Genomic DNA, 121,896 nt, shown 5'->3' on the forward strand with positions numbered 1-121,896 from the left:
CATTTCAAGCTCCTGCCAAAAGCCTCCTCTGGAATCAGCCACTGCAGCACTTTGGGCACATCAGCAGATTTCTGTTTCAAAAGGCATGCCAGCCTGCAACAAACTGAACTTTTACCCTTTCCCAAATAGGAAAAGGCCCAAAATTTCTGAAGCTGCAAGGAGGCTTGGGTTTTATGTCTTAAGATATTCAGTCATACCTAAAACTAAGTCAAAAATATGTCTACTTTGAAATAGCATGTAAGTGGGATGTCTGCTTTTGAAATAGCAAAGGAGACATCCTACTTACATGGGTCAACCTGCTGAGGGTTTACTTCTTTTGCTAGCTACAGAAGATTGTGACTACATAATCTTTAATAGCTTTATAACTTTTAAAACCAATGAAAACAACCTCTGCTTATTTCTCTTGTTGTTTAATGGGTCTTAGTAAATTGCATCTTTTTTTTATATATAAATTTTATAATAGCAAATTGTTGCTTCCCAACCAGCCCCAGTATTTTGTTAGGATACAAAACTTGGAATGTATTATCAGTTCCCTGATACCATGTAACAACACATCTTCCTGTTCTTCCCAGGTGTGCACAAAGGGAATGTAACCATTTCAACGACACAGATGTAACTGCTGTAGCACAACTGACTTTCATAGAGAGGATTTAACATCCTGCCTGGTGAAGACAAGGTTGTGTGGAGACCTCATTGCAACCTTCCAGTATCTGAAGAAAGCCTACAGGGAAGCTGGAGAGGGGCCCTTCATCAGGATTTGTAGCGACAGGCCAACGAGTAATGGGTACAGGTTGACAGAGGGAAAGTTTAGGCTGGATATTAAGAAGAAATTCTTTACTGTGAGGGTGGTGAGATATTGGAACAGGTTGCCCAGGGAGGCTGTGGATTCCCCAAGCCTGGCAGCGTTAAAGGTCACATTGGACAGATCCTTGAGCAACCTGATCTAGTGGGAAACGTCCCAGCCCACGGCACGGGGAGTTGGGACAAGATGGTCCTCAAGGTCCCTTTCAACCCTCAACATTCCATGACTCTATAAAATTCTCTTGTGCCACAATAGCACCACAAACCTGTGCAAGTTTTCATAAGTGAGTGGTTATTACCAGTCTAACAGCTGTGGCTTATGTCCTTCTAGACACAAACTCTTCTCAGCCAGAAAAATACAATATCCCCTCACAAGGTATCTTGAACAGAGACCAATGGATAAATAAAAGCCTGTTGTCAAAGTGACAGGAGTGTTATCCATTTCTAAGAGAAACTACCATTTTCTTTCACTCAAGGCAACTTCAAACCATTAATCTTCCCTACAATTCCACAGACTTTAACTCAGTGGGTTAGAGCATGGTGCTAATAACACCAAGGTTGTGTGCTTGATCCCCATATGGACCATTCACTTCAGACTTGTTGATCCCTGTGGGTCCCTCACAACTCAGGATACTCTGTGATTCTGCAACTTCTGTTGTGCTTTATCGTATGCAGGGCAACCCCAACATCTGGGAATGATTGGCATCTGATTCCATTGATTCAGAAGGCTGAACAATTGCTTTATTAAAACTATACTATATTACATTAATACTATATTATAATTATACTAAAGAGACACTAAAGATTACTAAAAAGATGATAAAGAAAAACCTGTGACTGTCTCCAGACAGTCAGGACACAACCTGGACAGAACAGGCCAATTAATAGAAACAACCATCACCAGAATCCAATTAAGAACTCTCTCTCAGTAAACAATCTCCATAACACATTCCACATGTGTGAAAACAACAGGAGCAGAGACTAGAGATAAGAATTGTTTTCTCTTCTTCTCTCTCTGCTTCTTCAAGAAAAATCCTGGGAGAGAGAATTATGTCTCTCTCTGTTCAGAGAAGGGGAATGCCACAGTGCTTGATGGAAGATACCACATCTGGAGACGTCTGCACAGACCCACCTGAGCCTACACTTCCAGAGGAGAGCCATAGTTCTAAGTGTATTGCAGGACTTGAAGCCCACAAAACTGGAAAAACCCACTGCTGTTTCCTCCAGCCACACATCACATTGTCCATTGTGACAAGGGCCCACCTGGCTCCCGTGTCCCCATGGCTCAGGTTCCATGGGAACCTCCTGCTGCTGCTGCTGTGCCCACAGCCCACCGTGGCCACTCTGGAGCCTTGGCCTCAAGGCCAGCAGCTCTCACCTTGCTCCTGGGAAGGAGCTTGGGGAGCAGCCAGCTGGGTCCCCCAGCACCTCCCAGAGGCTGTGCTGATCCCATGGGGGGCAGGTGGGTGCCCAGGGCTGCTGCAGGGTGATCCCAGCTCAGGGGAATGCACAGAATGCTGCTCTGGAGCCTCCACTCCCCCAGCCATGAGGGATGTGTCAGAGCTGTGCCCAGTGCCTTTCCTCCTTGTCTTTATTATTAGCCTGCATTTCTCAGCCAACCATTCTGACAATTCTCTGCCCCTTCCATAGAGAGTTTGGCTTTCAAGCCTTATTTTTCTACTTGGTTTATGTCACACAAAAGGTAAATTGTCAGTAGAGGATAACATTTTGGTTACAAAACTACAGTCTTGCATTCAAAGTGGCTCTTAGGAAATACCCAACTGTTTACTCAAATTAGTTTTTAGACAGTCCTTTTAAACTCTTACCAAAAATGTGTCACTGCATGAGAATGAACAGATGCACAATTGTATTGAAACTACAGTTTAACTGCATAATTTTTTCACACACTACTGTCTTGGGCCCTTGATGGACCTATTACAGGGAAGAAAGCTTGCAGTACACAGCCCAGGCAAAGTGTTATACTCTACCTGATATGATTAAAAGCCACACGTTTTTCAAATTTTTGCCTCATTGTGAGATAATAATGTTAACACTAAGTTTTAAAATTTAGCTTACCATGCATTTTAAAAGTTTGCTCAGCTCTCGTTAACAAAATTATTATTTCTGTAGTTTATTTCATTTTAAAGAACAGCAGAAGTCCTGAATGAGTCAGGATAAGGCGTTCCTGTCTCCAGCCTCCCAATTCCAAGTGCTGTTGGCCCATATTTTTCTGACTCTGCACCCAGGCCTGAATACTTTTAACATATTATTTGAAAGGCAACAATAAGCACAAAAGTATGAAAGCTTGATAAATCCTCCCCTCCCACCCCACTGCCCCAAGAAGCGTCAGCAAGAATGTAACTGAAAGTTAAGGAAGGGAGAGTGGGGAGGAAAGACACAAAATACACAGGAAAAAACAAAAATATTTCCCAGGTGAAATTCCCGGCCTGGGGATGCCTCCACAACAGCATGCATTTAAGAATTAGCTTTGCTACATAAACCATTATTACCCAGCCTTTTCTGTGTTTGGCTGTGTTCAATGAGGGTTTGTACTTCACTGTTTTTTTTGGCAAAGGTTCATATGCTCACAACCTTAAGTAAACATTGAATCCAGCTATGCAGTCCTGATCCTGAACTCTTGTCTGCAGGAGCTCCAGGCACTCGGCATGAAAGGAACCTGAGTGACATCCACAGCTCCAGTGCAGACCTGACAGGCAGCTCCTGACATAAGGCACCGTGCTTGGAAGAAAGTCACTCCTTCATTTAGGAAGATTTCAGATGCTTCACACTTGATTTGCTTTTTATTGCCAGCACAATGAAGGAAATGTCCTGCTTCTGCTTGGCTTTTTCTTCCTTGTTGGAACAGATGGTGAAGGCTTACAAATACGTGACTGGTATTTTTTCAGTGACTCATAACTCAGAGCCACAGGTTTCAGATGGTGATAAGAAGCTCACCAGGATGGATGTAAGCATACTTGAGGAGCAGTATGACCATATAAAACAGAAGCAAAAACTGCAACCACACATTATTGTATATAAAACAGGTACGCTTCTACTTGTAGAAAAAATAATGAATATGTAATGTAAAGATTATTTCTTGAAATCTTTAATAACAGCTAGTTTGGTCTTTTTGTGTTCATCTTCAAGAGATGTAGAAGTAAATTCCTTTTCTGTCATTTTGGGGTTTTATTTGTTTTTCTGAAAGGTGGTTTTATATTTATATCAAGAGGCTTTATATCAGTGAAATATTATTATGTTTTTAAAACAGATGAACACATTTGAGGTAAGGTTTTACAGGTTATATATCAGTAAAAGAAAGTTCTAAACATAAATAGTAACCCTTACAGTAACCATGTTCTTCATGTCTATGATAAGTGTATTTGTGCAATGTATTCTGTAATATTTCTGCTCTCTTGAAAACTTCCATCAGAACCAGCAATTCTGGGTCATCTTTCTCTTTTTCTCTTCTCTATCTGTGTAAAGAAAGACTACAGGAAGCAAGTAACAAGCACAAGTTGGGGTTTTGTTAAAATATAACTTTAATCAAAAGTCATAGTGGGTAACTAAGATACAAGCTTTGAACAAAAGGTCCTGTTTTGAAAGTATTTTCAGTGCATATTGCTTGGAAGGTGCATAAACAGAAAAACAAGTAAGAATATGTACCACTCATCTACCTGCCATGTCAAACAGATTTTATATAAGAAACTTGCAATAATTTTAAAGTTTTTAGTTAGACTACTGTTGACAATACTACACTGATACATTAACTTTCCAAATTAAAGTGATATTGAGAATACTAAGACAACTAATGAAGTTGTCTTCTGAATTTAATTTTAATATAACCCCATGCTTCATTCACCTCTCATACTAGTATTTAGCTCAACAAGTGTAGGACTTAGGTTTTTCATTCTTTACATTTTCCTCTACATTTTTTAGCAGTTCTAGCATTTGGCTGTGTAAGGCTTCATGATCAAAACAATCAGAAAAAAAACATGTAATTATGAACTATATAACAGATTTGCTTCTTCAATATCCAAATTTGCTTCTTCTTCCATCCAAATGTTTTGAAATTCTCATGTTAAAAGAATAAAAATTGCTGTGAGGAAGAAAAAATATATATACAAGCTTATTTTACCAGGCATCACAAAGCAGCTAACTTGAAGACAAAACATCCCATCTAATCAGTTATAGCAAAAATATGTTAGTTAAAGAAAGGGAACAGAAGTCTTTATTCAGATTAATTCAAATGAAGTTTCAGGTATAATGAATATAATTAGAGCAGATTTTTTTGCAAGGCCATTTGATTATTAAAATATGGAAGAAAGCAGAACTGCACAGTTTCTGGGGAGTTTAAAATGCAGTAGGGCTAAAAACCCCCATACAAATATTGTCATATATATGCACATTTTCCTAAACATTCACAAAACCACATAGCCTGCTGCACTTAACTTCTACAAGCAACCTGTATGGAAAGAATTCATGTCACTGTTAGAAGCAGTCAGAATTTGGGCATTTTTTGTTATACTGAGTTCTCAAGGTCCTAAAAGTTTCTTACACATTCCTGTGGAATTTGGGAAAACCTATTACATGGCTCAGCACTTTGCACCTGTTACATGCATCTGTTTTCAGGGAAATGTGGAGCAGAAATGAACATTGCCATATCAGGACTGCCCTACACCATCCTGAAATTCCAGGTAGTTCCAAAAGGCAGTCCATGGATGGATCAGTGATTTGTACTGATAGGAAATTGTCTCCCTACCTAGAGGGTAAAATTATGGCTGTGCTGGGAAAGGGGGGGACAACAACAGCACCACTACAAACCCCACACATACACACAAACCTCAAAGGCCAGACACACAAACCCTCATGGAAGAAGATCACCTTCAGTCCCTTGTGGTCTTAAAAGTCCCTGCCAAAGGTCTTTGTTCTTACCAGTAAAACCCTGCTTTGCTCCTGCCTGGCAGAGCTGCTGTCCTTCCATGGAACCACAGGGATTTTGAGCACTGTAGGTTTGTTGCACCACAGTTGGAATGGTAATTCTAAGTTTTCTGGAGGACTTTTAGCTTTGTATGTCACTTCCTGTCTGCAGAATTCATGAAATCATGGACCTTTAAACAGCACTTAAGACCCTCTAACTTCTCTATTTTTTTGGACAGAGGGGTTAGTAACCAAAAAGTCACCTGAAAACAACTTTGTTCAGTTTCTTCCCCAATATACACAGCCACATTCATGCTTCTGCCCACTCCTGATTATTTGAGAACAAAGACCATGAAAAGATTTGAAAGGCACCAGTTAGGGGATAATAAAGCAGTGCATTCATTATTTATTGGCTAAGAAGCTGAAAAACAGTATTTACTTTAGGAATTAAGTGGGAGTATTCAGCACATGCAGTCACAACAGAACAAATACTGGGGCTCTGACTGCAGAAACCTCTTCCAAGTATTTCCCAAGTTAACTTGAGATAAGATTAACTTTTGCTACTCCGGAACCTTAAAAGAATCTGTTAATGATGACAGCATATGGCCAGATGGTAAATAACTGTGCAACAAAGCTATAATATACAATTTACATGGGGGAAAAAAAGACAGAAAAACAGAAAGATCTGTATAATTGCAGCTTTCTTGGGAAGTTTGGACAGTGCTGGAGGTGTGTTAATTCAACACCCAGTGGTTCAGGACTATCGCATTTCTATCCAAGGTCATTGCTCAATTTTGTGTGCTGCACCTGTAGCCAAGCAAGGAATTAAATCAACCTTGAACTCAACACCAGTGCACACTATTAAAATTGAACTAGATTTGTCACTCTGAACTTTCTGATCAGTTCAAGACAGATCATAATTATTCTGATGACCAGTTCATAAAGTTCTAGATGTTCTGATGTTGCTTATCAATGTCAGTCCAGCCAAGAGCACAGTTAACACCACAAAAACATGCAAAGGTGCTCCACTTCAGTCTCTCAGTTCCACTCTCTCTTGGTTTGTCTCTCACATACAGAGAGCAAGCCCTGGTTTTCACAGCTTGGTGCTACACTGTGCTGTTCTGCAGAACACACAGGGCTCTGATTTGCACGAGGACCTTTTTTTAGCCAGCCAAGGTCAGCTTTATTTCTTGGATAAAAAACAGGCATTCAGCTTTATTTCTGGGATGAGGTCCAGCCAAGACTTCGATTGTCACTGTTGCATGGTAGAGATCTGTGTATTATGTCTCTGAGTGGTGTCACCTTAGGAAATTCTGTTAACACACCTCACTGTACAGAAGGATGCACAAACACACCTGTATCTCAAAGTTCTGCATGTGCCTCAGTCTCCTTTCTCCCTGTAACGTGGCATGAGAGTCAGTGTGGTCTGACACAGTTCTCCCTCCCAGCCATGCTGCAAAACAGCTCTTATCAGATCAACCCTTCATGGCCAAGGAGCAGAAAAAGTTCTGTGATATTATGGGGGGGTTGTTGTTTTGGCAGTGAGAGAGAAAGGCAGCAGTGAAAGCCCTTGCTTAGCAAAATCCCTGTTGTACGGGTTCTTTTACTGCCAGTAAATCAGCTGGGTCTGACATCTCCTAATATTTATTCGTAAAGATGACACAAAAGACAGCTGTAAAGCAGAGGTTGTGCTGTTGGGTCTTTATGAAGGCAGTATCCTACTCAAATAAGCTTAATTTCAAATCCAGGGTTACAATCCTTTTAAAACAGTTGTTCAGTGACCCTCAAAATATAATCAGCACTCTTCTATGTCTGCTTTTCTCCCTTTAAGGTGTTTCAGAATTTATACTGCAACAGACACAGTCACTATAAGTCAACCCTGTAAATAAGGGCAGCATTCTCTACGACCCCTACTTTGAACTATATTTATACCAACTGAAGTATATTTAAGTAGTGTCAGTGAATTATCTTTAGTGTAATAGATCAGTTTCTGTTCATTTTTAAGACACAGAAAACCAGTCATGTCCAGCAATTTGATGACTACTACATGTAATTAAAGTAGCATTGTCATTTCTGTCCCTAATATCTTAAATATTTTTAACACTAACTTTCATAGTGCTTTAGAAATTAAGCTATAGGGGTAGAAGAATAAAAAAAGAGACCAGAATCTCTCCAGCTGTTACAGCTACTCTATACCATTCACAGAGGAAGCAGATTCCTCTAAGTTATCACTCAGGCAACTCTAGTGTGATAAGCTATTTACACAATTTATACCAACTGGAATAGTAAAATTGCAGTAAAATATTAAAATACAAGCCTATAATGTTAATGGTCCCTCATTAAGAAAAAGAAGACATTCACAACTTGTTTCATCTGGAAATAGTCACAATATTATTAAGCTGTGAATACAAACTTCAAACAGTATCAAGCAATACATTTTTGTCTTTCAAATTACAGCACTTGCCAACACACAGAGCAAGTCCCTACTCACCTTAAGAAGTTTTGCTTACAGACAATTAATTACTGAAAGTCAATTCTCAATCTGTGCTGCTAATGAGTCTTAGAATATCAGTTAGATCAATATTGTCTTGATAAATTTCCATTTTCATATGACTAAAACTAGGATACCATTTATGCCCTCAGAACTGCAAAAGCAAGCATGAAGCAGTTCTACTCCTTAACCTGGCATCAAAAGAACTTGCACTGCTCTCAGCCACTGAAAGAAAGAGCACAGTTTAAACTCATGTTAAAGCTTTTCAGATGAGTTAATGCTGCTGAAATCATACCCTTGATTTTTTGCCACCATAGTAACGTGCACAAATGCATTTCTCCTGCAGGTGGACATGAATCTGTTCTGCCAGAATCAATGATCAACCCTGTTCTAATTAATAAGAAAGTTAAAAGATCAAAGTCATGTAGAGGAGACGTTCCTGCCCGAAAGGTCCCACTGGAGACAACCAACGGTGGCGACTCAGAAGAGGATTTGCTATGGCACGTCCACCTGGGAAGGCACCGCCTGGGGCAGGCCCTGGGACAAGGACATTCCTGGGATCTCTCCCACTACAACAGCACACCATGGAATTTTGACAACCAGAGACTGATTTCAAAGGGAAATGGCACACTGCAGACCAAGGAACACGAAGGAACAAGTGAACTGGCTGAGCTCAGGCAGCTGGGAAGCTCAAGCATGTTGAACAGTCTCAGCAAAGAGAACGGCTGCGACATTTCAAGCTCCTGCCAAAAGCCTCCTCTGGAATCAGCCACTGCAGCACTTTGGGCACATCAGCAGATTTCTGCTACAAAAGGCATGCCAGCCTGCAACAAACTGAACTTTTACCCTTTCCCAAATAGGAAAGGGCCCAGAATTTCTGAAGCTGCAAGGAGGCTTGGGTTGTACGTCTCACAATGAAGACATTCAGTAATACCTAAAACTTAGTCAAAAACTTGACTAAAGCTTAAAATAGCAAAGTAGTTACACAGATCAGCCTGCTGAGGGTTTACTACTACTACTAGCCATGGAAGATTCTGACTATATAATCTTTAATACCTTTATAATTTTTAACATATGATTTCATCATTCACTTTCAAGATACTCAAGATAATTTCTGATGTATTTTTAAAATCAATTAATAAAACCTCTGCTCATTTCTATTGTTGTAATGAGACTTAGTAAATATAATTCCTCTCTGATGCATAAATTTTACCATAATATATTTTTGGTTCCCATCTATCCCCAGTGTTTCATTAGAAAACTAATGAGGTCTCCCCTTCTTCAAGATCTTTAGAGGGAGGAAACTCTTTCTTGCAGGTGCTTTTCAATGACACAAACAGGATCTTTGCATCATCCAGTTCTGGCTGCAAGTGTTCAGACACGCCTCTTTTTCAAATGTAGTCTTCACAAAAACTGGAGATGGGAAATGTCTCCCTATTTCATAATGGGCAGCCATGGGACCTCACAGTAAATGGGGTTTTTTTGTTCACAGTAGTTAAAGTATTTAAAGAAGGATTAGGAAGGGGAAAAATAAGATAAAGCATAGATATACGTAATAGATATAACAGGGAAAAATACTAGATAACAATTAGTCCACATGAAACAAGAAATTACCTGGAAGGAAATACTTCAAAAACATCATTGTCCTTTGAATGATTTAGTTATCTTAATTAAACATGGACCTTGAAAACCTTGGTTTTAAAGTCAGTGCAGGTTTATGCATGAACTAAGTAACTAACTCCTTTGTAAACTCTTTCATACAAACACTTTGTCCTTTCCTCAGGCTTCTCTAGGATATTACTGTGCTTTGTACTACCTGGAACTAATTTAGAAAAGGCATTTTGCCTTTAGAGAATCTTTCAATTTAATTTCCAAGGGCATTATGAAAGAGCATTTTCAGTAAGTTTTCACTTGTTAGTGGGGTAGTTTCAGTTATGAGAAAAGTTGCTACACTAACATTTCAAGAGACTGGAATATTACACACACACAATTGTCTAATGAGAAAATTACATGTTTTTCCTAAAACAGCTGAAGTGAAAATGAAACAGAAAAATAAGAAAAGAGCCTAAAACTTCAAATACTAAAAGTCCTACTTCTGAAGGGCACCTGATCTGCAAATCCTTTCCTGTTAACTTCATGTTTGGTCATCATGGGCAGGAGCTTTTATCACTGTTACCACAGATGTAGTCAAGTTTCAAGCACTGAACTTAAGACTATCATAAAGCAAATTTTCTCTGAGTTTATCAGTAAGCCAGCCTGACTGATTTATGCACATGGGGGAACATGGAATCCTGAAATTCTAGTTCACTGTCTTGTTCACAGGCCCATGATCCCTCTGAAGTTCCCATTTCCAAAGCTGGAAACAGGACCCTCATGGTAGTTTGCCTGACTTCCTAAGAAAAATATTAGGACAGTCCTTCAGGTCTATCCATTCACACTGAGTAATTTTAGTCACACATAAATAAAATAGAGTACAACAGAATGAAATCCCTTTGCTGCTGGGGCAGCATGCTGCTGGTCACATTAAAGACTTAGCCCACATGAGTTGCTTGTAACTGGTGTTACCCATTAAAAGAAAAGTTTGTCATTAACAGGCACCAAAACCATTCCAGGGACAAGCCCCAGCCCCCTGAGGACCCCAAATATAAAACACAGTATTGAGCAGCCATATTGTACAGTTAAATCCCTGAAGCTTTTTTGCTTCCTGCTCCCATTCCCAGAAATTTTGGGGACTAAAAGTGACACTGGAGCACTACCTCACCCTGAGGTGGTGTTTAGCACCAGGGGGTGTTTAGCACCAGGTTTTTCACAGCCCTCATGTGCTCTTCCAGCCCAGTTTCTGAACCCAGGTGAACTTCTGACAGCCCCACAAACCAGGCAATACCCTGCCCACCCCTACTGATGGGGAAATACAAACTCCCACGCTAAATCTCACCTGCAACACTGCTGCCTTCAAAAACTACAGAAAAAACCCCCAACCTGCACACCTCTGCCTCACACACACAGAGGTGGCAGGTGAGGGGTGGCTGCAGAGCACTCATCCCCAACCCAGACCCAGCCTTTCCTGGGTCTGAGGGACAGTCCCTCAGGCAGCCTTGGGGACCCCCATCATATCTCAGGGATGAGCCATCAGATGCTCTGGAGCTAGAAGGTCCTGCTGTTGTCACATTAACCAGTGTGCAACAAGCCAATAATTACACACTTGAGAGAGACATTATTTACTTCAGAGCTGTACAAGCCTGGGTGCTGGTGGTCTTCCACAAATTAAGCACACCCATTATCAAAACCTTTTACTATTTGCTTTTTTACTATTACTATTTATTTTACTATTTACTTTTTACTATTTATAAATTTTAGCAAACAAAGCCATTATTATTGATCTGCTACAAGTTGGATAGTTCTTTTCTTAATTAGTATTCCATCTTCTACTGGTTAATGATTCTCTCACTTCTTATGCTAATAAGCACTTTCTCATCTTTTGAGTCTGTGGGTTTCTTGGGTCAGTTGTTGTGATGTTTCCCTGCCAGAATCACCTTTTACCCAGTTGGAGCTGATTTCAGCACAGTTACTGAGTTGGTTTTACTTGTTTCTTCTTTATCTTGGGAATTCTGCCAAATGTCCTTGTGGCTTGTAAATTCTGCATTCTTTGAGTAGACTATCAGTAGTAGTTCCTTCTTCCCAAGCTCTGTTAACCTTCCCCAAGGTCTGAGATCATTAAACGTGTCAAGTCCTAAACCCTAACATGGCAATTCTACCAATAACTAATTTATTTTTCTAACATCTGGATGTCACTTAGAACTTTTAATGTCACTTGGAAGTTGCTGTTTCAGGGGTTATGTCTCACAGAAATCCTGAATGGGTCAGGTTGGAAGGGGCCACAGCAGTCATCTGGTCCCACCTCCCTGCTCCAGCAGGGCCATCCTGGAGCATGTGGGACACGATTGTGTCCAGATGGTTCTGGAATGTCACCAGTGAGGGAAATTCCTCAGCCTCTCTGGGCAAACTGCTCAGGGAAAAAGTTTTTCCTCATGATCAGACAGAATTTCCTGTGCAGCAGTTTCTGCCCGCTGGCTCTTGTCCTGTTGCTGGGTGCCACCAAGGAGAGCCTGGTCCATGCTCTTGGCACCTCTCGTACACATGGATGGGGTAAATCTCCTCAGGGACAGGATGACAGGACAGGGCCTTAAACTGCGCCAGGGGAGCTTTGGTTGGATATTTGGAGGAATTTCCTCATGGAAAAGAAGATTAGACACTGGAATGGCAGCCCAGGGAGGCGATGAAGCCCCAGTCCCTGGAGATTTTAAGGAAAGACGGGACGTGGCACTCAGCGCCATGGTCTGCCTGACATGGTGGCGTTCCGCCATATGTCAGACTCGATGACCTCAGAGCTCTCCTCCAGCCTAACTGACGCTGTGATTCCGCCATTCCTTTCTTTTTCACGGGGCTTGGTGGCACGCTGAGACCAACCACCACAGAACACCCGACCGAAGGGAATTCGGCCACACAGCGCGCCCCGCAGCGGGCACGCCCCGGCGCCTCCGAGTGAGGGCAGGGCGGACATGGCGGGCGGGGCGCGGCTTCACTCACGTCACGCCCGCCTCCCTGGGCCTTCCGGGCTGCCGTAGGAGCCGCTGCCGATCCTCTCCCTCCGGGACCGCGGCCCTCGCCTCCCTCCCTGCCGGGAAGCAGCTCCGGGAGCAGCTGCGTCGGCCCCCGAGCTTCCCCCGGCGGCGGCTGTGCCGAGCCCGCGGGGCGCAGGTGGGTGCCCGGGGCCGGGGCCGGGCTGGCAGCGCCGCGGTGCCGGCGGGGGACTGGCGGTAGCGGCGCTGTCCCGGCACGGGAGGCGCTGGAAGTGCTCCCGGAGAGGGATGAGGATGCCCGGGCCCGCAGGGATGGGGCTGCCGTCCCTGAGGGTCTGCTCGTGACGCTGTTTCAGTGCTTCCCCTCGGTCAGCCGCCGTGAAGTGTGTCAGAGCTGTGCTTGCCCCTTTTTAGGGGAAATTGATGTGTCCTGCTTTATTATCCACCCATTCTGACAACCCCCTGCTCCTTCCGTCAACAGTCTGCCTTTTGAACCTGGTTGCTGCATCTTAGGTCACGCATCTTACTTCTCCACTTGTTTTATTTCACGTAAAACTGGCCTAAGAGGATGACATTTTATTTACAAAAGCTGAGTCTTGCATTCAGAGCGTTTCTGGGGAAATACCCCCGTTGTTTACTCCGTTGTTAAGTCCCTTTAAACTCATACCGAAAGTGAAATTGCCTCAGGAGCTCTTGTGGCGTTTCATAGCTTATGGAAGAGTAAGTCACGAATGTTTTTGCTATGGATTCTAATGTAATTTAGTGGTGGTGTGATGGGATTTATTGTAAGTGTTACAAATGTTACATATAAAATCATAGGTTTCATGTTTGTGAAAGCAAAAGTTTTATTTTTTAAATAGAGTGTTAGTAGGAATAAGTTTAATTGGAGAATGCAGTGGTGCTTTCTGTTTTGATAGGTTAATTAGAAATCACAAACTTACCTAGCTCCAGTATTGATAAACAGATGAATGACCAGTTTATAAATGTCACCTGTATTTACAATTCTTAGTCTTAAGCATAGATTGCAATTTAAAATTTTATCTGAGTGACCCAAAACCATGAGTAACTTTTTTTTTGCAAATGTTAAGCAGAATTGTGGCTATAAACATTGTGGGTCTTCAGCATAACTTAAAATGGTTACAGGCTGTTAATGAGAATGCTCGGGTGTGTTTTGGGAAAGGGGGAAAGCTGCATTAATAGCTACAGTACCATGTTTTGAAAATTGAGTGGTTTTGTCACTTTTCGCTTTGTAACTGCCATTGTTTGCCTTGGCTCTCAAATAATAGCAGAGGCATCCCAGCAGGAAAAAGAATGTGTGTTTTTCTCTGCTGGTTTTGACAGACACTGTGCAAATTACAGCACTGCAGCTGGAAGTGTTGTTAAACCATCCACTTGTCCAGTTCATCCCTCTGACTCCTGTTTAGGGGAAACTGTTGTCAGTGCAGATTGTAGGGAATTCTTTGTAGTTCAGTAAAGCTGGGCTTGAGGTAAAGCTCACTGGTAAACTTACCACAAATTGAATATTTGCCAATTTTTTTCCCCCCTCAAATAGTGTTTTTCTGAGCCAGGAGCAGTTTTTGAAACTCTTCCCTTTTCTCCTGAGAGCTGTGTGCCAACAAACAAGAGTGAAAGATGGAAACCACTCTGAAAGAAAAGTGAAACTGATTAATTGAATTTCATGGCCACCTTGGTGCACGTATGCCAACATTTTCAATGCTTTTCTGTCTAATTTAAAGGACATTTTCCATATGATTCCCAGTGTCCAAGAGCCACAACTCTCCCACACTTTATCATGCACCTGGAGTTTGTTTTTTTTTTTCTGTTGAGATCTCTGCACCCAGCTTTCCGTGCCCTCTGTGTGCCTTCCCTGCTTTTTGGGATGTTTGGTTTTTTCCCAGGGTCATGCTGATTAACTCAGAGTTTCCTGCTTTGTCTGAGCTGAATCAGAATTGGTGGATCCAGAGCAGAGCAGAACAACTGAATTGTCAATTTTGACGTATTGACTGCAATCCCAGTTCACATGAGGGGATAGGAAGAGGTTTAATTTTTCTTGAAATGGCAGGGGCCTTGTAAGTTATCCCTACTCTGATTCAAATTTCACCCTCTTTTAAATTATTTTTTCCCCCATTCTTTCTCATAGTTTGGCCTCAGTTTCCCCTCCCCACCGAAATGCATGGGATGAATTTAATACTCATCATTTATTGCAGAATTCCAGAATGTCACTTAGACTTCTTGAAAAGCAGAATATCTTACTACAGGAATGCTGTATTAAAGGATTGTTTATTTTTTCTCTCTTTTCCCTTTCAACTGTGCTTTTGCTTTAAAAGAATGGCACAAAAGAAGTATTTGATAGCAAAACTGACAAGCTGCTTAAGAGAAGACAAAATTCAGCTATGGAAACCACCTTATACAAATGAAAAAAAAGAAGCTGGTGAAGAGATGAAGGTAAATATCTTCTCTGAGTTGATGTCATACACCTTCCGTGTCATACTGCTGGTGCATTTTCCCAGTTTTTCTTGTCATTTTTTTAAGGAACTTGTACAAAAATATTCATCCAAGCTGAATATCAATAAGAATGATACAGAGAATATGCTGGAAGAAATACGGTGTAAAGCAATTGAGCGTGGGACAGGAAATGAGAATTTTAAAGTGACGGGGATTGCAAGACTTGATATATATCTGCCTCGTAGAAAAGTGAGTAACACTGCAGAAAAGTCTGCATAAATAGATTTACTTTGAGGTTTGAGTAGGTTTATTTGAGGTTTTTTTCACTGCAGCTTTTTCAGGTATTTTGTATGAGTGTTCCGTGTCAGGTACAGAAAAAATGGAGAGGGGGAAATTACATATTTTGGTTTCCCAGGTATATGGGAATATCATGGCAAAGGAATATAATATTGAAGAGATTAGTAATTTTCCCTTTAGGATTTAATGGCAAATAATCTTTCAATTAAGAGAAGTAAATTAGATTTAGGTGTCTATTTCAATTTGATTCCATCTGATGGAGCTGCTTGTATTAGCAATAAAGAGCAGATGTGTTTTTTTAGCTGTAGAATACCTGAAGTTGATTCAGCATATTTATGTCACTTGAACTTGGAAATGAGAAGCAGGATTTTCTGTTGTGATGTCACTCACCTGTTCCCTTCATAGATTCATAGAATTACAGAGTCACAGAATCATTAAGGTTGGAAAAGACCTCCAAGATCATCGAGCTCAATCTCTACCAACCACCACCTTGTCAACTGCACCATGGCACTCAGTGCCTCTTCCAGATGTTTCTTGAACACTTCCAGGGATGGAGATTCCACCATCTCCCTGGACAGCCCGTTCCAAAGCTCAGCCTTCTCGAGCTGGCTCCAAAAATCTTCCCAACAGAGAACTGAATTAAGTTTTGCCCTTTTAGAGTCAGGTTTCAACTTCAATTTTCAGGCATAAAATACTCCTGTAGTGAAAAATAATTACCTGGGCTAAAGGGTAGAGAGTTTTAAGTGATTGCCATGCAGTTAAAACAACCAAATAGTTTCATAATTCTACTTTATAATGCTGCTGGGCAAATAGGGGAATGAACTAATTTAAAATTCCAGTTTATCTAATCTGGGACCAGAGACACTAATAAGAATTAATCATAACCTAGCCAGTCACAGGTGAGTGGCATAATTGCAAAGCACAGTTAAGATAGGAGGTGCATAATTAAATTAATTTAAATTGTTTGGTTCTGAATTTAGATTTATTTAATTCTGAATATCCTGCTGTTATTATGCTTATTTTTAGCACTATAGCAAGTACAGAACTGGAAATTATTACTATGTATGTCCAGCCATAACGTTCTAAATATGATTGTTGTTTGGAAAAGAAATGTTATTGTAGAACAGTTAATTAAGAAAATGTCCAAAGTAGCTTGATATCATGCTTTTCTTTCCCTCTTTCTTTTCTCCACCCAATATAATTACTACAGAGTAGGAAAATCCCACTGGAGACCAGTCTGTTCATCACAGGCAAAGAGCTCAGATCCCAGTAAGTGCAATCAACCTTTGTGCACCTCTCATGAGACACCACCCTGTAACAGAGCACTTTTAAAAAATGCAAACAAACCCACTTTTTGTTTGATTTAAGCTTTTTCTTAGCATGTATTCTCTGAACAGGATGTCCAGTGTCCCTGTAGGGCAGTTCTTCATGGGAACAGCTGTGGTTTAACAGATGGAAAACAGGAAGAAGATAGTTCTGTGTAAATCCCCAGCAAGTACCAGTGTTCCAAGTCTGTAACCAGGCAGATCCTCTGAACAGTGAACATGACTTTCTTTTGTGTTTTTAAGCCTAAAAAAATCAGATTCTATTCTGTCTGTTTTGCTTTTTCCTTTTTTGTATCCCAGGTTTTCTTTATATAGTACATAAAGCTTTCTGATGGTGTTATTTTACTTCTAGCAGCCTTTTGTAGCAGAAATTTTAAGCCATTTATAAGCACTAGTTTTTAGGTTTTATTGCTATTGAAACAACAATATTTTATTATCTTAAAAATTTATGTTCATGGATGAAATTATTCATTTCACAGGATAGCACAGGAATATGCACTACAAGAAAATGCTGTCAAAATAATCATAAATAAGAAGCAGCTTGATCTGGGTATGTATCTCTAGTTAAAGATACTTTTATGATAATTTTCTTGTTTTCTGCTTCTCAGAAGAAAATTTGCCTTGCAACTCTTATTAATTTCAGAAATTTCCAAAAAACAGCGGTTATATTTGTTGGTTTCTGCTTTATGGGAAATGTATTAAATTATAATAATCCAAATTCTTAAATAGAATTAGATCAATTAAAGGAATACTGCAATGAATGTAGAAAATCCCCTTTTCTAGTGTTGAAACACTGAAAATGCACATTTAAGAGAAACTCTAAGTTTCTTCAAAAAGCCTTATTGTATAAGAGCATTTTCAAAGAGTTTTTGTAATGTTTTGCCCATGCTCAACCTGTCAGACATGTGGGAAGTGATGACAGAGCTTTTTCTTTGCTGATGGCCCTGGAATATATCAGAATTAGAACCACAGAACTGACAGAAGGAACTTGGATTCAGTTCTCAGTTTCTCTGTCTGTACTCTGGTGGTGTATGATCCTGGACATGTTCTTATTGCAGTTTTTGCCTGAAGATCAATAAACTGAAATAGAAATAATGGTATTTTTTTAATGTTTTGAAAAAAAAAAAAAGGAATGAAACATACCAGTCACTTCAAAAGCACTTTTAAGATGCAAGACTGAGTCTAAATTTTGCTGACTGTGTCAGTAATTTTTAGGGCCTTGACTGAGTTCTCAAGTCTTGCAATTTCAGTAGTTCAGTAGTTGAATTGTGTTAATCACACTCTGTTTTGCAGGTAAAACCCTTGAAGATCAGGGTGTCACACACAATGCCAAAGTGATGGTGCTTCAACTGGAACAGAGTGATGAGGAAACCAAAAGAAAAGTTCAGGAGGAAGAGCTTCAGTGTAAGAAAGAAAAAGAAATAAATGACAAGATGCAGAGAACTAAGAAGGGTTTGGAAATTCTAGCAGAGAGAGGTAAGTGGGCTTGTTGGATTGGGGGGCAGGTGGGTGTTCATTAATTTTTGTACACCCAAAATTACAATCTCACAGGCCTTTCAACATGGAAGAGTGCCTATACCATGGCTGAATTTCAGTTCACACTTTTATAGGTTTCTACCTGCTTGAAAACTGGATTTTAAGTTGGCTAAAACTTTTTTTTCCACCATTTTTACACAACTAGAATGCTACAAAATACTTTGGCACTTTGAGAAGGATATAATATGAATCAATTGTTTAATTAGCACTTGGCAGTTAAGGGGCTGATGACTTGTGAGAAGCTTTAGATTAATTTAGACAAAAGCACAGTGCATAATGTGTTTTAAGTCATTAAACACTTTTTTTTTTTAGTTTAGCTATGGATGTGTGTAACCATGGTTTCATTGTGCAGAGCAGCTCATTTGTCACTGTCATCTGCAACATGGCTGTGGTGTTCTCATTCCCTTGGGATGTTGATTCCTGGCAACTGTGGATTAAGTTAAAGGGATCTAGTTAATTTAACAGGAATAATTCTTCAAAATGAGGTTGTGTTTGTGAGCTGCAGTGCTTGGTGATGCGTTTAAATCACTTCTCTATTCCATTGTTTCACAAATCCACAAGCAAGGAGCTGTGAAGCTGAGCAGGTCACGAATTCCTGCCAAATGCAGAAACACCCAAACAAAGCTTCAAAGCTGGTGACTTCTGGTTTCTTACCACAATATCAGATTTTGAACACATGACAGAAGTGTTTACCTTTTTTGGACTTAAAGGGTGGTTTAGACCCCAGATTTTGAATCCTGATTTGGGTCTCTCTTTGTTTTGCCACTGTCAGTTACAGCCAATGCCAGAGTAAAGAGCAGAGTCTGTAATGGGCTCCCAGACTGGAGGTTCTGTGACAAGTGCAGTGAGGGTTTCCTTTTGTTTCACAGGAGAGAAACCACAGGGCAGAAGCTTTTAATCTCAACAGACTCCTCCTTAACTGTCTTTTGTCTACAGGAAAATAATCTTTTCATTGTAAATCAAATAGAAGTGAAAACAAAATTGGTAGTTTGATAACAAGCATTAAAGATGTGGGCAAGGAAAATACTGAGCTGTATTTTTTTCCAGCTCTATCAACTGTGCTCAGTTGTATTTTTTAAATATTCTAGCTTTGGTTGATAAATCATTTTGAATGCTATGTTGTGTAAAACGTAGGTGTTTTGTCTTCTGCAAAAATCCTTCTTTGTAATTCATGGAACTTTTGATATTGTGTCTAAATTTCTGCATTCACAAGGCCTTTTCCACAGTGACCTTTCTGGAAGTTCCTCATGTTTACCTGGCCAGAGCCACTGTTGGTATGTCCAGAAAAACAGACATGCAGCCTTTATATGTAATTCTGGGATTTTTTATTGTTTGCTGTTTTGTTTAACAACATTACTAAAATAAACTTATGGCAGCAGAGTTGCTCTGTTGAAGGTGGTGTTTAAATTTTAAACTTTTTTATATCTTTCAGAGGAGTACTTGGATCCAGACTCTGTCCCATATCTAGATATAGCTAATCAAACTGGAAGGTCAATTCAGATTCCTCCTCAAGCTAAAAAAGTAGGTGAAAGCATCTTACAATGCCACTAAGATTGCTCTTTAAAGCTGTGAAACATTTAAAATATGGGATTGAAATACAGCCAGATTTTTTGGGAATGTAACCCTGGGCCCACTAGATATTTGTTTAATGCAAATAATTTTGAAATACAATTGAAGTAGAACTCTATAGGTGGGAATATTTCAGTCATCTGGAGACAACCTCTGATTCATGATCTCATTGCAGGTCTAATCTGGCACTAACCCCTGTGTGGTCCATATCTTACTTTGGGGTTGAAGACAAGCTTTAATTTTGTTGCTATTATAAATTTTGGGTGTCCTAGAAAGGCATGAAAGTAATTTGTTTCTTAGGCCTTATTTCCATTTGTAAACTTGATGAGTCTGCATGCTGTTCTGATGAAGTGTTGAATGCAATAATTCACCTGAAGACTTAAAGCATCCAGTGTTCAAGTGAATGAGATTTCATCAGTATTGATCAAGGATCAGAGGAAATATTGCAGGTTGTTTCTATCCAGAGTTATTATTACATTTTCATTTGTTATACTGTAGGGGTGTTTTCCTGACACATTCAAAATTTAGTTTTCAGTTCTGAGGCTTTTCAGGAGGTGAATTCTTAGGTTTTGCAAGATAGTTGTGATAGCAAAGCAAAACAAGTTTGGTGCTGTTAGGAAGTGCAGCACCCAGAAAAATGCTGAGCTTTGTATCACCTTGAAAATCTCTCTGGAGTTGCATACTTAAAGTGAGCTTGGTCCAGCATTTCCTGTGCCAGTTACATCCATTGCTTTTAACTAGACAATATCTGACGTTGTCAGATGGGAGAAAAGTGTGAAGCAGTGTGAGATGGCACTGGTCTTACAGAACTGATACAGTGGGTTTTTTAGGAAGAACAAGGACTCTGATGGATTACTTGGATATTTCCTTTAGCTTTTTGATTTGGGGAGGTGCAGTCAAAAGTCTGAATCTGTTTGTCTAGGCACTTGTGCTGGCTATGGGTTACCATGAGAAGGGCAGAGCATTAATGAAGAAGAAAGAATATGAAATAGCACTGCCATATTTGTTGGATGCTGATAAACACTTCTGGTAAGAACATTTTGAGTCCTTGTGTCTGTCTTTACTGTCAGCCAATAAAGGAACAGCACAGCATCTCTCTCTGCATATAAATCAGGGCCAGTTTTGCCTGGGGTTGCTCCATACTCCCTCTTGCAGATGGGAAACAGCAGATAAAGCTCTGACTTGCAGTGACAGGTGGCTTCATGTAGAGCAGCTGAAACAGATACTGCCACTGGGCAAGTTAATCTTTCATAACAACATAAACAGAAACTGTCAATATTCATGTACCAGGTTATAAATTGCATTAGCTTGAGAGACAGTTACGGATATTCATTTGCAGTTGCTCTTGTGAAGTAATAATTTCTTGTAAAAGGTGGAGCAGATAGCTGAGGTCAGTAACCATACCAGGGCTTCTGCAAGTAAATTCATTTCCTATCAGCTGTCAGAGCCCTAAATTGTTCTTTTGAGATCCCAAAAGTAATACTGTCCCTGTCTGTTTCTCATCTGTGTGGGTGTACAGGGAGACTGGCACAGTTCTGAGAATGTCCATTTGCACTGAGGCAGTTTCTCAGTCCTCCCAAAGATTACACAGGGTTTAATTATATTATGCTTTTAGAGATGCCATATTAAACAGTAGCCACAGCTCATTTTGTTACTGTAATGCTTTAAGATAGAGCATTGGGATCAGTCCTGGAATCAGTGTCAGTGAATGGAATGGAGGATCAGCATTTGATTCCTGTTTCCCTGCCATCAGTTTCCTGCCTCAGATATGAAGTGTGCTTTCTCCAACATGAGTGTGCACACTTCTGATGTTGTTTTATAAAAGTTAAGAAGTGGTGGCAGGGAGGGGAAATAAACAACCCTCTCCCAGAAAAAAAAATTCCTTGTTTTATTTTCCAGTGAGTGTAGTACGGAGCTGCTGAACACGGTTGATAATTACGCAGTGCTGCAGCTGGATATAGTGTGGTGCTACTTCCGTCTGGAGCAGCTGGACTGCCTGGATGATGCAGAGAAAAAGCTGTCCACAGCACAGAGATGCTTCCAGAGGTGCTATGGAGAGAACCATGAGAGGCTTATTGACATCAAAGTATGCTGGGTTTGACTTAACGAGGGTGGGATATTTTTTTTCTACATGTATTCAGTCACTGTTCAAGTATTGCAAGACTGGCTTTTAGAAGTTTAAAAGTTTTCCTGTGTATCATCAGCCTGTTTCCTGGTTCTGTAATTGTTAGCACAGGGGAAACATTGGGCCTGGCAAAAAGGTCATGGCAAACCTGTGTTTATATGCACAGACATCATCAGGGGGTTAGGTGTGGTGCTTTATCTGCACACTGAGTGTCACAAAGCCCAGACTGTGTCTTCTCTAAATGCGTAGAGTGTTCTGTTGAAATGAACTGGTGTTCCACCACATGTTTCTATCTATCATATCTATTCTGTGGTCCCCTCTCCTTCTTTAAACAATTCCTTAGGGAAACTATGGTCGGGAGAAGGTTTTATTTCTACGGCTTTACCTCCTTCAAGGGATTGGGCATTACCACAGTGGCAGAGAAAAGGAGGCTGCGGAGTACATTCAGAAGGTAAGACCTTCTTTTACCTTTAGGTAAAACTCTGCAGTCCTTCACTCCAGCCCCTCAGTTTGGCTTCCATCTGGAACCTGTTCTTTGCTTACTCAGAGAAACGGGGAGGCATTTTTGATTTGTATTTTAACAGTGTGAGGGGTGTCATTTTGTCCTTCCCTTATCCAGGCATCCTCTTTGTACGGAGAGCTGTCCATAGATCCTGATAAAGTGGATCGCCTGTCACTCCTGGGCTTCTCAGAGCAGGAAGCTCGCCTTGCCCTGCGAGCGTGCCACGGCAATGTGGAGCATGCTGCCAATCTAATCACCAACAGGAGAGAGGTAAGGGCAGTGAAAGCATTAAATCACAGATCACCTGAGTTGGGGTGTCCATGGGATGTGTCTTGTGTGGCCAGGGCAGTGTGGTGCTGAGTTAAGGACTTGGGTTGTCCTGCTCTGGCACTGTTGGTGCAGCTGACAGTTGGACATGTTGGCACAAGTTGGAAACCAAAACTTAATGCACTAACAGGGGAAGCTCTGTCTCAAAACAGATGGGACAAGAGTGCCAAAGGCCTGTGGTTGTACTACAGAGGCGCATGGGAAGGTTTTGCACCAGTGTTTGCTACTCAGCAGTGATATGGGAATAAACCACCAGGACCAAGCTGTCACTCCCTGGCTTGGCTGCCCCTGTTGTGGGCTTGTACTTGGAAGATCCAGGAGGGAAAATATTTTTTTGTGCTAGAGTGAGTGGAGATAGTGCTGTCCAGATCTGAAGTGATGTTTGGTAAGCCGAGGAGGCACTTCTAGACTTCAGACAGTGAAGTGTGGACAGAAAAGCCAACTGGCTGAGGGAAGACTGAACAGAACTCCCTGGCTGCCTGCCCGGTTCTGACTGTCTGTCCTTGGCAATTCTTGTCTGTGGGTCCATCTGCCAAATGGGTTTGTCACTTACCACACAGGGCCTGGAATAACTGTGATGGCACCAGATCTGATCTGCAGAGCGGAAGTGTGCCGACAGGGCTGGCTCATGGAAATGCAGCTTTATTTAGGAACGAGTGTCTGGCAGCACAGTCTGTATTTACCAAAAAAAAAAAAAACTTTTCCTCAAGAGATTCAAACTTGAAGCAAAAAAATCCAAGAAACCCTTCATGCACAGGCTATGTGTTAGAGCATTCCCATGCACAGTGAGCTTGCAGTGTCTGTGCTCTTGCAGGAAAAAGCACAGATCAGGAGGGAGGAGAGAGCTAAAAGACGGCGGAGACTGGAGGACATCAATACCCTGAAAAGTATGGGCTACCCAGAGAGAGCTGCTCAGATAGCTCTTCAAAAGACACGAGGAAACCTAGACCGAGCCTTTAAGGTAATTGATTTTTCTGTAGAAGAAGTGTTGTACAAAAGAAATTTGGTTGGTTTTTTTTTTTTCATTTTTAATGTTTAGCAGATTCTTATTTTCTGTAGTCTACAGTTTTTTAGTTCATAGCTACCTTTTCTGAGCTGTAATGACTGAACTTGCACTTCCTGACCAATAAATCAGATGTCACTTAAGTTGGCTGAGGTTTGCTTATATCAACCATTGGGCTGCATACACAACTGTGCTGAGGACTGTTGTAGCTCTGTTGCTCTATTCTGATCTCTCTCTGTTTTCTTGCAGTTTATTCTTGACAATCCTGAGTTACTCTTGGAAGATGATGATGATGATTCTGTGGCCATGGACCAGTTTCAGGTTTCCCAAGAAAGTATTGAGCAAGTAAGCTAGACCACTTGCTTTCTTGTGAGTTGGTTGTCTTGTTTCTGAGTTGTGCTTGCAAAGATAGCAGATTTTCCTGAAGTAAAGCTGTACAAGTATTCTTGGACCCATGTCACTCAGGCTGTCACACTCCAGGGTCTGGCATCCACTCACTCTTCATGCTGAAGTCACTGGGGCTAACATGTAATTTGTGTGTACTTCCTGCCCACTGCACCAAGCTGACATGCATGGGTGTGCAGGGAAAGTGTGTGCACTGTAATGCTCTATCCCAAAAAAGACAGCAAATGAGAAATTTATTCAAGTCTCTAAACTCTGCAGTGCAGAAGGGAAAGAGATGGAATGTGTATTTCTCATGACAGGCTGTCTGACAAGCTTGTCTGTAGTTAGGGTGGCTGTGTAATTGATGTCAGGCAAGAAAACTGTATTGCCTAGGAAAAACATAAGCACCCCCTGATAGACTGGAGTGCTTTGAAGTTTCCTTTTGAAAACAGAAAAAGAATTGGTCTGGTACTGGACAAGAGCCTCTTGATCCTGCTCAACATCCCCATGCCTTTAATAGGTCACTGCCCTGTTGTTAACTGTTCCAGTAAACCAGAGTCAGTGTCCTGGAATTCCTGGCATGCAGTGCTTTTCTCTGTGTGAGAGGATGACTGTCAGCTGCAGAGTCAGATTCCTGTCAGACCCTGGTGTCAGATGAGCTTGGATTTGCCCAGATTTCCTGTATTATTCCTTTTTCCCCCCTGCAGCTGACGTACATGGGTTTCAGCCGTGAGTCGGCAGAGCAAGCTTTAAAGGTCTTTAAAGGGAACATCCACGTGGCTTCCCAAACCCTTGCTCATTATGGGGGAGTTCTTCCCCCTTCACTGCTGCTGTCCTCAGAAGGGTCCAGTCCATCAGAGGAATCCACTTCTTCCAAGGACCTGCTCACGGAGTCTGCAGGTGAGAGTGTTGCATCCAGCAGGGTGGGAAGGGAAGGGAAGGCTGTTCTGGCTTTTGTAGGAAATAGTTAAGCAATTTCTGCTGAAATTGTGGCACAGGGCTGCAGTAATGCCTCAGGCTGTTTTTATTGGGAACACAGTTACAGGAAGGCAGCTGTTGTTCCCTGCAGTGACAGCCACAAAGGAACCAGAGGAGACAGGTGCCAGCTGCAGGCAGGTGCAGCCCAGAAGAAAAGGTGACACTCAGGGTGTTCTGGGCAGGGCTGAGGAGTTTATTCCAGACCTGTGCTCTGCAGGTGGCTGACCTGCCTCCATTCTCCTTCATCACATCCCTTACAGGATAGAACCATAATTGAGAACTTTCCACTTAAAAAGAAGAACCTTGCATTTTTTTCCTCATTATTTGTCAGAGCTGTATTGATCCCTGCTGTATAATTAAAGGCTTTCCTACACCACATTTAAATAGTAAGGAGAAATGGCCATCCTGCCCTGTCCTTTGCAGAGTAATTGTAAGAGGGGGTTGTGCAGGAAGGGGCTGGCAGAGCAGCCACACTGGTGAAACAGGGAGAGCACCAGCTTCTTTTATTGGTGAATTCACTGCTGCTGCTTTTTATTGGAAGGTTCCTCTAGTTCACCAACAGATGAAGACATGGAGACTGATGCAGTCAATGAAATCCTAGAGGATATTCCTGAACATGAAGAGGATTATCTGGATTTAACACTCGAGGAAGAGGAGCAGATAATTCATGAATACTTATCCTATATACAAGTACCGCAGCACTAAATCCCATTAAATCTACTTCAGTTATATGTATTTACCTTGTCAAATTGAGTTTGGATTATAAATGCACCTTCAGCTTATCTCTTACTAAGGGCCTTGAATTCCATCAGACTATAGTTGGAATACTTAATTCCTGCTTATTTGTAACTGCTTAAAGCCTACATTTGTGATAGATTGTAATTTATTGTCATAGAAAAATAGAAACATTTATTTTCAGAAGAAAATTTAATAGAACTAAACTATATTTTTATTGTGAAATAAGTTAATTCAGTAAAGAAGCATTTCTATACCATTTAAAAATACCAGCTTTAAAAGAAAAACATGAGTTTGTAAGCGAGAAACCTTAGCTCATGAGGCTGTAGAGGTGTATCAGCTTTCCAAGTTTTCTTCTGAAAGATTTCTAAGAGACATTAATGTATCTGTTGTGCATGGGTTTATACTGTGTTCTGCTTGTCCCTTCCTACAGGTGTTACACAGGCAATAAAGGTAACTCTGTGCTGCTTCTGCCTTCGGTGAGAGACCTCTGTGCTTTGTTAAAAAAGTGGGAACTACGTGGCAGGGCCTGTCCTGGCACTGGGGGAGTGATTACTGGAATTTCCTTTTATACCTAAATAGCCACTTTCCCTCAGCTCTGTTTAACCTCTGCAGGTGTGTGGTTTAAGGTTGATGGATTTCTGGGGGATTACAGGATATTCTGCAATCAGCTGTTGAACAGAGTTTCGTTCAGGTGCTGTCTCAGTAGTTGTGGTCAGCTCCAGCGTTCTGAAGAAGCATTTGGGGGTTTCTGTGGTTTTATAGCATCACTTTTCCTGCCGTGTAAGCATTCTGCGCCGGGAACAGACGTTCCTCTGCCTGGCAGCTTTGCTTGGACGTGGTTTATTCGTTTTCCGTGGCTCCACGCTCTCGGTAGAGGGAGCCCAGGCCCCGTCTGGAGCCGGTGGGAGCAGGGAAGCGGCCGCGCTCTCCACTTCCAGCCAGAACATCAACCCTCCGTGTGCTGACAGTGTCTCCTCAGCCGGCACTTGGCGGCCGGGAAATGAGGGCGTGAACTGCTGTGCTCTGCAGGGAGCAGGGCCTTGGCCTGCGGAATGACTGCTCTGCTCCAGCGCGGGGAATGAACGGGCTGCAGCACAGGCTTCGCTTCTATACTGACCCCTCAGCCAAACACAGCTAAAACCAGGCAGTGATTACACTGTTAAAGAATTATTTGTATTTCATTCTTCTCTATCAAGGCAAGTGCTGTAAAAATTGAATGGCTTTGTATCTCTACCCTGAAAGCTGAAGGATTTCCAACACCAGCAGTATGAGCTTCTGAGGGAAAACCAGCCCCAGCACCCATTATATCCTGTTTTCTTTACAGGCCAGCACTGAAGAACCCTGGACAAATTGCAGAGCGAAAACAGAATAGAGAAAAGAATTTATAATTTAAAACATGCAAGTCATGGGTGTAGTTTTAAGAAGGAGGTGGAAACACAAATTTACTCCTCCCTTCTGAAACCTCCTGGCATTGGCCAGCCCCTGGGCATGCACTGAAGGCAGCATTGAGCTGCACATGCAGCAGTTCTCCTCTTTGAAGTGGCTTGCACAGCAAACTGGCAACGACAACTTCAGAAGGGAAGGTTTGTCCTTGGGGAATTTAAAATTAGCATCATAACATGCAGTGCTTGTCAGAGCAGCCATTCATCAATGATGTAACTCTGCCAGAGCAGTTGTAAGTGATCAGCAGAGCAGGAGGCAGTGGCTGAAAGCTGGAGGTTAATTTTGACCATGTATTTGGAGGCACTGTGATATGTTTAGCAACAGGCAGAAGTGGTAATGACTCATTAATTCCACTTTTTGAGATCTCTGCTGACTGCCTGTGCAGCTGCTGTGTGGCCATTTCTCTTGTGTCTCACATACTGCGTGTGAAGTTTTAAACACAAAATACAGCCCAGGAGCTCTGAGGAACTCCATCCAGCTCCTAAAGGCCTCCTACTTAGTGTTGTCCTCAGAAGCAAAATACAAACAGCTACATGGCAAGCCAGCACCAGCTTGTAGACATGTGCCACTGAGCCACAATGACCAGCCTGAGAGGTTTACATTGGAATTAAGTCTGCACAATGCATATGACCTCCCAAATTAGTGTCTTGGTAGACATTTCACAAAATTGAAATGCTGTTTCCTACTAGATGTGGAAACTTGCCAAGTAAGAACTACCAAAGCTGCTTAGCAGAGGAGAGCAGGGTCTATGATGGGTCTGACCCACTGACACAGTGTTAGGTGTCAGAACAGGAGGCTTTGGTGCCACCAGGGCAGTGCTGAGTCAGGGCTTGTAGCTCTTTGTCATCCCTGCTTTCCCTTGAGTCTGTGCTTTTGTGTCTGGTCCCCCTTCCCCTGATAGGGGAACTGAGCTCTGGCACTTTGGTGCCTGGTGGGAGGCAGGACAGCTTCACACACACCCAGCTCCAACCCCAGCATTGAGGGAAAGGCAAGAAATGTTTCCAAAAGTGTATGCAGGGGTTTTTCCCCCTGTTCCATCCATTCTTCTGTGCTTCTGCAACCAGGCCACGCCCTTCCCCATATATGAGACAAAAATAAAAACTAGACAGTCAATTGTCTGGAGATGCCACATGTTTATTAATCCATTCTAAAAAAGGATTACAGCATTTTTATCTTGCTGTAGTACAGAATAAATAAAGCCATAAAAATAAAAACATGTGGTTAGATATTTTTGTACTGGTTCTACAAAGAGTTATATCTGCAAATAGAAAAATATAAGAACCCTTGTTAATTCATGGCTCAGTGGTTATCAGAAAAGGATGAACCTGGAAAAAGACTGGGAAAACTCTTGAGTTTGACTGCTTATCCAGTGCTACTGGCAACCTAGCAAGACACAGCTTTGGGAGGAGGAAAGACAACACAAGGTCAGCAAACAGGTGACCTTGGCACTAAAGGCACTGAGGTTTAGCTTGCTCTGTAGCTTATGTTTTGTTTAAAAGAACCAATTAAATTAATTTCCGTGCTACTACTCCCAGCTTTCCAGAGATGTCCAGTCTGCTTTAAAGTCCTGCTGCAGAGCCAAACCCTCCTGGCATTGGCCTTGTCAGCCAACGACTGACCCAAAGGTCAGCTGTGAAGATGGAATTCAAGGCCACCTTTCACTGCCACACTGGGCTGGACAGGGGTCAGGGGGGTGGGCAACAGGATTGGGAAAACATCTCATTAGACAGCAGGCAGCCAGAGGTGAAACACCTCTGTGGCCAGGGAGCTGATGCCAGCAGTGGTAAGGAAAGTTCCTAATTGGAACTTTCACATAGCTACCTCACCTGAACCACGCTGCCTCCCCTCCTGACCCCAGAGCTGCTCAACTGAGTCATCACAGCCACAGGATGTGACCTGAGTCCATCTGGCAGCCACAGAAAATCCTGGCTACTCACACAGAGGTTCAGGAGAAGCCTCTTCCCATCTCTTTCTAAGTTCTGGTTTACATGGACACAGTGGTGCAGAAAATAAAAGGTTCAGCTTTGGTCACTGACATAAAGCCTGCTCTGGACAGTCACATCAGTTCAACAGCCTCGTGTTCCCCATTCTCCTGCTGTATCATACAGCCAACTTTATTGTTGAAGAGACGAGACAGACTCCCCTTCTGGGAGCTCCTGCCCTGCACAGACCTCTCCTTCTTCAAGCGCCGCTTGTTTCTCTTGCATATCCCCCGGATGTCCCAGATGCGCAGTGTGCCATCGTGGGAAGCTGTGTAGAGCAGCTCGTTGTGGATCTGGAACAACAGGGTCACAACACAATCAAACTGTCAAGAATCAGAGCAAACACAGCTTGATCCCAACACTTAAGGCCTGAGCTCCTTGCAAGAGCCAGTAAAAATTATCACAAAAGCTGCTGAAGTGGGATGAGCCATTACCAAGTCAGGACTCATTTCTCAGCCACTTCACAGAGCCATAAACAGCAAGAGTTATTAATAACCCAGACCCTCTAGAAAAGCAATGGAGAACTAAATCCAATGTCAGAGCAGGCTGTGGCTGGCAATTTCTGCTGGAACTGTTTTCAGACTGCTGGTTTTGGTGTGGAACTTAAGGAGACACCAAATCATCATCAGTGGGCAGCAGGGGTTCAGGAATGCTTGCTTTCTCACTTCCCTTCTTCCTTTGCACTAAATTATAGGTACAATTGCTACTTCAAATTCCACTGCTCTTCAAAATCTGCAGTAATTTAACCTGGATTCACTGCTGTGGTTTCATTTCCTTGATGAACCATTTGCTGCTATTGGTAATGTTTCCAATTGCCCTTGTCCTGCCCTGGAAGCCAGACATCAGTCTTGGTGATCTTCCTGTCCCTGTACCAGTCTGTCCATCCCACGGGTGCCCTGTGGTTCCCTGTCTGTGCTGTGACAGTGAGCATGTCCCTGGTTTACATGACGTACCACACAAGCACCACATTTCTCATCCAGCCCTCATGATTATACCTAAGATCATCTTAAGGTTGCCACTTCTCAGTTCTCTCTCTTCCCAGTTTTTTTTGCCCCTGTACAGTTGGAAGTTCAATTACAAAGAAGAACAAGACAAAGCCAAGCTTTGGTCTTGTCAATACTTGGGGCTGCCCAGGGTGGTTCTATCAGGTACTCCCCAAACACACCCAGATGCCTTCCAGTTGCACAACAACTGCCCAGCACTAGAAGGTTGCAGTTTAAGATCCTCCAGCCACTTGCTAATTCAAGAGAAAACTGTATTTACAACTTCATGTGCTTGGGATCAACTCCAAAAGGAATTTTATCTTCTCTCTTTCTTTAGACTGTCAGCCTGCCAGAATTACCAACAATGTCTCCCATTGTTAATGGAAATCTTCATCCTGCACACAGTGCACTTACACTCCCAGTGCAGGGAGATGCAGATTCTTAGAGTGGCTGCCCCATCCATGGAAGTGTTCAAGGCCAGGTTGGAAGGGGCACTGAGCAACCTGGTCTAGTGTAAAATGTCCCTGCCCATGGAAGGGGGGGTTGGAATGAGGTCCCTTCCAATGCAAACCCCTCTATGATTCCATGGTCTTTGCATGGCCACCAAGGATTACTAATTCCTCCTCTTGTAACTATTAAATGCCAGTCTCACTCGAGTCTAGACATTCTGCAAACAACATTAACTTTCAGTTTTAAGCCAGTGGCAGAAACTCCTCCATTTTCCTGGCAGGATGTGGGTCAGATATTACTACTGAGCTGCTTCAGACCATTTGGGGATGCCATGCCCCCGGGTGATTTGGGGGACAATGCTATAATTATTCTGCCTGCATAAGAAAGGAACTTCTTTTCCCCTTAGAGCACAGCAAACACTTATCATTAGTGTCTTGTAATGGAAAGGGTCTCATGAGACTGGAGTCCTTTCTGTGCCCCACACACATCAGTTCATCTGTCTCAGTTCTCATGGCTGCTTATCCAACCTGACCTGAAAAAACCCCAATCCCAGACATGGGGCTGTCCCTGGGGACTCGTTCCGTGGTTTCACTTATCCTTATGATTATTTACAAGCTTTTCTAAAATTACATACAGAATATTCAAGTATTATGCTAGAACAACATCCAATCCAAGACACACAGAACAGTCAGCCACACCAGTTCCCACAAAACAAATGAGGGAGCAATCAAAAGGAAGAAACCCCACCAAGAAACCCTTTCCTGACCTGGATACAGTTGATGATGAACTTGTGTCCCCGGAAGATCTTCTGCAGGACTCCACTCCTGGAATTGAAAGCTCTTGCACAGGCATCACCACTTCCTGTGAACACTGACACACAACCACACAGCACAGCCAGATGTGAGCAGCAACATGAGGACAGTTCATACAAGTTCAAAAATGTACCTAAAACCAGCTCCCAGGGGGGCATGACATATCATTTTGATTCTCTCCTCAGACAAACCAGATCATTTTGCTGACCCCAGCATGCTTGTTTGGAGTTGTGTTTTTTGAAACACTGAACTGATTTAAACCTGAAGTTCCTACACACACCAGCATTTCACTCTGCACATGTTTCAAGTATCTATTTCTGCTCTCCTCTTCCACAGCTATTTCCCTGCCTATAATAATTCTGAGCAGGCAATTTATCTCAAGTCTGGTTTTAAGGATTTCCACTCAACCTTTCATTTGTTTTACCAGAGTTATTTACAGCTTTCCATTCAGTACTCCACTGTTACCATTACTTCTGCTGCTGTAAGAGGGGCAGGGCTGGGGTAACTAAATTGAGCATGACCAGGAATTTTGGCTATTCATCAAGGTTTCCTTAGAGCACCTTACATGTTCAAAGAACAATTTCTCAACATTTCAGGATCTTCATATCAGATCCCCAGACTGCTGCATCCAGGAACTGTAAGGCAGTGTTAATATTTAGATTTTGTGCTTAGCAATATGCCCAAACATGAGCCCATTAATGTGCTTTAAAGGCTACAAACTCTCTTGATAAACGCTTCCTTCAGTTAACCCAAACTCCTCAAGTTTTTCTAGACGTAAATATTTCAGAGCTGCAAAAAGCAATATATTCACTGCTCCCTGCATTTCATGTCTTTGTAAAAGCCATAAGCATGGGAAGATTTTTACAAAACTGGTGTGCCTGAAGCCAACAGATTCCTTATGTTTTAGGAGAAGTCAGGAACGGAATCTCTAAAGAGGGGTGAAAAAATTATCATGGTTGTAAATTCAGGACTATAATAACAGATGAGAGAACTGACTATGTACTGCCACGAGCTTTTTAAATTCAAATGAAACAGCAGGGAGCTGGGCACCTCCTGGGTGCACCTCCAAGAAACATCTGGATGTGGAAAATCAATGTCACTTTATATGGGCCACTATAATTCAATTTCCAGCAGAGTCCTGAAAAAGCATCATGTCCCACTCTGCAAATGAGCAGCAACAAAGTAAAGCAGGGAACAGGTACTGATTTTTCTCCCAGTGAATGAAAATCATTTAATTCTGTTACAGGCATGAAGAGGGTAGGAACCAATTAAGAGCTGTTTTCACTATGCAGCTGCCAGTTTACTTCAGCTGTTGCCATCAGAACTTCCCTTTTGACAGACATCCTTTATGTCTTTTGAACTGTCACTCTGGATTTAGGAAGTCTCTCTCCATCTCTGAATTTCAAAGAAGAGCTGTTGATCTAACCCAGATTTAGCATTTAAATATATACTTAAATATACCACCTGTGAAATAAACAACAACAAAATAAAATTAATTTTCATTTTTTACCTAATTTTCATGGACCCTTGGGAGAACAGTTTTGAAACGTTCCCCTGGAGCTTTTGCAACATGAAAAAAATATAAATCACATTAAATTTTAAACATCTGTGCACATACTTTAAGAGAAAAGTAATCAACATATCATTAAATAAATTAGATTGAGAACCAGCTGTAATATTCCCCATGCTATTAATTACATAAGCAGGCTGAAGAAAGCAACTGGAAACACATTCTGATGATTTAATGCTTAGTTTTCACATCTTTTTGGACTCCCTGTATACTATAAAGTGATTTTGGAAACAGACATGTATTTTTCCTCTCTTTCTTCTACTCTGTTTTCTTATTTAGACCACAAACCCTTTGGGGCAATGAGCCTTTGGGCTCTGATTAGAGAGAAAGCAGCAGAATTAAGATCTTCTAACAGAAAATTACCACTTCATGGCTGAGATGTTCTTTCATGTTCTTGTACTGGTGCAAATGTGACATAAACCATAACAAACATAATTTAAATAATTTTTTCCACATTTTTGAGAGCCAGTTCTGATCTGTCCCAGGTGAACAGACTGTATTTTAAGCTACACTAGTTCCAACACTGGTATCCAGTTAACATGTCTTTATAATTCTAATTCTAACAAAATTATTAGTTACTGTGGAAATTGGTGATGAATGCACTACAATAATGCAAGCAATCATAGTATATAAATTAATTCTTAGGGGGAAATTTCCTCTTTCATTAATTAAAGTGCATATAATGCATTAAAACAAGTTCCCAATATTTTTCCAGAACTTTTTTTCCTACCCTCCAAGTGGAACAATTTGATACTCCCTGTTTGACACTTTTAGTATTTTTGCATTTGATTTAAAACAAGATCTTAAATAACTCTGTGAAGTCTCCTATCACACTATCAGGATGTTCTTTGCAGGTCTGACTAAATGCAGCAATATTGTCTGCATTTTAATTCAAAAAAAGAGTGTTATGGAAAAATAATGTATGTGTATGGCAGGGACAAGGTGGTAGAATGAGGGGGAAGAGAGAGAAAGCTGCAGAGCTGATGGAGGTGGCATCAGATAATGAAACTTTTGTTTGAGCTAAAACTTCCTTTTCTTTACAGTTTGGTCAAGTCTCTACAGGTTGCATGAACAGCAGGATCAACACTGAACTGTGGAAACCCAGGGCACTGGGACTATTTCCCTGTCTGCTCTGGGGTGTCCTGACACCCCCAGGGGAGCACTGACTTTAACTCTCACTCATGGTGAAAGTTTCCTAAACTCCAAAATAGACCAGAATCCACAAAAGTGTGAAATAGATTATAGAGAGCAGTGTAGGTGTGTCACTTGGTGGGAAATTAAAGTTTTAGGATTTTTAGTATGTTGTGGATGGAAGCAAGATGGAGGGCACAGGGTGCAATCCTGGACTTCTTCCTCGTGCTTCTTCTTCTTGAGTTTGGGTGGCATTTTGTAATTGGGCAGAAAAGTCCACATTGCAGCTCTGTGGGATCAGTTATTTAGTTAAAAAGGGAAATAATCCAGGTGTCAGTTCTCAATTGGATAGTTTAGCTCTAAAAGACCTTGGAACAAGAGATTGTTGGCCATTCTTGCAGTGCTTTTCCAGTGTGCTGAGCCTGGTGTGGACAGCGTGCAAAACTCTAGATAAGATAACAATAAACAAGAACCTGGAGACCAAAAAGATCCAGTGTGTCTCTCTTTCCTGACACAAGACCACTCCAGGAGGGTATCATCCAACAGGGGAGCCCCCTGGGAGGGCCCAGCCAGAGTCCCAGAAGTTGGGGAATCAGCTACATGTACCTGACATGGAACAACTGCAGCTCTGGAGGTGTCATCAATGAAGGAGACAATCCCAGTCTCCCACCCAGACATGCATGTTCAGCTCAGGATCAGGCAAACATCAGCTTAGCACAGAGCACTGGCCTTTGGCTAATCTTGACAAAATCAGTGCTTTGGTTTCTGTCTTTATAATTAAAAGGGGGGAAACACACATACAAAATCACCAGTACTTTGTCTACAAGTGATCATCCTGGAATACAACTGCCTGTTCATTTCCCTTGCTCTACCTGCCTGAATCTTGGAGCAATAATAACTTGAAGGTGCAGTGTATGTTTAGACCCTCTTCCCTTCCATTTCAGGCTTCTAGCCAACTGTGGAAGCTGAAACCAGCAGAAATTACAACCTGCAGGTAGGGAAGAATGGGGTAATTCTGCCATGGAAGTGAGGAGAGCTGAAATAACCATAAATTATGAATAAATATTTTACTGCAGAAAAGCAGTGCTGTAGGACTCATGCTGAAAGGAAGACCAAAACAACGTTTCCTGGCTAAAATTCTACCCCTGGGCCTGGTTACAGGCTACTTTTCCAAACAAAATTAAGAAATCAGTTCAGTTACTGGGTTATAAATGTAGTCAGGAAAGCATGGTGCCAGACAACTGCTACTAAACTGTGCAGGTACAACTCTGCTAATGTGCACCATCTTGCATTTGTCAGCTATTTATCACCATCACACTGAGGAGCTGCCAAAAGAGAGATCAAGGCCCAGATAGCAACCACTCATTTAGTGTGAGGTGTTCACTTCCAAGCTGAAGTGAAGAAATCAAAATCAGGGAAGAGCTGTGAATGTCTAGGTTAGCTTAACACAGCCATGGCCATCTCCTTCAGGGTAAGAGAGGACAAGAGAGAAGGAGAGAAGTTCTTTTTTGGGAAGCAAGTGAAGGGACATCAAGTCAAATACCAGAAGCAGGATAAGACCAGGATGACACAGAGAGGTTCACTGATCAAAACAGAGGTGCTGTCTGGCAACCCAAACCCAGACATGCAGAAGGAAAGCCAGCACAGAGAAGGATTTAAAGAGGGAGGTTTGATGGTCAGCATATACTGCTGGGTCAGCAATAGACACTGATGGAAAGAAGCCACTGTAAACAGGAGGACTGAAGGTAGGAGAGCTGAGTCCTGAGCATTAGTAAGGCTTGGCTACTAGAGGAAAGTGATTTGGGGAACAAATCCACGAATTATAACAGATAAAAGGTAAAGAACTCGTGGAAAATGAGTCTAGGAGATGATCAGAGCCTCAACAGGAAGCCTAGCAGTTAGAAAGGAGCAGTGAGCATCTGAGGTGTGATTCTGGATTAGGACAGGGTGTTACACAGAGCCTACAAGGCAGCAGAGGCACAGGGCTGCGTGTCCAGCAGCAGCACTTGCTGTCCCCAGCACGCAGCAGAAGCAGGTGACAGACACCAGACTAGCTGAGGTTAAACCACAGGTACACAAACAACCAGACAGCTCAGGATTTAAGCCACATCCCTTGGTGACAGAAACAAAACAACTGCCTCTTCATTTGTGAGAAGAGGGAAGTAGAAAATGGAGGGAAGACCTAAGCTTCCCACATGGAGTGGTGCAGAAGTTTGGTACTGAACATAAACATACTGGAGTTGAAAAAAAGTGACAACTTCACAAGCATTCAAAATTATTCTCCTGTAACAACCTTCAATCAAACACAAACATGGAAAAGGAGACTGGAGAGGGCTGGAGAACACAGGAAATGCAACTTACAGATGCCAGCGTGGTATTTCAAAGTGCTAACGCTGTGTTTGTGAGCCTTGTAGGTCTGGATCCGCTCCCCAGTGTCTACAAACCAGCACTTCACCGTCCTGTCTGCGCTCCCCGAGTACAGGTGACGATTCACCAGCTGAGGGCAGAGAAAAACACATCAGCAAAGGCCTCTCAGGCACCTTTGTGAAAGAACTGCACTGAAGGGACCCATCCCAAGTCACATTTTCCAACTCAGAGAGCAACAAGTTGCACTGAAACAGAGGAGTGGTGAGCAAACCAACCTTGAGCTCTTCATAGTCGCATCTCTCATTGATTTCTGAGTCTTAGAAACAGCCCCCAGCTTTCAGGACATAAAAGCTTAGCCCATCTGCTTGTGCCAGCAGGTAGGATTCCAGGGAGCTTAACAATGCTAACCCTACATCCATAATCAGTTATATTACTAAAGCCTCCAAAGCACCCCAGTAGTGTGCAAAGCATATTTGACAAGAACTCTTACCCAACTGCTACTTTTGAATTACAAAAAAAAATTCAGAACAATTCTGAGTAACAACAATTTTTTTAAATTATAAATTAAAATTAAAATCCTGCACACCATAAACCAGGGTTTATGTTTAGTATGATCACTCTGCATAAGGTCAGTATTCAGAAACACTAACTCTTCCTTGAGACTGTTCTGTATCTGCATTTCCACAAGTCTTTTTAGACTGTTATTGAATGATTAAAAAAGTAAATATCCCAACACAGGTTTTTAAACACCTTCAAGCAGATTGTCTTCTGCTGTGTGCTATCCCTTATTGCACCAGTCATCCTGCACATTGTGAGACCTCACTGGTGGGGAGGATGGGGTTTGTTCCCATAGACAGGACAGAGAATGATGAAAGGAAGGATTGCAGCTGGGGAACAGAGTCAGAGAGAAAATAACTGACCTATGCAAGACTAAAAACCAAATAGTTCACAGTAAACAAGCTACACAAAGCCTGGAAGCTCAGCAAGGAAAAAATCCATAGTGCATAGAAAAATCTGGCATTCTCTGTCTGTGTAAAGACATCAAACTGAAGGTTTTCACAGCCATAGTTATGTAGAGCCCAACTCCTGCTGAAAGCAGCCAGTCACTCCAACACCCAGCTGTGGCTCAAGGGAAGTTTTACGGACTTGTAGCAACCTTTGTATGAGAGGGATGGAGAGACAGGAGGGAGAACCCTGACTCCCCACCAAGAATTGGAATTTCTCAAAGGAGTAATGAATGGTACCTTGTTTGTCCACCAGACACACATATCAGAAGGTTTGAATGACCAGCAGTGCACAAACCCCTGGTGCTTCTCCAGCATCTCCAGGAAACCAGCAAATGACAAATCAACTTGTGGTCTCGCTTGTAGAGCACTTTTAAGGGTTGGTTTTCCTGCCACCTTAGATTTGGTCCCCACTCTTTGCACACTCTGTATCTGTAAGGTTGGAATATTCATGCTCTTCCATCTCCACTCCCAATCCAGAAAGGAATGACCCCATTCCCAAAAGGCATCAGAAGTGAGCTTTGTACAAAACAGCACTGTGCTGTGTTACAACGTGAAGCAAAAGGTATTTTAAGATATGAAGCACTACAGTGATGGGACTGTGATAACCCACACAAGAAATGTGTGCAGGCAGACCAAGAAGCTCCCTTGCCACAGCTGCCACCAGCTCAGCTGGAGCAGGACATGCCACACTTCCTCCCAGCAGAACCTGGCCCATGGGAGAGATTTCACAGCTGAATGCCAGGAGCTTGTAAAGCACAAACCACTGTAAAAAGCCAGCAGTACTTTGAAATGTCACTTCCTATTACTTTTAAGCTGTTTTAGCAACAGCATTAATGCTACATCTCCATGAGGAGGGAGAACAAATGGCCAGCAGCACTAACAAAACCATGAACCACAAGTTAGCCTGAGGAAGGACTTTTAAATTTCAGTCTCTCCCTGAACAGGCATGAAGAGCATTGTCATGTGCACCTGCTAAATGGAAGAGGATGCTTGGAATTGGGATCCTACTGCGTGGTTTGTGGCCAAGTTGTTGCATTTCTTTTTTAGACATCTTGCTAGCAGCATCAACCCACCCACTGAGCAGGGAAAAACACTAAATTATAACCTCCCACAGGTAAATGCCATTCTGCATTAATGGTACATTAGGTTATACCAGTTCATTTCTACATTTAAGTGGGTGTATCAATGAACAGGAGAGCTGCAGCTTACCTACATTTGATAATTTGTTTGATACAAAAATATTTGAAGTTATGTAGGGTTACTCAGGCAATTTACAGCTGTCGAAACCCAGGACATCCCTCTGGCTGTCCTGAGCAGCCAAGACCCCTGCCAGGGGTGTCAGAGACCCTGGCACAGAGCCCAAGATGCCTGTGGTTTTGATTATGACCTGTGGAGCAAGTTACCAACCTTAGATGAAGATCTGCAAGCCATGAAAAATTAAGTAGAATGATAGTGAATTTATCACAGGGTGAAAAAGAAGATTTTGGGGTTTTCTAGAATGGGGGTTCAGGGGGCAAGATGGAGGAATCTGGGTGTGTCCTGCCTTTCTCCTTCTTCTTCTTGGCATCCATCTTCTGCTGTGATGTTGGCACTTTTAGATTGGTTTAGAGTAGAAGCTCACTGTCTAAAATAGGTGATAGGTATTGGGAAGTAATTGTTAACATTGCACACGTAGTTTTTAGTAAAAAGACATAACACCACTCTGGGGGTGGTCAGAATGCCCTGGACTGTCCAGCTGAACAGACCTCAGCTGGATAGGGGAAAATATTTTATAGATAAGGAACAATAAACAACCTGGAGACCGAGAACTGAAGAGCTCTGACTCCTTCTTCGAGCGCCAGGCTGGGAAAAGAGACTTTCTAACATTTCTTGGGGTCACTCTGAGCAGCTAAAGCCCCGAGACAATAGCATCAGGACTTTAAGAGCCTTAGAATCATAGAATAGTTTAGGTTGGAAGGGACTTTAAAGATCATCTTGTTCAAAACCCTTGCCATGGGCAGGGACATCTTCCACTATCCCAGGTTGCTCCAAGCCCCTTCCAACCTGGCCTTGAACACTTCCAGGGATGGGGCAGTCAAAGCTTCTCTAGGGAATCTGTGCCAGTGAATCAGCACCCCCACGGGAAAGAATTTCTTTCTAATTTAAATCTACCCTCTTTTAGTTTAAAGCCATTTCCCCTTGTCCCATCACTCCACAGCCTTGTCCAAAGTCCCTCCCCAGCTCTCTCGGAGCCCCTTTAGGCACTGGAAGGAGTTTTAAGGTCTCCCTGGAGCCTTCTCTTCTCTAGGCTGAACAAATCAACTCTCTCTTGAGTTGTTGAGTCTCTTTATAGCATCATCTTCATAGCCTCCTCTGGACATGCTCCAACAAATCCATGTCTTTCCTGTACTGAAGACTCTAGAGCTGGATGCAGCACTGCAGGTGGGGTCTCACAAGAGACGAACAATCACCTCCCTTGACCTGCTGCCTACACTGGTTTTCGTGCAGCCCTGGATAGAGTTGGCTTCCCAATGTCTGAGATAGGGTGAGGTGGTCAGTACATGAACCACCTCAATTAAATTCAAAGCCTCTGTGCTGCCCCATGAAAAACTTCCATGCACCCACCCTCCTTCCCTCCTTCCTTCCTTCTGCCACTTACTTCCTTCCAATTTAAGCAATTTAAGCAGGTGAGCACAGTAGCCCAGGATTCTCAGTCTGGCATGGGAAAGGAAGTATTAACAGGTTAAACAACCCACCAGATGCCACAGACTGAGCCTGCAGCAGAGCCAACAGCAAAACCCAGGGCAGGCTCTGACTGTCACACAGCCCCTCACTGCCATGGCATTTTTATAGACCAGCATGAAATGTCTGTTAGTGAAGAGAGCCTTCAAGAGCTCTCAGCTCAGGCTGAAGTTGCAAATCAGATCTGTCTTTAGTGATATGATAGGCACAATCTCATCTAAACTGGTTCACATCTCCACAGCTAAAGATAGCCCCCTTACAGTCACTGTGGTCTAGGGCACAATTCCTCTCATCCTGAGGCACATCTGAAACAGATCATGCCTTAAAACTCACTATTTGTCCAACAAGGACAACCTTCTCAGCTGTGGCCAGAATAATTCAGGTGAGATCACTCCTTCACTTGACTAAAGATAGGTCTAGCTTACAACTCCAGCCTATGCTTCAACGCTTCAGATATCTGCATTTACTCTGTATTTAAAATAATAATTATCATCACTTACTGTTCCCCCAGCAAAAGCACCTTACAAGCTGGCCCCACATGCTGTGGTTTCAAAATGTTTAGCACAGTTACATATTCCAGTCTGTGTCTGCCCAGAGAAGAGGTGACATTTCTAAAGCTGCATTTTCCTTGGCTGGCTTTTGAACACTTTGGCCAACTGCCCAACAAAGCTTCTGATGACAGAACACCATGGCCAGGCAAGGACACCTGCAGCAGAGTGGACGACACAGAACAGATTTGCAGCTCAGATACCAACGGGCTGAGTGGACATTTCAAACCCATGTAGCTTCAAAAACATTAAAAACCTGACAACAGATTGATGCCCAGTTCTAAAGCCTCAGCCAGACAGCAGAAAAAAACCCATTGCATTGATATTTGCAATTCTGGATTGTTAATTTTTCTCGTGAGAAATTTTGCTTTGAACCAGATGGAACATGTGAATGGAGAAAATTTGTCTTAATCCTCGACCCAAAGTACTGGAGATGTAACTATTCCTTGAAAAAGTTCAGTCAAACTACTTGTGAGTTGCAGAGTAATAGCAGTAGCAAAAGACTAGTTGTAAACACTTTAGTAGTTACAGGTCTCATTAATAAGAAAAAACCTTGGTTGTAGCCCACAAACACACCAGAATTTTAATAAAGAACAAATTATCACGTCCAGGGTTAGTCTTTCAAGACAATCACAACCCTATTGCTTCACAAGCTTGGCTGAACTGCATAAATGCAGCAGCTTAAGCCAACTTCTACCTGTAAAAATGCCAAAAAATATCTGCAAAAGAGCTGTTTAGCAGATATTTCAACCTTATAGGAATGGACTTTGCCCTCCTGATTAACCTTTGCTATGAGAAACAAGTTTTGGAGAGCCAAGGAGAGGCAATTGATTCTCTGAAGAGATTTGGACACATCATTTTGCTGAGGGTCATAGTGGCCATCAGGAACTTCAGGATGAGTTCACATGAGCAACCACATACCTCATTATCAGCTTATTTTTCTTGTGGGGGTCAGTGTTCCTACAATCTGGAATTTGGGTCTTCTGTTCACAGCCACTTCTAAGTCAAGAATCACCAAGCTGGACCAATGTCAAGATACAACTATGTAAGCCTCGGGCCGAGTCAAGAGTTTCAGGATCCCATTCAAACCACATCCATTTTAACGAGCTAACAAACTCCCTGTGGGCAAGAAATTGTTGGGTTTTTTATTTTCCTGAGAATCTATCTAGAATGAGCTCTCTGGGCTGGCTGTTAAGAGAATGTTTTTCAACTTTTTTACTGCAGTGCAATGTGATGGCTCCGTGTTTTGTTCTTACAGGTGTTGTACACCTTCACATTCCACTCATTCACATCTTCATCCTCTGATGCAACAAATACAAACACAAATTGCAAAAAATATGTGCACTTAATTTAACTGATGTGGCAAGAAAACATTTCTGTCCCCATGATCACAACAGTTCAGCACATAAACAAGAGTTCAGGCAGTGGCTTTGTTCAAAGCATTCTTTTCTTCTAGTCAGCTTTAAAAGGCAACTGAAGGGAATGGTCCAAACAAAGGAACTTTTGCAGGAAAACCAGAAGCAAGCCCTTGCCCACTCATGTTCATGTTCTTCAAAAGGGAGTTTTCTTGCAAGAATGTTTGCAGTAGGATCCAAGCTAAATTCCAAGCTGGATCATTTCTCTCTGCCAGCTTTTGGCAGCACAATTTTGATAAATACTCAGAGGCAGAACAATCAGCAAAGGACAAAGCAATCCTTGTGAACAGTTTGCAAAGCTACTTAGGAGAGACATTTTGAAAAACACACACAAGTAAATATTTAAATCAGGGTTATTCAGCCTATTGCAGACAGACACATTAATGAAAATGCATATTTGATTATTAATTGCAAATACTGGTCTCTAGCCAGGCCTGAAATTTTAAGTGGAAGAATGTGCATGAGCTATGTGGTTACACTCAGCCCACCCTTGCTTTTTCCCATCACTTCCTATAAAATCTCATTATTGGCTCTTATATGACGAGGGAGCTCCCAAAACAGCTGCTGTACTTTGTCTGCCAAGCTATCAACACACTGCAGGAGGAGCAGAGTGAAGAGTTCTGGCTGCTCCACTGCGAGTTACCTTGCCTGACTGGGAAAGTCAAGTAATCAATGCTGCCAAAGCACCTAACACAACTCCCATGGCAGACAAAAAGTCTCCCAGCAAAACCTCTCTCAGCCCCATTTAAATGGTGGAAGGAGGAGAAAAGTGGCATTATGAACATATAAAGTTGCAGAACCCCTTTGGCAGCAGAGCACCCGAGGGGGCTCAGCTGGTCACCTTCACCAGCCTGACCCCCAGGATGGGGAATAGGACAGCCTGGGGAATAGGACAGCTCAACCTCATCACTCCCCTGCTCAGAGCCACCAAGGACAGGGCACAAGGGAAAGTCCAAAGCCCACCAACACTTTCTGTTCTGCCATGCTAGATGAGAGTTGTTTCCAGGCTCCTCTACTTACACTACCTGGCAACAACACTTGGAAGGATCTTAGAGCAACATGGGAACACTTGAAATCTGAACCTGTCAGTGGCATCACCCCTCTGCTTTCCACACACCACCACTGCAGGAAGCAGGGTGGAAAATATGGGTGTGCTTTATGGCTATCTACCCAGAAAACTGCTTCAAGAAGCTCCAGGAATTTCCATTCACTGCTACAGCAACACTATTGGTGTTTACTGTAAAGCAATGGGAGATGACTGGAACAGGCCAGACCTAATTTGCAGCAATTCAGAACATCCTGGGGCATTCCCATCAATAACAGCTTTTTAAAGTTGGGGAAAATATGGTCTCAATATCCAAATTTTTCCTGATCTGTGTCCAGGATGAGAAATCACACTGAGCATTTCTCAAACTTTTTGAAAGGTCATCCTCCCTTAGGGATCTTTATTTTAATAAATAAAATGAAAAGAAGTCTTTATTTTTCTTTCCCTTTTTTCTCCCCACACAAGCATTGTACCACCCAGAGAACAGGTAACTGCCTTCAATTGCTGGCACCAACTCAGCTCCTCCAGGACAGCAGAGTGAAAATCTGATGTAATTAGCAGCTCACTACTGCACCGAAGAAAATTAATTACTGTCAGCAATTAAAACTTCTGGCTACTGTGGGCAACTCACAACTACCTCCCAGTCCTTCCTGACCCAGGGTTTGAAAAATACAATCCCAGCTCATTGCCACAGATTCCAACACTGTCACTAGGAAGCCTGAGGCAAAAAAGGCCCCAAAAGCTTTCTGAGAACAAAACAAAAATAATAATAAAAACCACACCTTTATTCAGGAAGTTTCCTTTCTGTTGAAACATCTTTGTACAGATTCTGGTGATTGACCCCTTTCTAAAAGAATGAAAATACCATGTGGGCTGTGCTGAGTGGCAGCCAAGTGGAACAGAAGGGATAGTGTTGAACCCAGGAAGGCAGAGGGAGGAATTAGGAAAGATCGACAGCCTAAAGCTATTCAACAGCAGTGACTGCTTAAGCTGGGATAAGTTTGAGAGGCCTGGACACTAAATGCTCTGTAGGGGCTGTTTGTACCTCAGCTGGACCCTCCCAGCCCCAAACATTAACTGGTGATGAGAGAAGAGAGGGGCTACCAGTCACTCCAGAAGATTTGGCCAGGACTGCTGCCAACACAGTCTTGGCAGCAGCAGCAGTCTTGTGTACTCTGAATTGTTCAGGTTTTCCAAATAGATGTATTGGTTTTGCTTTTCTTCTCCCCTACAAGAAGTTCTGTTTGTTTAAAGCCATTGCTTAACTCTGTGCTCACAGGCATTGCTCATTCCTGAGCATTCAAAGGGCATAATTGAATTTCCCAGGCTTCTGGGAGAGGGTCAAGCCAGCTTTGTGTAACAATTTTAGCAAGAACCCAATTAAATTAAGGCAAGCTCTGTTGTTGCCAGTCTGTGCCTTGGAGAAGGGTTACAATTAGACAACAAAACATAGCGTGACACTAAGGACAGCAACAGATTTACTTCAGCATCCTCAGAGTACATTACCACAATATCATAAAAACAAGATTTAACACTGAGAATTTACTCAAGCAAGACAAACATTACTCCAGGGCAATATGATATTGTGTGGGGTTTTTTCCTTTTCTTTTCTAAAAGTGAAGGAAAACAGAATTCCTTCAGTATTCACAGGTTTTTAGTCTTCTAGTGTCAGCTGTGACTACCTTATTTAGAAACAAAGGCAATTTTTATTAAACAGCTATTAAAGATACATCCTGTAGCCTCTGAAAGGGAAAAACACTTAGGGACAACAAACACAAACAGGGAGAGCAGGGAGAAAAGCTACTGTCATTAACTTCAGCCAGACATATCCATATATAAACATTTATGCTGACTTGAAACTGAGTGACAGACAATCATAAACTCTCTTTAAATGCACTATTAGCATTTTCTGGTGGATAATGAGCTTGTGGATAACTATCATTCCCCTCCTGCTTCATCTGCCTGACCTCCCCCTCTCCCCAGCAATGTCAACAAAGCTGGCAGCATTCAACAGAAAAATACTGCAAACAGAAAAACAGAGTATAGCTTTTCAGATCTCATTACATTTTTTCCCTCTCTCCTCCATCATTTCCTGATTTCTCTCTCCCATGCTCTGCTCCTCTTTTCCATTTTTCTTGCCTGTTTCCTTGTCTTGGCCATCCTGTTTCTTTTTTTTTCTCACATCTTGTCTGTGTGGTCTTTAATGTAGAATTTGTTTCAGCTTTATGCTTTCCTATTACCTTTTGCCCACAGTTTTGGGTTGGGTTTTTTGAAGTTAGCTGGTTTACTGAGTGTTTTTCCCATCCTCTTTTTAAATTACCTGACCCTGTTAGTTGCTCAGGTTATTTTCTTCAAAGTCTGGTGAGCCTGACTACACAATCCCACTCAGATGAACAGTGCCCTCAGCACACCTACTCATGAGCTCCATGACCTAGTGAAATTTAAATAGATATTGAGCTAGAAATTAGACCAGGGCAGCCACCAGGAGCTAAGAGGAGATCACTAAGAGTTTTAGAGAAAGAGGGTTTGTCTCAAGACCAGAGAGCACTATTATTTTGTTATTACATAAATATTTCAGCTCACCATTTATAACCTGTCTCAGAAGAGTTTCTTTATGAATGAAAGGATAACTGAGACCCACGAGTTAAGACACAGACATGCAAAGGCCCTCGAGGAAGCCTCTGCCCTTACCTCTAGGCAAATTACTGATCCTTGGTGCTCTTTGAAGACTTTCAGCTGCTCTCCAGTGACAATATTCCAGGTCCTGATGGTGTAATCCGTGCTGCCAGAGAACAGCTCCCTGTTTGGTGCATCAAGTATAAGGCATAAGACGGCCCCAGTGTGTCCCAGCAGGGTCTGGTAGCAGCGCCCGCTGGACACCCACCAGACCTTCACAGTGCAGTCCGTGCTCCCTGTCACCAGCAGGTCCCTGCTCACTTTCTCCTCCTCCTCCTCTTCCTCCTCCTCTTCTTCCAGCACATCCCTGGAGGAATAGTGAGCTAGAGTCAGGACACAGTTCCGATGGCCCCGGAATTCCTGGATTTGTTTCTCCTTGTCCACGCTCCAGCAGCGGGCTGTCCTGTCATAGGAGCCACTGAAGAGATAGTCTTTAGCAACCAGGATTCTGCAAAAAATAAAGGTTGTGCATGTGAACAGTATTGTTCATTTTTCATAACCATCTTTTGTCACAATTTCAGCGCCAATTACCCCAAAGTATGAAACAGCAGCATGAACATAACATCTTTGGCATTTTTAAAAATCAAACACTTCCCTGTTTCTACTTTTAAAATTGAAATCCCTCATTCAAGTACAACGATGCAGATATTTTTACACTATAGCATTATAACTTTGTGCATTTTGTTTTGCTAAAATTCCTTCCAGCAAGGAATATGAACGTTCACAAGTTATATATAATACTTAGAAGTTTGTTTTGTTGTTTGGTTTGCATTTGTTGGGTTTTTTTAAAATTAGCTAATTCTTGTTAATTATTCATTAATATTTCTTTATAAAAAAAATATTTAAAAACAGACCCGTGACAATAGCTTGGAATCAAAAAAACAACAAAGCAACAAAACAACATTCCGGGAATCTGAACTGTAACTTACTGTGTGCAAAATAACCATCTTTCCATCATCAAATAAGGAGAGTAGGAGAAAAAAAAATACACTTAATTTCACTTAGCTCAGGATCTCAAAAAAGATAAAGCATGAACACACATGTTATTACATAACTGAAGAGCAAACCAAAGATCACACCTCAGGAATTCAGCTTTCTGGGCCTTCAAAATAATGAGTTGTAGCTGCACAAACATACAAAACCAGGAAAAAAATCTACAGTTCATATTTCCTAACCAGAGATAGGAAACATCCATAACCTGCCTTCTTTGTCAGCTGAGCTTGGTCCTCTGGAACCTTTCAAACAGGCAACAAAGTCATATGAATGGGGAACACATTTCCCATTTGCTGATTCAAGCAAAAATCAGGCCTGTGCCAAAACACAGAACCAGCCTTCCTAACTATTTACAGAATCTCACTACACATCATATGTGTTTTGAGTTTAGAAAGGAGCTAAAAAGCCCACACACCCACCAGAAAAGAAATGTTAAAAAATACCAATCTTTGACTGCTCTATTTGCCATTAATTAAATCCAGTCCAACTATTAATAGGCACTTTAAATGGAAAGGCCAATCAGCCACACACAGTAAGTTTATTATTAAACTTCATTTGACCAAACAGGAATAATAATAATTACAGAAAAATCCCTGACTTTATCCCTCTTGCTGACACAAAAGCTCGACAGGATGTTTTTAAACCTATTTATCAGCAGCATCTGTTATCAATTGGATCATTTCTTCTGGAATTTCATTCCTAGCCCTGGATTCCATTCCCCTGCTGTGTGCCTTTCATTTCTCTCCTATCTGTGTCAGCAGTGTTGCTAGAAAAACTAATCATTGCAGCACAGAACACGAACTCAGAGGTTTACACAGCCCCTTTTATGAGTGCAGCAATGGGGAGCTGCAGGGAAATGATGAAGTGTGTGATAGATGACAGGAGCACGAGGGGAGAAGCCCACCTGTTGACAATTGATGTGTGGCCTCGGTAAATGGCCAAGCACTGCCCGGTCACCACGTCCCACTTGCGAATGGTGTGGTCAGCACTGCACGTGAAGGCAGCCTCGTTCTCCAAGTGGCAGAAGGTGATGTAACTTTCATGTCCTAGGAATTACAAAGGAAATCAGTCACTGTGCGTGCAGAAAGGACAGGCCAGTCCAGATCTCCACCTTAGCCAAAAGAAAAATGCAAACAAAAGTAGCAAAACTCCAGTTTTAAATGCAGCGCCGTGCTTTTCACATTTAAAGATTTGTGTGAAACACAACCATTTCAAGCCACAGCAGAAAACTTCACTGATATCAGGATTAAGTTGAAGAGTAAAACAGTACAGTTCCACCAAGCAGGTAAATCAAACAGTTTTACAAAAATGTAATGAGATAGACTAATATCAATACAATAAAACTCACACTAATGAAGTTTTAAACAGTAAAAAAATAGCTTATTTTTTAATTAAAAAATGCTTTTGCTTCCTTCTTTTGAAAGCAGGGAGAAAAAGGCAGCATTTCAACCCAGCCCACTGATTGCCAGGACACAGTCATAAATCAAAACATGAAACTCTGAAAAAATGACCTGAGACTTACCAGCAAGTTCGATTTCATTGTCCAGGCAGAATGAAAAGCAAACAAAAAAATGTACCAGGTAAACAGTCAGCCAATACTTTCCCCTACATGACTAAACCCCACAATTCTCTAAGTATAGATATACCTTTAAGGAAAAGAAAGGGAGGAAGGAAGGGAGGGAGGATTAGCGCAAAATTGTTTACACAATATGTAGAGTACACAGGGATTCTACACTTACAATAGACACAAAGACACAACCACTGCTTTAAAAATGTCACACTGACAAACAAGGCAATACCAAAAAAGAGCAATCAATATTACCACCTCAAGCTTTTGCTGCTGATTAGCAAGATGTGTCATTTTTCTATTGTAATATTAAAGGCACCACATGTAAAAATCACCTTAGGAATCAAGTTCCAGCTTCATCCAAGATCTCCTGTGTGAAATTGCTGTCACCTATCTATCTAATCATTGGACTACTATTACCTTGCACTCTTCTGCTTTAACATCTAGACTGTAAGCTTTTAGGAGCAGAACTGTTTCCACTTAAGTCACTATTACAAGAGTGACAGTTATGGCTGAAGTTGGTGGGCCCTACTGTGATTTAAATACTATTCTTTCAGGAAAAAAAGAAAAAAATAAATGAAAGAAGGACAGTTGTGATTAAAGAGAGAGAGATGGACAAAGGTATTAGAAAAACAGAATGTTGTAAAATAAAGAGATGGTAAAAAAAACTGAGGGAAAGCAGACTGCCCAGTAAAACACTGTTTCACTGACTGTAAAAAACATATTTCAGTACAATTGCTGAAGTTTAAAAGCCTTGTTGTAGTTCAAAAGCAAACCAGAATCCATGTTACAAACATATGGCTTGTTTCCTCTAAAACAACTTCATCAGATGCCAAAAATTAAACAGATCACCCAGGCTATAGCAAAACTACACTCGTTCTCCCATATTTGTGAAACTTTCAAAGCAGCCTGAATGGATCAGGTTTCAATCACTGGGATTTTTCTCACAGCATCATGTAATCCAGCTCTGAGATCAAAACAGCATCTTGGTTACTGCACCAAAGTCTGCCAGGCAGATTTTAACCATCAGTAATGCTTGACCCACACACAGGGTGCCAGAACCCCATGTGGCAGACAAGGTCTGGTGCTGGTCTGCCCAAAAGCAGCCACCACACAAGTCTGCTGGTTGTGCTGTGGTAGAGCTTGAAACTGCATTAGAGATACAGGTTTATCAGTAATTATAGCTTGTAAAATTAAAATTGACATGACAACTGTGTGCATGCATAATTATAAAATACATACAATTATCTGATTTGACTGGCAGTTCACAAACCACCCAGACCAACCTTCTTCAGAGTTTACCCCAAACACAGGCAGATTCCATAATAATGGATGCTATCCAATACATTTCTCTTTCTAGTTTAAAGGGATTTCTAAGCCTAAAGCAAATGCAGCAAGTTTTCCAGAAGCTAGAACCATGGCAGGATGTGGGAAAAAAAGACAATACTCCATAGTGAAAAAGAAGCAAGCAAGCAAACAAACAACAAGGAAATCACAGCAATGTGATTTCTTCTTTGGAAGAAAAAAACATTAGCAATTCCAAATTTAACAGCTTCCTTTTTTTCTGTATGAAAAGAACATCAGTGGGAATACAAACATCTTTAGCCCACATCTAGACTTTTGCATGTCCACGGTCTGCAGTTTTTTTTTCTTTTCAATTACTGACATGCCAGTCTAAGGATAACAAATTTTTCTTAAGGTGCAAAATTAATTTAAATTGAAAAAGCCCAGCAATTAATATTTCTGTGCATCAGATGAGGAGGGAAAACAGAAGCAACCTATTTAGCAAGGTTCCTTTCCAGACTTCTGGGTCAAGAGGTTCTAAATAAACCAGCCACCTGGAAATGAGAAAACCAAAAGGACTAAAAAAAAAGAGAGAGAATAACAAAAAGTCAGTATTTTTTCACAGGGTAAAACAGGGCGTCCAGAAAGTGACATAAGTTAAACTTCGCACACCCTGAGATAAAAGGATCCGTGCATTCATTAGCGCTGGAAACCTGTTTTGGGTTGAAACAGCTCCTGCTTAACGCTGCTGTAATAAACACCAAAACAAAACCAGCATGATTTTGGCTGCCCGGCAGGGACTGAACGAGACCAGAACACGCTGTTTGGCCTGTGCCATCCTTCAGAGCCACAGCCCAAGCGAAAAGCCGCTGCCGTACCTTGGAAGTGGCCGTGGCACTGGCTGTCGGCGGTGCTCCAGAGCCGCGCCGTGCCGTCCTCGCTGCCCGTGAGCAGCCGCTGCCCGTCGGGGCTCAGGCTCAGCCAGTTGATGCCGCCTTGGTGATCCGTGCAGACCTTCACGGCCGAGCCGCTGTTCCCCATCGCGGCGCTCCCGGCGCAGATCACGGCAGACCTTGCTCCGGACCTCCGGCCGTACCCCACAGACCGACTTCTGCCATTACCTCAACTCCGAAACATCAGCGCGGCAGTCCGGGATCTGCACAGAGACACAAAGGGGGAACGGGGGAGAGCGCGTTAAATCATTTCATCTCCCCGTGGCCGCATCGCTTCCCCAGCCAGGGTGAGCCGAAGCCACTGAGAGCCCGGTTCCCCGCAGGATCCCAAGCCCCACGGCGGTAGATGGGCGCACACGCTGCCCACTGTGCCCTCTCCATGGGCATCGGGGCACTTCCAGCCCCCTGGGGGTCTGAGCCCGGGTGGCGGTACCGCTACCTGGTGCCCTCGCCGAGGCTGCTGCTTTTTAAGCAATCTTAGCGCTGACTTTGGGCACGCCGAGGACGCCTCCGAGAGGGGAGCCCGGGCTCAGGCGGCCCCCAAAGCCCCGGGCTGCCGCCATCCCTCCCGCACGGTCCCGCGGCACCTCGGCACTCACCGCCCCGGGCACGGCTCCGGCGGAGCGATCCCGCACTCGCGCTCCGGGCAGGGGGAACCTCCTCCCGCCGGGGCACCGGAGCCACCGCCGGGCCGAGCACAGGGTCCCCCCGACCGCCTCCGCCCTGCGGGGAGGCGGGAAGGGCTCCCGCCGTGCCCCCTCAGCCCACCCCGGGGCGGGCCCTCACCCCCCGCCCCAGCCCTGCCTCCATTACCTCCCGCTCCACGTTCGAGTCGCTTCCCCCCGCGGCGGCCGCCTCGCCCCTCCCGCGCAGCTTCCCCGGTGTTGCCGCTCTGCGCCTCGTCCTCCTCTCTCGAGGTGCCCGGCAGCGCTGCCCCGCCGGGCCGCCTCTGCCCGCAGCGACCCCCCTTTGCCGGGGCAGCGGCCTCCCCGGGGCTAAGCCGCCCGTACCGCAGTTCAGTCTCCCGGCGGGGTGGGAGCGTCTCTCCCGGCTGGGGTCTCGTTGAGAACCGCACCGCAGCCGGAGCAGCCCGACAGCACCCCCGCATCGCGGCGGAGCCCCCGGGCTCGTCCCGGGGGAGGCAGCGCTTCCTGCGGCACCTTCGCCCCTCAGAACGCCCGAGGGCACCGGCATTTCCTCCCTGGCTTCTCCAGTGCCTCCCGGGGGAAGCAGAGGCTTGTGCTGGCAGCTGGGTTGAGGGAAGCCATCGCCTTTTGTTCCTCTTCTCGCTCCTCTCCCTGGGCGAGCTCCTGCCACGTTTCTCCTCAGGAGCCCCCACAGGAACCCCAAATCCACTGTCTCGCTTTGCCCCGATCCGGAGCCTTTGGGCCCGTCCACCCCCTGCACCCCGTGGGCACGGCGTTGGAGGTGGGCCCCAGCTTTGTGCTGCCGCAGACCCACCTGGCCGAGGGCTCTGACAGCATGGGCTGAAGGGTTCTGTCCCACCGTGCTGTAATTAAATGCAGGAAGGCTGAATCTCCTGGGCAAAGTAATGTGGAGAGGCTGAGAGCTCCCAGCAAGGCAGCAGCAGGGTCCGATGCGGATTCCTCCCACAAGAAAAGGGAGCTGCCTCTAAATTGTAGCTAAAAACATGCTGGCAGGGGTAGGATAGATAAATCACAAAACTTACTCTCCTAGCTTCTGCCCCATCGGATCAGAAAAGCACCTTTTTGTGTAAAATGCCCAGGCCTGCAGCTCCATTTCCCACCCTCGGTGCAGTATCGGGGTTCAGCAGGCGCTCGCTGACATTAGCGAGGCTCCAGCCCTGCTCTGGCACGAGGTGTCCCAGCGTGGGCAGGACAGAAATGCGTGCGTTCAATGGGTCATTCCTGGGATGTGTTATTTTGCACAGCACGTTCTGGCAGAGGCCAAACGGGACTAATCTGTCACACCCAACTTAAACAAGGAGGTGATCCCAATTCAGCTGCCAGTTATAGCCATGCAGCCGTGGAGGAACTTGCCAGACGGAGCTGTCGGGCTGCAGATTTGGGTTTTGTGAGGGTCAGGTCGAGCCCTGTGGTTTATGGGCCCAAGCCAGCTCTTTTCTGAAGACAAACGTTTCCACACAGCCCTTGTGCATTCAAGAAATGACCGAGAAGTTCTGGTGTGAGACGTGAATTCTGTATTTCTTCCCTCTGAAAATCCCATTATCCGTGAAAAGATATTTTTTTGGACATACAGGCCTGGGAATCGGGTGCTCTCAGGGAGTGTCCCTCACCATCTGCTCATACATCTGTCAAATCCACTCACAAACCCCTGCCCAGAGTCCTTGCTTGGGAAACTGTAGGATAGATTAGCACTCCTTTTTATTTTCCTGTGTTTCTGTGGTGTGAATAAAAGGAAAAACTCAGAGGGAAGGGATATTTTGTTAGGTTTGAAGCAGGTCTGCACATTTTAAACCCACACAGTTTAAATCTCAAGGGGAGGCTGAGCTAGAGGGGAAACCCTTGGCCACAGCTCAGCCATGTATCAGCTGTGGGAGCAGAGGGTGTGCTGTTCCTCCCCTTGCTCTTTTTAAAGTCTTTTCAAGGTTTTATATTATTATTTCAAATTAATATTTCCCTCCTGTGGTGACTAATGAAAACATCTGAGCTTTTGAATATTTTCATGAATATTTATTCATTTTCTTGAGGGTTTTTAAAATCTTTTTTCAGTTGTTTTTCTCTGCCTGAATTTTGGGTATGTTTTCTTTATTGTATTTGTGTTCTTGTGGTGGGTTTTTAATTGTAGGACAATGAAGAAAGTAAAAGAAAGTTACCTGCTGCTTGATTTTGCTCCTCAGGGCCAAAATCCTGCAGTTAATCCTCCTTCATCCAGAAATGTACATACACAGATGCATGAGCTGCTTCTAGAACATCCAGGCAGTGAAAAAAACCTGAAGAAAGCTTCTAGATGTTTGTGGCTGGATTCATAACACATTATTTGCAGGATCCAGTGGCTGTTGCTAAGTCTGGAGCCAAGTTTAGAGTCTTTAGGCAATTATCAGAAGCATAGGAAGGATGCAGAGTTTAGATCAGCTACACTGTATTTTGGAAGAGAAGAGGGATGCCTCTGCCCTTCACCATGGATTATGACAGGGGTCCAACATCAGAAGGTTCCAAATTCTCCACAATTAAGTAGAACAAACTGAGATTTTTATCTTCACTTCATACCTTCATTCCACCAAAGGTTCAAACTGTTCTCACATCTCTGACCCAGCAACAGCACAGTACAGGAAGACACTTTATTTTCCACACACACAAGACAGTAATGATCAGGTGCAAAATCCTCTGTGAATCCTCTTCATCCCAAATTATCTGTGCTTAGACTCACTTGCCAGACCTTCAGAAACACAGCATAGGCTCTCAGGCCTTAGAAATTACTAAGTCAGTATTTACATCACTGTCTGCACTGATATAAATACTGAAGAACATTTCCCTTGAAAATATTTCAGTAATGCTGCAAATGCTTCCAATAATGTTATTGCTGTTGTTTGTGGAGGAAGGAACGCAGGCAGCTCCTCCATGTCCACCTCCCCCTCCTGGGGCCTTGGGTATCTGGATGGTCTTTGATGGACAACAAAGGTTCTTTGTTCTGTCAAAGAAGCAGAGCCAATAACACCCCAAAGAAGTCAGCGCAGAGAGCTCGACCAAAAACAAATGAATAAAGTGTGCAGCAATGCAAATTATCTTTCTTAGAGAATTAACCCCTTCCATCATCCCAGCCCCTCTTCCTTCTCTACAGAAGGGCCTTTCCAGCTGCCAGGGGCTTTTCTCTCATCTATTCTCTGCTTCAGGCTGTCAACCTCAATCACTTTCAAAATTGCTGATTATTAAGTATTACCTTGTCCTTCACTTTGAAAAATTGCAAAAACCAACCAACTGTCTTAAAACTACTGTCAGGGGCCTGAAAGATTTATAGTGGCACATCCTGCATGGTTCCAGTCTTGGTTGTTTTTTTTTGATTCAGCCACATCATTATAGTCAATGAGAACTACAAACAAAAACATGTTACATGGTGTCTCCAGAGGCAAGCTCCTTCACTCAGCAAACTACTCTAAGAAAATTTCCCTGCTAAAGTTAAATTTGATTTAAAAATCAATCCAGTTACACTGGTACAATGTAAATAAAATTTAACCTTAAGTAGATTTAAATGTAGCTTCTACTTTTTTGATTTAATCCAAAATATTATCAACATCTAAGTGGCTTCACTTTGCAGTAAAAATTGACATTGGTGAAGGCAAATTAAGTTTACATGGGTTCAATTATCACCATGGAGCAGATGTTGCCTCACTCTGAAGTGGGGATGGAAGGGTAGTCTGCAGATTTTGAGACTGCAGACCCAAGATGCACAGCTGAACTCAGCATTGCAGCTCCTTCTGACCCCTCTGCAACTGGCCTCTTTTACAGGCAATACAGTTCTTCCCTGCCTCTTAAAATGCAGCTTTAAAATGCCCCAGGGTGCTCAGAAATCTAGTTTGGGTATAAACATTTAGCAAATTCCCCTACAGGACAAAAGATGCTTGGAAACTGTCCTTTGCACTAGATTCTCCTGTAATTATATGTAACATTCTTTTGGTTTTTAACTAGATTTGAAATGTATTTCCAAAACATTTCTTTCAGAAAATACTTGGTTTTATGAGTTTCCTAACAAGAACACCCATCTGCAAAACCCATGTACATCCCTGCTCCCCACTACTGCTTCACCTGGGTGCCCCTAATCAATGCCAGGAGTCTGAAAGCCTGGGATCTGGAGAATCAGCTGGTATCCAGTGACCTAATGAACGGTTAGGGATGGTAATGTTGCACAAATGGGCTCTTAGTAGCTGACTCCAATGTCAGGCCCTGGTAGCAATGGGAATTTAGCTGTGAACTTGGAGTAGGCAGAGAGAGGATTGCATTAACTTTCTGCTGTGATGAAGCAATGGCTTAAAAGCACTGCTGCAAAGGCATCTTATCTCCCTGGCTAAGAAAGCAGCTGCAATTTCCTAGAAATTTTTGAGCTGTGACATGCCAGGGAGTATAAGATCTCACGGCAGTTGTATCAAAGATCCCTGTAAATAGGTTTCTCCCCACACAGTCTATAGATGTCAAGGCCCTTCCATCATGTCACAGCATAGTGGGAACTTTACTGAATAATTCAAAATTACAAATATTTACAAAATTACAAAATAATAGTCAAAAGCTCATTTTACCCTGCTCCCTACTTCGATGGGAGCCCTGCTGTTTCTTCCAGACGGTAAGTTGGCCTCTTGCCCAGACCATATATCTCTTATGACAGGCTCCTTAAGGACCAAATCTAAGTGGAAGCCAAAAGAAATATATCTTACTAAGTGACACAAGGGTAACTTTCTGAGTCTGATTCTGAGCCCATTTTAACTGCTTTTGCACACATACAACTCTGCTGGCTTTAACTGCATTAATCCAGATTTGTACTGATGCAAGCAGAGAGCCTCAGTGCCTTTGACACTGGTACAAAAACAAATTTCCAAAAATGCTGAAGCTGCAGCCAGTGACCCAGGCAGTATTTTAACAATTGCATTCACATCTGGCCTCTGGAAGATTTCTCAGTTGTTTGTCTGCCTCATTATTAGCAGAGCCAAACCTTGGGTAAGGGGGGAGCAGTCACGATCTCTTACACCTCATTATTGCTGAGAAAGTCATAGGAACAACTGATACCAAACCCACTGACCACAGAATAATCTTCTGCAGCCTTGACTGAGCTTTGTACGAGGCTTTCAGGGCCAGACTGCCCCTGCTTCTGATACAGCTGCCACAAGAAGTGCACAGCTCTTCCAGGAGTCTGAGAAACATGGGGAAGGTCTTAGATGGGTGTAGTTGGTGGTGGGAGTAAATAGAACCATTCCAAGGGATGTCAAAGCTTCTGCCCCACTCTGTGGCTCTGCCAGAGCATGGTTAGAGCCAATGCTGTTCTTCATTTTCTCCACCAAATCTGAGAGTGATCCTTGGTAAAGAGAAGGACACCAGGGTGAACATTCAGCCCACCATGAGGTTTACAAGCACCTCCAAAGCTTGAACAGCTCAGCTGTAATATCTCAAGTTGGATTCGTAGAGAAATATTCTCATTATGCACCTATTCTTTGTTGGTACTTCATGTTCTTCTGTGCATTTATCTCACAAGATAGGTGGCTTTTCCTTCTCAAATACTCTCTCCCTTAGGACTGGATTTTACTTCTGCCTGATCTAGCTTAGGTTTGCTCAAGGAAGCTGTGCTGTTACAACCTCCACCTCTGTGTGAGTTTGGGCTTGCCATGTTCCTCTTGGGCTGAATAGAACTGGGACAGCAGCAGCATCGTTGGGCCCACAGTGCCAGTGCCTGGCAAAGTCCTATGGGAATCAATGGCACAATCCAAGTGCAAAACACAGAGAGTGACTGATGTTGTACTGAGGGGGGACATAAAGGTGCCACGCACTGATGTCAGCGTTACAAATCAGGTGTCAGGATGTCACCTCACTCCTCAATAATAGCCCACCTATCTCCTGGTGGATAAATCTTTCTTTGTGTCTGCTCTCCTTTTTATCTCCCCCCTGATTTCCCAGTAGTGTTCATCCCACTCTTGTTTTGGAAAGGCACCCTAACTGGAGTCCTCTCTTGCTGAGAGGAGAGATTGCAATTTAGCTGGTCTGTAACCGTCTGTTTCCATTCATTCCTGAGGTTTTCCAGCTGCCCACGAAAACAATGCACTGATACAGTCTGTGCAGACTTGAACCACGTCCAGAACAAAGGGTTAGGTGGGGCTGGGAGATTTGGGCAGTGTTCTTTGTCTTGGAAAATGGAGCGAAACTGGCATAACGTGGTCAGAAAGATGATGGTGAAGGAGCAATCTGCTGATACCCCAACCCACACATGACCCAGCACCAGATTTTGGGCTCAAGCATCCAGCTCCTCGCTGAGCAAGTGTCAGGAGTACCAAACTCAGGCATCTAAGAACTGGGAGGAAAAACAAAATGAATTCCAAGGGGGGGCTGATGCTGCACTTTCACAGATGTAGAGTAGACAGATTTCATCTGAAAGGTTGTAATATTTCATTTTTCAGTTAAACTCTCTCCTTCTCCTTTTATCTTCCCTTCATTTTCATAAAGAGGCATAAAGTGAGTAATAAAAATTGCTAACAGCAGAACTTCATGATTTATACCACCAGATCTCAGGCAGAACTCCCTGTTGAGTTTGAGGGAATGGCCTGATTAAACATTGATGCCACAATATGGTCTGTCTTAGCAACAACACTCACAAGTGAAATTCATCGAGGGTATAAACCGTGACATTTAAAATGTCTGTTGGGTTAAACTTGATCAAAAAAAAATAAAAATAACGGCTGTGCGTGACTCTGGAAAATAAAGGCAATTGCCGTGCCACTTTATGGAATATTGTGTGTGAATCACTGAAGATATTACATCTTCTGCTGCCTTTTTCCTGGCCTCAAGAGGTTAACTTCTTCCCACAGCCATTCTCTGGGGGGGAAATAAGAACCACGTGCGTGTGCCACAGAGCTGGGTCTGGTCGGGGGATGCGGGTGATCCAGCTTTTGTGTTGTTTGCCTGAGAGACCCACTGGAGAGAATAATGAGGGGGTTCAAAAGAGGAATATTCTTCCTGCCAGAAGTGGTCGTTTAACTAGGCCTTCACTTATTTGTTGGGGGGAGATTACTCACGGGGTCACCTGGCAAAAATGACTGGAAGTTAGGAAAGAAAGGGCCTCCTGCCAACTATTTAAGAGAAAGAGAGAGAGAAATGGAGAAGAAACAGGAGAAGGAGCAGTGAGTTGGCTGCAGGGAAAGGGACATTTTGTGACTCAGAGAAGAAGCCAAGAATTAAGGCCATAAAGGGAGAGAGAAAGAGGGCCCTGGGCTCCTTAGGAGTCTTGGTGCTACATTCTGGTGGCATTCAAGAATAAATTGGCACAGAGAAAAGTTGCAGGCACTTACACATGGCTTGTGAAGCCCCAGCAGCAGAGGTGGAGCTCTGGGAAAGGGTGAACAAAAAGCACCAGCGTGCCCTGGGGCTCAGCCCTGGTTCTGGAGCTGTAGGGCAGCTGGGCTCCCCCATTCCACCTCCAAAGTAGGACAAGGAGAGCCTGTGCTAGGAAACCAAGGCCAGGAGGCTCAGCCAAGTCACCCACGGGTTGTTAGTTGTCCACTGCTCCCAAAGGGGTGCTTTGGGAAGCTGTGTCTGAGATACCCCCATAAATCTCAGCCTGGGCTGTTGTCACACCAGTAGGGACCTTCTGGGGGTCTGAGGCAGGGTGGGCTCACACGGAATTTGCCCTTGATCGTGCCAACAAAGGAAGCTGTTGCAAGGCAGCAGCAATGCACCCACTGAGATCCAAGGACAAAGGAAATACACAGACCCAGCACAGCTCCCTGCTGCTCACACCACTCCAGCAAAACATCTGCTCACCCAGAATAAAATCCCTCCCCTGTTCTAAGCAGATCAGTTCCCCCTGAAATAGCAATAGGAGCTGCTGCATCTGCTCACACCATGGCCAGGCTTCAGTCCCAGGAGGATGAGGCCTTGGTTCAATCAGGCTGAGCTGCCTGCTTTATCTTACACTCTCCTGTGAGTAACTTTTATTATTACACCTCTTTACACAAACACCAAACCCCAAGCAGGCAGAAAAAGACGTCCAAAATGCAGAAGAATTATGTCAGAGGCTCCAGCATCATGGGGTTTTGGAAAGGTTATTCATTTAACAAAGAAATAACTGTACAAATCAGACTCTCTGGCAGCATTTGTGTGATGATAATCATGCTGATTAAGTGTTTGAGCCTGGGATACACTGGGAAAGGCACTAGGACCTAGGAAATAACCATCCCCTGCTTTTGGAAGGCAGCTGAGGGCTCTTCCTGTTCTGCTCTGTGAGCGATCCATCTCCTCTCACAGATCTGTTCATTTTGGATGCAATTGCTCAAAATATGCATTACTTATGGTGATAGAGATATATACTAAGGGGATCAGCAGTTGTGCTGTTAACCCTTGGGTTCCCTGTTAGGCTGAGCCATGCAATGAGGGAAAGATTCAGAGCCCAGTTCTACAACTGACTTCAATTAAGTCAAATCAGTTGCATTAGCTAAGGTTATTAACTTGGGGAATATACCTTTTCTCTCTCCACTCTAAATTTGCTTTGGTGTCCATTACTCTTTGTTAATGAGGAAGGTGCTTTCTACTCTGATTTTTGTGTTGGTGAAGAAAAAGAGAAGCTGTTTAGACAAGTGGCCTTGACTCACTTCCAGCCTTAAATGTGACATACTGTTTTCATCTGATCAGCACTCTACAAGGGTGTCAGCAAATATCTGATGTTTAAGGCATGGAGATGGATTCTCAGGGAGTTGTGAAGGCACAGAAGTGACAGAAGAAAAGAATTAGGACAGAGGAAATGCTATTTACCTCGGTCGGCTGTTCTGGGACTTTCCTCCACCCCTTCTCCAAGCATGAATTTCACAACTAAACCACTGAAAAGATAAAAACAATAGCTACTTTCCAGAGGCACTACTGAAATATGCAGCCTTGGAGCACTTGAACAGGAAGGGAAATGTGAAGAGTGACTTTTAACCATCTAGGAACATGTGCACGCTGTGGGCCAGCTATTCAGCTGCACTAAATTGGTGCAGTCATGCTAAATAAATGTGATTGAACTCTCTGGCTTGCTTGATGAGCCAGTTCTGCACCAGGCTCCTAAAGCAGCCGGTGTCCCTCTGGGACAGGCTGCAGGAGCCAAGGCACAGCTCTGGGCCTGCCCTAATTCCCACTAATTGCACTGACTGCCTTCAGTGCTGGGTAATCACCCAGTGCTGCCGGGAAATCAGAGCGTCCCCATCACTGCTGCACCCAGCAGAAGGCAAGAACAGCAAAGGGCTGGGAGTGACAACTCCTGACACAGTTTTGGGTCTTTTCCATACAAACAAAAAGGCCCTGCTCTGTCTTTCAAGGGGTGATTTGAACCTTAATGGAAAAATCTCTGATTGGAATGTTTTTATTATTGTTGTTGTTACTATTATTCATACTATTGTTATTCTGTCTTACTTGGGAGGTTGGGGAGGGAAAAACTCCTGCAATAAATCAGTGCAAGCTTTGAGAAGCTGGTAACCTCTGTCCTCCCCTGGAGCTTCCATCATCTTGACGGCAAGTTTGTGCTGAGGAGTCAAATACCAAATTAAAAGAAAAAGAAAAAGGAAAAAAAAATAAACAAAGAACTAGAACAAGGGAAACTCTGTCTGGTACTTCTTTCCAGGCAAAGAACCCTTTAATAGCAAACTATTAGACAAATCCCAGGCCTGGGGGGTTGTTACAGAAATTTTGGATTCCTACCAGAATTTTTTTGTGTGTTTCCAAACCTGTATTGTCTAATGCAGCTGAAAAGAAGAATCATTCAGTATAAGCAGAAGTATTTCCAGTGTTGTGGAAGCCCCTGGTTCTGATGGGGTGTGCAATGTTTAATTGTCAGGGAAGCTGACTGTTAAATATCATTTATTAATATGTTCTAAGAAGAGAAGTCTGAAACCTTTGAAAGGCTGATTGTCAACTTATAGAGAGACGTGAACACAAATGATAAATTCCAGAAATGGAATTCAAAATGGTGTTTACTTGGGATTTTTCTTCTCTTTTTAGAAGGGAGATGACAAATTAATCTGGCCCCAACCCTCAGTGAAAAAAAAAGAGGCTCTATTATTTTCAGAAGAATCATTTCGAAGGGCAAGTCAATAACAGCAAGACTCACTCAAAATAAAACCTTTGAAATCCTATTATTATTATTATTATTATCATTATTATTACTACTATTATTATTGGTTCATATGACTCAAATGTTATTGTTTTCTTCTTGCATTACCAGCCAAGAAAACCAAAGACAACCACACAAAGTTTTGCAAATCTCAGCAGTTTTAATTCCCACTTAAATTGCTGGAGCAGCTGTTGCACTCACAGAGTTGAGCAGGTCAGCTCTGTGTGTGGAGTGGCCCACACTGTGCTTTGTCTTCCTGAAAACTTGATTTAAGAGCAGGATTTTTGTACAGCCTGCCCTGCAGAACTAAAGGAGGCTCACACTGTTGAGTGTGTTTCTGTGTCAGAGAGGGCTCAGTTGTGTGCAGGTGCCTTATGGATTCTGTAGCACTGGTTCATGTGCATGCAAGAGACTGGTTTTAGTGGTGGCCACCTTCAGCAAAGCATGCAAGGAAGAGGTCTGTCCCATGAACAGTCTTTTGCTCGTTCTCTCTAAGCTCTTGGTTTCCAACAGCACAAAAAAAAAAAAAAAAAAAGGCAAGGGTAAGGTCAGCTGAAACCACAGAGTTGCCCATCTATGAGTCAGGATCATTCACCCACCTCCTCACCACCACAATCACAGGGCAGCAACGTCAAAGCTTACAAGCACCTCTCCCAAAACATGAACAAACCTGTGCTGACCACGAGCCTTGCCTTGTGTGGTGTCTTGCAGAGAAGGAGTTGCACTGCTCGCTCACCCCATCACAGATGATGAGCAGCACTAGTGGCTGCCAATAAATACTTACATGAGAAAAGAGCTTAGTTTATTTCAGGCTAAACAAACAGAGTGGCAGCATACCAGAACTGCTGCAATGAGTTAACCAAATATTTTTTAAATTGCATTTTTTTTCCATGGAATAGCAGGGACTGATTCTTCACCATCCCAAACTCCCTATCAGGAGCACATGAAGCCATTCTGACTGTGAGGCAGCATTCAGTGCTTTTTTGGACTGTGTGAGTGCAGGTGCAAATGCCTACAGGACATGTGGATTTCCTGCAATCCACTAGAGATCATCATATTGAAAGCAGGAATTTACATTAACAATTTCTGTACGACTTCATGTTTACTTCACAGACAATTTGACTGAATACACTGGTACATTCCTCCATATGTTCGCATGCCTAAACCAGGACAGCTTGACTTGATTACAAACTGTCTCATTCTGAATCATGTAAAGATGGTCAGCTGCCCATGGAAAACCTGGTACACCACTTGCTCTTTCTTCAGTGCTCCACGGAAAATTAATATTTGTTTTATTTCTGTCCTTTTCCACTCTTTTCTCTGTGTGTTTGGTTTATGCCACAGCCACCAGTAAATGTGGGAACAGCTCAAATTGTGTGGGATGTTATTGCACCTCCTCTGCTGACTGAAGGGTGACTCTTGGAAGAAAAAAAGGACACCAAGCTACATGAGCCTTACCACTGAAGGTTGATTTAACTGAGTTTAACCTCTCCAATAAACCAGATTATTTAAAATTAAAACCCCAAACAAATCACCATTTGCAATGTTGATGATGCTGACCAGATTACACAGATATTATCTGGTTCAGGTCTTGTCAATTATATCAGATTTACTCCTGGACAAGGGTTTGAGCCCATGGATTGTAAAAATTTCAAGGCCAAATGTGTTTTCACTCAAGTTAATTTTCCCTTGACTTCAATACAACATTGAAGAAAATGTGTAAAGAAAAGAAAGTCAAAACCAAACTAGATGAAGCACGGGAGCCAGAATATCTGTCAATGGTCCCAAGTGTCATAGAATCACAGAATGGGTAAGGTTGGAAGGAATCACTAAAGGTCATCTGCTCCAACCTTCCTGCTCAAGCAGGGTCCCCTGGTGCACATTATTCAGGACTGTGTCCAAAAAGCTTTTCAATATCTCCAGGGAAGGAGGCTCCACAACCTCTCTGGACAACCTCTTCCAGAGCCCAGTCACTGTGTTCTCTCTACATTTTTAACCTGCCATTGCTTAGGCTTTAACAATGACCAGGGCTTTCCTCCTGGTGCCAGACTTCAGAGAGACCTTTTGAAGCTTTTCATTTCCTTTCTGCACTCAGTCAAAGAGGTCACTGTTGAGCCAGACTTTCTACTTAAAGAAGTAATAAAACAGCTCTAGCAGACACCAGGAGTGAATTTGTTTCTACCAGCTCCAGAGAAGTGTCTTTGGAGGAGGAGAGAAAAAAGCACAGGAAGGTGTGAGTGTGGGGCAGCCTCAATAGCAGGATAACACCTCTTGGATTCCTCAGGGAAGGTGGTGGCTGTGCAGCCCTTTTGCCTCTGTAAGCAGTGAGGAGAGATTCATTTGAACATGACAACATCACACATGCCCACAGTGGATCAGTAGGCAGTTTCCTCCTTACCTTCACTATATGTACATGTGCCAAGTAGTATAGCAAGGCAAAAGCACTGCAGTTCCTCAGATATCTTCCAAGGATTCATTTGAAAGAGATATTCCATCACATTTGCACATTATCCAGCTACAAAGGAAGGACGTTCGTGTGTGCAAGCATTCTGGCAGGAGCTATTTGCTTTGGGGCCAGATGTAATTCAGAGTTATTCTGAATATTACACTGCAGCAGCTTAGCCAAGCACAGTAACACGGATTATTAGAGTTTTCCTGGTTTTCCAGATGGAGCTGATTTCATTTAGTTCTCTCTCTTGTAATTAATAACTTGTCCCTTTTGTTCACTTTGAATCTTTGTTTCATCTTCAGCATTTTGTGGAACAGTTTCCAATTTCCTTAATCCATTGCTTGCCTCCTCGGTTCACGTAGCAGAGCTCATTCAGCCATACAGTTTAACAACGTGCAGCTCAAACCTCTGCTGCACAATCTCACATCCACTTCACATCGAGCTGGCATTTTGGTCATTTATATTTTATACACTATAAACTCACAAATCATACCATTTCATACTAGAGCAATGTCAATAATCTCTTTTTTTTTTTTTTTTTAGGGGAAAAAAGCACCAACGAGCCACTAGCGAGCATATGGGATCTGTACGTTCTGTCCTTTGAACAAGTGCAGATTTAGCAAGGAGGGGGAGGGAAAAGGAAGAGAACGAGAGCCACGTCCCCCCTCTGCCAACGCAATGCCTGTTCCTGCAGCATCACTGTTTGGATTAGGCCCATGGCCACCCTACTTAGGTTTCAAATAAGCAAAAAATAGATGGAATTCAATTCCCTGCTGCCAGTTTTTAGCGAGATTAGGCTTGTGCACACAGAGGAATTTTTAAAATAGCCTTCGCATGGGACCAGCTTTTGGCATTGAGAGTGTGCTGATAAGTGGGATATCAAATGTCAATAAATTATGAGTGTTTACTCTGTAGGCATATTACAAACTTGTGTAAAATGTGCTATAGGTAGCTGAACACTCACTGGTTACAAACAGGGTTCCACACAACAGCACAGATTAACAAGACTGTGTTTTTTGTGCTTTTAACTCCTAGCACAAGGCATGGCTCAGCCCAGGACTGGGATCCTAAGTATACTTCCACAATTTAAGCAGCAAATATTAATCAACTACAGCATATAAACAAATAATTAGTTTGAAGTGTGTAGATGAAGTGGGCTTGCACAGAGTGGCTGGATGCTGGAGTCAGCCTGTACAGCTGTGTGTACGTGCACAGTCCCACGCTTCCACTGAGGATGGGCAGGGATGTCAGTGGGTCCCTCTAAAGCTGCTCTGCATGCAGGGGAGTTGAACCACTGACCACTGGAAGCTATACAGCAGAGTGTCTGTGATGTCACAGCTCTGACCCCAACACCAGTGGGACAGTCACCTACCCTGGCTGTGTGCACTGAGTGTTGACAAACCCAGATATGGGGGTGTCTGGGCTTATGCTGTTGTTCCCAGGGGAATGTGGGTGGATGGTTGCTCTCTATTTTCTTTTGTCCCCCAAATACTTGGAACATCTAGGACTCTACTTATTGTATATTTTAAAGCCTTTGTTTCTTTATCTTTCATGCTACACTGTGGCATTGAATGTGTTTCAGATGAATGAAAAGCCTCCTTTAAAGCTCATCACAATTCAATGCTTGTCTTTCTCTGGGACCACTTTGGGGTTTTTTTAACAGATTAATGTCCAGGAGGTCACAACAGAGAGCACTGCATATGACTGAATATTAACTTTTAATAGAGTGCATTTTGCTCAGGAGCCGATTACAGCCTTCATGAGGCAAGAGCAATGCTAATCCTGGAAGGACTCCTAAAATCTTTCATAAGCTGCATCTAATTAAAAGAAAATGAAATACGCAAGAGTTGATGCACGAGTTGTACATTTGTGCATCCCACTCAATGAATGAATCATTTCCCTGCCTTCTCTGACACAGAAATACCTTGCAACCCATTAAAGATCTTAAATATTTTTACAGCTCTAATGGACCATGTCACCACAAGCCACCCAGGACATGGCCACTGAAGTCCAGAGCTGAGCTGGTGTAACTGTAAGTGCTGCTGTGATGATTTGCATGGAGGACACATCCAGACAACAGGCTGTCTACAAGTGGACACGATTGTCTGTATCACTGCTAAGGCAGACATCCCCCAAACTGCTGTTAAACTCACAAGGTGGAATTTTTTTTTGCCTTTCCATACCCCCTCATAACACATATACAGCATATGTGTAGCTGAGGTAAATTTCAATCAATGCAACTCTGCCAACAGTGTCACTTCATCACGGGACCAGCACATGTCCTCACTCAGGCCCAGTTGTTACCAGCCACCCCAGTCCTGGTACTGGTGGAGAGCCACAGGGAGCCAAGATCCAAGGGGATGAGTGTGAGTTGGTGGAATGGCAGGCAGATCCAGTGTCAGGCTGGGATGCAGCAGGGACCCACCATTCCCTGGCACAGAGCACAGTCCTGCTCCTCCCCATTGCTCAGGGAAGGGCAGATTCCCACGGCAGACCTGCGAAGCAGAGCAGCCCCGAGGGCACACACACCTCATGCTCCAGTGTGCTGGGGACCTGTCAGCCTCACTCATGTCCCTTCAGAGGGCTGGGACTGGGGTTAGATCAGCAGCCTTCCCCCTGGATTAGCACAGAGCTTTGCAGCTCTGCCGGCACCATGCCTGCGCCTGTCAGGATCTATCAGACAGCCAAGGCTTAACAGTTAATAGAGTAACAGAGTGAAGAGAATAAAATTACCCCTTTCTGAAATAGCCAGAAACACCCTAGCTAATGCTGAACACAGATTATGATTTTACAGAAGGGAGGCTGCTGCACTGTTGGGGGCTGCATGCCAAGGGAAGCACCCAGGCTGCAGTGGACAGTCCATAGCTGAGTGGTTCCCATCCCACCTGCCAGCCATGGAATGGGATTCGGGGGCACTGAAACTACTGGGATGGACCAGGAACACTGAAGGGGCAGAAAGATGGGAAGAGGGTTGTGAAATAAATGACAGTGCAGTGGCTGTTTTCCCTTGCTGCTGATCCCTCATAATGTCATTTTCGTGAAGGGCTGGGAACAAAGAGAAGGGTGCTCAGGTTGTGTGCCTTCAGGCTTGGGGGTTTTTTAATATATATTTTTAATGTGTGCTGATCTAAAGTTAAACTAACTCAGGATGAATGGTGGCTTTCACCTTTTTATCAAGACCAGCATGTCATGCTCAGACAGACCTCACAAGTCATCCAGCTCCTGCTATGATCCTCACGTGTGTCCTCACATGGCTCCCCCTGGCTCTGAGTCTGTGCTCCCCACCCATGTGTGCATCCACGTGGCCCCTCCAGGCACTAGGAGTCAGCTGGGGCCATCACATGGTGGCCCTGGTTGGGGCAGATGGAATATGTGTCAGACCACAACCACAACGGCAGGCGTGTTCCTAGATCTGCGTGTCACCACCAGTTCTGGCCCATCCTCCCATGTCCTCCACATAAACCACTGCAGAATAAGAAAGCAAACTCACACCTTGATATAAATCAAGCTTAGAAAGATTACGAGCCTCTTCTCTCATAAACTCATGTTAGTTATATAAAAAAACTGCTTAGAGCCAACAGCTGGTGTTTAACAATTTATTCCAGGGGTCGGTGAGTGGGGAGGAGGGTGATGCCCAGTCTCAGCAGGCCATGGCTGGCAGGGTGGAAGCCCAGCTAGAAGTAGTTGACGACTCTGCGGATGGACTGGACACTGGCGCTGCGCGCCTGCCACTCGTTGAAGCTGCTGAACTCGCCGCGCTCCACCACGTACATGCGGCCTCGGTAGTTGGGCTCCTCGTACAGCACCCACCTGGGCACAAAGGGGGGGGTCACCTGGGCCCCAGCACCTTCCTCCTGCAAAGTGGCCGCTCTGAAGGGCTGCATTTAGGCACTGCTGTACTGCAAAGCACAGGGCCTGATTCCCAGTCCCACCCCGCACATGGAAATGCTCCTGGTGGAGTTCACTGTGGGCCCTTCCCTCCACTCCCCACAGCGTGGCCTGGCAAACACCCAAAGCCAAACTGGACCTTGCCTTTGGAAGATGTTTTGGGTTGCACCAGCAATAAAGCCTGGGCCCAAGGGCTCCCTGCTTTGCATTACTGTAGGAATGGATCTCTCTGAGCTTCACCATGTGCAACAGAAACAATTTAATAGCATTTGATAGAGCTAAAGAAGGACATGAGTCCCCTCAGCCCCTGCATAAACCCCTTTTTTAGGGACTGTAAGGAGAAACATGCAATGCTTGATGGATGTTTTGCCTCTTTGAACTGATTCATTAGCTACGATGGGAACCATATTTAGTAATTTCTCTCTTTGTTAAATATTCTAAATGGCCTCTTTATACTTTCCAACAAAGAGCAGGGCTTGGCTTGGTTATCTTTACTTTATCTCTATATCCAGAGTTAATGACAACTCTGCCATGTAATGCAGTCAAATGGATACAACATTCAATAACCTTGGTTATTTGGCATGCCTGACTGCACCTGGCTTGGCTACATCATCCTCCATCGCCCTGGCTTGTGACATGTCTTTCTCCATTTGAAGGTCAAGTCAGGAGCAATTCTGATGGTCAACAAGGACAATTTTGCTGCTTTTCTCTCCCTTCACTTCACATGATCTTACTGTGGCCACAAGTGTCACCCCTGTCCTTTATGTGAGTCTCTCATGCTTCTTAACCAAATTCTGTCATTGCTCTGACAGTTTTACAGTCAGGTTACCACCCTGTCATTGCTGAGCTGCTCATCTCTGACTCTTTCCTCTCACCCCCATATTTTTTAAGATTTTATGAGGATGTCTGCTGCTTTTCCCATCTATATGCTCAGCAATGACAGCAAAGCAGAAATGCAATCCTCCAAATCATTTGGTTTCTGTGGCCTGTCTTTCCAGGAATTCAACTGGGACATTGGGGTTGGGACCTACTGTATGTGGGATTTCCAGGGAGAAGCTTCAAGAACTGGAGGGGTCAAAGACTGCTGGGCCTTAAGGGTCAGACAACAGCTGGTGAACTCAGATCAGTCTAACCCAAAGCAAAAAGCTGGAGGCTTAGGAAAAATTGTTTATAAAAGCAGCCACCCACGGGCATTATTTAAAAAACAAAACAAGAAAAGTTTGGGGTTCTTATCCAAGGCACCTTACAGGTTCCTTGACATATTTGTTTTGTGTTTCTGAGAGGATATGAGGTGGAACAGTGGTGGTCCCTTCTTCCAGACGTGCAGGGCCAGCATGTGGATACCAGCATGGAATACTGTGCCTTGGTTTTGTGAAAGAGCATCCTGCAGTATCAGAGCCCTGTGTGTGGCATTGCTGACACGTGGTTCCTGCAAACAAACAACCTCATTCTCTGGCACTTGTTGCAGCCAGTTTATATCCAAGCTGGAATTACAAAGTCATTCTCAGCCTTTTCCTTTGGTGCTCCCTTTGCAGCACGTGGGGAAGGCTGCCCACTGCTCACCTGTGAGTGTAGTGTACCCCCACCACATATCCCAGTGTGCAGTGACAGAAATCATCCTCAGCTTAATTAACAACAATTTATAAAATATTCCTCCTCTTTCTTTTCAGCTCTTCTGCTCTAGGACATCTTTCAACAACAGGTGGACCCTGGGGAATAGAGCAGGGGGAAGAGCAGCCCCTCACTGTCTTGTCTTTCCCAGTATTTCTTTCCTGACACGTGGTTGATGTGTCTGCACCATTACATGGAGGAAATGGGACAGACTTTGGTGTAGATAGAAGTAGACTGAGTGACCTGTGTGTGGTGATAAGAACCCCCACTGACTTTTCCCTCTGCTTAGGGGAAGGCTGAAAAAACCCAAAAACCAAAGGAACAGAAGGAATAGCAGAAAGATGGGAGTGAAGTGTGCTGGCAGTGCAAGGTGATGAGTGAAGGACTGTATGGCTTACTTAGCTGTTCCTTTATTGCCTGAAATTTACGTTCTCTGAGACCATCAGTGAGAGAGGAAATCAAGTCAGTCAGGAGCCCAGAAAAGAAAAAAAAAGAGATGATCTTGTCCTCAAGCCCAGCATGGGAGAGCTGATCCAGGAACATAGCACACAGCCCTCAAACATCTCAGTGCTGTGTTTCATTAGCACATAATCCCAGCGGACACGGGAATAAAATGCTCATGGAACCAACTCAAACTCTGTAAGCCAACACTGGCTGCTCAAACTGAAAAATGAGGAGGGGAATGCTGCAGCATCAGCCTGAACCAAGCAGGAGGCTTTCAGTGGAGCTCAAAGTCACTTATTCTCCATGTAGGACTTGAGCAGGTATCACCTTTGCTGAGAAATACGTGATGTTCATTGGGCAGCAGCATTTGGGTATGTGTTCTGCTTTGTATTTCACAACCTTTCTGCAGAACACTCATGAATGCTTCAGCAGAATAAATGGTTGTTCTGATTCCTTCAAGTTATTCCACTGTAGAGTAGAAAAGCTCTTTTTGGGGTATTCTCTCCTAGGCCACAAAACAAATTCAGCTTTTTAAAATTGCAATTTCTAGGCCGTCCTCTATGGAGTGGCTGAGGCACAAAGGAGGACAAGAACCCCACATCTTCATCTAAAATCAGATGATACCATATGTGATACTGGAGCTGGCTCTGCCCGTGGGACGGGCGAAGCCACTCACCACAAACCTGCAGCAGCTTCCGAGGAGGCGGTGACACCTCAGAACTGCTCCAAAAATAGCAATTCATTGCCAGTGTGCCTGAAACAGCTTTGCCAGCACCCTTTCTGGCTGTGGGGGGTAGCAACTGCCCGCCCCAGAAAGGCAGCAGGGAAGGTGCTGGACCCCCTCAGGCTCACCATGCACCACGCCGAAGGTTGGTGTTTGTCTCCATTGCCATGTTTCCAGATGATCCATCATCGCTTCCCGCGGGCACAGCCACCTCCACAAAGCGCAGGCAGCAACTTTTTATCAGCACATGACACCATCCATGGATTTTGAAATGGAAACAAATATTTCTGTATCCAACAGATGCCGTGTTGTGGGAATTGAGGGTGAAAATCACAGAGGGAGACTGGCTCAAACTCCTTTTGTCTCCACCGACCCCATCTCCTCTGCTCCCCAGACATCCAAGGAGGAGTCCTGGGACAGCTTTGCCAGGCTGTGCCCAGCACCATCTACACCTGCAGCACCTCTGGAGGCACCTGGGTTTAGAAGATCCATCCAAAGGAGAAAAGTGGTGCTATAGGGTCCCTTTCTCTCCCTGCTCTCACCTCTCTGCAGTGGTATCTCATCCTTCCCTCCATCCTCCTGCAGCCCAGGACAGCAGGTCCCTCTGCATTGATAAAGGCCTTTAATTGCCTTTACAGACCTTTCCAAGCATGTCCAACACTGATCTGCCCAGGATCTGAATGTAATGCTACAAATCTCAGCGAGTTTCCTCACCATGCTCCTCTCTCTGCTTTAGTTTTTCCCAATTTTTTTCTCACTATTCATAGACCTTGAGAAGTCCTATAATGTTAACACAAACAATCCAGCCTCTCATGTGAAGGAGAGCAAACTTTGTGCCCTTCATATATTTTGTAGGTGAAGGGGAAAATCAATCTGAAAAATTCAAGTGCTTGAAAGTTTCTGGGCAGCCTCCCAATTTCTCAAGCTCCAGGCTCTGCTACAGGGACCCAGCAGTAAATTGGCCCTAAAGCTCTTGCCAGAGCACTCAGAGGCTCCCTCTTGGCTTTGTGGTGTTGGTACTCAAATGCTCAGCACTAACAGGGTCCCTGGTGGTCTCCAGCCATTTCTTCCCATCAGGAGTGGGTAGCTCTGCTCCTTAATGAACTGCCATTGCCTAATCATAAGCCTGGATTTTTGGGAGAGGCCTTGGTTGGATCAGAAAGGCTCCTCCAGGACACTTGCTCTGTCAGGATATCTTGATGGCAACAACCTTTCTCTATTCTTAGAAAAAAAATGGACACAAAGGGTCCAGCATCTCACACCAGGTGTCTGTGAGCTGCACAGCATCCAGTCCAGGACAGGTGAAGAACAAGGTATCTGTGCTCCCTCCTCTGCAGGGGCTTCCCTCTGCCCCAGGGCCTCCCTCCAGCCACCCTCTGCCTGGCTCTGGGAAGGTGTTATGGCATTCCCCAGCTCCCAGCAGGCTTGCAGTGAAAACACAATTGTCAGGAAAGAGGAGAGGGGAGACAGACAGAGAACAGCCTGTCTGACAAGAAGACAAAAAAAAAAACACAAAAAGGACCAACACCATTGAGAAAATACAAACTGCCACCAAACAGCCTTCAGGAACATCTGCAGGGGCAGGAGGGTGGGGCTGAGCCTCAGTCTGGGCATCACCACCACTGCCAGCCCTGTCTTTCAGAGGCAGGATTTAATGAAAAGTGGAGCTGCTGCTGCCTCAGTTTTGCCTTCATAGGAAAAGGTGTGGTGAGGGAACTTGCAAAGCAAAAGCCCTGACTTGCATCACCTGGAGCCATCCATCCAACCTCACTGAGAGCTTCAGCAGGGATTGAAAGAGGTGTGGAAGGTGGGAAGGAAGGAAGGAAGAAGGAAGGGAGGAAGGAAGGGAGGGAGGGAGGAAGGAAGGAAGTGGAGGAAGGAAGGAAGTAGCGGAAGGAAGGCAGTGGCGGAAGGAAGGAAGGAAGGAAGGAAGGGAGGAAGGAAGGAAGGAAGGAAGGAAGGAAGGAAGGAAGGAAGGAAGGAAGGAAGGAAGGAAGGAAGGAAGGAAGGGAGGGAGGGAGGGAGGGAGATGGCTTTAGGCTTCTCATTTCATACACCTTAAAAAGGTGTCTCAGAGTTCTTGTAACTCGTGCTTAGCTGCCACCCTCCAGAAGTCACACCCCCTTGAAACATCTTGCAGTGGGCAGGCACCAACATTCACCTTTAACCAAAGGCTCAATAAACATTTTTGGGCTTTCTCCAAGTGTCCCCAGCACTGAGAGGGTTTTCCATGAGGGAGGGGTCTCTGCAGCCCCCTGTCCCCTGCAGTGCTCAGGGCAGGGAGCGTGGCAGTGGCTGATGCCAGGACAGGTGGAATTACTTACGCGCCGTCGCCGTACACTTTGAGGGCATTGATGCAGGTCTTGTCCCAGCCTTGTCCCTGCAGGAAGGAGCAATCTTCTGTCAGCTCCAGGCTGGGACCCCTAAAATGGCTCCCCTCGAATATTTCGATCCTGTAATGCTCGCCGTGCTGGGGACAAAGGGATTGGAGTCAACAGCAACACCAAAACAGAGCAACAAATTATTTCTCTGGCTTTTATCAGACAAAGAGGGAGACAGAAGGGTGCTTTGGAAGGGAAATGTGAAGAGCAATCCAAGACCACTGGTGCCAGCATGAACAGAGCTCACACAAACTCGTGCTGCCTCCCAGCACACCAACCATAAAAGCAGCCAAAAATCCCTCCAACCTGTGCCTGGCTGCGCCTTCCTGCGCTGCTGTGCACATGCTAACACATCATGGGGTGCCAGTGCTCAGGGACACACAGCCCCTTGTCCGTCTGCAGATGCCCCACACCAGCCCACAAACCCTCCATCCCAAATGCAGCATCAGCTGCAGCCCTGATGCTCTGCACACCCAAACAGGATAAAAGAAACATACCATGAGCATACAAAGATGTTGGATTTTTCCCCTAAACTAATTTGTATTGCCTCCAGTTTCATGCATAGCTGTTGTTCCTCGTGAGAGATGTTGTGCCTTTCTTTTACGAAAATAAAAACAGGGGGGAGAAAAGGAAACTTTCCCAGCATCATCGCTGCTGTGTGAGCCCTTGATGGTCACGTGTCACAGATTACTCTGGGGAGATCTCTGTGGCAGCGCTATGTGGGACAGAGCAAGCTCAAAGGATATTTTTAAGCCAAATTCAAAGAATACCTAAACGCATTTTTCAAATAAACAACGTCAGCACACCAGAAGCTGGGCTGCCACGCCAAACCCCGCAGCAGGCAGCCGCCGGCAGCAGCCAGGCGGACACGGGGCCTGAGCAAACATTCCTCTGGGAATCTGTGCTGCACAAACGCCTCCAAACCCTCGCTGGCATCTCACAGGAACGTCTTGGGCCAGGAAAGGAGGAGCACATCCTTGTGCTGGCCAAGGTCCAGGGCCTGGGCCAGAGCATCCCTCCATGTATGGGTCACGGAGGTGCTTTAGGAATGATGTTACAGAGCTGAAACAGATCTGCTGCTGTGCCAAAAGCAGTTTCAGGGCCAGTGAGAAATCCCACCAGCTCCAGTTGGGCTCATCATTGCCCCAGGGGCCCTCAGTGGTAGGAGAATCAATGGAAAGACCAACCCATACTAATTTCTCTTTGCTACTTTTAATCTTCCCATTTAAACCTTCCTCTGGACAGTGCTTTTAAAAGCCTGAGAAGGGGAAGGGAAAATAATGGGTTTAGTTTGGGATTACCAGAGTCAGAGGGTGGTTTGCAACAGCAGAGAATTCAACTAAAATTGGCTAGGAGCAGCCCTATGGCCTGGTTGGAAAGCCCTTGGGCTGCCCTCTCCCCCTTTGAGTGCATGGGGAGATGGAGCAGCTGCAGCTCAAACTTGCCTTGGGCAACGAATCTCCTTCTGAATTCCCCCATGAGTATCTCACAGCCGCTTACATTAAAAGGAAAAGCACGTGGTACCAGCAGGACCTTGCCATCTCATCTGGAAAACCACAGGAATATCTCATCCTCTTAAAGGCACTGTGTTTCACTGTGAGAGGAAGAAGATGCATCTTCCTCCTGTCTGGGGACACAGGAAACTGTCTCGGCTTTGTGGCCTGCACAGACCTCTCTGAACAGGGACAAACCCACCCAGGAAACTCCTTCCCGCTCAATGGGACACCCTATTCCTAAAGAACACACATTTTTATGGCTCTTATTTGTGGGGCTCCTGTGACCAGGATAAACTAAACCCAAAGGTGCTCCAGCTGGGAGAGCCAACAGCAGCAACATCCCACTCACCATCCCGATGGGCCGGCAGGAGCCCAGGTGGTCGCTGCGCCCGTTCCAGCGGTAGAAGTCGGGGTACTCGCCGTGCTCCAGGATGTACTGCTGCCCTCGGAAGTCGGGGTGGTCAAAGCAGACCCAAGCTCCGCTCTGGACGCAGATGGAGTTGACCCGGTTGAGGAATCCTTGGTCCTGGAAGCTGTTGCAGCTGCCACAGACGTCCAGCTTCCTGCCTGTGAAGCATTTGCCTTCGTAGAAAGTGATCTGGGGGGAGGAGGAGAAAGGGTCTGCGTTGAGGAGCAGGGACATAGCCAGACTCCCATTCCAAGCAGATGGGAATCTCTTGCAGATGCATCATCTCAGGCTGGTTTGGGTTCTTTTAGCTGCTTTCCAGCAAAAGGAGCACGGCATCACTGGCATTTTTTCCTAAGCAGCGTATTTGTTTTTCTGGGAACGGAGCGCGTCCTGCATTTATGACACTTCTCGCTGCCTCGTGCTCACTCACACATATTTCCAGCAGGAATGTTTAAACAGGAAATTCAGCTCCCAAAATGCAGCTCCTTCTGCCACACCCTCCCCATCCCTGCTACCAGATTTGCTCCCGGGATCACCCCTCACACCACGTCTGCGGGCTCTATCACCCTCACCAAGTCCTTCCACCCGGAGGATGCTCGGGCTCTCCGGCCCCAGGCTGAAAGGGAAGGGTCGGGTCGTTACTTACTTTTCCTGAGTATTGGGACATTTTCTGCTGGCTGTTATCCAAGACCAAGAGCGGGAGCCAGAGCAGAGCTGCGATGGACAGACCATTGGACACCGCGCTATATAGGGGCGGCCGGGGGGGGGCCGGCCCGGGGCTGGTGCTGCCAGGGCTTTTTAACAAAGCCGCGGGAACCGGGGCTTTGCCTTTCCTGCTTCGTAGGCAGAACCGCCGGTAACGGGGCCTGCTGAGTCCGGGCTTTTGATTTTGGGCAGATGATCTGACAAAAGATTTGCTTGGCAGGGCTTTGGTCGATTAGCAGTGCACATTTACTGCTCCTTTTTGGAGGACTTCTTTTTTTTTTTTTTTTTTCATTTTTTAACTTTTTTTTTTACTTCTTTTTAATCTTTATTTCTATTTCTTGTTTACTTCCCCCCTCTGTTTTTTCCCCTATTTTTTCTTCTTTTTTTCCCCCGTCCTTTTTCCTCAGCAGCATCTCTAAGCATGACACATAATTTCTCTATGTCACAGAAATGGTTTGCTTTTTCCCAGCTTCTTCCCACCTACTGCAGTGTGGCAGCCAAGAGAGGGTGTCCTTGAAGACTCCCCACCAACAAACATTGCACTCCATCTGTCAAACCAATGGTTTCTCAGTCAACCTTTGAACCTCTCTAAATGGCACCTCCAAAATCCAAGGACCTGATCCCCTCCAAAGCACAGAGGCTGGGCTCCCAAACCCACTGATGTTGCTCACGAGCATCGTTCTCAGGAATGTTTTGATCTTCCAGCACTGAAGCCCTGACTCACAGCTGTAAGTCAGGATTAGAGGAACTTTTGGACCATAAAGTTACCATATTAAAGTAACTTACATTGCAGCTATATGGGAGCATAAAGTCCTCATCTGTGTTATAAGAATATCCAGAGATTTTAACTGTCATATTCCCAGGACAAACAGCAAAGGAAGCTCCCAGCCCATAAACCCCATCAGTCTATCCTAATGAGCCAGGCTAGGAAGAGGTAAAGGCAGATGTGTGGGGGTAGCCCATGGACCAGCATGCAGACGTACCAAGGGGATATATTAAAAGGAGATTTGTGCTTTTTTGGTTTTTAATAGCTCTGGAAGAGACTTCACACTCAGCTCCTGCTCATTGAATCCTCCTCCTCACACACTGGCCCCCCATCACCTCTCCTTGCTGCCCCGTCTCTCCCTGGACCATCAGGCACATGCTCCAAATCCAAACCCTAAAACCTCCTTTCTTGGCAGGCTGCTCCCATCCTCAGGCCTGGTTCAGCAGCCCCACTCTGCTGCCTTGGCTCACTGCTTCATCTCGAGATTAAAGACTGCTTCAGGAGAAAGGATGTCATTATTAGGGCTCAAACATGTGCCACCCTTTCAATTAAGATGTAAAAGTTAATAAGCCCTTGTGCAGACACACGTAGGCTGAGCTGGAGGATGTCACTGACTGGGATGCACTGGAGAAGGAAGGAGAGAGGTGGCACATTCCTGGGAGAGGAAACACATCCTCCAGCTGATGCAGGCAAACCTGCCCTGGCATCACAGGAACACAGCTCACACGTGTGTGTTGTGCTGTGAGGCAGGAAACAATGAAAAAACCCTCATCTGATTAAAAAAACCAACCCTACCCAAAACCTCTTTGAAACACCAGTGCTAATTTTAAGGTGTTAGATTAATCACCAGATGGTGCAGGGAAAAGTAACAGCACACAGAAAGTCCCACTTGGAAGAGCTGCAGCCAAGACAGGGGGCATTAGTGTTGTTCCCAAAAACCCAAAAACCAGCCATTCCCTGTGGCAGCCAGTGGCCTGGGAGGGAAGGAGAAGTGTCCCTCTTCTGAGTCATGGCTGGGAGCACGAGGACAATGGGGTGGTACCACTGCTGGCGTTGGGACCCAGCTCTCCAGCCATTGGGGTTGTAGCTCAGGCACTCTTTGAATGCAGAGTGCCATGAGCTGCTGGGTGCCTGGAGAGGAAAACCTGTGGCATCCATGGCAAACTACCCCAAAGCACCCAGGAAAGCAAACACTGCCTCAGGAGATTTGTGTAGAGCCACAAAAGCCTGGTGTCCTCTGGCTCTGTCTCATGAGGGGATTTTCCTGTTTCTCTGAAGTTGTGACATTTAATTCAACGTGCAAGAGCTTGATGAATCTGAGACTTGTGCCCAGCTGTCAGATTTCTTAGAAACTGTCCAACAGGTTCAAAAGTTATTTCAGGAGAGATGGAAAGAGGTTGTGGCAATTTTATCCTCATTTCTTTGACAAACCATGTTAAATATATGAAATAAGAAAGGACCCATCTCTAGAAAAAAGCAAAATGATGGGGGAAAAAAGAATATGGAAGAATGGCAAATGATAATTCCTGGACAAAGCCCCTTAACTCCTTGCCAAAGATGGAAAGGCTGCCAATGGAAGAGAGAAAAGAGCAACTTGAGGAGCCTGTGGCCACAACAGCATTTCAGGCAAGTGATGCTGTGGCTGACCTTGCCTCCTGCTCGTGCCCAGGTCCATCTGACCATGAGCCCCACAGCAAAAGGGTTGTGGGCAGCTTTCCTCCACTGTGGCTGCTAAAGGATGAAGCACTGGAAATGAACTTGTAAGTTTGAGTATTTGGCTTCGACAGCCAGAACCCAAAAATCTGAGATTCTTTTGTGGGTTTGGTTTAAAGGAAGGAATTGGGTTTGATGTCCACAAGGGCAGCTCCAGGCTGTGCCATGTCTGCTGGCCTTTGCTGCCACAAGGCTGAGCAGTGAAGTGGTGAGAGACAATTTGCTCTCCAAATTGTCCAGGCCAGAGCCAGGGGAGCTGAGCAGGGTGTGACTCCTGGAGGTGAGTCTTTGGGAGTGACCTCACGTATGCGAATGGAACATTCCCTGTCAGAGGCTTAGCAGGATGAGCATTCTGTGGGTACCTCCTACAGCTGGCACAGCCCCACACAAATAACCAGTAATGGAGCAGCAGCCAAGGAGTTGCTCCACATCCTCTGAAAGGGCCACACTTCAGCTTCTGGACGAGCCTGTAATATTTGCAAAGCCCAGAAAATCCCTAGCTCAGGGCTTTCAAAACACCATCTTGCTTTGAAAGGCTCATAGATTTTTCACATACCTCAGTATGAGATACTTTGAGCTCATTAAATATGAAACAACCACGAGTCTTACTCCTTCCCATGGAAAAATTTTTGGCTTGCTGCTGGGAATGATGAGCACCTGAGTGAGAAACCATCTCTTGACTCAAGGGAGAGTTTCTGTGTGAAATTCACATTGCTTGTCAAAGACCTGGCCCACCTCAGACCAGCTGCCAGAAGTACCCATTTCTGCTGGTGATTAACCCACCCCCTGTACCTGAGTGCACCACGTGCTGCCTCCCAGAGCTGCCAGGGGGCCTGGGTACACTGACTGCAGAACACTTCTGCAAAACATTCAACCCACACCCTCACTGACAGAATACATCACCTGTTGCTGGAAATGGGAATCACCTGCCAGGCAATGGGTTTGGGTTCAATGTGTTGCCTTCAGCATGGATGCACTATGAAATAAAAATCTCTGGAATATCTCTGCCAAGGGTGGCCATCTCCCACCCTGACCCACCACCCATCCCATGTCAGCAACACCTCGTGTCGCCCATGTGGGGTAAGGACTCCAAAAAGCCTCCTCAGACTCAGCAAATCCTGTCACAAAATGATGGATCTGGCCAGGTTCCTACTAGGAAAAACAGCTCCTCACCTTGGAGAGGAGACCTGCTGGTTAGGTCTAGCCAATTACAGTTTTCAGTAATATTCTGTCCAGGGATCATCACACACATCAGCATCTGACTGAGCTGGGACCTGGACTTCACTTTGGAAAGCATCAGAAAGCCTGAGGGGTGAAATCCTTTCAGTTTTCACTGCATTTCAAAAAAAGTAAAGTTCCAGTAGGGAAACAGGATATCCAAGGAAAAGTTGGATGTTAAGGACAAACATCACCCACATCAGTTTAGCCACATTTCTGCATACTCACAGTAGCTGAAGGGATCTGTGCAAAGGTTTTCACTCCCCCTCCTCAGTTGTCAAAGGGGAGCAATATTGACCTTATTAGATGAAGTTGTGAAGATTACCCAGTATTAGCAAAATGCTCTGAAGATGAGCAGTCCTGATTACATAAGGGCTAATTAGAAGCTGTTGATTTCTCCTTCTGGAGAGGCTCAGCAGTGTTAATTAGCAGGGTAAGCCGAGCAAGCCTGGGCACATCACATCATCACCACCTGCACCACGCTCGCACAGCACCTGGGACATCTGCACCTCGTCCAGATTCAACAGCACAGCTACTGCAGACACACAGGAACAGTGAAAACACTTTTCCAGCTTTTTTCTTCTCCAGCATGGACTCACCAGCCCTCTACAGAAGCTGGGAAGAAGAATTACCAAGAAGGCCCTACAGACCCAGACGTGACTCCCCAAACTCCCTGTCATGGAGTTAAGCAGGCGGGGACAAACTCGGTTAGGCATGGAAACAACAGGAAAAAGAAGGCTCCATTTAGCACCTGCAGTCCATCCTCCCCCTGCCGAGCTCACCTGCCCCACTGCCTTGCCCATCCTCAGCATTTCCAGGCATGGCAGCCTGGGAGATGGGCATGGCAGCCCTGGCTCCCAGGATTATTCACACAGCAAAGCGAGGAGCTGGACAGGGGCACAAGCAAGGCAAGAGTCACTTCCAAACCAGGGCATTATAAATCCACCCAAGTCAGCAATAACATGAGAGTAGTCAATCTTCACATAACCACAGAATGGCTGGGGTCAGCAGGGACCCCTGGAGGACACCTGGCCCAAGCCCTGTTCAAGCAGGGTCACCCAGAGCTGGTTGCTTGGGACCGTGTCCAAGTGGCTTTTGAGTATGTCCAAGGTGGGAATCTGGTGGATTGTGCTCAACCTCACAGTGAAAAAATTTTGCTCTTTTCCTCCACAGGAAAAGGAACTTTGCACTTTCACCTTTGCAAATGATTATCCCTTAATAAAGTTATTAAGTCTACATAATTGTTTTCCTAGCTTGGATCAGAGAACTTTAACAAGGCTGTATAAATTCATCCACTCCAGGAAAGCAGTAGTTTGCTACAAAGCAGTATTTTGTTTCTGTACATAACAGGACTTCCCCAATTGCCCATCCCCACCTTCAGGGCTCTCAGGGTGAAGGACCCAACCTGTGCCAGCTCAGTACAAGGAAGAACAAGGCTCTGTTAGACTCCAGCTGCTGAAGGTGCCACCCTGAGAAGCCAAGTGAAATCTGTGTACAGCCAAGGATGAGGAGGAATTCACTGATCACACCTGACTACACATTTCAGCAGAACTGCAAGACTATTGCACATGGCTGGTCTTTAGATCTTATTAGCAGAGAAAGGCTCGGAGGAGTGGAATAATTTCCATTTTTTACTGGATGAAGCAGAAAGAGGAAGAAGGGAATAACATATGTGGATGAGTTCAATTCTTCAGTTATTATGGAAAATGCAAGAGCTCTACACATCTCTCAGTGCTGAGTGCATGAATTGTTTGGGCTGGAAGGGACCCAAAAGCCCATCCAGTTCCAAGTCCCCTGCCACAAGGCAGGTTCACCTTCTGCTAGACCAGGTTGCTCAGAGCCCCATCCAACCTGGCTTTGTGGAACATCCATAAACTCTGGGCAGCCTGTTCCAGTGGATCACTGCCCTGAAGAATTTCTTCCTATTAATTATTCAAAACCTACTCTCGTGGTTTGAAGCCATTGCCCCTTGTCCTATCAATACATGGCCTTGTGAAATGTCCCTTTCAAGTCTCAGAAACTGCCACCACAAATCATCCTGAGAATCTGTACTTGTCTTTAAGTCCTTCTGGAAAGCCTCACCACTGGAAGGCAGGACCTCAGTTATCCCAGACTGTTAAATTGCACATACCCTCATACATCTCCTTTAAAACTCTTAGTAGCTGGCATGACTCAAAAAGCAATGCAGCAACTGTTATGGGGATTAGACTGATGCCAGCACACCTGCAGCCAGTTTGACCAAAAAATGGAGCAGATGTGGTCACTGAGTTTGTGTTATGGCAGAATTCCCACCCTATGACAAAGAACAGGACGTTGTGTCTCTGTCACTGATGCAATGCCACAGCCTGGGGTCATGCAACAGCTCATCAGTCCTTGGGATGGGGCATTGAAGGATCACACTGACTGACACACCCTGTGCTGTGCTCCTCAGGCCATGCTCTGCATCCTCAGCCATTGCACTGCCAGCCAAGCAGCCCTCACTCCAGTGCTGTAGGGTCTTGGGCAGGAAACAGCCCCGGCTCAGGCTGGGTCCAAAATCAAAGCATGGACTTGTTTCCCTGAACAAGCTCTCTGCTGAACTCCAGGAATCCAGCATGCAGAACAATCATCCAGCTACTCAACCTGTGCTTGGCACAAGGTGTGTGAATTCATGGAAAATGGGTTTTCAGAAACATTGGGAAATATCCTAAGCAGAGAAAAAGGGTTGTTTTTTTTTTAACCAATTACTCTCATGATGACCAAAGAAAATACCAAGCTTACCAACGTACACTGTTGAGAGGTTAAGACCATTTTTTATATCATATGAGGGAACAACTGCACGAAGAAAATAAAGGAATAAAATGGTTCATTTGTATCTTTTAGCACAGACTGGAAGGTAAAAGCTAATTCTGGTTGCAAATACACTCCAACTTTCCCTTCCTATCTACTCCTGTCAGAAATTTAGGCTTTCAAATGAACACAAAAATGCAAGCCAAACACTTCATTTAATTAACTGTTCCCCAAATCAGCCTTGTTTGTTTTTACTGTTTTGGGTTTTGTTCTGCTTTTCAATACAAAGTAGGTCAACTGAAATTTTTTTAAATATATAGTTGTAAGGAGTTTTTTTCCAAACTTGGGAGACTACAGCTTGCTACGCCTCCAGTCCAAAAGCCAAGGAAAAGCTTGGAGCTGCTCAGGAAAGCTGAGCAGGAACCCTGACTGTGCACGGCCAGGCAGGAGGAGGCCGCTCACCTCTACCAGGAGCACGGGAATGCACAACAAACAGCCCACACCGATTTGTTCAGGACGTGCAATTTATTTTAAATGACATTTTTGTTCTCTTAACAAGTCTATGCTTGTGACCTGGATAAATCCACTCCATCCTGACAGCACTCCCAGTCACAAGCCTGCGTGAACAGTCCGTAGCGCAGGAACTCGGGGCGGCTCTGCGCACCCTTCACTCAAAGGTTACAGAGGAAAAACACAGAGCAGGTTCTGACTGAAACCCAGGATTTCCCTTCCAAATAAAGCTGGCACTTGTCTCTCCTTCCCGGGACCGGGCACAAAGCAAAGCAGAGCTGCTTGGCCAGCCTGGAGTTCCAGTAGCAAAAACGTTTGGGATCACTCGCAAACAACTTCCCGAGCAATAGTCAAACAATCCATTGGCTCCAAGGATCTCACGCCTTCTCTTAAGGTCAGCAGGTGAACATTTTTCACAAAAAAAAAAAAAAAGTTGATATGGAGTAATCAACGAAAAATTATAAACAGAACATTTAAGGTTTGCAGCTATTTTATTTACAAGTATACATTTAACACAAAGAAACACTGATATCCAAGCCTAGTTAATAGTAGTGTAACAATATGCATCATTTTGATGATTATTCTAACCAACAAACTACACTGAAAAATTAATGCCAGTAAAATTCTTGGTCATAATATTAAGAAATACAATATATAAATTGAAAATATGATTGCTTAAAATTTGAAAATGGAAGTGAAGCCATTTGCACAGGAGTCAGAGTTTAACATAATCTGAAGGGAAAGGCTCCAAACCAACTGTTTATCTTTCAGGTTAACAGAAGAAAAAAAAAAAACTGAAAAAAAAAGGAAAAAACAAAAAAAAAAAGAAGCATAGTTTATCCTTAAAGATAATGGGCAGTTTTGCTTCTTCAGGTAGAATGTATTCCCAGTGTTTTCAGGTTCTGCAGTGGAATTACATTACTGAGCATGAAGACTTCCCTTGTGAAGCTGCCCCATCGATTTTTTCTGCCTCCAAAATTATCCTCTTAAAAACATCAACGGCAGTCTGCAAAGAGAGAGCACAAGTTTAGGAGGGAAGGTGAGGCTGCCCATTTACTGAAAGAATAACAAAAAACATTAGCAGTTTTACCAACTACATCAGCAGATAAATCCAATGCTTATTCCAGAAGTGAGGAGGGCAAACACAGTAATTTTAGTTTTAAAGGGAAGTGCAAACCCCCATCCACAGCAATTCCTCAGCAGGGAGGGCAGGCACAAACTGAGCCAGATTCACAAGAGAGCTCATAACTGTAATCACCTAGCTTTGCATTGGTGAGCCTGTCCTGAGTGACTGACAGCACAGAAGGTTTGGATGCTGTGCTGCTTTGGAGAATAAACCAATCAGTTTGCTCTCAGTAATCTTTAAGATAATGAGTAATTTCAGAAGGCAGCAGATTTTTCAGCTCTCAACACTGACTTTGCGCAGCTCAGTATGAGGGGTGACTTTACTACTCCTGATTTTCTCACTGTCCCTGTCAGTAAGATCTGTATTAGACACAGTGCAAGGACACCAGCAGAAAGCACAAGCTGAACTGTCACTAATATGGAGCAATATCCTTTGATAAAGCCCTCCTGAGAGAAAAGGGGTTACATTTTAAATAGCCTGAACTGCATGACTAGAGCTTCAGCATGTGAATCTTCAGCTTGGAAATGGTCTCCTGACCATCTCATACTGACATTTGTTCCATTGACTCTGGCCATCCACTTCAGGAATTCCCAGCACAGGAAAGTATATTCAGTATATAAAAGCACTCATGCTAGAAAGAGGATAAAAAGGGGGTTTTGTTGGTTTTAATCAGCAAGCTGAAGAGCACCCTATAATTTATGGCTACATATTCTGATTTAACAGATGTTTTTCCACCTCCACAAGATATAATTCTTAACTGGATCATTTCCAAATTAATCTCATTGACTGAAGCCCCACAGCAATCTTAACAAGATTAGACTTAATGTTAAAATTTCCTACATTTATACTGTTTGTGCACAGTACGATCTCTGGAACTATTTAAAGCACTTCACCAGCTGGAAAATAGGGTATTCCTCCATATAATGGAGTTTCCTGGAATCCCAACAGAACCTGGCAGAGGAGGCTCGTTTAGTTCAGTAATGATACAACACATTTCCTGGGCAAATTAAGACTTTAGGAGAACCATGGCCAGGACTGCAATTGCTATCAAATTGCTTCTACTAATGAAGAGCTTCCCTTAATCAAAACATGGTGATACACTGATTTACAAATATACTGCACCACTGTTTCCTTAGAGTTGAAATTTTCAATGGTTTCATTTAATACACAAAGTCTTTTTGCCCACGTTCCACAGCATCCATTAAAAAACCTCCACAACTTACTCTGTCAATCAAAAAGCTGCATACTCCCTGTCAAAGATGTGCTGTTTGAAGCACTAAGATGTAGGAGTTCACAGGGTTTGTTAATTCATTTCACAGAAAATACATATTCACTGGCAAGGTTTAATTACTGTCCTACAGCGAACGCCTTGGAATTTGTCATTCAGCTCAAACGTGCTGAAGAGTTTTAGACTGAGCCTTTAAACAACACAGGGAGATGTTTTGTGACAAGGAATAAAAGATGCAGCCAGACTTTATATGCATCTGCCTCCATATGGTCCAATTACGGAATGTGGGTCACACCTAGCCTACAGGAAGCCATCTGGCTTTTCCCTCTACCTTTCTCCCCAAGCAAACCAAAGAGATGCCAGCCTGGGCAACACCTGCTGCCCACAGAGCCCAGCAGTGAGCAGGGGACACCAGAGGCTCAGCTGCTGCTGCAGATGTGCTCTCAGTGTGAGCAGGACAGGCAGCTCAGGAGGCAGATTCCCTGCACAGGCAGGGAGTTGGGAATGTGCTGCCAGGAGGCAGCAGGAAGGTGCAACCACCCAAATCCAGCCCACAGTGCCAGAGTCACCCTTTGGCAACTGTTTTATTATTCCAAAGAGGAAACCCTCAGCTGCTCACACTACTGGTTTATCCTAGAACAGAACTGGGCACAGGAATTTGAATAATAGCCAGGTAAAAGAGGGTTGTTTCCCCCCATCCTTTGCCAGTTCAAACATGTCAGATCCCTGGATTCCAAACTAGTCTGAAGCATTTACTAAGCAGAGCATCTTGTGAGCTCCAAGATGAAGCTGCCCTTGAAAAAAGCAGCAGAACCAAGCAACTGCTTTTTAAGAGAACTCCATTTTGGTAAGAAGCAAGTTTTTTTGCTACTTCCTTGCTCCTTTTGCAATTTATCTGATGCATTTTGCATAACTGGATGAACACAATTTAGTTGCTTGTTACTTCCTAAATTCTTCCAGGAGAAGTTGGCTTCCAGCTTCACCTGGGTTTAAGACCACTTTGGATTCTGGCTGTATTTCCAAGAGTGATGTTATTGCACTGGGATTAAGATGAAGCACTCTACCACAGCCCAGGTGACACTGCATAGAGAATTCCACAAGAAAGGACTTGAAGTTCCTGAAGTTAGCCAAAGCAGTGCAACATGTCTGGTAATAATTAAGCAGCTTGAGAAGACATGACAGTAACAGCCCAGCAGTCATCTCAGAGAGGTCTTTTCCATCAAGTGTCAGGACTGCCTTCCCAAAGCCCAGGGATTTCCCTTAATGACTGATGTGCTGGTGATATGCAGGCTCCTCCCAAAGTCCTACCAGGTCACTCAGCTCTGCAGGAGCTGGCAGATACTCAAGTCTATCTGACCTTGAGAACTCCTGCCAGCCACTATCATTTATCATCACTGCAGCTTTAATCTTTGCCTCTCTCACTTTCCATCCACTCCAAGTCATGCCACTTCTGGGACACGTAATCTTTTGATAACTCTTGGCAGAATAGGCATAGTTTGTTTAAGTTAATCTATAGAAGTATTTTAATTGCCCAGTACAACTGGGTTATGCTCCTTGGACTCTCACAGATGCTCCAAAAAGGATTTTTTGGGGGGCTGGTGGGGGGCAAAGCAGGAAGATAGAAAAGAGGGGGAAAAGCCTTTGCTATCAGGGACTCCCTCTCCTCACCACTGTGAAGAACATCATGTACACAACCCATCTCAGACCAAACACCAGACATCATCAAATTCCTGCTCCAGCTCCTCCAAATACAGATGGGCTTGGTTTCAGAGAGAATTAACAGATATACCCTCGGTCAAGAAGCTTTGAATTCTCTGTTCAAATTCCAAATCCTTCATCCAATCCAGTTTAGCTCATGCCTTAGGCATAAATCAGCTTTCTGTTAAGCAAACAGAAGCTGAAGCACTTTTGGAAGGAGTTTGGAATGAATCTGGATAGTCAAGTTACATTTGCAGTACCAAGCCAGTACAGGTGATTACTTGGATGAACCTCAATGCAGAAAGTGCCAACAGACTTCTCTTTCCAGTAATGTTGACTTACGTAAGGTGAACACTCAGTACCAGGAAAATGACAACACAGCTCGTTACCAAGTTCAGAACAAACCCTTTTCCCCCCAGACTAGACACAGCTTCAGAGGAAGAGAAGATGCCCTGTCCTGACAGAAGTCTATGTATCAGCTCTTTTGATCTTGTCAGACTGGGATTTGGAGGAGAGAGCCCAAATGAGTTCAGAAGCGCTCCTGGTCCAGCTCACGGAGAGGGGTGTCACAATGCCTGGTGTCTCCTCTTCCCCCAGCACACCACAGTCCAGATTCCACACTTGGCTCTCAAAACTCAATCTTCCACCTCTTCAGAGCTGGAGATGTGTGAGAAGACTGAGGCAGCTGTGCCAGTGTTGGGCTCCTTCCCACTTTATTCCACACATCCCAAGCCTCCAAAGGAAACATGCCAGAGCACGGCAGGATGGTCACATGCTGCAGGCACCCATCTCAGAAGTGACATCTGATCTGCCATACTCCTGAAGATGGACAATTTTACCAAGTGTATTATATAGCAGGCATGAAGCAGGAATTGTGTTCAGGCACCTGCTTTTAACAACCTGCTGCTAAATGCAGAGGGATGGAATTTACAGCGACCTGTGATCACTGTTCTGAAGGGTCCTGCAGAAAGGAAGACCTTTGGCAGCCAGAATGCACAGGACTTCTGAATTCTTCTGGTGGGATTTGTACAGACTGTCCAGGATTTTGAGTATCTGACATACAATTGCCATTTTGATTTCCCTGAAGGGTACCATGTTTGATATATAAACTCCAGCTGGCAGCTTAACTTCATACAGGAGCACAAATACACGGCAGTACAGGGGACTTTGTCAGCGCAGCAAGGACATACCAAGCATCCTACAAAGCTTGTAGCTGCTTTACATACATAAACATGACTTTTTTCTTCTTGGTTCAAGAGCAATAAAAACTGCAGAACAGTTATCAGTAAGATATTCTTCTGCTGGATATGCCAAATGAAAAAGAACAGAGGCAACAGCTTTGCCTAATCCATAAGTTATTTAAAATAAAGGGGTGGAAAAAAAGATCAGACATTTTTAACAGGTTTATTCTTTACACTGTCAGTTTAATTTCCTTTGGTAGGCATTTGAAGCTTTCCAGCATACAGAGAAGATATTGAGAATTTTCAAATTTATCTTGTTGACTGAAGCTTCCATCATGCCAGTTTTGACAAGGTTAATCCAAGCCTTAGCCAGAAACAGAAATACTGATAAACTAACTCCAAGTGTTCCACATCAGGTGGCAAAATATAATCCAAGTTCTTCTTGCAGGGGAAAAAAAAAATCCAACTTTACTCAAGTAACTTGCAGAATTGTTAACCATAAACATGAGACAAAATGATTATTGCACCATTAGAGAGACTGAGCCTGTCCAGCACCTTAAACATGTGGTTCATCCTCTTACACCAACTCACTGCTCTGGCAGCAGTGATTCCTGTTTAAGGTAACAGACCCTGTTCCACCCACCATGTGGATGTGAGTTTTCATTTGTCACTAAGTGTTCTGGTATGTTCAGTGAAGCTGAACTTTCGGTTCTTCACTTCCTCCTCCCATTGACAGTTGCACAGAAAAACTTGTGTACGTAAACCTGAGTGCAGACAGCCATTCTGCTTCCATCTACACAAAAAATCTGCACAGTGCATGCAAATATTTTAGCTTCCTTTATTTAGAGGAACTCTGAGTCATCCATTACACTGCTATTTGAATAAAGTGACTCTTAAATCCATTACCTGATTTTCTTTAGCAGAAGATTCCAAGAAAGCTGCGTTCCAGGATTCTGCCAAAGCTTTCCCTTCTTCATAGCTGATCACCCTGATCAGAGAAAGAAAAATATGTTTCCTATAACTTGCAGAAGAATTGGAATCTGATATGTCAAGAAATACCTCAAGAGTACCAAAGCACTTAAGTGCATTGTAATAGGAATTCTTGTGAAGTCTGATCCAAAGCATTTGCTTTTGGCTGCTGTCAAATGCACTTCTGCGCCAGGTAAAACTGCTCCGTGACCCAGAAGAGCAGTTGTCTCAAAGTATTGCTTTGTTTTTATAATCTGTAATATCATCTGGTATTGCTGCTGTGACAAATACACTTCTGTTACTTTGAAAAAAAACCCAGAGAGTTAAATGACTGTCCCTGGAACCTCACAGCAAAAATCAACATTACAACAGAAGTTCATGGTTTGTAGTTCACATTCTGGACACAACTCCTTTGCCAGTAACTTATTTTAACCTACATTTGATTTTAGCTCTGGAAAGCCAAGAACAAACCCAGCGTGTGCAGCCACAGGAATGCAGGCTGCTGCCTTGCATTTCTCACATTCTGGAGTTCACATACCGTTCCATATGCAGGTCTTTTTTATTTCCAACCAGCATAATGGGTATTCTGTGAAAGAAAGTTCAGAACTTCAGAACAGTTACAGTATACTGACCAAAGCACTAGCAACATGCCTGCAATGAAATGAGATGAAAGTGTCACTACTTACTGGACTTTTCCCACCATATCCAATAACTTGCCATGGATAACTTTTATCACTTCAAAACTGCAAAATAAAGGGATGAAGTCACACATGCACTCTGATGTTTATCCTCAATACCCAATACACAAGCAATTAAATGCATATGTAGGTTGTGTTTAAAACTTACTCTATGTATGCACAACTACACAGATGCTGAAAGTCTTACCCGTTTGTGTAACAGCAAACTGGTCCCAGCAGCAGCAGAGACCAGCCTGAGCCTACCCTTACAGCCTCCCCAGTTATGGTATTTGCAGAAATAAATAACATTACCCAGGACTGATGCATCTAACACACAATCACCCCAAGTCCCTCCCACCTCTCATCTGGTTTGTATCTGCAGTGGGAAATTTAACTGCTGCAGTCCAACAATCCTGGATGAGTATGTCAAATTAAAGCAAATTGGAAGAAAAAGTAATTAGTCAGGCAAGGTCCATCATTATCATTGTTTTTAACAAACATTTAGTTCATACATAATTACTGAGCTTTATTTATGTAAAAGCCAAAAGGAGCCAAAATTCTAATTTTCTATGGAAAGTGAATAAACTGATCTGCAAGATGGCACTGAAACAGTGATTATTCAAACACTCTTTGTCTGTTCCCCTGCCACGTAGGTGAAGTTTGGATGACAGGAAGTAAGAAGCAGTACTGTAGAAAATCAAGTCAAAAACCTCACTAATGAAATCCACTGCATTTGATATTCAGTACTTTTGAGAACAAGCTATAAACAGGGTAGAAGAGCAGATGTTGCACTCCTCTGGTTACACTATGGAAAAAATGCTGGTACATGAAGTGCACAACTTGGATTTAAGAGAGGCAGAAGCTCAGAGATGAGACACACAACTAGACAACACAGAAGGGACCAAAACTTTTCCAGTTTCCAAGGTTGCTAGCTACAGGCAGTGTCTTGATTGCACTGCATTTCAATTAGAATTGAAACTCTTAAAAATAGAGCAGCACTCAAACACACTTCCAGCTCAGAGCAATCAAAGACCTGGTGCCTAAAGACACCATTCAGAGCAGCAAAACCTCTCCCTTCTAGAACAATAAACTCTACCACATTTAAGATGGATTTTTTGTCAAGCAGGTCAATTTGTCTGACTCCAGCAATAATATTTGAGGCTGTGTGGAACACAATGCTTCCCCATGCTCAGCTAATAGTTTCAGTGTATCCTATAAAGGAAATGAGTTCTTTGTAAACAGAAGTATGAGTTAGTCTGGCACGAGTTGCTGCTGGTAACTCAAGTAGGATATTACACATTACACTGGGGAAAATGTGGAATCAATGAAAAACGTGAAATCAATGGAAGGACTTTAGGGACATAAGGAGCTTATGCTGAAAGAGTATTAGTCAAATTCTAGCCTTGAGAACTCATCTTGGATGATCATAACTATTAAGAAAATAAGAATTAAATGGAGCTTGGCTGTGACAGAGTTGACAGGCATCAGTACACACAGAACTATGTGACCCTGCAAACTGAAAGAATAAAAACGCTACCAAAAGCCCATCTGCTACAGACCACAAAACTGTTTCTCAGTCTGAAGCAAGGGGAAAAATCTTAGCACCCTACCCACAGGCTAACTGAATCCCTGGGACAGTACAACCACTCTTTCCTTTCCCCTATTAGGTGTGCTGCTTCCAGCTAAGCCAGAAAAACACCACAGCACAGCACCCTGGAGAGTCCTTGCCTGAGGCTCCCCTGTACAATGCTGCCAGGTGCTCTTCAACCTGGGCTCTCCATTGTCCCATTTTGGGTACCTATCTGCTTGTCTGAGTTTGTTCACAAGCTTTCTTTCTTAGTGAAAATACTACAAATAAAAAGCCGATCCTTGTTAACAGACCAAGATGGAAACCACAAGGAGAAGTGCTATTTAAACTCCAACACAATTCTGACACAGAAACAAGTTGCTAAGAACTGCCAGGAATGAAATTGGCTCAACCAATTAATGTTCTAGAAAGCTTTCCAAATTAATAATGTTGAAAGGAGCAAGGACAAAAAGGAGCAAGGACTGACCAATCCAAAAATAGCAACATCACATCAAGCTGTGAAACTGAGAGATTTGGAGACTGTAAGAGGTCCCTTCTAGTTTTGTCAAGCAAATGGGTTACAGCAAACAGCTCAATGTGTGAAATACAAAAAAAACCCATTACTAGCTGTCAGATAAATGTGTTACACAAAATCATGGAACCTAGCAAGATACAAAATTGGAATTTAATTAACCTGAACTAGAGCAAAAGCCTTCCAGTAACCTTGCTGCTGAGAGACTGGGAATATGAAAATGTAGGGCATTAGCTTTGATTCAAGTCCTATTTAAACTTCCCACTGGAGGTTAGCAGGGAAGCTGATAACTTTAAAAAGAGCATTTCTATTAAGTCTGCTGTCAAAGCTCCCACCCAGCTGGATCAATATTTGGATCAATATACACACTTTGACAGAAGTCAGGACAGATGAAGACTGTGATCCCATTGTCAGGGCAAGTCATGAGAGCTACCAGAGTACTGTGGAAGAGCTTTCCTAGCACCTAAACACTGTTTTGATACAGAACATCAAGAATTGAACAAGACAGGATCACAGACACTTTGAAATTTTACAGAAGAAACAACAACAACAATAAAAACTTGGAATAAACTGATCAAGATTAAATACTGATGAAAAGATTTTTGACCTACAGCCTTAACCTAGTCTGTCCTGTTTGTATTTTTACCATAACTTGGTTTAACTGATTGAATGCACCCACAGAAAATATGTTCATTTCTTCACCTGGTGTGCTCAAGACATCATGAGGCAACAACTGGAGTGGCTGAGAAAGAACACACCCTTTAGCTGCCAAACAGGGAAAAGCACAGGTTGCAGAATCCCCTGAGTGATGTACACTGGTTTCAGTCAAAGACAATTCTGTCCTCAGAGCACCCATTTATCAGTAAACTTTTCTGTATTGACTTTAGGAGTGAAGCATTTTCTACTTAGGCAGAGAATACTGACTCCTATTTCATACAAGTTATCCAGCACCAACACTGAACCTTTCACTGAAACACCCAGACCCAGAAAGAGTTTGGTAGTTTAGTATCTCTAGACACACATAAAAGCCTAACACGTGCTTGCCCTTCTCTACTTCAGAACTGAAGATGAAAAGCAAGAATGAAGAACTGTGAAATCTGTTAACATTAAAGACCCTGCAAGCAGCAGAAGTTTATAACCAGACTGTATCCTTCCTTTGAGAAGGAAAAGAGCCAACAGGCAAGTTGCTTTACCTCTATTTTTTACCTCTATGAAAGAGCTTGAAATGACCAGTTTTGTTTGATTCAGAGGAAAATATATGAAACACTTCAGCACTTGTAAAAAGCTCATCAACTGCCTTTAAAGTAGAGGGGAAGCATCAACTTCTACTGTACTTGATGAGACTGAAAGGCCTAAGGTCTTAATCACTTTCTTCAAAGAAAAATTTCAGAAAATTTCAGCTGACCTAATAATAATAATAAAGATGTTGTACAATATTAGAAAATCAACAGCTACTCAAGGATAAGCAGTATTTAAACAAAGCAAGATGTCCAGAGGAAGGGAGGAAATAACAGAGGATGACAAAGCCATGCAGAGGCTGATGTGTCTTGCATGACTCCCAGGTATGATGGACTCTGGACAGGGAACAGCAAGGACAAGAGGGACACTCTGGGACAACCTTCAGGGAGGATTATTTGCTGCAGCATGCCAAGAGAGGGTTTACAGTTCAAAAGCCAGCTATTGCTGTTTAGATGAGCATTTCTATGGTTAATCAGGACAATTCAACACAAGAAGTCAAAGGAATCTCAATACTGTAAAAAGCCACAAGGCTGAAGGAAGGATCGAGCAACTACTGGGGTACTTCACCTAAATGCACAGTGCCCTTCAGCTTCGTATTTATGTCTGCCTTTCTATCTGATGCAAGAGCAATGAACTCATTTCTGAAATGATCCTTTGTATTTCTTCTTACACCTCAAAATCATGTAGTTTAACACTGTCTCATTTCTCACATGGTACCTTGCACATTAGTCTGCAAAGTGTCTGTGACATTTGGGTCTGAGGGGACATTTCTGAAAAAACATTAATATTCACTCCTACTGTACTTCTAAAGGAGAAAGACTAATTGAAATAATCACACAAAATATAGCAGAGGCAGGAGCTAAACCCAGAAAATATTTAAAGAGAAGAACACAAACAGATTTTATTACCTTTTTATTGATGTGACTGAATAAACAAGAATGTAGCCATTGATGTCTATGGAGTACGTCTGAGGAAATATGGAGTATTCATCCTGTGGAAGGAATATTGCAGTTAAAATTCAGGGTGCCACACTTCCGACCTTGATGCCATTAGATCAACATCAGTTAAGTTGGTCATATCTCTAAGACATTTTCTATAGGTAGTACTTTCAGAATTTTTTCATCATAATGTCACAAGCAGCATCTTTACCTAACCTAGAGAAAGCTAAAAGTCTGTCTGTATACCCTACAATTTAATCTACAGCTTTTATGGTTTATTCCCTCTAAGATTATGGATGAGCTGAAGCTCTTCTCAATCCTCTTATCCTGCTTAATTATCTGTATTAGTACAAAACATCCACTCTGTCCCACCACTAATTAGTAATTATGCCTCTTATCTTGCTGGTGATACATTTCAAAATCTTAATTTCAACAGCTGACTACAGGATCTAGCAGTTTGTAATTTCAAATGACACTGATCAAATCTAAATTACCTAAGGAATCTGGTAGGAAGTGAATAATTGTGGCTAACTTATGCTTATCAAATGCAAAAAATACAGTTATTAGTTGCTTTATGACAACTGTAAGTTTACATTATAGGACAAGTGTTTACATAAAAAAAAAAAACAGACAAAACCACTTTATTACCCCTCTAGAAAAGGGACTGACCAAATAGGCAAACAAAACAGACTGATACATTGCAGATAATGCAACACAAATATTATGAATCCAACGTTAAAAACCTGTTCCAACAGATATTCCCAGGAAACATTTCCATTTTGACAAGAGCCATACTTCCTAATGTATGAGTTCTCAAATTGTTAAACCTATGCTTTTAAAGATGTTAATTTTAGCTGAAGATCAAATAACCTCTCTGTTATTGTCATGGCTGAACAGATGGAGCAGTGCAATCACATAGCTTAAATCTAAGACACCCAAAAGGAATCAAACTTCCCTCACTGGCAGAAGAGGAAAAACTTTACAAATCAACTTCACAGATCCAGCCAAAAAGAGTTTGAAAGAATAACACTTGGCAAAAGCTGCCTTTATTTGCCTTTATTGCTACACACTGAGGGCAGCCCTCCCCCATCTTCTCTGAAATGCCAAAGTGCCACTCTAGTTCGACATGAAATCCCAAAGTCAATACTCAGAAGGGATCTGAGCTAAGTCTGTGTAAAAAAGGTGAAAGTGCAATTCTGTAGTGGCTTGACTTTACCTGGAAATTCCCAGGACTGCCCCAGCTGGAATTTGGGGTTAGGTAACATTTCCTTTTACACCCCTCTTTTGTGACCCTATATCAAGACCCCTTTTGGACTGAAGACACAAAGCTCAGTAAATAACCAGAAAAGTAAAGAGGTACAGGACAGAGGATGAATGCCAAGAAAAACAAGTGCTATAATCTCAACTGTTGCTAATTCATGACTTTATTTTTAGCTCATTAGGAGATGGGAGGAAAGCTGCTATGCTCACTGAAACTCATGGGTCAAATTAAGAAATCTGTCAAGTGATAAAACAACGATGCTACAACTTTTCAGGCCATAGCCAGGTTTTTAAAAGTATTTAACAAATCTGCAATACAATTCTTGCTGTGCTGTATACACAGGAGGACTCCCTACAGGCCATTAAGCAAGACAGACTTGAGAAAGCAATCAGTCCAAGCCACACCTTCCATAACCCAACATCGTCTCCCTCCTCTAACCCTGTGTGCCAGAAATCAAAGTTCAAATCATTCCATGAAGAATTAAATCTGAAAATAACCACAGGCTGGGAAAGAAGCTGTTTAAGTTCCACAATATTGTATAACATTAAATCAATCCTCAGCAATAGAGGTATGTTAGTGGTGAGTCACACTGCCTTCCCAGAAGGCAATTTCCTCCTCAAAGAGGAATTTTTCTTTTATCACTACGCTACACAATCGGAGCTGTGATGCGAGTGCACTTACAATGGCACTGAGTGACACCTAGGGAGCTCGTTCTGCTGCTCACACTGCTCAGCCTGCCCCTCTCTCACCCTCTCCTCTGCAGAACATTCCCCATCCAGCAATCCTGTGGCCAGTGTTGTGCTCAGACACCTCTGAGTGATTACACATGCTGCTGATGAGCACCAAGAGCTGACTCCATATAAATACAGCATGGCTACTCCCCAGTGACACAGCTCTCTTCCAAGAAAGCAATCAAACCTACCTAGAAAGTTATAACCCCTCTGAACAGTCTCCCAGCTATGAGCAGGTATCCTGCAGCTTTAAAGCCTTAGGTACTGGCAGTGTATTTTACAACATTAACATTGTTTAACACTACTCTTAGCTTGGAAAAACCCAAAGGCATTGTATGAGATCATGGAAGGCAAGAGCAGGTAAGCAAGAAAGAAAAAAAAAAAAAAAGAAGAAATTTAGGATAAAAATATAAAAATACAGGGGTCTAATTAGTGATCCCTGATGAGTTTTTTCCCTCATACAGAGTCTCTCAACAGACACAGCACTCTAGTGCATGGGTTCAGCCAAGCAGCAGTGTGTAATGCACCCCTGGACCTGTAAACAATGAACAGCTGCACTTGCCAGAGCTCCCAGCACACTGCAGGACACGTGCTCCCTGGCTCCTCACCCCCTCCCTGTCATTAGGTGGAGCTCAGACGCACACGTGAAGCATCATGTTAAAATGCAGACAAACTGCAGCAGTTTATTGCTAACTCAGTAAGTACCACCTACATGAATCTGTCTGCTCCCCATGACTGCTCCATGGATACAAGTCATGGTGGTGTAGCTGGAGCAGACAAATACAAAAAAGCCATGAAAAATTTCACCATGGTTTACTGAAGCACTTTTTATCTACTTTTTCATCTAAAGCAAGACTGCTCATTTACTCTGTAAATATCACACAAGGTACTGATGAACTTTTGGGTTAAGGTAGTTTCCTCTTCCTTTTTTAGGTACTCATTCAATACATAGGGGGGAAAAGTACCCTGTAACAAAACACAAACCAAAACCTTTAAATAAACACTACAGAAAAAGTTCTTTAGTGACTAAACAACAAGAGAGGATCATTTTAAAGTTAACTTTCACCTCTGAATGCACAGTTACTACCAACTTAGCTCAACAGGAATATCAATACCTGTTGTCATAACTTAGGAGAAAGATTCAAAGAAAGATAACTTACCTGGCCAGCAGTGTCAACCAGCTGAAGATGATATTCTTGGCCATTTACTGTGATCAGTTTTGTAAAAGCTAGAACAAGAAATACATAAACAGGTCAGAATTACACACAAGGAAGAGATCAGAAATCATTCATCTGTGCTATCACCAGCAAGGCATGAAGAAAAGAACTCCAGTTACAAGTTTTTTAGTAGCAATAAAAGGCTAATCAGATACTGTACTTATAACTAGTCTATTGAAGGTAGCAAAACTCAGAAACTGAATTTAAGATTTCAGATGATTCTCACTCTGGATGCAGCACCTTATTCTTTGCTCTCTTAAATAAAAGAGGGAATACGAGGAATAAAAAGGGGGATTTACATGCATTTCTACAAGATCCAGACAATCATAATTTGTGGTAACTCAAGACACTTAAAAATTCAATTGGCATCAAAGCTAAATTTGAACTTATTATAGGGTCTTCTCCTTGGTTTCCAAACAGTTTAGCAAGATCAATTTCCTAAAAGTAAATACCATGAAGTACATGATGTGGATTGAAAAAAGGAAAAATCTCTGGGGGCTAAAACACACAGAACTTATGATTATATTAAACCCAAATGATGACAATTAGCTAAGTTCACCATGTTACTTTCACATTTGCTGCAGCTAGCAGCCTATGCAGTCCCCAGTCACAAAGTACATTTAGTCCCTAAAAGTGATGAGAATTGCTGCTCTTCCTCAGAGTCATGAAATGCCAATGTGCTGTGAGCCGAGGAATCCTACCCAGTGTTTGTGTTATGCAACTGCAAAAGCAAACAGTGTCACAGCTCCTGCAGGAATAATGTCCCAACCAGAGCACACAAACCTGGCTCTGGAAGTCTCATGTGGCCTTCGAGACACACTCCAGATACCACTGCTGGACAGTACCGACACACTGAGTAAAGTCTGTGTTATCCTCTAGTTGGGGTGGTTTTCCCAACTAACAGCAGTCCTCATCTGCCACTGCAGGGATGAGCAGGGAAACAGAGTCAGATGAACAGGTCACTTAGGTGAGCCGAGTTGGCCAACAGCTTCTCAAAGCTGCACAGCTGAACGTTCTTGACCCTGCTGTGCAGTCCCTGCCCACGCCTGAAGTAGATGGAGTTGGCCAACTTTACTCCTCCAGACCAAGCTTGCCCCTCTGTCAAGTCCCCACAATGTGAGCATTATCTTGAATAAGTGGGCTGAAATAGCTGAAACTGGAGGTTTCAACCCACCTCATAAATCCAATCCTTGAAAAAAAAGGAGCAATTCAAACAGCAAATCCAACCTAACAATGTCTAAATCAACAGCATAAAGTGTACCTATAGTTTCCTTTACAAAAATTAGCAAGCGACATTTGAAATGAAGCCTCAAAGAGAGCTCCTGCCTCACCCTGGTTATCCCCTAAGAAAGCTGCTTTAGCACATGTGCTGCCCTCAAATCAGTCTGGATGCTGTTGTTATTGCTGCAAATAGCTGAAAGTTTTAGGTTATGAAACACAGATCCACAATGGCTTTTGGCCTTGGATAAATGCTGTGACGGGGACAAACTGAGCCAGCCTCACTATATACAATACCCTTGCTTGGAGTCAGAGGGCAAACAGACTTCTCTGGAGACACACTGCACTTACAGGTGTGCAAGTAACAGCCTCCCCAGTCTCTTGACACTTCACATACACATCAAAGCAGCTGCAGTCAAAGTAACTTCAAGGGCATCATGAAGTTAATATTTAAAAAGGGACAGGCAGCAGTTTTTTCAGACTATTCTAGAAACCTACAAGAGACACAGCAATGATGTCATCATCATCATTACTGAAAGCACAGTGTGACAGAGACAGGAGAAGGGAAACAGTGAAGGAGTCAGCACAGCCTGGTGAGGAAAGCTGTTAGTGCAGTGCAGAGCCTTGCAGCACTAAGCACAGCCCACTGTGTGAAGACAAATCTGCTTTGATGAAGTCACATCTAATGACTTCCATTTCTTTGCTGAAGCTTTTTAAAACCATTCCTAGTTAAGAATTTAATTTTGTGAAAAATCTGATCCCCTTGATAAAAGCCAAAGTGTTCACTTCCAATTCCATCACCTATCATCCTAGGACTTCTGTTTGTGCACAAGACAAACAACAATACAATCCCTGCACAATTTGGCTCCTCCTGAAAAGCCAAGGACACTTTTCAACAGACTTGACCTGACATTAAATCATAATGTGAGCATCTCCAAAACACTGCGCATCAACTGGAACATGGATTTTGGAACAGGACATTCTTTCACCTTGCAACACATAACTCCAGTGATCATTGCTACCTGAAAATGAAGTACATTGCAATTAGACCAGCATGAACAAAATTATTTGCATGTGCAACTCCATGACAGCTGCTGTGGAAAAAAGCCATTATGTAGGAAAAAAAAAATCCCAAACAGCAACAGGCAAAGAAACGCAGGAAGGCCTTTAGATCAATAGTGATACTGAAGAAAGGTACAAGAGTGCTGTAACATCATTGCCACAACATGGATGGTAGATAAATACAAATCACCTCACAAGCTTTCCTTGGTTACCACCTCTTTCTACTTGCATCCCTTTCTACTTGCCTGCATTCCAAAGTCAATGCCTGCCACTAATCTACCAGGACATCTTTCCCAACACTGAGATGTGTGATGCAAGAGAGTTATTTTTAGTTTTCCTCAGAAGCCTCACTTGCACCCCTTAGAAAGCTGCTCACCAGCAGCTCCAGAGGAACACAGTTCACCCTTCCAGTGCAGTTGCCAAGGCACGTGCAGCAGTTTAGCCCTGAAGATTCTGTCAGACTAATCTAAACCTACTGGTGCTCTTCCACTACTAGTAGGGGTCCTCTGCCCCTTTCTAATATGCTTTTACTCACATTTGTATCAAAAAACATGGGATGGAAGTAGGAAGCGTGGGGGAAAGATGTTCCTTTCCTTAGGGAGCTAGTGAATCAATTTAGGGAAGAAAGGAAGACCACAGAGCTGTGAAACAGGGCTAGAAGGCCCTCTAAAACTGCAACAAAAACCAAAAAGTAGCCAGGCAGGCTTTGGAGGACACATTTGAGACCTGGGCACTCAAGTCATCTTACTTGCAACACAAGACATCCCTGCAAAGATGATGTGGGTGGAATTAAGTGCACATCTTCATTACCTGATCCTTCTGACCTATTTGAGTTTCAAAATCAGTTTCTAGTTTTCATTCCTGTAAAATTGTTGCATTAAAATTTGCACTGGTCTTACTTCTTAGTTCAGAGCTGATCTGCCTGCAAAGCCCCATCCAGCCCAGTGTCCACAGAGACTCCCTGCACACACTCCTGCTCTCCAAGGATCTTTCTTCTCTTTCCAACATTCCTGCAAGTAGCAGTTCCACTCGTTTCTCAACCTGGCTGTCTCAAGAACAGCCACCCACTGAGATGTCACTCCTGTTGGGACATTCAGGCAGGGAAAGTCTCTTCCGCAGCAATTATCTCTCACCTCCACTGCTGCTACAAAAGGATACAAGTTACTCGAAGGGAAATAAATTAACTTTTCTGGTGCCAATGTAACATAAGCATAGGAAAATGTAGCACTGAAGCGGTCCTAACTTTCACAAACAATAAAGAAAATCTGCTTCACCTTATTTTCCTTTTATCACTTCCAAAGGCAGAGATTTTCACACTTAAAACCTGGTATCTCTCCAATATTAGGTCTTACTCCTATTGCTCAAGGCTTATAAATGACACAACTTGTTCCTGTAAGAGCTTGATTACAGCTTGCCTTACATACAATTTAGCTTTGCAGTCAACATTGTGTGCAAGTTTTATTATTTGAGGACAAAAATTATTAAGAGTGCATTACCAGCAGTACTGCAGCTTTCTACCCTTTCTTCACTGCTGCCAGAATACTGTAACAAATTACCAACAACAATTTTCTGGAAATAAAACAGAAGTCACATAGGCCAGACAATCCTTTCCCATGCACGCTTTCAATTTCCAAGTTTTGTTACATGTGTCGACCCAATCACCAGAAGAAACTGAAATGGTTTTACCACTTACTATAATGCCCTGGAAAAACCCAACATTCTCCAACACCGTCCCTGGTATAAGAACCTGGACTTTTCAACCCTTTTTGCCAACACCATTCATCAAATGTGAAATCATGAGCTAGGAAATGTCTAAGAGTTGCTCATGTACTTTGCATTTTATGACCCTACATCGAATCAGAAAAAACTGGGAGTGTCTAAAGACTTCACTGAACAAAGATTCCTATTTAGAAAAAAAAAATTAATGTATTACATTCCTAAGTCAAAAGAATTATTTTTTACTTAACCCATCAAAACTAGTTTCACATACATCTTTAAAAATTTTTTCAATAAGTTTTGAATTTTAGTGTTAAATTACAATGTGTTCTCTTGCCTGTTCTTCACAGAAGCATTTTTAGGACATTATCAGGCCTTCTGGGGCTTAAAGATGGGACAGATTTCCCAGTGTTTTGAGCCCCAGGGCAGAACTTTTATCTTTTTAACCTTTACTTCCCAGCAATTTCTGATGTCAGAAAGACCCTTCAATTCTCCACCTTTCAGAAAGCAAATTCCTCCAGCCATGCCACAGATCACAAGACTTACACAAAATGAATAATGTTTATTTTCCAAACAAGAAAGAAATCAAGTGAAAAGTTAAGGCTTCTTAAGATGCCCCCTCCCAACAAGTCTTCATGGCCAGGACATGCTCAAAGCTTGGAATTCAGACCAAGCACACAGTGCAGACTAGGAGAGTCAAATTAGAGCAAAATTCATCTACAGGGTATTTTTGTATAGTTCAGAAATGCTGAAGTTGTGAGACACACAACTACAGAGTTACAAACAGCAGCTGCAGACAACAGGTAAAGGATGAAACATGACAAATCTTGTATCAATGTGTCAAAATCCTAAAACAAGACACAGATTCAGTATTTTGTAAAGACTTTGACTCCATGTCTCTCAGTCTTTATTCACTGACATGCAGCTGCATAAAACTAAAAGATTATTTTAAATAATTTGCATTTATATGGCACAGACAGTGAAAGATAACCTGCCCCAACTGAATTAAAATTATAAACACAGAAACTAAACCCCAGTATTTTGCTAGCAGCTTTAATTCAAGACATACATGACTTATAATTCAAACAAAGTAAAAAAGGATGATGGAAAGTGTTAGTATTAATATCTGTATAAGAGCTAACATTCAGACCAAGGGCCAAATTATCCTCTCTGACTTGCTAAAGCAAAAGCAGAGTTTCTCCAAAAGTAGCATTTGAATTTTAGTTCTAAACAATAAAACAATCCCAAGTAAAATATTCTGATAGCTACTGATGTAATTATATACCACTATTACATATATACTAAAAAAACCCCTTGTTCTGCTGATTGCTTCATTCAAACTTCGAGAGTATGACATAGGTTTAACATCCTACTGCATATTTCAAAGCACTAAAAATGCGTGCTACACAAAGTCATTAAAATACAAGAACCCCAGGGCTATGATCATGAAACCACTTTCATTTGCCACATGACTAAAGTAAGCCAACATGATCAAGTTACTCAGCCCAGCACTGCAGTTGTTCAAGTACTTATGGCCACTGCTAGCTCAGAAAGAGGTGGCTGGATTGTAATGAATGCCAGGTAACCTATGAAATTACTTTTTCCTCTTGGCAGCATTTTTAGCATTAGTGTCTTTACTCACCTGCTATGCCAGCTACTCAGAAAGGTACTAAATTATTTTTCAAAGAACTGCTAAGAGGCAAAAAAAAAAACCCACTTGAGAAGTCAAATACCCAGTATTTGCAGCAAGCTGATTGTGTAGCAGCCTTGTTATCCAGCTGCTGGAAAGGAGGACTTAAAAAGATTATCATGCTATCATAGCCACAGAGCCTACCTTCCAAGTGTTTTAATCCTGATGGGTATTGCTGGCTTTCTGTTCATCTGGATATACCGACCTCATGTGAGACTCCGGAATACTTGTATTTGGTGGCACATTTTCATTTAGTGTGATGTAAGGAATTTAAAGTGCCACAAGTACATAAGGGGAAGCAAATGCTCAACAACACACACAAAATACAAGGAAGTACATTTTGGCCAGATTCATTAGGTGTTTCTTCATTTAATGCTAAAAGTTCAGCTGTTTGGAGAAATATGCACACAGTGATTTACATGCTGCAACAGTGTAGCATTGGTTCAAAAGAATAATAAAACTTCTGTGGTAATTATTGGACTTTAATGTTAATATGTAAATATCCACATAAGTAATACATAGAACCCCAATGGCTTCTGATACAAGTCAGCTTGGTACAGAAGAGGAGCTTGGCAGTTATTTACTTACTGTTCTCTATGGTTGGATCATATGAATCAACAAACTGTCCTTCCACAAACTGGATCGTCAGTGAAGATTTTCCTGTAAAGCAAAGGAAAGAAAAATCTGGAATGAAACAAAGTCCTCTGGTTGTTATCACTTCACTGCTTACTAATAGATACACCAATTTTCTAGCTATCCAATATGAGCTCTGTGTGGCTCATTTAAACTATCTATACATGACAACTGACCTATTTTTAATTTAAGTGCCTATTTCTAGTAACTGGGTCTCCTGAACACATAAAAAGCAGTGCAAAAGCTACTCAGCATGTGTTCTGCTTTTGTTTTAACAGGGCATAATTTAAATGATTCCTCCAGTTTAAAAGAAATCTAAAAGCAGCAGTGCATGATCCTCATAGAACTAAATTTAACAAATGAATATACTTGGAACGTTCTTCTGTCAAGAAGCAAGTAAAATTCAAAATCATTTTCAGTAACCACAGAGAAAACTTGGATCAAATTAGCCACATTTGGTTTTACTAGGAGACTGGACAGATTTCCCATGACAAAAGGATGATCTCAAAATTCTTGAGACCAATATACTCTCCTACTAATCCTCCTACTGCCACACCACAACAGGCCAGTGGATGCTGTATTTTAAGCAGTGGCTGAAGTGACATAATTGGATTTTTCTTTAAAGCCATTTAACTGCTACTTTAGAAGACAACATTCCCCATTTCACTTAAAAGAATAATGCAAAGCACTGAACTTCACAGCAGACTGAAAAAATGAGAACTCATTTAGTCTTGAAATATTTTATAAGATGTTGAATCACATACACTGACCACAAAAAGCACCTTTAAAGCTCTGCAACCGAAGACTTCTCAAAGCATTACTGAAGCCTTAACACAATTTCCATTACAGCACATCATGTACATTTGGGAATCTCCTAGATCCTATTACATTATGTTTACTGGACAAATACCCTCTTACAGAGATTGCCAAGTGCATTAGCTGCTTTTGGACACGAGCACATTCTTCATGCTCCTTAATACTCTTTTCATCATCAAGAAGCACAAACAAAATACAAACTCAAGTTAAAATTTTGACTCAAAACCACCCAACTCAGTGGAAATCTCTCAATAACCTCTAAAGTAACCAACATTGTGGTGGAAATATACAGTATCATTGTTTAAAAGAATAAATTGCTTTGGGTAAAAAACTGCTCGCTTCCAGAACTCAGAAAATGTTCTTCCCTAAGCATTCCTTCAGGAGATATTAAAAAAAACTGTCTTCCATTTCATTCTCTGCCATGCTTACCCCTTTGCTGTCTCCTATCAATCATGACAGTTTATTCAAGAAATAATGCTAAAAAAATTTCCAAACCCCACAAAGACCAACCATCACCAAGATTTTATCAAGTTGCTTTTTCTAACATCAAGTTCTAAAGATACAATTCCTGGTCTTATCTTCAAGCATGAAGGTGTCATGCTCACAATGCATGAGTTGACAGAGGACTTTTCACTTTAAACTGTTGCTCCAGCAAGGCTCACACACCCCACCCCCAAATCATCCCAATAAAGTCAGATTAAGGATTGAAACTGTGCCTCCCAGGAACTTTCTGAAACTGTGTATTTTGGACACCATTTAGAAAGTGAGCAAACTTCCAAGCTATTTCTCCTTTAGCTATAAACTTATGAAGTTGCTACCCAGAGTTCATGCTCCCAGATTCCTTGCCAATACCAGCACATTAAGCACTCCATTTTAAAAAAAGGTTAACTACCCCTATATTAGGCTGTTAGATCTTCAAGGTAAGAGAGTTAAATTCAGTAAAGATTATAACTGAACTTAGTTCAGAATCCTTCTTAGGATGAAAAAACTGAAAGACTTGACTGCTGCCGTCTGTCTGTGCTAAGCCTGGAAACTGAATAGCAGAAGTCAGAGCCAACAGAAAATGCTGCATTTCACACCCAGCTGTATTAATTACTGCTTTCCTCCTAACAGTGACAGGAGAGGAAACAGATAAAACCAGTGTTCCAACACTCTCCTCCTAAATTCCTCCAAGCTTTATAACAAGCCTTCCAGTAATGATGTGTTCATGATCAGGAGAGCAAGCCTGCTTTTCTTCCATGAGGCACAGGGAAGCTTTCCAGTCTGGGATTCAGTACCTACCCCCTCGGGGAAGTGCAGGCAACTGTATCCCACTAAACCAAGGCTTCCATGGACACAGAAATCTAAACCCTGAGTCATTAACACCCTGTGTCAGCCCATGAGCAAGCAGCAGGCAGAACCCTGTGACCAACAGCTTGGCTTGAACTTTGTCCCACAGGTTTTATTCCAGGTCTTTGACCTATGCTCATGGACAGAGCGGAAAATCAAGCTGACAATTTAGCTCCTATCCGCTCTTGCCTCAGAAAGATCAGGCAAGGCTTTCAGCAAGGATTGCAACACAAACACAACGTCCCTGAGGCCAAGGGACCCTGCCAATTGCCAACTCCATCTTGGGGCACAGCAGGGAGCACAGGGCTGTCTGCATGTGCAGGCACCACGGGCACACTTCAGCCTCAGCAGCACCAGGGAGTCTGACACCAGCAGCAAAGGCTTGATTAGCTGATTACTCAAGGGTGCACACCTCAAAGAGGATCAGTACTGATGTATCCTCGTTTGGAATGCAGCCACACATTTTTGCAGTTTGCTAAGCTTCTCCTTGTAGCATCCTCCATGCTGGTAAATTCAACACACCCACTGTATTTGAGTTTTGGGAAAATAAACATCCATGAGAGCAAAAGGAGAAGTGATACAAGCTGAAGGAAGGGTGCAGAGCCTTGCTACAGTATCTCAAAGCACCAGGTACTCCATGGCAGGGTTGTAAGCAAAATCCTCCAAGTTTACTGACTCCCCCCCTCCCTGAAGAAGCAGCACAGAAGGGAAGGGATGCAAGAAATGGGTTTCATAAGTGTTTAGAATATGAGTCCCAGGTAACTGAAAACTCAGCTCAAGCTGTCCAGAAGTACCCAAAGTGCATTTGCATACACAATTCATTATTTATGGTATTATGTGAGAGTGGTAAAGAAAAGAGTCTTCCACTGTCAAAACAGAAAAGAAGCAGATTTTCAGACAGAAAGCCAGTTCAAAAACTAAAGCTGTTGTGTTTCTGTTCAAACACTAGACCACTTGCAACATTAAGAGGAACATCCCATAAACACTCTGACTAGTGCCATCATAGCACATCAGCTTCAAATGCCATTGCAATTGTCAAGGCAAAACAATTGCCAAATTGTGTTTTACTCATCCTTTTACTAACTTGGACAAGAACTGTGGTATTTATAATCTAGCCTTAAAATTCAAGCTTTACAACACAAGGCAGTTTAACAAGCAGATGAGTAACAGAGCCTGGGTGGGCTCGGGGACAGCTGGCCTCCCCAAAGAGGTCATGCCCCTCTTCTGTGCACCACCACCTGCCTGCTGTCCCCATCTCACACTCTGTTCTCCTTGCAACAGACACAGGGAAAGCCCAGATTAAACTCCCATCAGCAGCCAACTTCTCCCCAAACCCAGGAGACAAAAATGATGCAACCAGGCAGCGAGTAAGTCAAACAACAGCTCCACAAGCAGGGCATTGTGCAAGCAGGGCTGCACAGCTGCCCACGGCCACGGGCAGCACAGAGCAGCTTATCTCAACAGGAAGGGTTTCTCAATCCTTGCAACTGCCCACACAAGCCATCAGTAAACAGTTTGTCCTGCTCAAGAACAACAACTACTGAAGAGCTGCAGTTCTGTTGGCAGTGTAGATGCAGTTTCTTTAAACCATCTTTTGCTATTAAAATGCGTGATTATGTGGTTTGCATAATCATTAAACATTTAAAAGCTGCCAGCATCTCATCTACTCCTACCACAAGCATAGCACCTTACCTAAGCTAGTCTCTAGACCAGCTTAGTGACTAGACTTACCTAGTCTCCTACCCAGTCTTGCCTACAGAACAAGCTACTTTAGGCTTTGCCACAAAAAGCACTCCGCAAATTTCATAATGAAATGCCGTCGGTCACATCAAATTAGGTAAGTCTGGCTGCACACTCAACTTACTACACTGCACAGAGATGAAGTTTTCATACCAAAAGATACACTTGATTTAACTTGAATGTTGGGATCTTTATCTTCTTTAATTCACAATACCAAGATGCACAAAATGGAGACAATGGCATTTCCAAAGTGCAGATTATCCATCCTCAGAGCACAGAGTGGGACTGAACGACTTCCTGGAGCCAATGGAGGCTGACTGGGTAGCAAAGAGGATTACAGCATCCCTTTCTGACAAAGATCCTCTCACAAGATTGCAAACTATCTCGGAATCCATCGCTAGCTCATCATTCATCTGAGGCCACATCGTTAGCAACTTTCTATAGTTAATTAAGATCCCCCCCCAGGTACTAATTATGGCTGTGTAGTTCCTGTTTTGCTGATCGTTGCTTTGTATTTAGTGAATTAGTCTAATAACTATAAAAATGATACATCTGGGTCAATAAAGAATTCTGTTTCTAAATCTCTGGAGACAGAAATACAATGAGTAGCTTGTGTTTTACTCAGATGCAACTTAATTCTACTATTAGACTTTTAATCATGAGGAATTATATAAACATCTACATTGAGCTGTAGTTTTATACATTTTTGTAGTGATTTTCTCGTGATGTCAGCATTACAGTAACATGATTAGAAAAATATTTTCTGATGCTTAGAGACAAAACTCAATTCTGCAAAGAGCTCAATTCCTGCACTTGCTCATGACACTTGTGCTTGATTTGTAACACAGAGTGGTGGCACTCCTCTGTCAACACACTCTCTGAGCTTTCTGGAGGACAAACTAAAGGATATGGTTCTGAAGGAGTGGAAGTTGTAGGACCTCAATGACACATCTTTTGGTAGTGTGATAAGGAGCTTCAAACACTGCAGAACCCTTTATGACAAACCAAAGAGCAGATCAGCTTTTCAGGATAACCAAAGTTCTTCTTTAACTTCTTGGCACTGTCTCATTGCTACAACTGTTCCCTGCCTTCTCCTGCTCTATTTTTTTAAAAAATTGCATATAACGAGATACATTTGAAGTCTAAGGCAAGGTTTTGTAGCAAGAACTACTTCTGCTGTAAAGGAGGAGTTGCACATGATGGTCTGTAACACCCAAGAGCATCAGCCTGCTGGGAGATGCTTGTTTCCCTTCCATCTGCATTGCACAATCTTCTTGAGGTTTATCAAAGGTATTCCTCTGCAAGCCAGAGGAAATCTGAGAGCAGTCATTTAGAAACAAAGCCACATGGCTTCCTTTATTTTCTTCAGATTTCAAAGCAATCAGTCACACTCACAGGAGTACTTGCAGGCCTTTGCTAGGTCAGCAGCAATGAGCCTTCTGAACACAAGCCAAGAGTCCTAATGCTATCTAGATCATATTTCCTGTAAAGAAAGCAAGAGAGCATGTGCTTTATTCCCTGATATTTAGCAGCAGGTTTGTTCCATCCTACAGCAGTGCTCACCCCTCAATGCTCACTTAAACTGTGTTGCAATGTATTACATGCCCAAGCAAGTATGTAGAGAAAAATTCCATTGCATTCCTGCAATGGCTTAAACTTCCAGGCAGCCCATTTTGTCTCCAATAAAGTCAGTAACTACAGCAAAGGACTGTCAAAAGAAATCTTTTAGTTATTTTAGCACACAGTCCAGTTACCTCTGCTTGCTACTCTTGCTGGCAGGAAAGCACCAGGCTGCAGCTTTCCTCCTGTTTCCCTTTTAATAAGTTACATGAATTTTAATTCCATGTGTTTACTGTCAGTTGTCAAAGATGGGAAAAGGTGTTACAAAGCTTCCAAAAAAAACCCCAAAACAACCACCTCACCAGGCCATGGAATGCATGCATACCTGACTACATCAAAGATGCTTTAAACAGGTCAGGGGAACTGCATCCTTGTATTCCTTAACTGCAAAGGAAATTCAGACATTCCTACCCCAGACAGTCAACCTGTATTTCTCAGATAAATACCATCCTCTGTATTCCCTTCAGACTTCCTGCAGAAACTGTGCGTCCAAGCAGCACCTTCCCACAACACAAGGCTTAAAATATTTCAGGTGGCAGCAGAAATTCAATGGCATTGGTAGGTGGGCGGTGAGCAACTGCTTTGTGCATCACTTGTATATTTTTTTTTACCATTACTTTTCCTTTTTTTACCATTTACCTTGCCTTTTCTGTCCTATTAAACTGTCTTTATCCCAATTCCATTTTATCTTTTTCCCCAACTGTGTCTCCAATCCCACTGTGGAAGGTGAATGAATGGCTGTGTGGTGTTCAGCTGCCCAATGGGTTAAACCCTATCAACTCCTAAAGGGAAGTTTATTAAGCTTAAATATCAGACCCTAACATTGCAGTTTATGACACACCTAAAGGTAAAGTGCCTGAAATTTGTACTGACTTCCTCTCCAAAGGGGCAAAATTCAATTTCTACCGCTGGGGAGAATCCAAGTCCTTTCTCCCTATACACACACTTCAAGCAGCTCATTAGGTGTTTGAATAAACTTTACCTTTCCTTGGATCATTGTGTATGTACAACATGAAATGAAATGTCTTTCAAAGATACTTTCAGATACTGCCACTGTTTCATCATTAATATTTTAAAATGCTATGTCATGAGAATCAACACATCTCTCTTGCTTTAATGCATTCCATGCATTCCCGTTTTCTATCTTCAAGGTTTTAGTTTCTACAGAAGGGATCAAACTCTCAAATTCCAGTCACCTCCTTTTTGCAGCTAAAGATTTCTGGGATGTACAACTTAAATTGCCATTCTTTCTTCAAGTGGATCCTGTCAGCTGTAGTCACAACACCAGCTCTCCACCCTCTGCACAGACATGGCCTGTTAAACTTTCAAGTTCCATTAGGAAACAGGATGAACCCTTCCTTCCACAAATCTCACTTGCATTTTCAGACCAGTAGGAGAGAAAGAGAAGCCTTACCAAGAAGAAAGACCTCAGTTCCACTGACATGCAGGTCTTCCCTAAAAAGGACCTTGAGGACTGGAGCCATAGGATTCACAGTTGCCAACACTGTGGCCACCGTACACCTATCACTGCTTACAGCCATCACCAAGCAGAGGGCCAAGTCTTTGAAAACATCACAAAACCTTTACTGGTATCATTTAACAACACAAGTCTAGGAACATGACCCTGAGCATACTGTAACACCAAGTAATACCAAAAGCAGCTGAAATGGGTGAAGAATAGACCATTTTGGCAGTACTACTCAAATGCATGTGACCAGAGGGCCTCAGGATCTTCCTGGAATTGCAAGAACAATAGTAAGAGATGTATTTCTCTTTTCCTTGTTAAAAGATGGCAGAAGGCAAGTTCCTGACAAAATTCTGACAGGAGAGTAATGGTAATATTCCCTCTCTTGGTAACATCATCCAATCAAATCCTGTGATGCACAGTCTGTAACTACTGCTAAGAAGTTTTAGTCTTACTCTGCAGGAAGTTCACAGAGCTCTCCACCAATTGCAGCAAAAGCTGGAAGATACAACTGATTTGTGCCCACAAGGGCAGGCTACTTGTACAACATATTATAAAAATACATAAATCAAACTGCATAATAACCACTAAAAGATCTTGGCAGCAACAGACAGCTCCACTCTGCAGCAGTGTGCAACTGCTAGGTGGTCAGTCAACATTTCAGGCTCTTTGTGTCACCACTGATGGTCCAAGGTCTGACAAACCCAATGCCAGCAATGCACATGGCCAATAAACCCTGACACTCATGGACAGCTGCTACCAGCACTCACCATCAGCAGACAGCACCATCCACCTGCTATTCCTACAAGGGGGAAGCCCCCAAGGCTGCACAAAGCATCAGGCACTGCAGCACCAGCCCTGTAACACCAAAATCTCCTAGCACAGAACAGGGAAGGTGGTCTTTGGGGATACTGACATAGTTGTGTTGACTCCTTCCTCCAGCAGATGGTCAACTCCATCACATCTCTGTCCACAACTGGTGGACATGAGTTTTGATTAATGTTTGTGTTGCTGAGCCTTGACTATTCCTTGTGTGCTAACCCAGGGGATCTATACATTAACCACACCAACATAAAAACCAACATTTGCCTGAACTGCTCTCTCCTCTACACAGCTCTCTCCCCACCACCAGGGTCAAATGGCTTTTTGTTGTAACTGTTGTCTTTTCTCCATTTCAGCTCTAGATCTTCTCTGAATTAACTGCATAGGCACCTTCTATGTTACCTCTGCTGATCAGGGAAGCTCCTCCCCTCTATTTATCAGGGTTGAAGGAAGCCACAATCTGCTAAATGTCATCTTCACAGCCCTGCACTTTACCCAGCTGGAATTAGTCCTCAACCCCTCCCCACCAAGGCTGGCTGCAAGCCTCCTGCATTTGCACACTTACCCATCTACCCAAGAGCAGCTGCTGAATACAGAGGACAATCCATCAACAGTAAGGGAGGTTTAAAGTAATAATATACCAAAATCTCTGCCTGATGCACATGGGTAAAACAGCAGGGCAAAAATAAGACTCCAGGGTAAGAATAACACCACACAGAATACCAGAAGAATCATTAAAGCCCCCAACCTTGGGAAATGTTAAGGGAATTTAAGCCAAAGATCTGTCAGATACGACATGACATAGTCGATTTTGCCACAGGGCAGAGAAGTTAGAATAGGTAGCCCTTGTTTGTTGTATCTTACTATCAAATTCTTGCCTGCCATGACAGCCAGCTGGCTTTCTTACCTTCCCAACCAGCACGTATCCATCCATTGGCTCAATAGGTGCTTCAATTTAAGAGGTTTTGGATAAGAATCGTATTTTCCTATTCTCATTTTTTGTATTGTACAGTACTAAAAGATCACAATACAGAATTGTAACCTTTGCAGGGAAGAATAAAAACACAGAACAAATCAAAAAAACTTCACCACTGCCATCGCATTCCCACCCTCCCTCAACTCCCCTGAAAGTATCCCAGGAGGATAAATGAGGATGACACCTGCAACTTGAAAATAAATTATTTTTCCATTTTTTCACAAGTCAAGCGTCTTCCAGCCAGTCCTGCTCCAGCACCTGAGGAAGCCCTTGCAAACACAAGCTGGATACTTCACTTCCCAGTGCTCCTCTAGCACAACCACACAGCTTAGACAAGCAGCTGAGTATTGAACTACAGCTTAAGACAACCTAAAGGCAGGTCAGGCCTCAGGATACACAGCAGAACATTCCATTTGTCTGTCTGCAGATCAACCCAACAGTTCTGCAACTTTCACATTAGCTCCTCCTCTGTCCTATCACTACACTTGGGGATAAAAGTGTGATAAAAATGTGCAGTTGTAGAAGGACAAGCAGAAAAAAGGCTGAGGTACACTAGGACTCCTATACACTCTGTATAAGGAACAGGATTTTGAAACATTCAGACAACTTATTCTTCCTACTTTCTCTGTTCAGCAAAACTTGCATTACCTTCCAGCTGAACCACTTTTATACTTAAGTTTAGCAACTTCAAAAGGTTTATGAAGAGTTTTGATGTTTTTTCTCAAAATATGAAGGTGGAAACAGCACAACCAACACCTTCCTTTTGAATTTATTCACCAGGGTCAAACCATATAAAAGAAGCAAACGCCATTTCCAAGAAAGCAATGAAGAACAAGGTACTTCACCACACTAAGAAACATGGGGCTTGTTTACATGCACATTTCAAAGCAGAACCTTCCAATTCTAATTAAAAAATGCTAATTTTGAACAGATTTCAGAAGACCAAAAATTTGTTATTGATGGAATAACAAGCCTTGAAGCAAAATACACTTTACTGCATTAATGTCAAGTGCTTGATTATTTTGACAGTTTGTAGGGCAGATTTAATGGAGTTTTCCTACATATTATGCATCCCAGCTCTTTTGCATACAGCAAGAGTACCTTTAAAGGAGGTCATACATATTGAATGAAGTTTTGGCAATACAATCTGACAAGCTGTTGAAGCTAGACAGATGTATCCCACTAACTCTGGAGACAACGTTGTCAAGAGACACTTTCATATCCTAATTTTGTATTACACTTGCACATGTTTACATCCACACACTGAGGACCACTTATATATTCCATCTTTTTCCAAATTAAAACTAATTTAACTCCATACCCCACAGAACACAAATAACTAAGTTTGGCACACACGATGTTCTGGTTCCTGTAATCTAAAATACCCAACAACACTGACAACCATCCCAGAAATACTGACTCCTCAATCTTCGAGATTTTAGTGTCATATTTAAAAACAGTGCTGAAAGAAAAATTTACTGTTTAAATTATAATCCATCAGGGAATTGTGATTTCTGCAGCTGATATCTATTTAACATAGACCACAACTTTTCTGAACTAATCCTCCAAGTGTCACACAGGATCTTTCATTCCTTAAAAGCCCTTCAGAAATCATGCACTTAGTCTTACGCCTCGTAACCTTTGGCCATTACCCACAAACTCCTGATGACTTCACCCAAATCAAACCACTGTACACTTCCTCCTTTTCTTCTAGCCTCAAGTTCTCTAATTCACATAAGAAGTCCCATAAGAAATTCTAGCAGACTTCCCTTTTGCAGGAGCCCCCAAGGCTCAAGCTGGTCTTTTGCTTGTCCTAACTTCATCTTGTGGAATATTGTGCATCATAATCCAAAATCTGCATTTTCAGAACCTGTGTCATCTGTTTGCACCAATGCTTCATTCATTCATCATTGTCTCATCCAGCATCCTTCACTTCTTTAAATGTACGTGCCCAGCAATCAACATGTGTATGGTAAACTGAGGAAGAGCCAGAGCATTTCAACAATGAAGCAGCTGTGATTCACCCCCAGGCTCCAAGTGCGGATAAACACATCCAAAGGAGATGTCAGCCAAGTTGAGAAGTCAACCAGTATTTGCAAGAAATAGATACTTTGAAAGGTAAAGACAGAAGACCATGCTGAAAAGCAACACAGTTTAGATTTGGTTCCACTGGCTTTCCACCTAGGAAGGAAATCAGCACCCCTGAACACCTTTCACTTCAGCCTCATCTCCCAAATAACAATCAATAGGACAAGAGAAAACAGGAGGGTTGTGCCAGGAGGTTTAGATTAGATGACAGGAAAAATTTCCTCACAGAAAGTGTTGTCAAGCATTAGAAAAGGCTGTCCAGGGAGCCAGGTGAGCCACCAGCCCTGGAGGCATTTAAAAGTTGTGTGGATATGGCTTAGTGGTGGACCTGGCAGTGTTGGGTTAAGGGTTGGATTCCATGTCCTTAGAGGTCTTTTCCTGAAGCTTTGATCCATTGCAACATCTTTACTAGCACATGTTTCCAGAAAATTCCAGATTGTATCACTTGAGCACCATCTGAATTTAAAGACTTCTGGAACAAGGTTTAGGTTTACCCCAGTCAAACATTTTTTTTCCCTCAACTCCGCATGAATTGATTAGATTTGACTACTGAAGGTTATTCAAACAAGAACCTTCAAGAACTCGATTTGGCTCCCTAGCACACATCTCACCACCTGCACAAGGCCATCTTTTTCCATCGAGAGAACAGGTCCAGTTCAGAAGTTCCACTGCTGAAAGCTGACCAAAAGGCATCCGTGCCTGTCTCAGGGGGTGGAGGAAAACACTCAGAGATGTGGTTCCTTAACAAGTCTGAAGGGAAACCTGCAGAGCCACAAAGAGCCTACACCACCTTCCCCAAAATCCTGTGTTCCTGACCCCATTCCCCCTGTCAGGGCCACGCTCACTGAGCTGACCAGCTGAAGGATACAAAAACTTCCCCTTCTGGTTGCTTTACTTTTTAAAGACATCAATCCCCCAAGCTGATAGACAGCCTTCCATCACACCCCTGGGGGGGAGGGTAGCAAGGTCTGACTTCCAACCACAGTGCAGGATTAGCTCAGCTTGGGCCAAAAGGTGCCCCACCCTACAGAGTTCACTTGCATCTGCCTTCATTATGTGGCAATTAAAAAACAAAGCGGCTTGGATGTTTCTTGAGAAAAGCTGCATCTGAAAGCCTGTTTTGGCACTTGGCTCAAAAATTGCCTCAGTTTCCTTCCTTGTGACAAGTTCAATACAAGCAACTTTACCCCACAGAAAACCCAATTCAGCATCCACCATACTTTGTATTTCTCCAAAAGGAAATGCAACTGTAATAGTCCATGTTAATTTGCTTTTAGTAAACTTAATAATCTGAAATCTTGTTAAAAGATCTGCTAGGCAATATACAACATGGATTTTGTCCACACTGCCCTTTTTCCCCCATCCCACATACCCTCACTTACAGGAGAGCTGCCCTCAATGGGCAGGAACCACAGTGTAACACCAGTGTCTGACCAGGATTGGAAGAGAGAAATTTTAAGGAACAACCATCCCCCAAACTCCAAAAGCAGATTTTTCTTTCTCACATTATCAAATTCACAACAAATCTGCCATTCACTTCAAACACAAACCTTGGAAAACAAAATGGGAACTCTCAAATCCTTAAGGAGACCAATTCATGACTGGCAAGGGCCACTTCGTGTTTTTAAGCACCACGCTTCATGTCTGCAGCTTCTGATTTAGGAGAATTTGAGATGACACCAGCCAATTGACTCATGCAGGATTCACAGAGCCTGAGTGCATTATGAACATCCCACAGAGAAGCTGTTTCGATTTTGGATGGAATACACAATTAAGTTGAGCAGTTTTTAAAGCACGCCCTTGGATGTCACCTTCAGGAGAGCTACAGGAAATTAATCATAATGGCATTTATCACTTTTTAGCCTGCTCTTCTAATCCCGGCTGCGTGGTCACGCCGAGTTTCCGCAGCAGCCTGTACCGCAGAGGTGGCTGCCTGAGCCAGAGCCTACACTTCAGGCAGTGTAGTATATCTAAATGAAGAGCTCCAACTTTATATAGCTTATAAATTACAGGATCTACATTTCATTTGGCTTTTCCTGTCAATGTTAACTTCAAGTTGTGTAATCAAACACCAAAACGCCCCCAATACATACAAGCAAAACGTGCAAGTGTTACCACTGACAGATCAGAATAGGCAATTTAAGAGTTAATCCTCTAGCAGTGTCCTCAAATAACCCTACGGGTGGCTTGATATTACAGCTGAACATGCTGCCTCTAGTGCTTCCAGCTACTGCTATCAAATGCTCTGTAGCAAGTTTCCCTGCTGTAGCCACTATCGCAGGCACTAACACCGAAATGCAATTAAAGCTGGCATTTCCAGCCTCATCCTGGTCCCCCGGGAGCTGCAACCTTTCCTCCTCCAGCACTGCCGCACCCTGGCAGAGCCAACTGCGGCCCTGGCCACGGAAGGGCTGTGGAAGTCATCTTGGCACTTGACAAGGGACAGCAAAATGTAACCTTACATGTCAGCTGGCTCCTGAACCGCTCAATTTTCCTGGTAAATCTCAGGCTTTCCCGTGTTGCGGACACAGCCGATTGTGTAAACCAAATTACAGCACACGACAGCGGTAATTTCTCCATTCCTCCTCTGTTGACATTTACACGGGCAATTTATCGCCTGCTAAAATTACCACTTCCCCCATCGAATCCCAGAGGGATCCCTGCTCGGGGCGGAACGCTGCTGTGCGAGCAGATGCCATCTTTCAGACACGAACAGCAAAGCCCCAGCTCCATTTTACACTCCTAACCTCCTAATCTTCACACAACTCCTGTTTTCAAACTACATTTTGCCATAATTATTTTCACTATTTACAGGTCCGTATTGAAGTTACTGCTTTTTCTGCCTTCTCGCTTTTCAAGCAAAGTGGAGGGGGCAGAGGCATTTTTTTTTTAGCTAAATACAACCACCTGGAAGCCTTTCCATACAAATCTAATCCTGACAGATCATTTTGTTCCATCACAGGTTTTTTTTTTTTTGATACCTGCATGCCGCAGTCAGACCATCACTACTTCTGCCTGCAGCATGGTCTGCTCTACACCTACACACACAAAAGAAACTGATTTATTTATCCAGGGAAGAAAATAGGTAAGTTCCCTATTATTAACTGGATTTTCCCCTCAGAGCCATAAACTGCCCAGGACAGCATTTTCAGATGACCAGTCCAAACATGTAAAATTCAGAAAGAGAATTCCTGTTTCTGCAAGTACATCTGTAAAACCAGCAGCACAACTTATCCAAACAGCACAAAAGAAATCAGGCTGAGATAAAGACCTATGACTGAAGCAACTGATCCAAACAATACCTTCCTGCTCATCTTAAATCCATCCATTCAATACAATACAGAGAATCCCAGTAATAAGATACTTTACAAGATGATCTAAGAAACAACTTCTTTCCTACAGGCATTTGCGGTCTGAATTTGCACATCTGTTCTATAAACAGAAAGAGAATGAAATTGAACACAAAGCATTTTTGGCAACTCTACCCTGCTTTTTAGAGAGGCTGTTACTCTAAAAAGATTCAGAAAATCTTAGTCCTGCTTGATTTATTTCCAAACAAATCCATTATTTCCAATTATATTTGGGATATTAAGTTATGACCAAAACACAAATATGAAGATACTTTTTAGTGAAGGCAGTAACTTTATAAAATTTTATGCTTCATCATACACAAGACAGATTTCTTTCAGAATCAAATCTCAAATAGCTGATCCACTCTGGTCACTTCCCAACTAACAGTAATGGAAGTCAAGTTCCTCTGCTGTGAAACTCAGACCCTGGGATGAAATCCATCTGATTTCTACTCAGAACCTTGCTGAGACAAGCACAATTACATAATGGAATTTAACTTTCTTAGACCAACTTAAGCCTGAGCAAAACCCAACAGAGACATTCTTGTGTGATTTTGTCTCACGTCATGCCACGACCTGCATGCTGTATCCACAGATAATCAGTCTTCCTCACCAAAAAACACCTCCTGAAGCTCCTGGCAAATACTCTGTCTACATCTCAGAAAGTATGACTGCCTGGGAATTCACGAGGCTTCCACTGTGATCTCTCCCATCAGCAAAGAATAAGAGTTTCACATATGAAAGGCTTGATGGTGGTGTTGAAAGATAGAGAGGGAGTGTATTCAAACAAGCAGACTCCTGAATTTTCTATTCTGAGAACTATTATACCAGAATACCACTCCCAACCTCTAGTTTACCTGACAACAGCACGGGGATACGATTAAAATTTAATGTAATAAAATAAACAAGGCCTTAGCATGAATCCAGTACAATTTTCAGACTCTGTTTCACAAATCCCCAGGGAGGGTGTGACCACCCTTCACTAAACACACTTGTAACCTGAGAGACCCACGGTGCTGCTGAATCAACAGCTGTAGGGAAAAGCTCCCTGCTTGACATACATCATCATCAAAACCTGGTTATTTCAGCACCTAACAGAGAGAGATGAGGGAAAAAGAGCTCCCTGTCTTATGACAGCTTCATCTCAAACCCTGCAGCTACAGGGGGAGCATCCAATTTCCCAGAGCAGGTCACCTAAGCATTGAGGGCCAACCTATGAAACTGCAAGCATTTTACAACTCTCCTGAGTTAGCCTCCCTAATTCCAGGGTCAAGATTAATGTTAATGCAAAACAATGCCGTTCCGAATTACAAAAGGAAATGTAGAAGGCATTTCCTTCCAGTCCTTCAGATTCTGGAATTATTCCCCACTGTAATGACCATTACCTGTATACAATGCAGCATTTCCTCCAAAAGAAATTTACTTCCTTTTCTACCACCCAAACACTTGTCCTAAAATGAGATTATATCCTTTCTTACCCAGGGTTCAAGTGATATTCTTGCCATCGTAATACAAAGCAAGACTTAATCAAAAGTTTCCCTGAAGCCAAACTCAGTCCCCATCCTATTACACTTTAGGAAGCATATTTGGGGAAGCAGAGGACAATCTAAATCTCACAGGTTAACCTTCCTGCTTTTCTAACAGCTTTACAAGATGGAAGTAGCACCTCAATGGCCCATTTCTACTGCTTGAGCTTTTACCTAAGTATTTGCTGAGAAACTTAATGACAACAAAAAGAAATTCCAGTAAATCAGATTTTTCCCTTCCTCTTAATTCTATCTTCATACAACTTGAAGCTCTCCTAATAAAATTGGTCTTGTCCTATCAAGCCCAATTCCACACATTAGTCCCAGAAAATTTTAGTTAAAGAAGTTCAGCAGTAGGTCTTAACAGGTAACATTTTGGCCATCCTTTTCACGAGTACTATTGCTCACATCCCCAACCAAACCAACAACATTATACCACTTCTCTGTTTCTCCTCAGCTGCTCCTACACCCTACTAATATCTGATTTTCTGACTGCTGCTTGTCAATGTCAACAGATGAAGGACCAAAGCTCAACAGGACACCCAGTGCCCACCACAGACTTCCAAAGAACAGAATTTCAAGCATTCCCCCTTCCCACTTACACTGCCCATTGCTTCACTCCCACCAGTGCTCAAAGAAGAAAGAAAACATAACAACAAGACAATGAACAGACTGCAACAAGTGATCTCATACAGACTGTGCTAACTGATCAATCTACTACTCACTGCTCTGTTTAAGGACTGGACAAACTCATCAAACAAATTCAAACACCAAGCTGGCTGCAGCTATGCACAAAATGAAAAAAAAAAGCTCTCCTCATTTAGCCTTTTTTTTTAATATCTAAAAAAGCTTTTTTAAAGGGTTCTTTATGCTGTCTGCCATGGAAGACAAATTACTGATATAGTCACTGCTTTCAATGTAAAAACCCCATTTATATCAGAGTAGTATGACTCTGTAGCATCTTTTTTTTCCCCCCAACCACACATTATCTTCCACATTGATCTATGCTTTTAAGTTTGATCGATTAGCACCGGCTGTACTACAGCTTGTTCCCCTCAGCTCCAAGAACCCGAACATCTGAAACCGTTCTCCATCAAATGCAGGAGCATGGAGAAGGATCACACTTTTTTATACAGAACGAAACCCTCTATCAGCTGCTACAGATTCGTGCTGGACGCTTCCAGGAAGTTCGTCCCAGCGGATGAGCCCGCGCTGGATTGTCCCAGCAGCGCCGTGCTGGGCACAGCCCGGAGCCGAGGCGCCCCTCGGGAACAGCGGCTGCGCCGCTGCTGCCGCCGCACGAACACCTCCACGGGGGCAGAAACGGGCCAGACACGGGCAACAGACCCGCCCGGCCTCCCCAGCGTTTCAAACCGGCTCTGAATCACGGAACCACCGAGGCTGCAAAAGTGCTCTGAGGTGGACCAGGGATCCAACATCACCGTGTCAACCACGGCACCGAGTGCCACGTCCAGTCTTTGCTTGAACAGCTCCAGGGACGGTGACTCCACCAACTCCCTGGACTGCCCATTCCGGTGTCCGACCACTCTTTCTGAGAATAAATTCTTCCTGGTGTCCAACCCAAACCTCCCCCGGCGCAGCTGAAGACCATGCCCTCATGTCCTATCGCTGGTTGCCTGGGAGCAGAACCCGACTCGCACCTGGCGGCACCCTCCTGTCAGGGGCTTGTGGAGAGCGATGAGGCCTCCCCTGAGCCTCCTGTTCTCCGGGCTGAGCTCCCGAGGCCGCTCCTCACAGGACACGCGCTCCAGACCCTTCCCCAGCTCCGCTGCCCTTCTCCGGGCTCGCTCCCTACGGAGCGCTGGATGGAGCTGGACCCCAGCGCAGCCAAGCCGGCGGGGCAGGACCCCTGCCCGCAACTCCCCCGATCCCGTTTTTCCGGGCTGCGTTCGGGGAGTGCAGGGGGCGAAACTTCCTATTAAGGGCACGGCGGCCGCGGGCCCGCAGCTCTGCGGCGCCGCCATGGCGGGGCCTCCCTCGCTCCCTCCCTCGGGCCGCGGCTGCGCGCTCGGGGCGGCGGGAAGCGCCGCTGCCTCCGCTGCACCTGCCGCCGCCGCCGCGGGGGAGGGCGATGCGGCGGCACCCGGGACACCCCGCCCGCATCCCCGCCGCGAAACCCGCGCCGCGCTCACCCACGCTCCGGTAGCCCAGGATCGCGATCTTGCGGGACTTGGACGGCGGCATCTTCTCCCCCGCCCGGCCCCGAACCACATCAAGGGCGGCGGCGGCTGCGGCGGAGGGCGGCGGCGGGCGGCTGTGGGGGCGCGGGGCGCGGCGCCAGCGACATGCGGGGGGCGCGGGGGGAGCGGCGGCGACGGAGCGCGCTCGGGACGCGCGGCGCTGGCAGCGGCGGGGCCGCACCACGTGACCGCCGCCGCCGCGCGCCGGCCCCGCGTACGCACCTGCGCGTCACAGGAAAAAACTCCCTGCGTCACCCCCGCCCGGCGCGCGCCCCCCCGCCGCCCGCCGATTGGCCGGCGCGGCGACGGCGGCGGGCGGGGATTGGCCGGGGAGCGGCAACGGCCGCGTTCGAAGGGGAGGGGGCGGGGCCGGGCGGGCAAGGGCGAGCGGGGACGAGGTGGGGAGGGGGGGGAGAGGCGCGCGCCAAGGCCCCGCGCGCGTGCGCGCGCAGCTTG

At 43.6% G+C, this 121,896-nt stretch overlaps 5 protein-coding genes across 10 annotated transcripts; 2 read left to right on the plus strand and 3 right to left on the minus strand.

Annotated features, from left to right (window-relative positions):
- The first annotated feature begins 3,441 nt into the window (after positions 1–3,441).
- On the plus strand, positions 3,442–9,367 carry C1H9orf152 (chromosome 1 C9orf152 homolog). The gene is made up of 2 exons (XM_059839143.1): positions 3,442–3,845; positions 8,556–9,367. The coding sequence occupies exons 1-2, from the start codon at positions 3,617–3,619 to the stop codon at positions 9,125–9,127; spliced, it is 801 nt and encodes a 266-aa protein (XP_059695126.1). The 5' UTR covers positions 3,442–3,616; the 3' UTR covers positions 9,128–9,367.
- A 3,438-nt stretch (positions 9,368–12,805) lies between these two features.
- NUB1 (negative regulator of ubiquitin like proteins 1) lies at positions 12,806–26,489 on the plus strand. 3 transcript variants are annotated; one of them, XM_059839175.1, is made up of 16 exons: positions 13,064–13,509; positions 14,342–14,485; positions 15,117–15,234; positions 15,322–15,483; positions 16,742–16,800; positions 17,336–17,406; positions 18,150–18,332; positions 19,825–19,913; positions 20,884–20,990; positions 21,861–22,047; positions 22,430–22,537; positions 22,706–22,858; positions 23,730–23,876; positions 24,168–24,263; positions 25,010–25,202; positions 25,822–26,489. In XM_059839175.1, exons 3-16 carry the CDS (start codon positions 15,118–15,120, stop codon positions 25,983–25,985), a joined length of 1,836 nt encoding a protein of 611 aa, XP_059695158.1. In that variant the 5' UTR covers positions 13,064–13,509; positions 14,342–14,485; position 15,117; the 3' UTR covers positions 25,986–26,489. The 3 variants fall into 3 exon arrangements, with proteins under 3 accessions (XP_059695148.1, XP_059695158.1, XP_059695140.1); XM_059839165.1 differs by lacking the exons at positions 13,064–13,509; positions 14,342–14,485 and adding an exon at positions 12,806–12,967; XM_059839157.1 differs by lacking the exon at positions 14,342–14,485.
- A 2,085-nt stretch (positions 26,490–28,574) lies between these two features.
- WDR86 (WD repeat domain 86) lies at positions 28,575–51,899 on the minus strand. 4 transcript variants are annotated; one of them, XM_059839215.1, is made up of 8 exons: positions 51,565–51,711; positions 50,891–51,168; positions 48,066–48,207; positions 46,377–46,616; positions 46,184–46,292; positions 36,751–36,886; positions 31,643–31,746; positions 28,575–29,736 (listed from the first exon to the last, which is right to left on the minus strand). In XM_059839215.1, exons 2-8 carry the CDS (start codon positions 51,051–51,053, stop codon positions 29,518–29,520), a joined length of 1,113 nt encoding a protein of 370 aa, XP_059695198.1. In that variant the 5' UTR covers positions 51,054–51,168; positions 51,565–51,711; the 3' UTR covers positions 28,575–29,517. The 4 variants fall into 4 exon arrangements, with proteins under 4 accessions (XP_059695198.1, XP_059695181.1, XP_059695173.1 ...); XM_059839198.1 differs by lacking the exon at positions 51,565–51,711 and adding an exon at positions 51,779–51,899 and having other exon boundaries at positions 46,184–46,616; XM_059839190.1 differs by having other exon boundaries at positions 46,184–46,616.
- A 15,873-nt stretch (positions 51,900–67,772) lies between these two features.
- CRYGN (crystallin gamma N) lies at positions 67,773–75,615 on the minus strand. The gene is made up of 3 exons (XM_059839224.1): positions 75,084–75,615; positions 73,182–73,327; positions 67,773–68,000 (listed from the first exon to the last, which is right to left on the minus strand). Exons 1-3 carry the CDS (start codon positions 75,375–75,377, stop codon positions 67,865–67,867), a joined length of 576 nt encoding a protein of 191 aa, XP_059695207.1. The 5' UTR covers positions 75,378–75,615; the 3' UTR covers positions 67,773–67,864.
- A 7,681-nt stretch (positions 75,616–83,296) lies between these two features.
- Positions 83,297–121,550, minus strand: RHEB (Ras homolog, mTORC1 binding). Its single transcript, XM_059839236.1, has 8 exons — positions 121,393–121,550; positions 103,463–103,534; positions 97,132–97,199; positions 93,950–94,032; positions 89,713–89,769; positions 89,565–89,612; positions 88,964–89,045; positions 83,297–83,830 (listed from the first exon to the last, which is right to left on the minus strand). Exons 1-8 carry the CDS (start codon positions 121,442–121,444, stop codon positions 83,738–83,740), a joined length of 555 nt encoding a protein of 184 aa, XP_059695219.1. The 5' UTR covers positions 121,445–121,550; the 3' UTR covers positions 83,297–83,737.
- Between the last annotated feature and the right edge of the window lie 346 nt (positions 121,551–121,896).

Source organism: Haemorhous mexicanus, chromosome 1, assembly GCF_027477595.1.
Source record: "Haemorhous mexicanus isolate bHaeMex1 chromosome 1, bHaeMex1.pri, whole genome shotgun sequence".
In the NCBI taxonomy this organism is placed as follows: Eukaryota; Metazoa; Chordata; class Aves; order Passeriformes; family Fringillidae; genus Haemorhous; species Haemorhous mexicanus.

Bases quoted from the DNA above. Each gene is read 5' to 3' on its own strand.
- C1H9orf152 (XM_059839143.1), top strand. From the start codon at position 3,617: ATGAAGGAAATGTCCTGCTTCTGCTTGGCTTTTTCTTCCTTGTTGGAA. The intron at 3,846-8,555 runs GTACGCTTCTAC...TTTCTCCTGCAG, and splicing joins CATTATTGTATATAAAACAG to GTGGACATGAATCTGTTCTG.
- NUB1 (XM_059839157.1), top strand. The intron at 15,484-16,741 runs GTGAGTAACACT...TAATTACTACAG, and splicing joins TATATCTGCCTCGTAGAAAA to AGTAGGAAAATCCCACTGGA. The intron at 19,914-20,883 runs GTAGGTGAAAGC...CTGTTTGTCTAG, and splicing joins TTCCTCCTCAAGCTAAAAAA to GCACTTGTGCTGGCTATGGG.
- WDR86 (XM_059839198.1), bottom strand. From the start codon at position 51,053: ATGGGGAACAGCGGCTCGGCCGTGAAGGTCTGCACGGATCACCAAGGC. The intron at 36,887-46,183 runs GTAAGGGCAGAG...CTCTGCCCTCAG, and splicing joins GATCAGTAATTTGCCTAGAG to CTGGTGAATCGTCACCTGTA. The intron at 31,747-36,750 runs GTAAGTTGCATT...GTTGTGTGTCAG, and splicing joins GAAATACCACGCTGGCATCT to TGTTCACAGGAAGTGGTGAT.
- CRYGN (XM_059839224.1), bottom strand. From the start codon at position 75,377: ATGTCCCTGCTCCTCAACGCAGACCCTTTCTCCTCCTCCCCCCAGATC. The intron at 73,328-75,083 runs GTGAGTGGGATG...CTTTGTCCCCAG, and splicing joins CCTGCCGGCCCATCGGGATG to CACGGCGAGCATTACAGGAT. The intron at 68,001-73,181 runs GTAAGTAATTCC...CTTTGTGCCCAG, and splicing joins AAAGTGTACGGCGACGGCGC to GTGGGTGCTGTACGAGGAGC.
- RHEB (XM_059839236.1), bottom strand. From the start codon at position 121,444: ATGCCGCCGTCCAAGTCCCGCAAGATCGCGATCCTGGGCTACCGGAGC. The intron at 89,770-93,949 runs GTAATAAAATCT...TTTATTTTGCAG, and splicing joins TCAGTCACATCAATAAAAAG to TTTTGAAGTGATAAAAGTTA. The intron at 83,831-88,963 runs GTAATGGATTTA...CTCTCTTTGCAG, and splicing joins CTTCTGCTAAAGAAAATCAG to ACTGCCGTTGATGTTTTTAA.